Below are 117411 nucleotides of genomic sequence, written 5' to 3' on the forward strand. Positions count from 1 at the left end.
GTAGAAAGTGGTCAGCAAAGAAATCTGTAGTAGAGGCAAAGGCTGCCCTTCAAATTGGGGATATCGTGGGACAGGTTAAGCATGGAAGAGGGGGTTTTGGGCTCAGTTTAGCTCCTCCTAAATGGCACAAGGCAGGCTCAGCTCAAAGGAGGAAGCTGGTAGTCAACAAGGTGCGACAGCAGGAGGAGAGGATGAGGTGTATAAAGGCCATTTCCCAGGCCAAGCAGGGAGAGTGGATGAGATGGGAGAGTGTGGAACAACGTAAGATGGGCTGGCAAGACCTTTGGTCAATGGAAGAGAGTAGGATCAGTTTCCTTATTAGGCCAACATATGATGTTCTCCCATCACCGCAGAACCTAAACCTCTGGGTAGGAGAGGATCCCTCTTGTCCTTTGTGTTCATCACCTGCCACATTAAGGCACATTTGGACAGGATGTAAGGTGGCTCTTAGCCAAGGTCGGTTTACTTGGCGCCATGACCAAGTACTGCGATGTTTGGCTTTAGCATTAGAAGGCAAGCGTAACATGACCAATAAGTTGCCACCTGTTCTAGCAAAACATTACACGCAGAAGACAATATTCCTCCGCCCAGGCGAGCAACCACCAAGAAAAGGTGTTAACACCAATTCTCGCCCAGGACAACTGGAAGCTGCTAGGGACTGGAAGATGCTGGCTGATCTTGATCAACGGCTTATTTTTCCATCTGAGATTGCCACCACTAACCAGAGATTGCCACCACTACGACCAGATATTGTTTTGTGGTCTGGATCAGCACGCATTGTTCAACTGATGAAGTGGGTTGTCGAGGTTTTGTGGCACACTCTACAACCCAGTTCCTCAGAGACGTCGGATTCAGACGTCGGAAGAGTTGCGTCGCACAGTAAAGAACTTATCTGAAGCAGCAGAAAGGAGCAGCAACTGGCTGTGGTTGAGACGGAAAGATTCTAGCTGGCTGTGTACAGGCCGCCACGCTACGGTTTCGTAGAATTCTTGAAAACTTGAAGAGTCTGTTGGTTTATTTGTATACGTTCCTGTGGATATTGCGTGAATGACGGGTGGTTGGGCAGATATTGTGTTTTGCGGTAGGTGGTATGCCATCCGGAACCGTTGCCACTGAAACTGCTTTAACGCACCAGTGGGGCTCGACAGCCTTAGTCAAACGGGTTGGCGCGTATGGTTGGGTTGCGGAGAGATTGTGGTTAGGTCTCAGCAGCAGGAGGGATGTAGAGGTCAGTAAGCTGGGCTGAGTTGAGTGGGGGACGGAGGGGGGTGACTCTGGGACGCCAGAGTCACTGTCGAGCCCTCTTGAGGTGTCGTGGGCTAGTCGACGAAACACTGAGGACGGAAGGTGCCCACTTGAAGACCCTAGAGATGTCCCCTACTCGGCTCAATCCAGAAGGTTGTCGTGCTGGTCCACTAGGGAGACCACACTGTAGTTGCAGCCGTCGCGTGCGCTGACGCGCCAAGTACACTGCAGTCGTTAACGCCGGACAGAAGGGGAGTCACACCACCATATGGAAAGAAGCGTAAATGGATGGAGAAGCATAGTTTACTGTAAAGCTACGTCTTAGTTTTGCTTATCTTGGCGAAAGCCGAGTACAAATCAGCATGAAGTTTTAACATCTACTCTCGTGTAATGGAAATCATTCACATAGCTCTCTCTATTTACTCCTGAAATCTGAGCCACCCGCTGAAGACGAGGTGAGTTTATTTTGTCTTTGAAAAATGCTCCCTCAACTCTACCTAAATTTGTTTATGTACCTACGCACTTCTTATACTGTGTTTACTCAGCTCTTACAGTGATTTTCTGGAGTAAAACTGACGCTTATTCTTTTGTGTGACATACAATAAACTTTATTAAACTCATCAGTATATTTTGTGTCATCATTCAGACATGGTCCTACAGCAGGCTTGTATTAATAGTGGCTACAATCAATGACACATAGGTTATAACCGTAATTAAACTAAACTATATCAGTTCCAACTCCATACATCATATATTCTCTGACTCTGTAGGCATTATTGTCCGAGTCGAAATGAACACCGTTACTGTGAGTTTCTGTTTTGATATTATCATCTTTCCGTGAGTTGAGATTGTTCACTGAGCGCGAGCTGGTTAGGCTCCGCCCCCTGTGCTGTGAACCAGCAGCTCATTAGCATTTAAAGGAGACACACTAAAACGGTGCGTTTTTCTCAGCCCCAAAAAGTGACGATTTAAACATGCTGTAAAAAATGATCTGTGGGGTATTTTGAGCTAAAACTTCACATACACACGCTGGGGACATCAGAGACTTATTTTACATCTTGTGAAAAGGGGCATAATAGGTCCCCTTTAAATCAACCCTAAATATTTTCATAAAATAAATGGGCAGCTGTTTCTTCAACAATACCACAAACCGAGTAAGTTTCATCAATATCAAGATATATACAGATTAATTAAACATGTCGTTCGTATCTTTTAAGTTATTGCGCTTGTGATAACTCGTCGCAGGTCACATGGCAGATGTCCGGTTCGCATTCATACTCAACATGATCTGGCTATATAGTACCCATAGTACTTATTGAAATTAAGTACCTACTCATTGACTATGCGGTTTCGAACGCAGCCAGTGTCTGGAAAAGTCAGTGGGAAAAACAAGGCCGTTGAATCAGCATGTCGTGAAGGTACTCTGTTGGATTATTTTTCATGTGGATAAAGTCTGCATGTCTGCGTTGTGGAATAATGGCACAGGGACACGCATGCATGGGTTAAGAGTGACTGAACGAGCTGAAGTCTGGACGCCGCCTGTGAAAACCAATGCCTAAAGGGTTAGGGAAACTAGACACTAGTGAAATTGCAGAATTGCAAGTCTGATCCTGTGAGTGTTGATTCCTTCTGTGACACTTTCCTGACGTGTGATCACCAGAAGGTAAAAGGAGAATTTAGTCTTCCCAGCACTCTACCAGGTTCCCGATATCTGGAACTCTTTCCATATCAAACGACCCCACTCTTTCATCTCAAACACGATTATTATTCTCTCCATCTGATACTGAATATTTTGTTTGATTTAAATTTAGTTTTCATTAATTTGCTTATATTTTAGACAATTTTTTGGACTCTTTTTGTTAAAGGCGTACTGTTGACCTTTGACGGTCTGTGCGCAAACGCACTGGTAATTCCAGTTGTAAAGAATCGATTTAATAATTTAGTCATTTCTGAGGCCCTGCTTTTGGACACTAAGAGATTGAAATGATTTTGTGTTGTTGTTGCTGTAAAATGTGACTTAATGAAATCAGTAGGGTCTGTTTGTCCACAAATTAATCCAAAATTAAAGCCAGCGTTAAGGTTGAGGGATTCTTTGATGCACATAATACAAGATATACATATCCAATATAAATGCTAAATTAAGTATTTATTTCCAAAAGAAAGCAACAAAAAATATGTATGTTGGTCAATCAAACAATGTGTGGTCGAAAACTGTGTGTTCTGTCCCACTTCACAGCTGATTCCTTCTTCTTATTTTAGTTTTATGGCTGACTGCAACCATGACTTATCAGGTGCGCACTGCCACCTACTGTACCGGAGTATTCAGCATGAGTTATGATTCAATTAAACTACTTTACAACAGCAAAGTTGTAAAGACAGCACAGCACTCAAAGCGCTTCACATGGAAGGGGGAATCTCCTCAACCACCACCAATGTGCAGCATCCACCTGGATGATGCGACGGCAGCCATATTGCGCCAGAACGCCCACCACACACCAGCTTACTGGTGGAGAGGAGACAGTGATGAAGCCAATTGGTATATATATATGGGGATGATTAGGAGGCCATGATGGACAGAGGCCACTGGGCAAATTTGGCCAGGATGCTGGGGTTACACCCCTACTCTTTCGAAAGACATCCTGGGATTTTTTGTGACCACAGAGAGTCAAGTGGGTCAAGAGAGTCAGTTTAGTGGAAAAGGGGGAGGTTTAAGTACTCAGGAGTGTATTTGAGAGATGACATGAACATAGAAGAAAATTGGGAAGGAGTCACTGATAAAGTGAAAGGTAGGCTTAAAAAATTTAAGTGGTTAACACCAAAAATGTCATAGAGAGGGAGAAACCAGGGCTTAAAAAGGGTTTTGTTTGGTAAAAACTTTATTTTTTCATGCTAAGGTTGACATTTGCATGGATCTGCTCGAATGCATATGCATATTAATTTGACTGTAACCTGTCTATAAAGAACATGCTGGTGTTACTTACACAGCTTCTGGGTAAATGAAGCAACGTTTACCTTACACTACTAACAAGCAACCAATTCTATATTGCTTAATATTATAAAGTTTTTACATTTTCTATTAACTGAAGATTTAAATGTTCATCACATCACTGCTTATCTCAGCATGCCTCCATCACCTTAATACTACCTCAGTTTTTATTCGCTTAAAATATGCATTACATTTATGTACTGAACAGATGGCTGCAGCTTCTAAATATTTCTTTAGCTTTGAAAAGAAAAATTGGCAACAAAAAAAGTCCCAATTTGATTAGATAGTCATGTCAAGTTGATAGTCAGCTTGATTAGATAATCGACTCGAGTCTCAAGCCCTCCATCATGGACCTCAGTAAAGTATTATATGAGAGTGTGAACTTGCACTGTTATTTGAAACATTAGTCAATAAATCCTCTGAAAACATCAGAAGTAATCACAGGCAATGAAGTACATCAATTCATTGAACTGAGATGAACGGTTGCTAAAACGTGTTCACACATTTTGTGTTTCCAGTTTATTTAGATTTGAACAAGAGGCCAATCCTCCAATAGAGGCGCTGCTTCCTCTCAGAGACTTCTCTCGTGTCTCTAGCCATTTTTCCTCATATTCTAATCACACTTTAAGAATTAGCTCTAAAATTGTATTCACCGGTGTAGCTGATGGACTGTCATTTTAGAAAAAAATATTATGTTGTAATATATGATTAGTTTTAATTTTGTTCTGTAAATTATTTTCCCTTTTATTTTTCACTTGCCTCTTCAGAGTAAATGTCACTGCAGTCCATATTACTATGAGTTATGGTCTGACCAATGACAATATATGTTATTATATGTAAATATGTACACCTTTCAATAATGCTTACAATGGTAAATACAATATTACAATTTATGTACAATTTAAAGATTTATAGGCAAAACCAACTATCACTAGATGTGACTCATTTTACATCACCTGAGAAGTCGAGGCCAGCACATACTGTAGGAAGTGCTGGTAGATGTTCATGTTGTGTTTGGACTTACTGTTTAAAGTATAAGTCTATGTCCTATACATCTGTGTACTGCATCGTCCAGTGTATACATTAGCCCATAATGCAGTGTTATAAGGGATAGAAGGAACTGCATGACATAATATAAATGAGACAGAGATGTAATATTGCATGTCAGCCTATGTCATATTTCCCTCTATAAAGTTGACAAAATTAGCAACATTAGTGTACACGGTGTAAAGCTCTGGGTTGCAGTTTGAAGAATCATGTCCGAAACTGACCAACCCTAAAAGTTTCCACTCTTGTGAACCCTGTCCATGTGGAGGTGTGGGACTGGAGACTGGGAAGATGAGAATCCCTCCAGTGTCGGCAGGGCAGATGTTGGACTGACCAGCGCCCGCACCCTGTCGCCCGCACAGCATGTTTTCAGACACACTGATAGGAACACCATGATTGGCGTATTGCTGCTCACAGTGAACAATATCGCCCAGAATCACACGGCCCACGCGTGCTTTCTCAACATTTCCAGCCTCTTGGTCAGGTAAGAGGGACCAGCCTGTCACCATCCCTGGCCTGGAGTCTTCTACTGTATCCCGAGCGTTCGGAAGGCAGATCGGCTTCACATGTTCTCCAATACGAGCCTTGTCCAAGAGCTTCAGTATGGCCACATCTGAGTCCAGCACCAGTGGATCATAGTTTGGATGGAGAGTGATGGAGGACACCTGGCCAATCAGAGATGAGACGTGAATAAGAGAATATACAAAAATATTTGGCAGCATATGATTATTACACAGAGTGCTGTATTCTAGGCCAGGGTATCCTGGAGGCCCCCAGCGGTGTTTTGGATATTTCATAGTTTAAATTCTGACTATTATTTTACAATTATTATTTTTTAGTATAAAATGTGGAATGCAGTAATAATAAACAATGAGTAGGTGTGTCCAAACTTCTAGCTGTTGGTGTTCTTACAAACGGACCCGTAATCGCTGCAGTCCCTTGGTCACTCTCAGATCGCTGCGATACTGTTTGCCAAGCACTACTCTGATTTTGGCCGTGTCGAGTGGATATAATTTCCCCAGCTCTGTGACACAGTGGGCAGCTACAACCACACTGCGCTGGTTCACCAGGGCTCCGCTGCAAACAAGCTGCCAACCATCCATGTCACTCTCTTCTTCCATCGGTTCAATGTTTTTCCCCATTGTCCTCGTCACACTTAACTTCCCTAGTTTGCTTGCAACAGGCAAACGGTAGATGGCAGCCAGCCAGGGCCATTTGGTTTCTGCTGGGTTCTGAGGGTCAAAGTTCGTCAGCTTCCCACACACTGCCATAGAGAGAGAGAAAAGAAACTAAGAGAAGAAACAAAATCAAGGAATACTTGACAGATTATGGAATATAACAATAAAAGAGCACTTTGAGGATTTGGATTGTTATGGATAATGGATAGCTCAATTAAGTCTTTTATTACTTCCTCACTACCTCATGCATTTTCCTGTGTTGACACTCTTATAGGTGTGTGTATTTTGTGTGTGTGTGAGAGAGAGAGAGTGTGTGTGTGTTGTGTGTGTTTGGTCCATGCATTCCCTACATTGTGGACCAAATGTTCCCACAAGGATAGTAATACTAATGTTGTGGGGACAAAATTTCGGTCCCCACGTGGAAAACAGCTTATAAATCATACTATGTTTTCCGTAAGGGTTGATTTAGGGGTTAAGGGACAGAATGTAAAGTTTGTACAGTATACAAATAATTATATCTATAGAGAGTCCTCATAAAGCACAAACATCCAAGATGTGGATGTGAAACTTTCATTCTGTAACTTTTGAACTTGACAATCTAGGTCTATTTCCAGAGGCTCACCTTAAAATATAAGCAGATTACAAAAGGAATATCCATTTAAATCCATGTGACTTTGTTGACATTTACAATAAGACAGCAAATTGAAAATACTTTTAGAACTCACTATTCCTCATTTCATTACACCCCCCTGAAAACACCTATTTAAAGTGCCACTATTATGGTTTTTCCAATATTCCCTTTCAGGCAGTGTGTAATATAGCTGAAAAAGTAAAGTTATTGTCTCCCAAAAAAGAATCAACTCTAAACCGCCTTAACAAGTAGTTTGTATTTTGAATCAGTTCTACGTCACTAGAAAAGATATCTGCATAATACTCGCCTATATTGTACGTTGTTGATCCGTCCTCAAACGTCCTTTTATTGACGCTAGTTCAAAGCGGGATTTGCTAAACGCTTGCTCTTGAAAGATAGGTCAGCACTATCAGTTTATCTGGACCAGCTTGCTCCTCATAATCACAACCTGTGTGACAAATTATTGTATATATTTTCTACCGGGTGTTCAAAATATGTAGTTTTGTGTTTTATATTGTGTAGGTCTTCTGTTAACTGGCTCACTCATGTTATCACTGTCTTACTGAAATACTTCTGCTGATCAGCTGTGGGACACTATTACCTATAACTGTGTCTAGTAATGCAGATTGCCTGTCGTTCTCACTACTTTGAGTAAAGATAAAGGCTGGAGCAAGATTTGTGTTACAAACGTTTATGTTACATCAGTGTTTAACGTTAGTGCTCGGCTAATGTATGCACCGTTATTGATACAGTTCCCGCATGTGCACTGCAATAAATTGGAAATATGAGGAATAACAGTTGCAACATCTCATAATGTTCCTCAAACTGAGTAGCGTATCCCTGAGAAACACTGAGTCCTGCTCGAGTCGTCCTTGCGATGGACATTCGGGTTGAATAACTATTTCTTCCAATGTTTCATCATTGGACTCGAGCTCAGATTGATATGGTAAAATACTCTTTACAGTGTGTACAATCGCTGAGCTTTAGGAAGCCTCAGGAAGTTTATGGTAATGAGCATTTTGTTTCCGACGTGCACTGTAAGCAGTAGACCAATCACAACAGACTGGGCCATCTGGCCAATCAGAGCAGAGCAGGCTCACAGAAAGAAGGGATTTAGAGAGACTGATTCATCCGTTGAGTCGTTTGAGAATCATTGAAAAATGTGGTGATGTGCAATGTATATTATGAGAGCATGAACGTGTTTTTTAACCTTTGATGCATGTGAACCTGTTGTAGGAGACCTTGTTTACAACACTTTGAATATGTGCAATCATGAAGCAAGAGTTGGAATATAATGCACAAGTTATATCTGGACTACTTTTATGGTGCTTTTAGGCTGCTCTAAGTCATACAGGATTGGAAGGATGTGAGGGTGATCAAATGAATAAAGATTTTTTGGACGAGTTATCCTTTCAACAAAGCCCGCTACACCTCCTGCAGTGCTGTTTGTTTTGGGTCATGTGTGCCCTCACCTGGTGAACAAGAGACATGACGTCCACTCCACTTCCCCATCTTCAGACAGGTTCTGCGTGCACTTCCAGAGTGCTGGTAGTACGGGGACATACACTCGTACTCAATGTGTGTGTAGAGATGGTGAAACCCCTGTGGGAGCGGGGGGAGGCTGAAAGGGGTCTGGGTGGGCCACACTTCCCTTAAGAAATTGGTTGCCCCAGAAGAAGAATAAAACTTATGCACAGGTGTTTTCCTGAAGAAAAACATACAGAATAAATGAAATACTACCAGCACCCTGGAAGTTTACAGGTCACATATTACATAAACTGTATTACTTGAACATTTTGCTTTGGAAGGAATGGGAGAATTATATCACATTATTAAAATGGAAAACCAGTAAATCTAAATTTGCACATGTGTTGATGTATGGAGTGAAACAGTACCTGGAAGGGATGTGGGGAGGAAGAACTCTCTGTTTGACCAGCACAGATACTTTGGGCTCTCTGCATGCTGTAAATAAGAATACAAACAAAACACAGCTTAGTTTTCATAAATACTGATGTCAGCACAGTATTTATGAAAATACTTTGAGTTTTAATATGCTAAATATCTTGGGCTTCTCAAAAATGTGTGTTGTTAATGCAGTTACATTTGCCAGCAGCTATCGCTCTGTAACTCTCGCCTGGATCGAAGCTAAGCATGGTTGAGCTGGTCAGTATCTGGATTGGAAAACTAAGGTGCTGGTGAGGCCAACAGGAGGCATCACCCTGTACGTCCTCATGCTTCAGTATAGTAACACTGTACACTATACTGCAAAAAAGCAGCATCTTTCACGTGAGCAATTTTACAGAGGTCCTGATTGGTCTGTGGTCATAAAAAAATCTCAGGATTACTTATGAAAAGTGTAGTAACCTTGGAATTAGGGCCACATTTGCCCACAGGTCTCTGTCTATAATAACCTCCCAATCACCCCCAAATCTAAACCACTTTATCCGTTATTTTAAAGTGAAACTCCGTATTTTAGTCTGTTATCACACTTGGGTGCAGATTGCAAGTTTCAGTGCGAAAGTCTAACTTAACCAGACACTAAAGTGGTTGGTACTGAGCAGCACCATGTGAAGTGACAACGGACCATGCTGCCCTGTAAACACTGTATGATTCTGGGCTGTCCCAGATGAAAGATGAGCAATCGTTGTGATTTCTGTATCTGTGGCTCCTAAACGGTGTGCTACGTCGTACAGTGAGCGAGGTTCAAAGACGGCCGTTGTCACGGTCTTGCGACCAAAGATAGCCTGCAATAATTTTCTGACAAATTCAGCATGATCATCTAACAGTGTGTTTGCTGTTACGAGCTACGTATACTGACCAGCCAATAAAAATCCACAATTCGGCGCACATAAAATCCACAATTGCTGGAGTGCGATTCATCTTGTTCTATTTGTTTACCACTAGCGCATGCCGATGACGTTTTATTCTTTTATAATAACTTGCGTCGTAGCCTACGATTCAACGTACATCATACCCAAGTTTATTAGATCCATGTCTTGCAGTGATATTTGTAATGATCTTATAGGATTGTCGAAATCGCTCAGTCTATAGCAGGCATTGGAAACAACCCTACAAGACACACTTCCAGTCCAGTACTGAGTTTATCAAATTTATTTATAACAAAGCTCGAAGATGTCATTTTAAACTCACAGTTCCGATACACAAACACATAGTAATCCCACGGCACATGTCCTGACACTGTAAAAAATTGTTGTGCTTCCCTCCATACACATGACGTCTCTTACTCTCTGGCAATTGACATCAAGTTATCAAGTCTTCATCATTATGGCGAGGTCGTCGCTGCTATTGCAGGTCATCTAGAATGGCAAGGTACTTTCCGTAAGTTTTCAAGTTCCTCATGAATATAGATCATAGTATTTCCAAGCGAGATCTGTCTGACCTCTGTACCTCTGATCATATCTATCTGACCTCTGATCATATCAAGTAGGGATCTAAAGGGCCATACATCAGACTCCTACTTGATATGATCACTGGGTGGTGTTTGATCAGGGCGCTGGTTCCAGTCCATGACATTGTCTGGGGAGCCGTATTTTCCAATCCTCAACTTATAAATCTTTTCCATCCGACAACCTGCTACTATGGATACATCAAGGGTGGTAATCTTACAGCCGTCATCTACCATTATGTCAGGTTTTATGAAGCTCGTTTTCGTAGTTATTTTTATAGGTTCTACCCTCATCTGGACTCCATCTTGCATCGTGGGTTACTTCACACACCTGGAGAATGTGATTTAATGTCTCCTTTGTGTGACAGGCCCCTCGACATCTTGTATCTTCCAACGTCGTATTCCTCCCTCTGGCAGCCCTTGCTTTTATATTCAGGACACCCCGCGAAGTTAAATGCTCTGTAAATGAAGACGGTAGAAGACATTGCTAAGTTTTTCGAGCCAGTGATAACTTGTTCTATCCATATCTTCATTCACAGTTTTTCCCGTCCACAGAGACTTGCAGCTGTTTCGTCCACTCTGTCTTTGCTTCCTCTGCAGTTTCTTTACCAACCAACCAAGATTAATCGTGCGCAGAATTGTCTTAAAAGATGGTTGTTCAGTCAGGGCTCTTTCGATGGAATTATTACTCGAGAGGAGTTTGCCAAATCGAGTTTTCTGTAGCAATGGGATTGAGGTCCCCAAATTTGGAATTCCCAAGCCAGCAGTTTTTATTGGTGCATACAGAAAGCCCAGTGGCGTGTCCAGTGTTTCAATGGGCACATCCCAACACCAGCTTGTGTGTCAATTTCAGGACTAGGAATGTTTTGAGAATGTCCATCCACTGGTGGGGTTTCAACAAGGCTATTGTGACTTTATTTAGCATTTATACGTATTCATTTACAGTTAAAGTAGACCCACAGTGTCAAACAATGGAATCACACCAAACATTCAATACAACATAATGGCTCTTAATCATGTGTTTTTAAATTAAGCTATTTTCAATTATTCTAATTCATTCGTAGTGAATTTTCCCCTTTTATATATTTGAAAGAGAGAAATTCTAAGACTGCACTGACCTCTAATGCAGACGGGCTGTGTGCCAGACCAGGTGCCATTAGTCTGACACGTCCTGCGATAGCTGCCACTCAGAGCATACGACTGGTTACAGAAGAACTCCACTGTTTCAGGAATGAGGCCAGGTACTGACTCATAGTAACCATGATACAATGGTGCCAGTCGAGGACACAGTCTCCCTTCACCCTCTGAGACAGAGAAGAGAAAGTGTGAGAGTGTGAAAAATGTAAACATTGCAATGGTTTCAATGGTTATTGTTATCTGGGTTTGGGTGATTGCACCCTATCTGAGTACAGTAACAGTGCTCAAAGCAGGTGTATTACTTATGTGTGGCCTATGCACGTTATTAGTCCCATAAACATGACCGTTCAGAGGCTACTATTTGTCCAGTCAAGAGTTTTAAACAAAATCCCATCGAATAACACCCAACATTTTCATCCACGTAATTACAACTGCTTGGGGCAACTACAAAAAAAAAAAAAAAAAAACTGTGTAAAAAGACTTTTGAGAAATGAGAGGTTGGGGTGGGGGAAGAAATGCAATTCCAATGCTAATTTGTCAGGGCAGCAATTCTCAAAATCAAAAGCAAGTTGATTGTAGAAAGATTGCCACCAATGGTCTCTACGATTAACTTAGGCTTATGATGCTTTTGGGATCATTTCATTTCATTTGGCAATCGGACAAAACTGGTTGTGTTGTATGTTTTCGATCGACTAAAAAGAACCAATGTCAGGTTTATGTTCAGTTTTGGTTTAGTTTTATGTGTTCCAGTTCCTGTGTTTATTTTCTTAGTCGACCTAGTTTCCTAGTGTCCCTCACTCATTTAGTCAGTGTATACTGTATATACTCCCTGTTTAGTCTATTCTTACATCTATCACTACGTCTTTGGTTAGTGGTTATTTCGCTCCTGCGTTTTATATTCTCCTGATATGCTGAGTGTTTGTTATTTTGAATTATTGCTAATTAAAGGTGCAATAGGTGATTCTCTACAGAAACCGTTTTTGTTATGCGGGTTGAAAGTCTCGTCATATCCTGATAGCAATCACTATCTTGAGCGGTCTAAATGTATTTATATATATATATATATATATTAGGGGTGTGACGATATATATATATATATATATATTAGGGGTGTGACTTATCTCACGAGACGAGACACGAGATTGGGTTCACGAGAATGAGATTTTTGCACAATATTTAATAGAAATCCTCAATGACAAAAATCATGACTGGAAGAAATAGTCTGCAGGTGCATTTTTAAAATGTTTTAACAAATAATCTTGTAATGAATGTAATTTCAGTTCTACTTTATAAGTATGAATTATCAAATGTATTGAAAGACAACAATATACAAGCACTGTAAAAGGTTCTGCCACAAACTCAACTGACTGGCTTCTCTCAAGTATGATTTCAAATGAGTCTCTTCAGACCTTACTGTTCATGAACTCTGAGCTTCCAGAACTTCTGATTGAGGCTGTGTTGAACCTCCTAACTGAACTCCTTTCCACAAATTGAACAAAGAAATAAAAACTGTGTAAATAGCTAAAATAAAATACAGTTTTTTCTTAGTCTTATTAAGTGCAAACCGTAATCAAAGTACTCTCTCTGTGAGAAATCTCGTCACACCCAAATATATATCATCTGTGGAAAGCGTAGGACCATAAAATGTTCGTTCAATCATTGCATTCGGTCCGAATTACATGCTAACATGTTCCCTGTCAGTCAGCGTGTGTTTGCATATCACTGCGCAGCCTGTTCACACAGACATCATACGTCATCTGCGCGTTCACGTACGCTGTGCAGACAGAGCGAGAATGGCAGGCAAACAGTTGTTTAAGTTGGTTGTTGTAGTATTGTTACTCACTGTACTGTTAGGCTTTCTCACCTGTGAATAACACACGATGTAATCCAATAACGTTGTCTGTGGTCGCCTCGCTTCTGCTCTGTGCACATTCATGTGTTTTGGAGGAGGCGTGGCTTTGGACGGCGATTTGAAGGGTGGGTGGGATCAATGCTAGCAGGCTAAAGTTAGCATTTCCCAAATCATCTTTTGCACCTATCAAGTTGACTGCTGCATCTAGGTGCTTAATTTAAATATCAGATGCCACATTAGCCCTGTCCTCTACCCACAGCTCCTACAGTCATCCTCTGAATATTTTACTTTGGTGACATAATATACCATATAATGTTGAGTAGTTAAGTCTGCATCACTACAGCTTCTTAAAAAGGTGGACAGTAGCCAGAAGAGGTCTGAATCATAAAACAGGGCATCCAAGTCCACACCAATTGGCAAATTTAGGACAGCGCCAATATAGACTATCCTTTGACAAGCTGAAGACTCTAAAGAATGCAGCTAGATTCTCAAACATGTTCAACCAGCACTTCACTATAAAATATTATTAGTTGCATACATTTCTCTGTATAAATAGTGTTTGTTTTCATTCTAACCCAAAGAAACGGTCTAATGAATGTGTATCATTGTAGAGATGTTCGTAGGGTTTCAATAAGATGCTTGAGGATATTCACCTTCATTCTTTAGGTTTGATTGAGATTCTCTATTCGTTTCTTGTTGCAAAACTTGCTCTGCTGTCTTTTCATTTACTGTATCCACTTTGACCTTTTCCATAGGTTTAACCCTCGTTGTCACTCTTTCGGTAGTTGTGCTCACTGTTGGTATGACTTCTGTGCTGTCATTGCCAGTAGTAGCTGTTGGGAGTTCTTCTGTTTCTTTTTGAGGCAGTGTCCCCAGATTTTCTTCTATGTCATTCCTATTTAAAAATTCAGTGTTATTCCCTCTGTGTATGATATCTATTTCATAAAGAATGTTTTCTTTCTCATCCTTGGTCAGGCTTATGGTGTATTGGGGTCCATCGGTTATTTTTTGTCCTTTGTCCATGCCGCCATCTTTGGTTTTGTCCTTTGCTGTCTGATTATTGTCTATCAACACAATATCTATGAAATCCATGTCCAAATCTTTTGTTGGACTGCCATCTTTTTCTCTAATATTTAGATGTCCATCTTTGTCAAGGAGTTTAAGATTATCCTTATCCCCTCCAGTTTCTTTCTTTTCAATTGTGTTAATGTTGCTGTCAGTATCCTTATTTTCAACTTTAGGCTTTTCTTGTACAAAATTACTCCCAATATCTTTGCCTATATCTTTTCCCAGCTCTAAATCTAGTCCCCCATCATCATTTCCAGGGGGAGTTTTCTTTAGTCTATCTTTGTCTGGTTTTGACTCATTTTCTTCTTTTTCTGAAGTTTTGTTCTTGGAATGGCCCACTTCATCTTGTCCAGTATGTTTGTGTTTGCCTTTGTTTTGTTCATTATCTGCTCCAGAAATGATGTCCAGCTCTGTAAGTAGAAGAAATGCAAAGGATTAATTAAAGCACTGCACTACCAACAAAAAGAAAATATGAAAATAAATAAATAAAATAGCAACCAGATAACATACACGCTAATGATGAATAGCAATAATGATTTTATGTAAAATACACTAGCTACATGTTTCCATCCATATTTGCATAATTATTTCCATCCAGCGAGATGAAAGGAAGAAAATCGCCACTTCCTGATAAACTGGCGCCAAATATCACTAAGAAAATTTTAATTTGCTGCAGTAGGAGAAGCCACTGTAAGTCTTTTTTCATTTATAATAAATGACTTGAGTCTCAGAGCACGCAGATGAAATGGAATAAACACGTCATGTTATCTTGCTTTCAGATGCCTGCTGTTTGGGAACGAAGTCGTGTCAGTTCTGGGAGATCATTATTCCAAACCACTTTGATGACAGACTTTGCTCAGACATTTCATAATGACCAAAACAGCATTTCAGATGCGGGACAACGAGATCGGTCCGCTGGTTAGTCCAGTTATGTCATCCCATCGCGCAAACTCACATGACTTTTTTGATGTGCATCGAGGAATTTATTTGGTGAATGTGTTTCCATCGTAGTTTATGGACATGTTTTCTTATCGGATCATTTTTTTTATCTGCCTCAATTGAGTGCAAAGTATTTTTAATGTGCATTTCTAGAATTTTCATCCAATGTTTTTTATGCGATATCCCAATGCATAAAAGTAGGTGGATGAAAACATAGCTACTGAAGATCTTGTATGCTTGAGAGCATAGGTAGTGGTAATAAGCAGTGACTAATGGCCATCTAGTCACCCACAGATTTGCCAAAAAATGTCCAAAGAAATGGTTTTAATTTCAGTCAAAAAGATAAATTAAAGCATGATTTAGTAGTTCAGTAGTTTAGTAGTTCAGACTTTAAAGAACTTCAGGACCTAGAGCTACTGAAGAAACAACAGCAATAACAACTTAATTGACAATATTAATTAACATACAATAAATACATTTCTAGCTAAATTCTGAGTCCAGGTACCTTTGACACAGGTTGGTGCCGTCCCACTCCAAGTGTTGTTGCCCAGGCAGGTTCTCTGAGGGGCTCCATTCAGTTTGTATTGCTTAAAGCAAAAATACTGTATAGCAATAAGTACATCATTTGGTCCATAAACAAGGAAGTGATCACCATGCTCTGGCTTTGGAGGAATGCCACAGTTGTGGTCAGGCACTGGTGAAAAGATACAGTGCTTCAACTATATTAGCGAACACATTTTTTAAACATTTTGAATAGAGGCTGCATATGATGACACTTTTTAAGAGAAACTGATTAAAACATATTTGAATTGAATTATCATCATTATTATTATTGCCTTGCAGCCCGATCTATACCTTATAATGAGTTTTCAGTTGCTCACCACACTGTGGAGTTGGAGTACTCCATGACCCATCCAGCAGACAGGCGGCCATCTGGAAACCATTTAATGTGTATCCAGGGTCACACTGGAACAGAACATGTCCGCCAACCCTTACATCCAGATGCACTGCAGTCCCGTGGGCTGGAATCAAAGGCCTTCTGCATTCAAGCACTGAGAGATCATGCACATACAAACGTAACATGTTAAAATACATGGCATGAATTTGTCCTGTAAGGTTAGTGGTTGAACAAATTACCATAGAGAGTTAATACATTTAAAACAACAACAACAACGACAAATCAGCTGCAATCCGAGTCTATACCTAAACCCTGTTACATATGGATAAGCATCCTCTTAAATTTTACATTTCTCTTTTAAAAGATTGTTCTCACCATGTTCACATCTCGTTCCAGTATATCCAGCCAGACAGGCGCAGTGGAAGGAATGAGAGGAGTGTAAGATGCAGGTGCCATCATGCATACATGGAGAGGAAGAGCATTCTACACAAATAGATACAGTTACATGTCAGTCATTCTGTTCTGTCATTAATACATTGTATACACACACCTAAACATACACAACAGTATATACATATTAATTTGTACAGGATATCAAGATAAGTTTTCTTGAAAGACAAAATTACAATGATCATTAGCAAGAAACCTGCTATTCAGATGTTATATAGTCCTCCGAAATATGAGGGTCCCAACATGCACAATGCTTTCCTGTTTATAATCGGCTGCCTGCTTTCTTGTTGTCTTGTGCTGTGTAGCACACATCGGGTTTTTCATAGGGCCGTTTGCTTACATGTTGCCATGTTCAGTGTGGACTTCCAGTCGGTGAGAGCTCTCATTGGCTGCGTCTTCGTGTTGTTTTGTGTGGCACCAATAAACAAACAAAACAAAGCCATGTGCTCCACTGTTTATTATCTTAAACACACCCTTCTTGCTACTATTGCTTTATTTGCCCCACCTGCTCTCCCCTACTGGTTTACTTCCCTATTTTCTGTGTTTACATGCTCCCTGTTGTATCCTGTCAAATCTTGTCTAGTCCAGCTGCCACATTTTTTTCCTATAGAGTGGTTTATGTTATTATTTTGTTTATCTTGCTATTTACTAAAGCGCATTAGTCCGCATCCTTGAGTCCTTGCTCTTCATTCAACCCAATTTCCTGACAAACTGGGCCATATGGTTCTGTACGACACAACAATTTATTTCGTAATATTGACTTTTTAAATGCTTTTTTATTTTATTTTTATCAACATGCGACATGATGCTCCCAGCACGGGACCCTGGGACAGAAACCAAGCTTTTTTCCACAATTGCTAGGGAACGAAGGCATCTTCGCGTAACCCTGATCATGTGGAATGGGTTCCCCCTCCGGGAAAACCCCTTGGTTTACAACCACCACTGCAGGGCCCTCATGTGCAGCAGGCCGAATGGAATGACATTAGACGCTGCTGCCATGAGCCCTAACACTCTCGAAAATTTGTTCACATTGATGGCTTGGCCTAGCTTTATCCTGGTCACCTTGGCCAGGATGGACTCGATCCATGCAGAAGACAATTGTGCCCGCATCGTGACTGAGTCCTACACTACTTCCAGGAATGTGGTTCTCTGAGCTGGTGCCAAAACGCTTTTTTTGTGTGTTGAGTTTCAACCCCAGGCTCTGGATGTGGGCAAGGATGACATCTCGATGCCGAACTGCCAGCTCTTGTGACTGGGCCATAATAAGCCAGTCGTCGAAATAATTTAGCACCCTGATACCTTGAAGCCTCAGTGGAGCTAGAGCTGCATCCATTCATTTGGTAAACGTGGAATAATGCATCCTTCAGATCTATCGTGACAAACCAATCCTCGGATTGAATTTGATTCATGATGATGGGAATAGTGAGCATCTTGAACCTGAACCTCCTCAGAGACCGATTCAAGTGCCTGATATCTATTATTGGACGCAACCCCCCATCCTTCTTGGGAACTATGAAGCAGCGGCTGTAAAACCCGAACTCCCTGTCCGGTGGAGGAACACAGTGCAGCGTGTGTTCACTGGAAACTGATGTGTCCCGAAGTGCACTTGACGGCGGGAAGCCGACATTGATTTCCTGTGGGCTACGCGGAGGAGGCGACCTCGATCGTTCCGCCACCGGTGGGGCAGCCCGAAGAGATCCTACATTTGCATGGATCTCTTCCCGAAGCCTTTTTCGGTTGAGAGCGCTGTCTATGCCCCCATGCTTCTTGAGGAGGGGCTCTAGAGGCGACACTCTCTTTTTGAGCTGGTGGATGGCTGTGGCTGCCCACTTGGGGCAGAAATCTGGGCATCAAGGAGGAAAGCCCTGTCTTTTTACTTGATGCCTGATAAATTCAGCCAGAGGTGTCTCTCCGTGACAACCATAGTAGCCGACTTGTCTCTCCGTGTCGCCTCTCCGTTGAGGCGACACGACGGCACTCATCATGGGGCTCGCAAATGGATCTGACAGGGGATCCTGAGACTGCTGAGGCACTTTCTCAGGAATCCTCTACCAGTTCCGATATTCTCCCTCCTCGTGCGGAAGCCCGTCCAGTGGCTTCTTCCTCATGAGTGGAGAACCCGATGCTTGAACTGTCTGCTTCCGAGGAAGCGGACATGCTCAGCATCAAAGGCGGGGATTTTGGAGAAGATTCGCCACTCCATGTCCCCGCATATGAGGAGCCGCCTCATAGAACTGCCAATAGCGCGGGCCGTTTCTTTGGTGACACGGAGAGACAAGTCGGCAGCCTTACACAATTCAGCTATATCTTCAGGTGTTGGTCGCTCGCCCTCATAAATATCGTTAAGAAGGTCCGCCTGGTAAGCCTGCAGCACCGCCATAGTGTGCACACTGGCACCAGGCCTACATGCAGCCATAGAAGCCCTGCCCACCAAAGAAGATGTATCACGGCAGGGTTTGGTGGGCAGCATCGGGGTCTTCAGGGATGATGCAGCGCCGGGTGAAAGATAGCTAGCCAATGGCTCTTCCACCCAAGGCATCATCCCGTAGCCATTATCTCTCGCTCCCACGATGTTACTATAAACACGGATGTGGCGTTGAACAAGCGAGATGTATATGGAGTGTTCCACGATTTACACAACTCATTGTGTAAATCGGGAAACAATGGCAGTCCCCGGCGAAGAGGCTGCTCTCTGTGCTGCAGGAAGCGCTCATCCAACTTGCTTTTGCTTTGCGCTTCCTGCCTTGGCTTTCACGTGGCCAACTAATATTTAAACGGACCACGGCACGAGAGACAACCTCCACCAGCTCCTCATATGCGGGGACATGGGGTGGCGAATCTTCTCCAAAATTCCTGCCTTTGATGCTGAGCATGTCCGCTTCCTCGGAAGCAGACAGTTTAAGCATCGGGTTCTCCACTCATGAGGAAGAAGCCACTGGACGGGCTTCCGCACGAGGAGGGAGAATATCCGAACTGGTAGAGGATTCCTGAGAAAGTGCCTCAGCAGTCTCAGGATCCCCTGTCAGATCCATTTGCGAGCCCCATGATGAGTGCCGTCGTGTCGCCTCAGCGGATGCGGGACCCACACCACAAGGTTCGCGAGCCTGGCCATGATCATCAAAGATAGCCAGGCGGGAGTGCAGCACTCGGATCTGTAAAGCTTCACAATCCGCGCAAGCAGCCCCCTCGAGAGCTGCCTGTGCGTTCTGCACTCCCAAACAGTGCACACACAATTGGTGTGTGTCCCCACCCGTGATGTAACGAAGGCAGGGATGGACACACCGCTTGTAGCTCTGATTCACCATTTATACATATAAATGGTATATACATATACTGTATATATATATATATATATACACACTGAACAAAATTATAAACGCACCACTTTTGTTTTTGCCCCCATTTTTCATGAGCTGAACTCAAATATCTAAGACTTTTTCTATGCACACAAAAGGCCTATTTCTCTCAAATATTGTTCACAAATCTGTCTAAATCAGTGTTAGTGAGCACTTCTCCTTTGCCGAGATCATCCATCCACCTCGCAGGTGTGGGATATCAAGATGCTGATTAGACAGCATGATTATTGCATAATTGTGTGCCTTAGGCTGGCCACAATAAGAGGCCACTCTAAAATGGGCATTGGGGGTCCGGGGGGGGGGAAACCCATCATTTCACCGACAAATGGAAGTTTTATCAGAAAACTATCAGAAAGAAATCACTGGAAACAGTGTGATCACAAAACAAACATGATAAAAGTGACCGTTTGCTGGCATTTTTATGGTTTACTTGAATATTTAAAACACAAGCATCGATGTTTTACCACAGGTTTACAATAAAAAGTGATACATTGTTCATAATTAATCAATGTGTGTCAAAATTGCAGATTAGTCACACAGTATAAGGGGGTTTACCGTTAGGTCTATTTCACAAAAGAAAGAGGACACACTTACTTATTCAGTCAAGGCTGTTTCATTTGCACATCTGCATGTGTAAAGTAAGGAATTAGTGCCAGATTGGAGTCTCCCATTATAGCTAACTTTTGACTGACTGTAATTTTCCAATCAAGGATTCTCCTATTTGTTCTCCTTTGTCTGGTCGGTTCCCGGCGAATGGACGGACCCGAGACCCCTTATAGATTTGGACTCAATTCAAAAAATATATTTATTTTGGTGTATTGCCCATCATCATTTGTCCCTCATCTTTCGGACTATCATTTGGGCTGTTGGGGGTCAGTTCCGCCATTGTTTGGGAAACCTGGACATTCAGACATTTCTTCCAGTAGAGCAGTGGTTCTCAAGCTTTTTTTTTCACTGGGCCGCACAATGGTCCAAGTGCAAGTCTCACGGGCCGCATATCATTTACATATGATGTCACCAATCCAAACCAATCAGATTTAATGTTATGGTATTAGCAGATAATATTATTATAGATGTTGCACACACAGAAGAGGCAGTGTTTACTGGTGGCACATTCGGTATTCTATTTCTGTCACACAAAATCAACAAACACAACAAGAAATTCATTTCGGTTTCAGTGTGTTGAAATGACTGCTGGAAGTGTGACTTCATATCAAAGTGAAACTCTCAAATCAATAAAATCACAATCCCCATAAAATGAGAACAATGTATTCCACCAAATAAAAACTACTAATAAAAACTGAAGAATACAGTAATCAGATAATAATTCGCAATGAACATACACAAACTGCATACAAGCTCTTTCAGTAGCTATTTAACGCTGTATGACTCTTTATCATCCTAATAGTCACCAAACAATAACAGAATGTTATAGGACAAAAACGCCTTAATAAGTAAATGTAACTCAACTCTTTTTAAAAACAACATTGAGTTGGCCTCATTCCAGCCGCGTGTGTGCTGATGCTGTTATTTTTCATTATTTTTGCTGTTACTTCATCTTAGCCTTTCCGCTGAGGCCACTGGCCATCACATCACAACATCACATCACAACATCACATCACATCACATCACATCACGTCACGTCACGTCAAGTCAAGTCAAGTCACCTTCATTTATACAGCGCTTTTTACAATACAGATTGTTTCAAAGCAGCTTTACAGTGAAAATAACAGGAAAATAACAGGAAAATAACCCCTTCAACCCGAAGTGTACCGCCCCCCATGCGCGAAAAAAAAAAATCATAATCAAATTACTAAGCAACCACTGAATGGAACAACACAAAATAGGTATCATTTTAAAGCAAAGCATCTCAGCTAACCACTTTGATTCTTAACGAGTGCTGAGAAGTCCCTCTAAAACAGAGTGCACCTCCCTAGCTGCGAAACAATTAATAATCAAATTTTTCAAAACTACTACCTTGATCAACTCAAAATAGGTGTAATTTGAAAGCTTAGAGTCTGAACTTTACAGAGAATGTAGCCAATTGTATCAACTACTAGTGCAGAGTTATTTGCTGATAAATAGGGAAAAAATGGATGCTGAATTTCTAACACATAACTCATAACTTCATGAAACATGCTCCGATTGTGCAAAATGGCACATCATTATTTACAGCAGATGCTTACGATTGTTCAAAATAATCCATCACTGAGATCTAAAGAGATTCCTAATGGAGTTGTAACACTTGAACCCCCAAAGGGGCATATAGAGCCTTGTATATAGATGGAGCACTGATGTCGCGTTTTCACTCATAACTCAATGAAGCATGCATAAATTGTGGAGAATGGCACATCATTATTTACAGCAGATTGTTACGAAGTAAAAGAGCCTAAACTCACCATAATCCATCACTCAAATCTAAAGGTATTCCTCATGGAGGTCTAACACATGAACCTGCACAGTGAACCATCCAATGAAGTATATAGATGCATTGATGTGACGTTATAGCTCATAACTCCATGAAACATGCATGAGTTGTGGAAAATCGAACATCTTTATTGACAACATAGTCTCACGATTACAAAGAGCCCAAACACAACACAATCCATTGCGTTGATCACGAAATAATCCTCATGAAGTGATGCATACTTGGCTAAAAAATGTCTCTCATCTTTCCGGGATGCCATGTGTTTTCCAATGTTCCCGGAACCATCCGTGTTTTTTTTCAAATGTGGAATAACACTAAATATGTATCATCTTAAACCTTAGAATCTCAGCTTTTTAATCCATCTAACCACTATGATCAACTCCTAACGAGTGCTGAGTAGTCCCTCTAAACCAGAGTGTAAAATGAACATAATCTGTTGTGTTGATGCAGCCCATTCTCATCCCAAGGCGTCATATACTGGCGCTTTTGCCAAAGTGTCTAAATCCAACGCACATGGGACCCTTTAGCGTCAATATGAGACGCAGATATATGGCGCCTCCTAGTGCTCTAACCCTAACGCTACCCCAGACCTAAACCTACCCATAACCGAAGCATGTTATATTGATGCTAAAGGGTGCCATGTGCGTCGGATGTAGACGCTTTGGCTAAAGCGTCAGTATATGACGCCTTGGGATGAGAATGCGTTGGTTGATCACAAGATAGTCCTCATGAAGGAACCATTTAAAAAAAAGCCCATTAGGGGCGTCAAGGACTGAACAAAAAGGCTATCTTGGTTCCAAATGCTGTAACCTTTGATTCCTTTATGCAATCACCACAACATTTGATCCAGATGCAGCTCACATAGAGGGACTTCACCAAAAACGGATTTTCCTACCTTATTTCCTTCCTAAATTATTCCATGTCAAATAAGAAAGATATGCAAAATCAAAAATGTATTTATATATATGTTGTCTTTTACCAGCAGTTTCTCTGCATGAGAATGTCCAAATGTAATGTAATTTATTTCTTTTTTTAAAAATCGAAAAGTGTTCCATCAAACGATTCCTACCTTTTGACTCTCCTTGCTATAGTTTGAGTTATGAGTCTTTAGTTTTGTGTGTTTCACTCAGAAAAAAACAACTCTAAAAATGCCCTCAGGGCTTAAAGTCCCTGTAAAGGCAATTAAAAAAAAAATTTCTAAACACATTATAAATGTTAGGAATGTATTGCTAAAACATATTACAAAGACTGTGAACTGTGAAGTACTGAATTGTGGAGTTAGACCGTTAAACAGTTTTTCACCATTGCTATTTTCCGGATTTTTTGGGCGGGGCTAAAACGGGGCTCGATGACGCACTGGAGCCACTGAGCTCCTGGACACGCCCCTACTTTATGACGCACTGGAGCCCCTGAGCTCCTGGACACGCCCCTACTTGATGACGCACTGGAGCCCCTGAGCTCCTGGACACGCCCCTACTTTATGACGCACTGGAGCCCCTGAGCTCCTGGACACGCCCCTACTTGATGACGCACTGGAGCCCCTGAGCTCCTGGACACGCCCCTACTTGATGACGCACTGGAGCCCCTGAGCTCCTGGACACGCCCCTACTTGATGACGCACTGGAGCCACTGAGCTCCTGGACACGCCCCTACTTGATGACGCACTGCAGCCCCTGAGCTCCTGGACACGCCCCTACTTGATGACGCACTGGAGCCCCTGAGCTCCTGGACACGCCCCTACTTGATGACGCACTGGAGCCCCTGAGCTCCTGGACACGCCCCTACTTGATGACACACTGCAGCCCCTGAGCTCCTGGACACGCCCCTACTTGATGACGCACTGGAGCCCCTGAGCTCCTGGACACGCCCCTACTTGATGACGCACTGCAGCCCCTGAGCTCCTGGACACGCCCCTACTTGATGACGCACTGGAGCCCCTGAGCTCCTGGACACGCCCCTACTTGATGACGCACTGCAGCCCCTGAGCTCCTGGACACGCCCCTACTTGATGACACACTGCAGCCCCTGAGCTCCTGGACACGCCCCTACTTGATGACGCACTGGAGCCCCTGAGCTCCTGGACACGCCCCTACTTGATGACACACTGCAGCCCCTGAGCTCCTGGACACGCCCCTACTTGATGACACACTGCAGCCCCTGAGCTCCTGGACACGCCCCTACTTGATGACGCACTGGAGCCCCTGAGCTCCTGGACACGCCCCTACTTGATGACACACTGCAGCCCCTGAGCTCCTGGACACGCCCCTACTTGATGACGCACTGGAGCCCCTGAGCTCCTGGACACGCCCCTACTTGATGACACACTGCAGCCCCTGAGCTCCTGGACACACCCCTACTTGATGACGCACTGCAGCCCCTGAGCTCCTGGACACGCCCCTACTTGATGACGCACTGGAGCCACTGAGCTCCTGGACACGCCCCTACTTGATGACGCACTGGAGCCACTGAGCTCCTGGACACGCCCCTACTTGATGACGCACTGGAGCCACTGAGCTCCTGGACACGCCCCTACTTGATGACGCACTGGAGCCACTGAGCTCCTGGACACGCCCCTACTTGATGACGCACTGCAGCCCCTGAGCTCCTGGACACGCCCCTACTTGATGACGCACTGGAGCCACTGAGCTCCTGGACACGCCCCTACTTGATGACGCACTGGAGCCACTGAGCTCCTGGACACGCCCCTACTTGATGACGCACTGGAGCCACTGAGCTCCTGGACACGCCCCTACTTGATGACGCACTGGAGCGCCTGAGCTCCTGGACACGCCCCTACTTGATGACGCACTGGAGCCCCTGAGCTCCTGGACACGCCCCTACTTGATGACGCACTGGAGCGCCTGAGCTCCTGGACACGCCCCTACTTGATGACACACTGCAGCCCCTGAGCTCCTGGACACGCCCCTACTTGATGACGCACTGGAGCCCCTGAGCTCCTGGACACGCCCCTACTTGATGACACACTGCAGCCCCTGAGCTCCTGGACACGCCCCTACTTGATGACGCACTGGAGCCCCTGAGCTCCTGGACACGCCCCTACTTGATGACACACTGCAGCCCCTGAGCTCCTGGACACACCCCTACTTGATGACGCACTGCAGCCCCTGAGCTCCTGGACACGCCCCTACTTGATGACGCACTGGAGCCACTGAGCTCCTGGACACGCCCCTACTTGATGACGCACTGGAGCCACTGAGCTCCTGGACACGCCCCTACTTGATGACGCACTGGAGCCACTGAGCTCCTGGACACGCCCCTACTTGATGACGCACTGGAGCCACTGAGCTCCTGGACACGCCCCTACTTGATGACGCACTGCAGCCCCTGAGCTCCTGGACACGCCCCTACTTGATGACGCACTGGAGCCACTGAGCTCCTGGACACGCCCCTACTTGATGACGCACTGGAGCCACTGAGCTCGTGGACACGCCCCTACTTGATGACGCACTGGAGCGCCTGAGCTCCTGGACACGCCCCTACTTGATGACGCACTGGAGCCCCTGAGCTCCTGGACAAGATTTTGATAGCTTATTTTATGTACTTGCTGGCTTTTTTATCATTTAAATTTGGCAGGGTGGCAAACTCAGAACACATACAAAATTTTGACTTTACAGGGACTTTAAGGGGTTAATGCAACAGAGATTGTTTTGGCTGAACTGCAGCTCTAGAAGAAAGTTACTGTCTAGCTAAGTAAGGTTTTAATTGATTACATGACATCACAAGAAAAGAATCTCAAATGTCGTCATATTTCTCCATGTCATTGCCTGTGAAGTCGTGACTGAAATGTTAATTGTGTGAGGTGAGTGTTAATGGTGTCGAGCATGAAGTCCACTCGCATTACGTTTGTGTCCAAAAATTATGATGGATTTGGAAACTCCTGAATGCATTTATTTTGTCACTTTCCTCCAATTTTGGAAAATAAGGCTCCTGAATACAGACGTAGTCCACTGAGAGTACTAGAAATGCCAGTAAGGTAGGCCAGTATTTGCCAGTTTCCACTGTTGGCCGGGAAAGAACAGTGCCAGGTCAGGTTTATGTGCTGCTCCAATAAAAACGCATGCCCATGGAACAGTTGCTGATCTGTTTGTGCACTGTTTTGCTATGGGACGTGAATTAAGCAGCCTTGGCTTAATGAAGTTCACATCTGCAACTACTGCTTACAACACATCATGCATGACAGAGCTTACAGCGAGTGCCTGTGATCTGTAGATGTAAGGCTTGTGTTCGGGTGACGACTCTTCTGTTGTACAGTCACTGCTAAAGCACCATCACTATTGTTTCCCAGCTCAGATGTTCTTCCACCATGAAAGTGTCCAACATTTGCTCACCCGTAGCTCTTATCAGCGTGTTGAGAACAGCACATAAATGTCTCAGCGTCAGTGTCAGTGATAGGAGATCGAGTCGGGCGTGAAAATGTCAAAGAAGCATGTGTGTACATTTAATGACGACCTTCAAAAACAGTATAAATTCCTATAAAGTGAGTCACTGTCAGAGCCAAGTCAATTAAGATGTGATATTGGTAGAGCTTGTTTTTCTATTGCTCCCCGAGGCGACATTATGCAGCATGTGCACACAGCAAAAGCATGTCGACGCTGCTAAGTGTTCTAATCTCAGTGTCAGTGATTTCTTTTTTTTGTGAAGCAAACTTGCGAATCTGAAGTTCAGCGTTATTTGGACAAGTGTGTGTCCAACCACGAAGACAATCAATTCTTCCCCTTGCTTGTGCGATACTTCAATCCACTAGAGGGTGTAGAAGTCAAGATAATTCAATTCTCATCTCTGCCAGGTGAGGCATAAAAATATATTTCCTGCGTCATTGAAAAATATGGCCTTGATCAAAAAGTAGTTGCTCTGTGTGCTGATAACGGTGTTAGGAGAGCTTGTAAAGGCAAGGCCTGGAGAAATCTGCAGCTGAAGGAGATTTGGGGCGTTGGCTGTAATGCACACCTCATCCACAACACCCGATACTTTCATATCTACACAGTGCGTGTAAGGCTTGTGACTTTGTACAGCGGGACTATCATGAGGCACGGTAACATGCGTTTCCTCTCTCTTGAACGAATTCTACCTTTTCGATGGTCTGCGTGCATTCTTTCTTTCTCAAGGAAATGCCCAAAGTTTCTGAGAGACACATTCAGCAACCCTTGAACAAAGCTTTGGCTTGGATTTGCACTTCAGCAAACAGGAACTTTTCACTTCACACTGGAGACAGTACAGCAAGACTATAGATCTGCCCCAGAGGAGGCTTCGCACAGTCATGACCTGGAGGAATCATTCATTCCCTCTGACGTTATAAAGCAGACGGACACCCTCGCTGAAGCTGGTGCCGTGCGAGCTGAGGATCTCCTTTGAGCTTCTTTAGAGTCTTATCTCTGGCCGATTCATTTTGGACTGGACTGATCATTTCTCTTTCCCCTCTTAACAGCCCCAGCAACTGTTGAACAGATCTACACAGCGGAGTAGTGTTATAGGCATGTTGTTCAGAATACCAGTTTCCTAAATCCAAGAGGGGATAAGAGCATTTACACTGGTGAAGGTGAGATAAGGTTGAACAGAAGATAATAATAATAATAATAAATAAAACAAGCTAAAATAAAACGAATTGCTTCAAAACAGTGACGTTTTGAATGTCTACTGATGCAATTCAAAGAAACCTTAAAAACTGTTTAAGATTTGTAGCCGTTTAAAATGTAGACTTAAAAGGTACTTCCATCTAGTGGTTAAAGCGTGGAATTACCCGTTTAAAGGCTCTAAAGAAGTTTAAGACAAGTAAAGCTTAACTCTTTTTCTTTCTTTACCCATCCTCATCTATAACCATCACACATTCATTTTAAAGCTGAAAGATGTATGTTTAATTAGGGATGTTGTTTGTTCTCTAAAATGTTATTAAACATTTTAAAGGTTTAAGATATGTCTTAAATTTATATGAATTATATATAAATTATATATCTAGACTATATTACACTCTTTGTTATCACAATGGACAGTGAATTTACTTTATGGATGCCATAGCCTACCCACACAAAAATGACAAAAGTAACAAACACGGTTAGTTGTAATGCAACGACACATGCTTTGTACTGAAAAAACAAACAAACTATGAGATGACTCCATCCATGTATATGTAGCTCGCCTGGTTTTCACCAGTCACACACTGCGGCTCCATCGAGCTGAAGACACTGAAGACACTGGTGCTTACAGGACCGCACGAGCTCACACACTCCCTCCGCTCAACTAATCAAAATCACTTTAAAGAACGTTCTCGAAAATAATCTTTTCAACCCTATCCGGACAGAATCCCTGGCAATATACAAAACACAGCTGAAAACTCAAAACTCATCCCTTCCGCAAACATTTAACTGCATCTGCTGAACTAATATATAGTCTCGCTGTTCCTCAATCCTCCCTGTTCCAGTTTATACTAGCAATACAAAGCTTCAGACGTCGTTCAGAATAGTATTTCTTGTGTTTATTTCCTCTTTCAGAAGAATCGCTTATTATGGTATTCCTCAATTGTAAATATAAATAAATAAAATAAAAGCATCTGCTAAATGATTGAATGTAAATGTAATGAACTATATTTTTAAAGAGCGTACTGATAATATTGTCTTTAATCGGTCTTACCTGAGCTCTCCTGGTAGGTGGCAAAAAAACCATCAAAGTTCTTGTAACCATCTGAGATGAAAAGGATGTGCAGGGAACTGCCAGTGCTTTTGATTGGAGGAGGTCGATCATTTCCACAATAACGACCAATCACACGCGAGTTCAAGCTGTCTCCATCCCTCACTTCAACATAGTCATACTGACAGCTGTGCTCGAACTCCAAGCTGAGCATCATGAACCTGAGACACAGAGAATACAATGTTCAGGTGGTTAGGACATGATTCAGGTCTGGATAGGGATTGTGTGACGATGTACAGGTACAGTAACGTATTGCAGACTGGAGAAGCTGCCGCGTTCTCTACAGACAGGCTTTCAGAATGACCTGCAAGTTCAGTAACACAGAATGTGTGGGAAGGTTTGCAAAGGTTTGAATAATTTCCATAATTAACCCTAGCTCCCTTAGTGGGAATGAGCGTTTCCTCAGACAAATGATGGTCCTGGGTGTTATCAGTAATCAATAAATGCGTATATGCAACATGTCTTAAAACTCAATCTTGATACTACATCTTTTCCCAATTTTCAGCCTATTTTAAACCTGCCTTTTATTTCAAAGATCACAGAGAAAGCATCGAATCTGCTCTATTAAGAGTCTCAACTGACATCTTTCTCACGACTGATTCAAGGAGATAAAAGTGTCTAGTCGTGTTGCATTTGATTGGTTGACTAAGACATACTCCTGAGATGCTTAGAGGCTTTAGTTTAGTGGGACTGGCTTTACTCTTCGTCTCATCTTCTAACGTACCCTCAATGTTTGGTCATTACACCTTTACATTAGGCATGCCTCTTATATCACTGCTTTTAATCTTATAACATGTCTCCCTGGCTTTTAACATGTATGTTATTTTGGGTCTCTCTTGTATACTGTGCATTGCCTATTGTTTTATTATCATTATTATTTGCTTGTATTTCTCTATTTTGTTATTGTTTATTTTGCTTCTGTTTCAACTTTTTTGAAATGTGTGACAGCCATAAAAATCTAAACTTGTTTATATTTAAAAAATACACTTAAGTTGGTCAGTAAAAACTTTGAAAATATTTTCTTTGTACCTTTGCCAGTTAAATAAAGCTTAAAGAGAATGTTAAAACATAACAGATTCTTGATTCTATTGCATTTTACAAAATGTCCCAACTTTTCTGGATTTGGGGTTATAAACTGATCGTATTGTCAGCAAGGGGTTGCAATACAATGGGAAATAAAGGCAGGATCTAATTGTATGTAGTTCTTTTTAATCAAAATAAACTTCAAATGACACTTCTCCAGGTTATCTGGAAACATAAACACAGGAAACAGAACCACCACTTTTTTAAAAGATGAGATCTGACAAAGAATAACTGACACCGAACACTATATATATATAAAGAAAATCACAAAGGACTAAACGAGGTAATTAACAAGACACAGGTGAGACACATGAAAACACAGGAAACTGAACTGAGAACAGTGCAAAACTAACTCGAAATCCAACTGAAGCAAAACACAAACACAAAGACAATTAAAACTGATAGAAAAGTTATCCAGTCAATAACAGTTACATTATCCAGCTGCAAAGTAAAGAAATGTGGAAACACTTTACTTGAAGGGGTGTGCATAAGACTGACATGACACCTTCATAACCATGACATGACACATGTCATGAATATGAAGTAGGGTTTATGCATGTTTATGACAACGGTCATTAAGTGTCTTTCGCTCAATAATGACATTTTTAATGCAAATATGACATTGTTTAAGATGTCTTTGTTATGACACCTTGACATAAACCATAACATTATAACCTGTCAGTGTCTTTGTCATGACAACTTGACATTAAATTAAGTTAAACTGTCATGTGGTTGGTTTTGACATTGGCTGTCATAAGGCCATTATAACTGTGTCATGAATATTTTTCGTGACCTCAACTACAGTGGTACAAATTGAATTTGTCATTAAACAGTTATAATGGCTTCATGACAGCCAATGTCAAAACCCACCACCTGACAGTTTAATGTAATGTTAACCAATAAAGCTAAGTGGTTTCTTAAGTTTGATAATTAATCTGCTATGTCATGTTTATGACAGGTTGAGTTGTCTTAGTAATGTCAAGTTGTCATGACAAAGACACTGACAGGTTATGATGTATTGGTTTATGTCAAGGTGTCATAACAAAGACATCTTAAAAAATGTCATATTTGCATTAAAAATGTCATAACTGAGCGAATGACACTTAATGACAGTCGTCATAAACATGCATACAACTTCTGTGTCATGTCATGATTATGAAGGTGTCATGTTAGTCTTATGCACACCCCTTCAAGTAAAGTGTTACCAAAAAGATCAATTTATATAGATATATATAACATTTTTACTATGTACTGTATAATATTATTACTAAATTTAAATAGCATAATTTTTAAATAAACAAATTATTTTATGTTTTGGGCTGTTTGTTGTTACTTGTTGTATACTCTCTTAGAGAGATGCAAGATCATTTAAAACACGGATACCCTGAAGCCTCAGAAGGGGTTGCACACTGGACGAGAAAGGCCGCGCCACACTGTGTCTATGACAATTCACTTGCATCACACACCAGACACACAGTTTATATGCCCAAGCTTGATTTCAAAGTTCACATTGATTTTCTTTTTCCAATTTAGGCAGTATTATATTTAAAATCCAATGAAGTTGCTGAGAACAATGTTTTCAGACATAATTACTTTTATTAGGTTTTGCATTTGTCTATATACTTAACCTCTATAACCTGTAAAGTTTTTTTTTTTTTGTATGAATGCCCTGTTTTTTCATGTTCTTGCCAAACTGTAAAACTCTGAATGTCAAACTAAATGTATCTTGCAGCACATGGTGAAGCCAGTATGTACATTATCGATGATTTGTGATAAATACAATGTAATTTAATAGAAAAATATACCTGCAAGCAGCCAAAGCCGCTGCGCCACCAACACCCCGGTGGCTTTAGGGAACATGTGCATTTAAAGCGGGTAAATCTATGGGAATAACAGAAAGCACATGCAAATAAACTATGCTTTTAGAGGCTCAATTCATTCTTGGTGAATTCCCCCCTCAAATAGAATTGTTCCACTAGTTTCCTGACCATTTTATCAACTCTCATAAATATGTTATTTCCCATAAAAATATATATTTTCTTTAAAAAACTTGGTAGAATATAAATAGAGAACATATACAGTATATTTGTAAAAAAAATTCTTGTCTTTTAATAATCGAGACAAAAGCTGTCTTGTTTTTCTCTAGAATGGAGAGGTAATGTTTTCCTGGCTCTCAAACACTGGAACACTGACATGACGTTTCTTCCTTGCAGCCGGCGAGTGATTAACTCCTGCCAGACTTCTTGAATGTGTCAGATTTATCTGATTGTTGCACTCACTACAACTCTATAAGAACTGTGTTGGAGATCAAAAGTGAGGATATCTAGACAACACTAAACTTTTGGGACAATCCAGGCACAGGATGGTTCTGTTTGGGGAGGCACAGTCCATAATCCTGCGGATGAACCACTAATATATGATTTAACAAGTGGAATAATATTAACATTTGCGGTGCAGGTGTAGCCTGGCTCCGCCCTCCTACGTACTTCCGCTCAATTTTCATTTTCCTTCAGCACTACGTCTGGGATTGTGCTGTATTCTTTGGTTTTCTCCGGTCAATTTTTTACCGGGCCAATCAGCGAACAGAGGGAGGAGCTGAGAACGATGACGTTGATGTCGTGCGCTAGTTTGAGTCGTCATACGTCACAACAAAACGTTAGCGATTGGTTATTGGTTATCCAGAGTGACTCTGGGCAGATCCAGTAGTTTTAAACTTCAGCAGAGGACCGCCTACAAGGAAGTTAACGCTTGTCAATGGAGCGATGCCAGACTCTCTGTACAAATGAAATGTGCGAGAGTCAGGTGGGACCAGGCTAGTGCGGGTGTGGGTGCGGGTCTGGAATCAATAGGCACAGGCAGACTGCGGGTCCAATAGCCAAGACTATTTCGACTCAGTTTGGAATTCGCCAGTAGCGGCTCCTGGCCGTAAATTTAGGTAGGGCAGATTCTGGGTCTTAGCGCTAGTTTATAATAAACATTTTGTACGGCTTATATTCTAATCGCTGATGTTACGGCCCTTGGCCTGTTTCTGGTCCTCTCTTTCAGGCCTAACTGCTGGCACCTGGGAAGCTGGTGTTTGAATAGGAGCTCCTCAGCTGCATTGGTCTCTTCCTGTTCTGGTCTGGGGGCTAAAGGCTCGAACGCTACTCTGTTGGCCTGTCCGTGTCCACGCCTCGCTCGGGACGCCCGGACTTCACACAGATGCACATTTAAGCTTGTCTTTTATTTTTACACTCAACACGTGCACCCACACACACAACACATCCAAACACCTGCACTACACCACTGATACTGACACTAATGTTGACACTAATGAATTCTAATGTTCTTGTGTTATTCAGCCTGAGGGTGGCGGTCTAATTATGATTGACAATTTTACATACTTTAGTACACACGACAAACACATATAATGCCTTAGAATTTGCTTAATGTATTTATTGCATCCGAATGTTGTTTTAGAATGTTGCAAGTTATGTAGGAATTACAGTAAAGAAAACAAAGTCATGTCTATTCTCAGAACAAACATGAAACAAACACAACTACTGTATATTAAAGCTATTCACATGAGCATGTTTAAACTAAAGGGTTTATACTTTCATTAATTTGATACGCTACTCCACATAGGAAGAACTGACATGACTAGTAACTGACCTGATGCAGACACATATCTGAAGCGGACTGATACTGTCTTGCTCTGGAGCGAGGTTTACGTAAGGTCACGTGAAAAGAAGCGGGGCAGCCAGAAATCTGCCCCAATGACTCTCTATGAGAGCGTGCTGCAGTTCCCTTTTACACCACGGATTTACATTGGAAATGTGTGGGGTGCTGTAGAGCTGGGGAGGGCTCTGAGACCCTCCCATCAGTGTTGCCAGATTGGGCGGGTTCCCGCCCAATTGGGCGGTTTTGAATTTGATTGTGCGGGTAAAAAAGGGTTTGGGCGGGTGGTCAAAATTTGGGCTGGTTTGGGATCATTTCGGCGGTTTTCAAACATCTACATTTTAAAGTCTAATTGGTTAAAAAAAAACGAAACTAAAGTGCATGTAGTCCATAAAATAAGTCATCATGACATTACTGTACACACACGCTCATGCAGAGTCAGCTGGCGTTAGTGTTGACATCACCGACGAGCACGCACTTTTAGCCAATCAGCGATCCGCAGGCAGACGCGATTGAGCGCGAGAAGTTGTAGCTGTATATTCAAGTGATCGCTAAGGCAAAGTGACATAGCCTACTATACAAAAGAGTCTACAGTAGTGAGCAACTCTAAAAAACACACACGTGGAAGGAGATCACTCTATGGTGAATATAACTCTGAGAGGAGAGCACAGTTGAATGACTTGAATTGAAATCAAATATGGGACGATTCCTGTCCATGTCATATGTGCACACTAGCCTAACCAAACATCTGCAACTTTACACCATCCAGACTGCACTCTACTTGTCCCTGACGGCTGCTGAAAAAGGTTTGAATCAACGATGAATCCGTTTTGACTGCTAAATTCTGCGTTATGTTCTGCAATGTGTACTTCCGAGGGTTAAAGTCATCGGTTCATTTCTTGATTGCCGTTTTGACAGTGTCCACCTGGACATTTTAGTCATATTGGCTAATTCTCCTTAATTACTGCCCTGTTTTGATCTGTTTTGCTGGAAAATTTATTTATTTTTTATTTTATTTTATCATCGTTATTTTGTTTTAAGGAGATACAAATTGTGCTTATCAACCTTAAATGACATGGTAATGAAATTATATCACATTATTTTGGCAGTAAAATTTTGGGCGTTTTTTTCTTGTAGTGGGCGGGTTTTGGTGAGCTTTTGGGCTGGAAATCACCGTCCCAATCTGGCAACACTGCCTCCCATTTAAATGCAGAGTAAATACGCTAAAATATGCCAGATTTTATTTGACAGTAAAGGCGCATATTTGACTATATGTTATTTTAATTTATGAAGACCTCTAAGGGTCTGTATATGGTGTGATTTATGCATATTTGTTCAAAATAGCCTGAATGGGCAGACTGCACACAAATTTTAGACAAGTTCTGTATTGTTTACATGACGGATTAAACATAACTATATCATGTTTAATATGTCATGTTATATATAAAGTCATCAAAAAAAGAATCATCTTGTCATTTTCAAATGTTTTTTTCCCAGCATAACTCTTCTGCAAATATTTGTATGAACATAAAAAGACTTTAACAACTGAGACATAAACTGAATACATTTTACTGACATTTGATGAACAGAAATGGATTGTTCACTCTGCTGCACGGATCCGCCAGTGGCTCTACAGTCATCAGCTCCGCCTTGGCTAGTGGATCCCACAGCTCCACCTCAAGCCTCCAATCCCCAGTCTCCTCCTCGGCCCTTAGATCCACCATGGACTGCAGTCCCTCTGGCTCCACCTCGGACTTCAGAGTCAGGCCACGCCTCCACCCCGGTCACGCCCAACTGCAGCTCCGTGGACCTTCGTGTCATTGCTGGGCAGGGGCGTAGCTAGGACATTATTTCTGGGGGGGCCAGCTTGGGCCAGTCTTTTATTTGGGGTGGCACTTGATTGTCAAAAACTACTATTTTAAAACACACGCACCACGTCACTCAGAGTAGTGGTATTCTCGCGGCTCGTCAGGCCATAAACAATGGATTGAACTTCCTTATGGACACTAAATTAATGTCTTATTGATAATCCATGTTATGGGATGGGTGCTTAGATAATGTGCGAGTGCGATCCGTCATGATTATGTGAGGGGTTAGAGACGTTAACATGAGACGGGGATGTTTTTAGTGCAAATGACAGAAAGTTACAATATGAATTGTCATTTTAGGCGATAATTTATTTAGGTAAACCATAGCATTTTAAGTGCAATATTCAATTTATTTGTGATAATATAAGATATTTAAAGAGAGAGAGAAAAGAAAAAAACATTACATCACAAATAAATAACAAGAGCAGATAGTATGTCTAAATAGAACACACATTTAATAACATTGCAGGCTCATGCCCCATAATACACTCAGGTAGGCAAGAAAAACTAGAAGAAGAAAAAAAATATCAATAATATGTACAATGTAAAGTGAACAGTATCACTACAAACAGTAGTAGACTACAACAGTATCACAAACAATGAACATTATCACTAGCTTACTGCATGATATCGATTTTGCATACTGCATCAAAGAGATTGATGCAGAATGATAGCACAGCACTGGTGGTTAGTAGACAGCTCTGACACACTGACAAACCGACAAACCAGGTCTAGAAGGGGCACTCTTTGCTTGTGTGTTTGGTTGGGTGACAGTTGTAGGTTACAGTTTGACAAGAGTTTAGAGTGTGACAAAAGTACAATTTCGATCGCGCCGCGCGCGCGCACACACACTCCAGCATTGCAATCTTGACATCGCAACCTGTTCATTATGCTGCGTTCACACCAAACGTGAATAGAGCGAAATGTATTGCCATTTAGAGATTTATTTATTTTTATTCTCCGTGCAAATTCGTGCACCGAACCGTCGACGCCCGTACCGTTCAATACGAATACATGTAGGGCCGTTCCACCCCTAGAAGATAACTATATGATCTTATTTCAATTATGCTTTCAAGTATCACCAACTTACTCACCTGTTAGTTACAGTGGTATATTGAGTGGTTAGCTGCTAGTCTCCATTAAGCGCTGTCAAAATGCAGGCACGTAATGTCTTGCACTGTTGATGGGGCGTGGCCCATCATGTCGCTAATATGGGGGTTGTAGCGTAAGTGACAAATGACTTGATAAAAAAATAATAATGCATACATTTCAGCTTCCTTTAGACCGTTTCTGTTCAGGAGGGTTTTTTTTAATTAAATGTATTTTCCCCATCAGACTGGGGGTGGGGCCGTGAGGTTGGGGGGGGGGGGCCCGGCAGGGGGGCCGAACCTTGACCAGTGGTGGCCGTTGCCCCCCCTGGCCACCACGTAGCTCCGCCCCTGTTGCTGGGAGTCATCCTCCTGCTCCTCCCGCCTCTGCTCTGGTCCCTCGTCTCCGCTCTGACTCCTTCCACCTTCATCTCCTCCCTGGTCGTCGACTCTTCTGTCTTCCTCAATCTACTCCTCAGGGGGAGTGATGTCACAATCATGTTTTATTTAGTTTTCAGTGTTAGTTTTTACCTGTGTTCTAGTTTGTTCATTAGTTGCCATAGTCCCTAATTAGTTACACATCTATTCCTCATGTCGTTAATCACCTAGCCTTGAGTATTTAAGCCCTCTGCCCTTTCTGTTCATTGTCTTGTGTTAACATTACATAGATTTGTGTATTGCTTGTGTTTTCTCTTTGTGTGTTTTAAATCTATATCGTTCATTCAATCTGCATCACGCATCTTCCATTGGATTCTCTACAAAAGCAACCCGTGACAGCCGTCTCCACTCAGATTTTCTTCAGATTCATCTTCTCAGGAAGGCGATCTGCCTGCACGTGTTTATTTTCTATTTTCTTATTCTCCGGAATCATCATGTTTAGCGACCCACATCAAGTGGATTATTACTCTTCAGGGTGAACGCGATGCAATTCTGTACGTTTGAGGTTTCTTGTCCTCGCTTTATTATGAGTGAAGACACACATGATAAGTGTGATAAGTGCTTGGGTGTTCAACACACGCAGGCCACTCTTAATAGTGTAGGCTATCATACTGTCTGAGAATTTCAGGATGAAAGGACTTTGTTCTTGGCTTCAGTTCTCCCCAGTTACTCTAGCACTGCAGCTGTCGAGACACCACATGCGTTAGGATTTTGGGGATCCGATGTTGGAACATGAAGCTATGATAAGCAAGCCTACAGATTTATCTTGCTCTCTTCCAATCTCTCCTGGCTGCCTCTAACTTCACCACTGTAACTGTTGGATATCTGATGTTAATTGTAACCAAAGTTAGATGGAAATATAGTAAAACATGGGGCCAACAGCAATCCTTTGCTCTCTTTCATTACATTATGTTCAGGATGCTTAAAAGTCTTAACTTGAGTAGTTCACATTCCATGTAACTTTACCTTCAGTGTATTAGAGTCAGGCCACAACTTGGGTGTTTATGGCCCTGTAATTATGACAGGTGGTGCTCCTGTTGCTCACATCGGGCCCCTTGTGTTAGACCCGACCATGGGTCGGATATCCCCTGCTGTTGTGTCATTTCAGGGCTCCGTTCCAGACGGTCAGCCTCCAGTAGAGGCACAGATATGGGTCTCGAGGGCCAGAGTCGCCAAGCCCGGTTTAAAAATGGGAGATTTACAGGGTTTATCCGTGAGCTCATCCTGTATGGATTTTGCTCCCAATGTAGTCAAGGTTGCTCAAGTTGTTGAAAAACCACACTGCAGTTCTTCTCCTCCAACCTTTGTGTCACAGAAGAGTGAAATATTTCACAGGTTTTGCTAATTGTTTGTTGTTTTGGTGGTCGTAGCAAAGGTTTTGTGTCTACCAAGCAAAGAATGTTACATTGGGTAAGAGATGCTATTTCGAAGGTCTATGAGGTGCTCTCCGAGGTTCCTCTAAGGCCCCATCCACACTACTGCGTTTTAGTTTAGAAACGGATAATTAAAACGAATACGATCTCCGTCCACACCAGCGTTTTAGCTGCGTATTAGAATTGATCTCCGTTCACATTAAAACGACTGAAAACGCGGATCACGTGACCATTCACCAACACTGGGCATGCGCGTGCCGGTGTAAACACAACTTCATTGATAAAATGATCCCACCATGCTCTGGGTTAACCCCAAACCGACGCTCCATGTACGGTCAACGGCGCCGCTGCACACGGGGATTGTCACAGATCGCTCGAATAATAGCTTGACTCCGGCGCATGTAGGCAGTTATAGCGTTGTAAAATGCAGAATTTACTTGTACAACAGCGGCTAGCAAAGATATACGCCATGACTGATGACACCCAATCATAGAGCCGAGCGTGAGCCCCTACTACGTCATCGTTTCTAAAGTCCTCCGTCTTGACCCGTCTACACTAAAACGCCCTCCGGAGATTCAAAACGAAAAACGGATCGGCAGCGTTTCTAAACTTCTCCATTTTGGGTCTCCGTTTCTGCCGTTTTAGTGTGGACGGGAGCTGCAAACGTAGCAAAAGGTCTCCGTTTTTAAACGAAAACGCAGTAGTGTGGACGGGGCCTAAGGCTTTGGCTCGAGTGTCTTCAGAAGGTATTTTGTATGTAACTTTGGTTCCATAAGTAAGGAACGATAAGTTGTATAGTTTTCCATACTCCTCTGAGTGGAGACTTACAAGAAACTGCGACACATCATATTTCGGGTGATATATGCTCAAAGAGATATGAGTGGATCAGGATAATAAATAAAGTGGTTGGGTTTAGAGATAGGAGAGGGATAAGCGGCTCAAAAATATCTATATACAGGTGTGTTGTTTAAAGTTATTGACGGTATTTGTACATTTTTTCACTTTTACAGCTGTAAATACATCAAACTGTTTATGTTTCCGATACTGTCAATAAGTCCATATTGTACATTTCTACATCTGTCTAAACTTACAAATATGTATGTTTTTGTAAATTCTTTGTTTATTTGCATTATACACAGATGCTGGTTTGGTTCAGTAAGAGCTATAGGCTCCCAGTGCAGGCAGAATCCGAGATGGGATAATCATTAGGATTGTAAACTGTCATTTGCACTGAAAACATAAGGTTTCCTGGCAGTGAAGTCTTGTCTGAGCATGAAAGAGGCTGTTATGTTCCATAAGTCTGTCAAAGGGAATTCATTTATGGCATAATGTTTTGAACTTAAAGTTTTTATTAGTGCAAACAAGCTACTGTTACCTTGTATTTTGTGTTTAATAAAAAAACAAAACAGCGATAACACTTTAATTTAAAGTTACGAAGTTACAGGTTACTACATGTACTTATTATAGTAATAACGGTAAATTATGCACAATTACAAGTAACTAACCTTAAACCAAACCCTAACTCTGTAGTAAATACATGTAGTTAATTGTACTTACACAGATAAGACCTGAGTAATATTAATGTAACTACGTCACCATAAAACAAAGTGTAAACAAACCAGCTCTCTCAGTGTTTCTCGATATTCAGCTCACTAGAAAGATAGGAGTAAGACCAAGAAAATTGTTTCCCCATGTTTTTGGGGTGTGTGTGTGTGTGAGTACCTACTTACCTAAAACCATATTTAGGGGACAAATTTGTACTTGGGAATGAGCTAAAAGACTCGGTTTGGGGGTGTTCTTATTTGTTTAAATACAATGCATACAGATTTTTTTATTGTAAAAATGCAGAACGTTTTCTGTTCGGGTTAAGTAACAGTATTTATAATTAGCTGTATATAAATAGAAGTCTTGAGAATCTTCCCATAGCCAAGTTAACGTCTGTGTGTGAGGGATTTCAGGTGTTCCTTACTGTAAGTTGAAGACAAAATGTCCCAACAAGTATTCTGATGGGTAGTTTAGGGTTAAAATATATACAGCCCTCTGGTCCTCTTCGCGTGTCGGTCAATAATGACAGAATTTTTTTTTATGAAATTAATGTACTATATTTTAGTTCGATAATGTTTTTTATTTAATATTTTGATTTTTAGGGGATTTTATGGTACTAAATTATATTTTCGCTGTATTTATAATCAATAACATTTCCAACTTAAACTGTCGTAAATCTTGAATTCTTTAGAGCACAGAGTTAAGTTTGATCTCTTTTCAAAGACACTTGGCAAATTATTGCTGAAGTGAAAAAAGTTTTAAAAAGTGAACGCAGAAAACTTGGAAAAAACACTTGCTTTTGTTCACACCTTTACCAAGTTTCGTACCATTCCCATGAAGAAAACAATTCTAAAAAAAACAAGTGGAAAATATTTCGGTCAAAAATGATGAAGAGCACCAGAGGGATAGTTTGTACAGTATAAAAATCATTATGTCTATGGAAAGTCCCATAAAACATGCAAAACCCAGCGTGTGTGTGTGTAATATTAGTTCTCATCTCACCTCAGATCAATGGTATAAGGCCGGTCCACTTTCAGCGTCCACTCGCAGCGGGCATTGTTTGGGTAACTCTCCAGCACCAGGTGACCCTGCCTCTTATGAATCATCCCTCCACATGCTGAAAAAGGAGACATAGTCAGTCAAATTGATGTCAAATGTACACATTAAAAGCAAAATACCCAACTTTGTGAACTGTCCAGGTACAAAAACATTACACGATTAAAACTCTGCTCTGATTGGTCAGCTGCCCCCAATCTGTTGTGATTGGTCTACCGCTTAGAGCGTGTGTCGGAAACACAACACCTCTTACCAGCGAGGTAAACACTACTGTAATTAAGCTAACTATGACGTCAGTTTTGCCGTATCAGTTTGAGCTTGAGTCCGATAACGACAGTCAAGAAGAACAAGCTGATCGACTCGAACCACCTTCACAACCACGACTTGTACAGGACTTTTCACTGTGGTCATTTATTATTTTCTACCTCTCTCCTCTCTCCTTACCTTTCAGAAGTGATGTTATAACCGTGTCATTTCTCTACATCACTGTAAAAACTGTATGTTGATCAACACAGTGACCCGCATCGAACTGCAGGGTTCAGAAAGCAGAAGTTCAGTAGTTAGAAAATTGATGAGAACACAACAAAAGGCTGTAGTGCTGAAGAATAGTGTTAAACATAAATGAACCACTGACTCTTCAACTCCTCATGACCATGTAATAATGTCTTGCCAAAACAAAACAACGTTTACCTGACATAGTGATAAACTCTTCCCAGACATATAACTACCTTTGTTTGATGGTGAGCCAAAGTAGCCAGTAGATGGCTTTATGTAAATGTGGTGAATAATGTGAGTAACGTTACAGAAATACTGGCAGGACTACAAACAAGGTGTTTTCTGTTGGAGAGATCGACTCCCTTTGGAGGGGACGATTGTCAAGTTGTGTCAAATCAACATGCTGCTCTTGTCGCCATTGTTCAGCGCTTGTTTTCGGCCAACTGAACATGTTCAGTCTGTGTTCGTTGGGTTGTGGAATGTCTGAGAAGTGACATACTAATCTGGTGATTGGCAGCGCTGGTCGGCTTCTGTCGGTGCGAGTGAATTAGCCTTAAAGCTGCTCCATATGGAAGATCTGTATGTTTTTACATCTCAGCCGGTGAGAGTGAATATGAGCAAAGAGATTAAGAATAATGAAGCTTATTTCACGGCCCTGTGGAATACTTGATTCCGATTGGTCAATAGTGCCATCCAGCGGTATATTGTTCCCAGATAACAACCGCTGAAAACAGAAACACAGGCTCATCCGGGTTACTGAAGTTAGCAGAGCTACACGCTTGCTAGGAATGTTTTTTCTTCGTGGAAGTTTTGCATTTGGTGAGCAAATAAAATATTAAAACTCAGTGAAATCAATATTTTGTGTGCAGTTATTTAATTATGCCATCCAGTATCGTGGACTCGCTCTCTCTTGTTTTATACAAATGCAGCGGCTGCCATTTTGTGACTATTGTTATGTACACTGTTGGATTATAAGATACAAACAGGTACAATTTTAAAACAGTTTATTCTGAAATCTATATCTCCATAATTATTTATGTGTTGAAAGGCTGTGTTATAAGTGGTATGACTGTATACCGTATCTCTTAAATGTCCGTCTAGTTTGAACTTGCAGCGCTGCAACTGCTCTCTCCGCAGAAGCTTTAAGATTAAAGACCTAATAAAATATCTCAACTCAGATCAATGTTTCATGTCTAATTGTTTACTTACGTGGCAAGTATCCGTGTAATAAGCGGGTTAATGGACATCCAGCCGGTTGTTATCTCAGAATAAACCCCTTCAGTCTGATGCAAGATCTGATCCTGATCCCCCTGTCTGGGTTTATTCTGAGATAACAACAGGCTGGATGTACAGTATCCCTTACTTATCTGGGTAAACTGGCTGATTATTGATACAGTAAAAACTGCATTCAAATACAAGCATTTCACAGTCATGTTCCAGAGAAAGAAATTCCCAGATGAATTTTAAATCTGTCATTACTCTGAATGCATGAACACTGCAGATTGTAAGGAACTTACTTAAACAATCCCCACCGGACCATCCGGGGCGACACTCTGCACAGTACTGCCCTTTTACAAAGAAATCGTCCCTTGGGGCCCATGTGCCGTTGTTACAGCGCTTGCAGTTCTCAAATATGCTGCAGCCTGAAGAAGAAAAAGCAGAAGCCCTAGGTTTAGAAAGAGGCATTGCAGATTGGGATTTAGTTCTAATGAACTAGCATAGAAGATGCAACGAGCTTGCGTGTTTTCTATGACACAAAGATGCCACCACCATTCGTCATATTACCAGAACATACAGAATGATGTGTTCTACATGTGTTGTGACCTGTAATACACTCCATGGTGGAATCGTAGGGTTAGAGTACCGACGTTGTATCTAGTCGCATTAGGCTGAAATGAACTGGAATTATTCTTCAAATCAGCATTATCAGCAATATTGCAAAGTTTTTCATTGAACTCGCCATAATAAATTATGAGATTTTCTTGTATGAATTATACATGCACTGCTGCCTCACATTTTGGCCAAGACATTTCAGAATACAGCAAATTCTGACACTTTGAGACAGGAGTACCTATGATACCTACTGATACAGTCTGGGTAAGTTCTGAGACAGAGCCTGAATCCACATTTTTGACACTAAACAGCAGTTCAGGCATTTTTTTAGATTACAAACATCTGGCTGGTCGCATGTACAGACATTTTTTAAGGCCAGACAATTTAATTTTCCTGTTGCTGTAAAATCCTTTATAGACATCACACAGTCAAGAATGTGACCAACATTATTGCTCAGAGGAAAAAAAAAATCCTTTAACCATTAAATCCAAATGGAAGGAATGCACTGACTCTTTTCTTTGTTTACAAGGTTCCAGAGAAAAATTATAACAAAATCACCAAATCATAAACCAGGATGGACTGAAGGACATATATGACATTTATATTTCTGCCAGGTGTTTGATTGCTTGTGAGCTGCAGAATTATAAAAAAATATAGGATCAACTGAAGCGATTAAGAGTGAAAAACCAAGAACAAACCAAGACATACATCACAAGAAGAGAATATTGCGAAATCTCTGCAAACGTGTTTGTGTGTTATCTGCTCACCTGGATGTATGATGCAGGGATCACATTCATTCACCGCATTACGACAGCATGGCACTGCGTACCCTACGGGATACCCCTGAAGAGGACATTTACAGCGGATGACATCATATTCACAGCATCCCCTGCACATCACACTCCACTCGGGCCCTGGACAGTAGCTGTACAGGAACCTGTAATCTAACAAGCAACGCACAATATAATCAAAATCAATATACCCTTTTAACTTTACAATAAAGTTGTATTTGTTAATGGTAATTGTTGCATTAGTTAACATGATCTCTAACAAGGAACAATATCATTATACAGCATTAGTTAATCTTTGTTAATGTTAACTTTCTGTGAGCTTAGTTTTGTTTTCATGGACTTTTAGTTTTCATTCGTTAATAGTCACCTGTTTCCATTGTTCCTAGATTCCCGCTAATTGTTAGTTGTCATGGACACTCATTAATCACAGCTGTTTGTCATTGTCTCATCTAGGGTTGCCAATTCAGAAAAGAAAAATGTTGGACAATCATGGTTCTTTACAGGAAAATAAGGGACACTCAAAATATTTGTACTGTATCACACAGTATATGTCATTTCAGGTGTGTGTGGGTTTAAAAGGTTCTCAGACATAAACATTTGTTTTGCTTCACCTATTTATGTACAATTTAATTCTAAAACTAATTTTAGGTCACACAAAAAAGTCACATTACACACAAACCATAGTTCAAAATAATAGCATTTATCTGAAATAGAAAGCTTTTGTAACATTACACACTACATTTTAAAGAAATTAAAGAAAGTAATAGCCTACTTTTATTCTAGCCTGGTTAAAACCAGACCATTCTCAGTTGTAACTGAGTTATGGTCTGGCAAAGCGTCATAAACAAATCATTTCCAGAGGGGCGTCACCAACGGACGTCGCGGATAGACCTAAACCCAATCAGAGCGATGAAGGAGATGACGTATGCAGAGCGGCGGAGAAACATCTCCGAGTGTTGTTCTTTGCTCGGTTTTTAACAAAAGGGAAACGTTCAAATCGCGTAAAACAGACGCGATAGCTGATTCGAACGAGTGATGTTCGACGGCGGCATCCATCTTTGTAATGTAGGCTACAAAATCTGCTTCAAAATCCCAGCGCTGTCATCATCGTGTAAAGCCCGCCCCAACGCTTCTGATTGGTGCCGCGATTTCGGCGGAATGGAAATGAGTTTGAATGAGCTCTTTGCCAGACTAACTTTCAGAGCAAATCTAAATTTGCCGGAAGTTGTCTGGGTTTTCCCAGGCTACTTTTATTCAGCAAGGACGCATTAAACTAATCAAAAGTGGCAGTAATCACATTTATAATGTTACAAAAGCTTATTTTTTTTCTCGGATAAATCTACTTTGAACCTTCTATTCATCAGAGAATCCTGACTTAAAAAAAATCTGAAATGTTTCTTGGGTAGCAAATCACATCAGCATTTTATTCCCTCTGGGGAATAATCTGGGAAGATTTCATGTTTTCTTGCGTGGCTGGATGTTGGACATGAACAATAATCACGTTGTTTGAATTCACCAAAACTGATTTGCCGAAATCAAAACCCGTCCGGATCGAACCGGGAGCAACCAGACAGCAGAGGGGGGGAGGAGGCCCAGAGCAGAGTCATTAGGATGAAGACCTTTGTCGGAACAGACGGAGAGAGGAGTCAGGAGCACAACCGACTGAAGTGGAGGTGGGAGAGGTGGAGACCCAGGCAGAGCCAAGGAGACAAAGACCCAGGATGACACCGCTGGACCGGAGGGCCAAAGCAGAAACCCTGGACCACGGGATCGGGGTGAAGCCAGTGGGAGTGAGGACAATGGTGGAGCTGGAGGGAAGGAGGCAGAGCTGGGCAGAACCAGAGGAGGAGTGCTTGATGGGATCAGTGAAGGCAGGGCCAAGGAGCTTGAAGGCGTAGTCAGAGAAGGAGGGAGCGGGAGACTGGGCAGAACCAGCAGCGACGAAGGAGACTTGGGGCTGGGCAAATCCAGCGGCAACAAAGGAGTTTGGAGTTTGACCAACGGAAGAGATTGGGCTTGGGAACAGGAGGTGACCAGGGAATCCAATAGTCCAACCGTGGGGAAATCAAGGAGGATTAATGGGAAAGCTCTCTGTGCCATCTGGCTCCACTGAAAGTCCTATAGGGATGGACATGGGTGCCAGCTCTCGCACCTGATCAGACATGCCAACAGGCTCTGGCTCCATGTCTGCAGTGGGCTCATGCTTAGTATCCGTAGGCATTTGGAAGGTAGGCTCAGGCTCTGGGACAGACAATGGCTCTAGGCTTAGGCTCCTGGGTGGACAATGGTCAGACTCAGCTTTGGCTCTGGGTCTGCGGTGGGCTCTGGCTTTGGGTCCTTGTCAGGCACAGGGACTGGCTCTTAACTCGCAGTAGGCGTGAGGAGGTGTGGGGAAGGTCTAGGGAGGAGTTCAGAGGATATTGGGGTAACTAGAATGAGAATTGGCGATGACAGGATGGTGGACGTGGGCTGGGCAGGTTGCAGCTGAGCACATAGCTCAGCCTCAGCACATAATCCATGTGTTGTTCCAATGTGCATGTGGTAGCTCCCACTGGCAGCATTTGGAATAGGTGGTCATCCAGCCCAGGTCTTTAAAGGGTCATGAAACCCCAAAACACATTTTTTGAGATGTGAACAGATATGTACAGGTTGCACATCACTGAAAACACTAAAAGCACCCATAAATGTTATCAATAAGTGGAAATTGGTTATTTTTGCATTTTTCCGAGCAATTTCGTTCTTCCGGGTTGAAAAGCAAAGTCGAAGCAACGTCAGGGAATGTGAGGTAGAAGCGTCATCGGAGTGTGTGATTGGCTGTGGCACGATTCTACGTCAGCTGACCCTCGAGATAATCTCTGCATTTATTCATGAGAAAGAGCTTGTTCAATACAATCACTGCGCGTTATTACACATGAGATCACATTACAGCGGAGAATTCAAACAACATGCGGTGTGTGCATGAGAGCAGTTACTGTGCGGAAGCGCCGCGATGAGTTCAACAATGCTCGCAACGCGGATCATATCGTTCATATACGGACCAGAGCAAGTCTGTTTCAAGTTTTTTTCAGTGATATGAACCTATTTCATATACTCTAGTGCTCTAAACATGAACCAGCACCGTGTTCGCGCACATGTCTTCTTCAAATTAAATATATGTGCAAATAAGGACTCTGATGTAGCCGTACGACCGATCATGAATGCGATGACAGGAGGAATACATCTGATACACAGAAGACAATGATGTAACACTGACAATTCAAAGAACAACTCCCACTTTTGGAGACTTTTTCCAACTCTGAGGTGTGAACGCCCAGGCTAAAACAGGGGGGGGGGGGGGGGATTTCTTGACACTTTAAGGTGCTATCACTCCAGGATACCAGGTGGCTGACTCGAGGAACTCCTTCTCGTAGTCTTTCAGTGGATGGCCATATTGTGCAAGGGAGAGGAGAATGTTTTGCGGGAGTGAATGGAAAATCCTGCTGGGTTTATTTTGGTTGGGTATGACCTTTTGTCAGGGTTTACACAGGATGGAGAGAGAGCAGGAATACTGCAGCAATGGTACATTTATTGAACCAACAGCAGGATTAACACATGAGGTTTGATAAACAAGGTTCAGGAGGAGCAGGTGCAGTTAATTAACCCAATCAGCACCAGTGGGGAGCAATCAGTAATCAATCTAGGACAGGATAATATCAGCAGAACCCACACTGGTTCCTTGACAGTTTATCAGCATCCCACCTCCACCCCATCTCCTCTCTTTCAGTTCCATCTCTAGTTCCATCTACTCTTACCACGGGGGAGTACTCTGGGTTCGGGCAGAATTCCGAGCTCGGAGCCCTCCACCCGGACAGCACGCCAAGTACGCACAATCTTTATCATAATAATTATATGTAGATGTGAACTCGTGAAAAGGCAGGTTAGTAATGACTTTGATGACAGACCATGGAGTGAACAAACTGAGTGATATCTTGAATCTTATCTCACACACGTGCACACACACACACATGCACGAGATGAGAAGCACAGAGGAGATTACCAGGAAAAGACAAAGCGATGACTTGGAGTTGATACTGAAGATAAAACATTGGCGATCAATCTCACAAGGCAAAGTGAGTCCATTACTCTCAACAAAGCGGTGTGTGTGCTGGGTTTTTATAGCATGGTGATTAGAGTGCTGATGAGGGACAGGTGTGAGTGATCGGGTGCCAGGGAGGATCATGGGAAATATAATCTGTGTCAGTAATCAGCTGTTGATGTTGATTTTTTTGTGAATATAAAACTTACTACTATAAAATCACACTTACTAATGACTTCTACAGACATATATGCTATCCGCCTTGAAGATTAGGAACATTTTTGCCTTGAATGTTTTATATGTCATTGCTAAAAATCTATTTCTCATGGAGGAAACGAATGGAATTTTTCCTTCCTCACTGAACGTTTTTTCAAGAGACGACCAACGTGGAACAAATTAAGGACTTTGTATGTACAATTTCGGTCTATTGTACAATTTTGTCTGTGCAAAACTGGCTGCAATGATGGCTTGGCAGTTTTCCCATTATGTATTAAAGATTTGGCTCAGAAAATGTTGACATGTTTGTATGGTTTTAATTGTGGTTGATTTATAGGTCATGTGTTACAACTGTTAAGTAAAGCAAATAAATGTTTTGCAGTTTTTGCTTTACAATAAAAAGTCCAGTGTTTCCCCTCAATGTGGTCTTTTATTTTAAATAATGTTAGTAAAGAGCCTAAATATCATGTCTAGTTTTGAGTTTTGTGTCATGGTCATGTTTCATGTCCTTTATTTTGAAGTTTTCCCATTGTTATGTTCCTAGTTTTACCATGTACTCCCCTTGTCATGTGTCCTATGTTGTCATTGGGTAATTGTCTTAATTATTGTTCACAGGTGTCCCTTGTTTGCCCTGTTTCTTGGTCGTTTATTGAAGTAAGTTGCAGTCCCATGTTTCTCAGGTCTTGGTTCATTGCCAAGTTAAGTTTTTGTTCCGGTTTATGGTTTGTTTCACGTATTGGATTTTGTACATAGTCTATGTTTCATGTTCACTGTAAATAAACTGCACTTGGGTTCTCTACGTCATTGTCTTCATCTGCTTGCAAGCTCGTCAATGTCCTCCTCAGCTATGTTACACTGCAACCATTATTAACACATCAGGTAATGTAGAAATGTCACACTTTACAATAAGTTTCACAAATGTGCATAATAAATACTCTATTAAAAGTAAATCAGGTTAGTAAGGAGCCCAAAGATAAATAAATAAATACATGTAAAAATAGGAAAGTAAAGAAAAAATGTATTTGATAAAAATGAGGGAGCTGGTCCTTGCGTAGCTCCAGTGCATCATTGACTGAGAGGTAAAGTATAGAAGTGTTAAGCGTCACATCTAACTAAGCGATAAAGATCAGAGTTTGCTACGGGTTGCGTCAGATTAACTGGAGAGTTCTAAATTTTCACCAATTCACATTGTCAAATTATTTTGACGTGTCCGTATCCAGCTACTTATGTGATCCATCGTCATCAATCCCCAAACCATCGACGTCGTCAGATTCGAGGTTGATGACGCCTAGACACCCAGTGGACGGTAGCAAAGTCTAATGCCTGTTTATTTTTTTAATCACTGAGAAAATCTTGACTCTCATACACATTGTGAGCCTCAGTTTATAGTAAACCAATTACACCAGAGGTCAATACAGTCTCCTTAGGCTCATGATACTTTTGGAAAACGCGACCCTGGATTGTTCCGTTTTTTGTAGAAGCCGTCGGTTGGCAAACGTAACCCAAATAACGTTCAGTTATTGCAGAGGCAAGATTTCTCTGTGATTATAAAATAAACAGGCATTACAGTAGAAACCAGCCGTCCACTGGGTGTCATCAACCTCAAATCTGACGACGTTCTTCATGGCTCCAGGTTTGATGATGATGCTGTGAGGACGGATCACATAAAATGCTGGATTCAGCTTTGTTTCTTTTTCTGGAAAACTGTGGCTGCTACAAAACAATTTAACATAATGAGAATCGATAAAAATTACTATCCAGTTGATCTGGCTCATCCTGTAGCAAACCTCATCTCCATGTTGCACATGGAAAAGTAAAAGAATAGATAAATAAATCTGGAAATAAATACATACAGTATAGTGTATATAGCAATAAATACATTTAACCCTCTATGGCAGTGGTTCCCAAACCTGTCCTGGCGACCCACCAACACTGCACGTTCCCTTTCGAGGGAACTCGCGATGCGTCACTTGACGCTTTGGGAACGCCCCCAGCGTGAATGCGTCTGAGCATCAATGTCAACTAGTCCAATGGAAAGAATGAGCGTCACGGGCGGGTGACGTCATGACCAGGAAGGCATAAGAGCACATCCGGTGAAACGCGGCATTAGCTTCTGTGTCTCAGCAAGCGATCTGTGTTACTCTGTCTCTGTCTATTTATTGTTGTCTGTTCGATATTATTGGGAAGAGTTATGGCGAAACAACTTTACAAACTCTGTGCTTCTCCCTGCCCGCGTTATTTAACGGGTGGGGACACACACGAGCTTTGTGTAGTTTGTTTGGGAGTGGAGCATGCGGTATCAGCCTCCGAGGGGGCTGATTGCAACATTGTGAGAAGCTTTCGCTTCGCATGCTCCACTCCCGCCTGTCACTTTTCGAGGAAAGTGGCCAGGCTCGCGATCCTCGGGGTGCAGGACACGCGTCTGCCGAGGCAGCGCGGAGAATGCATTCCTGTGGATCGCGAATAGGATCTCGTTACGGGGTTGGAGACGGGTCCGCGGATCTTATCTCCTCCCTTTCCACGAGGGATCCAGTGCTCTCTCTCCGGTCTCGGAAGCCCGCGCTGCGGTCTCTTCCGCCCGGGGAGAGAAATCAATGCTTCAGTGCTCTACCTCCGAGGAGGTAGATGTGCTGGGCATTGAAAGTGTACACAATCATGGGGGAAGTGGATTTGCCATCTCTTCCCCAGCGTATGAGAATTATATATAGCCTATATATATATATATATATATGATAGTTTATATATTATATATAAAATAAAGTGTATATACACTCACCGGCCACTTTATTAGGTACACCTGTCCAACTGCTCGTTAACACTTAATTTCTAAGCAGCCAATCACATGGCGGCAACTCAGTGCATTTAGGCATGTAGACATGGTCAAGACAATCTCCTGCAGTTCAAACCGAGCATCAGTATGGGGAAGAAAGTTGATTTGAGTGACTTTGAACGTGGCATGATTGTTGGTGCCAGAAGGGCTGGTCTGAGTATTTCAGAAACTGCTAATCTACTGGGATTTTCACGCACAACCATCTCTAGGGTTTACAGAGAATGGTCCGAAAAAGAAAAAACATCCAGTGAGCGGCAGTTCTGTGGGCGGAAATGCCTTGTTGATGCCAGAGGTCAGAGGAGAATGGCCAGACTGGTTCGAGCTGATAGAAGGGCAACAGTGACTGAAATAACCACTCGTTACAACCGAGGTATGCAGCAAAGCATTTGTGAAGCCACAACACGCACAACCTTGAGGCGGATGGGCTACAACAGCAGAAGACTCCACCGGGTACCACTCATCTCCACTACAAATAGGAAAAAGAGGCTACAATTTGCAAGAGCTCACCAAAATTGAACAGTTGAAGACTGGAAAAATGTTGCCTGGTCTGATGAGTCTCGATTTCTGTTGAGACATTCAGATGTTAGAGTCAGAATTTGGCGTAAACAGAATGAGAACATGGAACCATCATGCCTTGTTACCACTGTGCAGGCTGGTGGTGGTGGTGTAATGGTGTGGGGGATGTTTTCCTGGCACACTTTAGGCCCCTTAGTGCCAATTGGGCATCGTTTAAATGCCACGGCCTACCTGAGCATTGTTTCTGACCATGTCCATCCCTTTATGGCCACCATGTACCCATCCTCTGATGGCTACTTCCACCATGTCACAAAGCTCTAATCATTTCAAATTGGTTTCTTGAACATGACAATGAGTTCACTGTACTAAAATGGCCTCCACAGTCACCAGATCTCAACCCAATAGAGCATCTTTGGGATGTGGTGGAACGGGAGATTCGCATCATGGATGTGCAGCCGACAAATCTGCGGCAACTGTGTGATGCCATCATGTCAATATGGACCAAACTCCCTGAGGAATGCTTCCAGCACCTTGTTGAATCTATGCCACGAAGAATTGAGGCAGTTCTGAAGGCAAAAGGGGGTCCAACCCGTTACTAGCATGGGGTACCTAATAAAGTGGCCGGTGAGTGTATATAAAGAATGTATATAAAAAAATATATATATAATAATAAGCTGGTGGAGGTGTTTACTAAGGCTGTAGATAAATTAAATATTTAATGGCCAGCAGAAATAAGGGGGCACTCGTCCTTAAAATAAATTGAACGAGTTTCCTTCCCTCTATTTTTCCACCTCCATCACGGGGCCTTCCATTTTTCCCGATCTGCACAGCGAGCTGTCTAGATCATGGAAAAAGCCTTACTCATTTATTAGCCCCACATTCATGTATATTCAGATATTTGGGGGTTAAGAGAGTATGGCTATGGGGCAATACCCCGGTAGAACAGACACTTGCGAGCTATGTCTCCCGGTTCAGTATCGTCCCTGAAGGCGTCGGCTTCTCTCACTAAACCATTAAAGAAAACTATTTTTTAATCTAGTGGGAAAAGCATATATGGCAGTGGGTCTAGCACGAGCCTGCTTGCACACTATAGCAGTGCTGCAAGCATATCAGGCTGACCTGCTGTGGTATTTGGACAGAAGTGAGGGAGTTTGGCCCGATGGGGTTTGAGAACTCCGTCGGGCCTCAGATTTATCTCTCAGGGATGGCAGCCAAAGAAATGTGGTCACTGAGAGACACCTCTGGCTCAATTTGATGGGAATCATGGAGAAAGATACAAGATAATCTCTCCCTCGCTATGTCCAACCCACTGGGGCTGCTGGGCGTGAGCAGCTCCAGCCGGCTAGTTTCTCATACACAACACAGCAGCCAAAGCCTTCAAAGCAGAAGCCGGATCCGAGGACCGTTCTTCATGCTGAGAAGGCTGCGGCTCAAAAGAAAAGGTCTGGCGCCACGGCGTCAGACCGGTGAGGGCAGCCCCAACCGGGGTGGAATGGTGTACACCTCATTATACGGTGCCCTTTCCATCTCTGTGCCCTCAGGGGACCGTTCTGCCAACCCCGCCACCCTTGGTGCTCGGGGCGCAGCGTTCTCCAGCGAGCTTCTGGCGCAGCGTCAACTCGACATTGCGTCGGACTCGCGCCCTCTGAGGGGGGTTCGAAAACAGTCAGTTCGGGTGGTTCCTGCCAGTATGTTTCAGGTCCCCGAACTGGCTGTCTTTATTACACCAGAGGCCAGCCTCGAGGGGCTGGTTCCCTTGGTAGATTTTCTGGCAGCGCGGAAGCTACTGCCAAATATATCTCTATGGGTAATGGTAATCTCTCTGGTAATGGAGCAAGGGGTAAAGGCCCTGTTAGCAAAGAAAGCTATAGAGCAGGTGTACTCACCCGACATTGCGTCGGGTCTTTACAGTCGTTATCTCATTGTTCCAAAAAAGGATGGAGAGCAGCGTCACATACTAGATCTTCGTCTGTTGGAGTGTTTGGTGCTGGAACTCAAGTCCAAGATGCTGACACTCAAACAGATCGTGACTCAAATCAGATCCGAGGACTGGTTTGTCACGATAGATCTAAAAGACGTATACTTCCATATCTCCATCCTCCCTCAGCACAGGAGGTTCCTGAGGTTTTCTTTGGGGCAAAGAACACCAGTATCAGGCACTTCCTTTCGGTCTAGCTCTATCACCCCGCACATTCACGAAGTGTATAGACGCAGCTCTGGCCCCGCCAGGCTGCAGTGTATACGCGTTCTGAATTGCATAGATGACTGGCTGATTCTAGCGGAATCAGAACAGTTAGCGGTTCGGCACCGAGGTGTCGTTCTCGCTCATATGCAGATGTTGGGGTTGAGGCTCAATGCCAAGAAGAGTGTGCTTTCTCCAGTACAGAGAACCACTTTCCTTGGTGTGGTATGGGATTCAGTGACGATGCGGGCCACTCTGTCGCCCGTTCGTGTAGCTGCTATCCTAACAGCCACAAAAGAGCTGAGGCTAGGCCAGTCACGCACTGTAAAACAGTTCGAGAGACTGTTGGGTCTTGTGGCAGTAGCGTCCAACGGGATACCTTTTGGCATGCTGTACATGAGACCTTTGCAGTGGTGGCGCAGGACCAGAGGGTTCTCCCCGAGGGGAAACCCACTTCGTATGATCAAGATCACGCGGCCGTGCCTTCGTGCCTTGGTTATATGGAGGAAACACTGGTTCTTAACCCAGGGTTCGGTGTTGGGAGCTCTTTGCCATCGAGTTGCTATCTCGACAGATGCTTCCCTCACCGGCTGGGGAGCGGTATTGGAAGGCCGCTCAGCTCAGGGCTTGGGAGGAGTCATCATCTCGCTTGGCACATGAATTGCCTAGAGATGATGGTCGTCTTCAATGCGTTGAGACATCTCCTCCCAGACCTGAGGGGCCATCATGTGTTGTTCTGAAACAGTGACTGTTAGGCCTCAGGGCAGCAGCGTTCAATGTGATACCCTTTGACCTGCTGTACGTGAGACCTTTACAGTGGTGGCTCAGGACCAGAGGGTTCTCCCTGAGGGGAAACCCACTCCGTACGATCAAGATCACGTGGCAGTATCCCCGCGCCTTGGTTATATGGAGGAAACTCTGGTTCTTGACCCACAGACAACACGTTGGTGGCCTATTATTTTGGTCCCTCAGGAAATTACGCTGTCTGAGGGCAGTGTATATTCCAGGGGGGCCAGAATATTGGAGCAGACACCCTGTCGAGGCAGGGGCTGAGGCCAGGGGACTCCACCCCGAGGCGGTGGAGCAAATATGGGAGTTTTATGGCCAGGCAGAAGTGGATTTGTTCTCGTCTCAGCATACGACGCACTGTCCACTCTGGTTATCCCTCACTCAACCAGTCCCCTCGGGGCTGGTTGCTATGGTGCAGACGTGGCTGAGGCTACGTCTGTACGCATTTCCCCCTGTTGCTCTGCTCCCAGGAGTTCTGGAGTGATTCCGCCAGGATGGAATAAGCCTATTTAGTAGCACCACCCTGGCCGAGCTGAATTTGGTTTGCGGACCTAATTTTTCTCCTCGACGGACCTCCCTTGGAGGTCCCGATCAGGAGAGACCTTCCGTCTCAGGCAGGGGATGCAATATTGCACCCCCGGCAGGGGATTTGGAAACTGTGGGTTTGGCCTCTGAGGGGGCCCAACTCATAGAGAGTGGTCTCTCAACCGAGGTTGTTGAGACCATTCTAAGCTCCAGAGCTCCCGCTACGAGGAAACTATATTCACTATTTCGAGAGTTTTTCACTTCTTGGTGTTACCAGCGTCAGTGGGATCCGGTTAACTGTTCAGTAAACACAGTATTCGAGTTTCTGCAAGAATGCTTTGTATCAGGTCTATGTCCTTCCACGCTTAAGGTATACGTGGCGGCCATTGCGGCTTTCCACACCCTGGTGGGTAGTACATTTTTGGGTCGAGACCCCCTGATCACTCGTTTCCTTCGTGGCACTTTGAGGCTGAGGCCTGCAACTTGCACTAGGGTGCTGGCTTGGGACCTTGCAATAGTTCTAGAAGGCCTATCTGGGGCTCCCTTCGAGCCCTTAGATTTGGTCTCAGAGAAGTTCCTTTCTTTTAAGACTATTTTCTGCTAGCTATTTCGTCCCTATTAGAGTCAGACCTTCAGGCCCTTTCGGTCCCCACCTGCCTTGAGTGCACCGGGGATGGCCAAGGCATTCTTACCCGAAACATGGATATGTTCCAAAGGTGCCTACCATTATTCCGAGGCCTATTGTGCTGCAGGTTTCTGTCCTCCTTTTACATCTGCGGACCAGGAAAGGCTGAACCTCTTGTGTCCAGTGCGAGCACTGGATACTTATGTTCATCGGACATCTTCAATGAGGAAGTCCGACCAGTTATTTATTTGCTTTGGATCACCTAAGAAGGGTCTTCCTGCTTCTAAACAGACGGTTAGTAAGTGGATAGTCGAGGCTATTTCACTTGCATACGAGTACTCTGACCATCCGTGTCCCTTGGTGGTCAGAGCTCACTCAACGAGGGGTATGGCGGCCTCTAAAGCCTTGTTATTTGGGGTTTCTCTCCAAGACGTTTGTGATGCGGCAGGCTGGTCTTCACCGCTCACATTCGTCAGGTTTTACAGTTTGGACCTGGATGCTGCCCCAGGTTCTCAGGTGCTTAGTGCTTAGTTCCAACAGACTGACACTCAGGTACTTGGAATTCTGGCGTTTTGGGTATTCTCGTTCCCAAAGCGTCAAGTGACGCATCGCGAGTTCCCTCGAAAGGGAACGTCTCAGGTTACTACTGTAACCATAGTTCCCTGAGAAAGGGAACGAGACGATGCGTCACCCTGCCATACTTCCTGCATCCCTGTGATCGGCTTGCTTCGACTTTTTGAAGCTAATGCCGCGTTTCACCGGATGTGCTCTTATGCCTTCCTGGTCATGACGTCACCCGCCCGTGACGCTCATTCTTTCCATTGGACTAGTTGACATTGATGCTCAGACGCATTCACGCTGGGGGCGTTCCCAAAGCGTCAAGTGACGCATCGTCTCGTTCCCTTTCTCAGGGAACTATGGTTACAGTAGTAACCTGAGACGTTTTCTTTGTCTCCCTAATCAAACACACCTGATTCAACTCATCAGCTCATTAACCCATGTTGGTGGGTCGCCAGGACAGGTTTGGGAACCACTGCTCTATGGTGTATCATCATTTATAAATGACGCAGAGAAAATTGCATACAAAAAACAATAATAATATTCAACCAAAATAAATGTAGTATTATCATATTACATCACGCGCTTGACATTTTTTGGCAACAAGGAAGTGAAGGAGACATTAGCACATGTCAGGTTACATGCTGTCAAGGCTCCATTTTGAGATCATATTAGACTATGAAATACACTCACCTAAAGGATTATTAGGAACACCTGTTCAATTTCTCATTAATGCAAGTATCTAATCAACCAATCACATGGCAGTTGCTTCAATGCATTTCGGGGTGTTTTCCTGGTCAAGACAATCTCCTGAACTCCAAACTGAATGTCAGAATGGGAAAGAGAGCAATTTTGAGCGTGGCATGGTTGTTGGTGCCAGACGGGCCGGTCTGAGTATTTCACAATCTGCTCAGTTACTGGGATTTTCACGCACAACCATTTCTAGGGTTTACAAAGAATGGTGTGAAAAGGGAGAAACATCCAGTATGCGGCAGTCCTGTGGGCGAAAATGCCTTGTTGATGCTAGAGGAGAATGGGCCGACTGATTCAAGCTGATAGAAGAGCAACTTTGACTGAAATAACCAATCGTTACAACCGAGGTATGCAGCAAAGCATTTGTGAAGCCACAACACGCACAACCTTGAGGCGGATGGGCTACAACAGCAGAAGACTCCATCGGGTACCACTCATCTCCACTACAAATAGGAAAAAGAGGCTACAATTTGGAAGAGCTCACCAAAATTGGACAGTTGAAGACTGGAAAAATGTTGCCTGGTCTGATGAGTCTCGATTTCTGTTGAGACATTCAGATGCTAGAGTCAGAATTTGGTGAAACAGAATGAGAACATGGATCCATCATGCCTTGTTACCACTGTGCAGGCTGGTGGTGGTGGTGTAATGGTGTGGGGGATGTTTTCTTGGCACACTTTAGGCCCCTTAGTGCCAATTGGGCATCGTTTAAATGCCACGGCCTACCTGAGCATTGTTTCTGACCATGTCCATCCCTTTATGGCCACCATATACCCATCCTAGGATAATGCACCATGTCACAGAGCTCGAATCATTTCAAATTGGTTTCTTGAACATGACAATGAGTTCACTGTACTAAAATGGCCCCCACAGTCACCAGATCTCAACCCAATAGAGCATCTTTGGGATGTGGTGGAACGGGAGTTTCATGCCCTGGATGTGCATCCCACAAATCTCTACATCAACTTCAAGATGCTATCCTATCAATATGGGCCAACATTTCTAAAGAATGCTTTCAGCACCTTGTTGAATCAATGCCACGTAGAATTAAGGCAGTTCTGAAGGCGAAAGGGGGCCAAACACAGTATTAGTATGGTGTTCCTAATAATCCTTTAGGTGAGTGTACATATAAATTAAATAAAAAATAATAATTGTACATCCAAACGGTAAAGTTTTTGGTCATTTTTAATGCACGCTTCCGCCACCCCATGCTTGGGACAGCCCGGGAAGCAGTGAAAGTGATGGCAAAGAGGAAGAATATATGTCATAGATTGTTGTTGAAGACAGGCATTTGGGTGCATTATCCTATGCCAGTTTGGAAAATGTCATCCATACTTCAACCAGAGGTCAGGAAAGATGCCACTGCCTATTGGCCTCATACACTGACAAGCAAATGCTCCAAAAATAATGACTAAACAGGTTAGAATCGAGTTACGTGTGGAAAGTGTGGGCTACACAGAAAAAGATTGATTTTCACTTGTGCTACAATCATTGCTTCGGAATTCCAAGAAAGAAACAAATGTTTTTAATGCATTTTGAAACACTAAGACATGGTTTCATTACTTCCTAAGCAGTGAAACTGCATCTGCATTTCCAACTGAAATATAGTAGCACAAGACCTGTCATTTCATAATTAGTCCCATAGAGGGTTAAAAATAAATGAATGCATAAATAAATACAGTTGAAAGAAATCAAAAGAATCTATTTATAACAGTTAAAAATAAAAGTAATACAGAAAATAATAAATGAAAGAAAAATGTAATTCAAAAATATATTCAGGATTCATTTAATTAATTTAATTGATTCCTTTATTTTCTTATTTTTACATTTATTTATTTATTTGTTTGTTTGTTTGATTGTTTTTCATTTCTGCAGATTTGATTACTCAGCAGGGGAGATTTTTGCTGGCCAGCACCTGAAGGATGTGTGCGTTTAGGCACATCATATAAAGTAAATAGTTTTGCTTGGATAGAGTTGGACTTGATCATTTTTTTTTCATACATTCAGAGAGTGGGACCCTCATCGAATCTGTGATATACAGGTGAGTGACAATCTTATGTACAAAGAACCCATCTTTTGCCACCTGTCTTAGTTGGTGGGTTACCAAATATTAATGGAGGCCCTCCCTAATGTGGAGGCCAACTGGGGGCCAGTTTAGCTTCACCCTCATTAAACTGGCCTGATCCAGCTAATCAAGTCCTTCAGGCTCATTTGAAAACCACTTGCCTTAGGGCAACTGCCAACTCTGCCTATCGCTAGTGCCGACCCTTTCTGTCCCAGTTGGTATTCATTTGAAGCAGAATGTCCGACGTGCAAAAGCTGCCACTTCTGTCAGTGGAAAATATACTGTAGGTGCCAACAATTCAGAAGCACACGTTAGTTCAGCAAAGCATCATTAAAAGGTGTTTGTAAGGTAAATTAAATGGCAACACTTTACAACAAGACTAAATGTCCTTGTTGTTTAACATATTTGAGATAACTTTATAGTATTTACATTTACAGTACTTTATATCAGGATCTTTCTTTATATCTACCCTGCTCCTGGAGGGCCACCATGCTGCAGAGTTCAGCTCCAAGCCTAATAAAACACAACTATAATCAGCCAATCGAGGCATTCTGGATTATGTGGAAGGTCATGTTGGAGCAGGGTTGGAGCCGAAGTTTTGCAGAAAGATTTGGGACAGAGAGAAACCTCCAGGCTGGCCACTCCTGCTTTACACTGCATGATGTCAGATTGTATGTGCAGTTGTGAGCTTTGTCTCTCGTAGACACTGTGGTATTTTTCCATGGTAACAGCTGTTTGTTGTGTTATGGTGGATTCATTCTCCTCTTGAGAACCAGTAACGTGAAGCCTTTAGTGAAAAGGCGGAGTGTTGCTTTGAGACAACTTTGCCAGATTTTCTTTGGTATTTCCAGAGGGATGTCTCAGGAATGAATTGGAATTCTTTTGGAGAACATAATGAAATTAACAGTTGCTGTTTAGTCTTTAAAGGTAGTTTCTTGAGGTGCTTTGGTGTTGAAATGATTTCCAATAAGTTCTTTACCAATAAATCAAGTTGTGTGTTCCTCAAGCTGGATGAAAACATTGCTCAGCTGACTATAGTCTTTCACAACCCCTGACTCTCCCAAAAAACTTTCTGAACAACAACATTTTTGTGGGTTTACATGACAAACTGTAACACGCACACAGACAAGGGAAAAAACAACAACAAAACGTCCAGGATTAGTTTAGCCTGCATGGTTGAATAAATTCAAAATACACTTTCATACTCATTAGACATGGAAGAGAGAAAATATTCCAGTGCGTTGATCTAATCTTCCGATGACCTCATGTTTGTGTGTGTTTGCTTCAGAAAAACAGGGAACAGTAGTGTGGGAGGTGTCTGTAACGGTTTCAGTGTGTTAGCAAAAAGAGTTTCAGAGCTTAGGATGAGCAGTTTATCTCACAGAGAGAATTACATGTAATGCTCTTATTATAGTTATAATTTTCAAAGTATTGATATATTGAATTGTAATGCCGACAGTCTAGCCGAAGTAGGTTCTTGTGCAATTTCTAGTTAAGATTCAAAGCTATAATGTTACAAAACTACTTTTAGGCATACCTTCAAAAATAATAGGTTCCCTCACTGCAAAAAACATTTTCTTCATTACTCCATATTTCCTTAATAAAAAAAAAAAATATATATAATTGCATTGTTTTTGGCAGTTCTGGGGTAGTACTTGCAGAGAACTAGCAACTTTCTGAATACGACCCAGAAGTTTCCCTTTCCTTGCACTGGTTCTCAACCCTGTTCCTGGAGCATTTTAAATGTCTAATTTTTCTGTTAAACCAATTTAAGATCTTTACCAATGACCCGATGACCTGAATCAGGTGTGTTTGATTTGGGAAACATACAAAATGTGCAGTGCTGGGGCTCAAGGAAGAGGCCTGAGAAACCCTTTCCTTAAGATCTATGCCCTGATCTACACAATTTAAGAGATAATGTGCACAAACAAACAATGCTTTTAGCAAGCGTAATAATTCAAAGTGAATTATCCCTGATCGAGTTTAAAGGGGTCATAAAATGCCATTTTTGTACAAGCTAATATGATTCTTTAGGGTCTAAATTAAAAGTTTCTAATATACTTTAATTAAAAATTCTCATTAGTATTGTAAGAAAACACTTATTTTACCTGGTCAAAAACAGCTCTGTTTTCAGCACGCCGTTTCAGTGCATATGACTTTAAATGATCATGAGCTTTGCTCACCCCGCCTCTCTGTGCTGTGCATACACCGTTTGTAACACAATAATACAATAACCATAACGCGTTGTTCATTATAAACGTGGGATTATGAATTATATTGAGAACGTTGTACATAGAAAACATGCCGTAATGTACCCTGAGTGTAAACCGACGCATTCATCGTGAAGCGTGCAGCTGGCGATTTGCAAAGATTAATATAAATATTAATATAAAGATTAATAAAACGTTACACTCACTTTAGTTCTTCTGAAGGTTCAGCAGGAACACGAATAGGTTCCGATCCTTTATTCAGGAGCAGCTTCTCAGCAAAACCAGCTTTACACTGATCCTCGTTTATAAAGCAGTCCACTGAGAAATGATTCGGCAAACATGAGAGCATTGACGTTGCTCGTGGGGAATATTCCCTTCGAAAACAAACTCAGCCACTGCGTCTTCAGCGGTTCGGATTTAGGAACATTAAAATGACTGTGTTCGTTATTACACCCAAGAACAGAACACCACAATCGCTTAGACGCCATTCTGCTCATAGACAGTGCTCCAGCATATCAACAATGACCGCGCCGGTCCGCGCCGCGCAGACTATGATTGACAGGACGAGCGAGGGCGGGTCTGTGTTGAAACACTCCTGTCAATCAACAATCGTGGGAGGGGCGTCCGTTTTATTGACGTCACAAAAACGAACGGCTCAATTTGAGGCAGTGGAAAACATATAAGGAGATTAAAACAAAACCACTGGATGGATTTTTATCATTATATGATGGTTGTGTACAGGCACTGCCAACACACATTTCAGTACAATCAACTTGTAAAAGTGCATGTACCATTATATGACCCCTTTAATGCAGTGTGACTGCAGCATCTATTGCTATCAATGTTTCTTGACATGTTAGTGTTCACATTTTAGGATAGCAGTCGGATATTCCACAGGCCTGAACGGATTAGCAGCCATGGGACAAAAAGCTCTCACTCCGAATAACCAACACTAAGCTCTATATACTTTCACCCACGCATAGAGGAAACCACAGTGCAATATGAATGTCTTTGTTGCCTAACTAGCCTCTGCTGGGGAATGTTATGTGCAAATGTAGCACTCTATACATTTCCCAGTGTATTCTTGAGGTACGGCATAACCTTTAATTGAACTACTTGTTTTCAAAATGTGAGTTGAGGATGTGAATGTGAAGAGTTCCATTGAAAATGTACTTTTTTATTTTATTTGCCTGATCTGTTCCGAAGGGTGATGAGCATAGGAATACAAAGGCAATGATCTGTCTCTTTATCTGAGCCAGAAACAGTCTCAGCATGAATAGCATCGTTGGGTCTGTAAGATCAATCCAGGAAAATCATGAAGTTCACGGCCTCAGTTCAATCTTGTCTTTTACACAGATTTTCATTAGATTCCAAGATTTGAAGCCACATACAGAGCAACACCATTAAATTCTGTCTATTCTTTCTAAAGGGTTCATTAATATGAGTAGACAAATCACTTTTAAATATGTGCCTTTTGACCACTTTGAAATTTGACAATAAGTTTTTAAAATGTCACATTCCATTAAATCAGATGGGAGATTTTAAAGCATCACAAAACAGAATATAATTCATTAAGGTAATGCAAAGCAACAAATAACTGTAACATTTAACAGGGTTTTCAATCACAAGGACAGACTGGAACAGTTTCTATACCTCATAAAAAAGAGAGAAAGAGACACACATAAATAAGAGGAACAGTTCAGTTCATGACATTGACTCTCAGACAACAAAAGAGTGTGACTCTCCATGACTCTTTGAAAGCAATTAAATTAGACTTACCATATGGCCAGGCCATCCCCTGGGCCAACAGGAGGAAGATGATGAGTAGGGTGAAGCCGGGCAGAGAGAGAAGATTGTGACGGTTCCGCTGGCTGCGGCCCTGCAGCGGGACAGATAAACACATGCTGAAGTCTGGAGCTCTGTTTACTCTTTGAGCTCAGCTGCTTTTACATCACCTCTACTCTGTACTTCCCTCCCTCTTGACTCACATTTTCCCACTCTCTCTCTCTCTCTCTCTCTCTCTCTCTCTCTCTCTCTCTCTCTCTCTCTCTCTCTCTCTCTCTCTCTCTCTCTCTCTCTCTCTCTCTCTCTCTCTCTCTCTCTCGCTCTGCATACTCCCCTCAGTCTATCTCTGTCCCAAACCTCTTGCATTCTTTACACATTCAGCACATCTTCTTTGTCTCTTTAAATCTGCTATACTCAAAAGTGAAAGTTCCTATCTCTGTCTCTCTCTTTCTGTGATTTTTCCTTCTCTGTTTCTCTCCCCTCCCTTGGTTTCAGGTTTCAGAGTCCAGCTTTGTAAGAGTCTCCACTAATCATCAGCTCTGCTGTTAGAACACATTCACTGTTACAGAATAAAAGTACACACACACACACACACACTCACGTTGGGTTTTCATGTTTTAAAAAACATCAGTTAGTATGATTTATAAACTGTTTTCCTCATAAAATGTCCCCACAAGGAAAATGATTTTGGATATTGCCATCTTTGTGGGGACATTTTTGTAACGTAACATGTCCCCTGAACCACACACACACACACATATTTCTATTATATTCTATCATACAAAAAAATAATTAGGAATGTTTTAGAAAAATAAAGAAAAATAAACAATTCTTGTCTTAAACAGGAATCGAACAAAGGGTAGTCTGTTTTGTGTATAAAACAAGAAAAATGTATTTGCCAATGAGTTTTGTATTTTATTATTGCATTTGTAATTAAGTAAATTTATATTGTTTTTAGGATGTTCAGATATTTGAGATAAAAAATAAAACAAAAATAACTGATTATTTTTTGCATTGTATTTTATTTAATTCTGTTCTATTCTAGTCTAGTCTAGTCTATTGTATTCTAGGCATAAACGGTCACACTCACAAAGCCTGATTGCAAAAATATTATTCAGTGCACTCCGCAAGATAGATAGTGCATGTTTGAGGGTGTTGCATCTAAGTTAAAGTGCTGCTTTGAAGTTTAAGTAAAGTCAAAGTAGATATACAAATACTTTAATATTATTGTAGCTCAAGAGCGTTCTCTGTATGGTCCGTACATTGTGGTAGTGAGCAAATGCATGTTGCAGCCTCATTTATAAAAAATGAGAACCGACAAAGGACTAAACAGAACAGGGAGTATGTATACACAAGTAAACAAAGGAACCAAACGAGAAACAGGTAAACGTAATCAGAAAGTAATTAAGGCACAATGAAGACTAAACTGAAAGGGTTACATTAAACCAAGACACATGAACAATAACACAATGAAACAAGACAGAACGCTAACAGTTCTCCTCCCTCCCATAAGGCACCAAATCTAACAGTACAATGATAATGATAGAGGGAGAGAGGGGATTTCGGAGGAGGATAAGGGGCAGGCGTAGGACACGAAACAGGAGGAGTCAGTCAATGGGAACACCATAGCGGCACTGACGGAGGCCAAGGCAGAGCCCTGATAGGTCTCTTGACCGGAGCCTGGGGCCAACAAGCGGAGACGGATCAAATGGCAGTGGAGACCCTGCAAATACGTGATGACAACTCCCCATCGTGAAGTCACTGGCCAGAAGGGAACAACACCGCGTTGAGCGATTGAGACGAAGATAGTTGCCTGGCAGAGTGGGGTGAGACTGGAAGGAAAGGAGGAACCTGGTGGAGCTGAAGGGGTGAACAGGCTGAGATGAAGTCAGGGGATCCATATTGTAGAGCTTGGCTGTTTGAGAGGAAACCTGAGGCGGTGCCGGAGACTGCCCCTGGGGACTGGACGGAGCCATTGGTGAAGAAGACAATGGGTTGGACAGGTGACAGGGTGGGAGTTGATCATCTAGGAAATTCAAGGGACTACGCAAAGCCAACATGATGGAGACAACAGAGTGGACAGGTGACAGGATTAGAGAGGATCATCCAACAGGTGCCAGAAGTGTTTACAGTGGTGGGAACAAGGTTGGGAGCTGGCTTCATCAAGATGTTGATGAGCTAGCGATCCTCGGCTGGCTCTGGACAAAAAGAGATGGCTTCCGGCTCTAGCTCCTGGACGGATGCGTTGGCAGGTTTTGGCTCCATTGTGGGAGGCAGCTCTCGCACTTGCCCAGGAGTTGGCTTGGGCTCAATATTCGTGGCGGGCTCAGGCGTTGAGGTCAGGTCTGCGGGGCTGGGACGAGGAGTCCTGTCTGGAGAAGGCAGAGAGATTACTTCTAGCAAAAAAACGTGCTTTGGAGTCGGAGATGTTTTTGCTGTCCTCAACAACTAAAGGGAGGGAGGATTGCAAGGTGTAGTCAGCGAACTCGGTGAAAGGACAGTGATCCTCCCCCAACAGCACCAAGGATATCCCTCTCCAGAAGAGATGGTTGAGTGTTTCATCATCCCAGCATGCCTCATTGTAGAGCTCTAGGAAGCCCTCCATATATTCCTCCAGCATCCTGCCATTTTGGAGAAAACAGTCCTTCTCTGTTTCGTTTTTGGCAAACACTAAAGATATAGAATGACGGTTCACTCCTATTACTTATGAATTTGAGAAACTTTAACTTGCAATATGGCGGAATACGTCCCGCCTTCTAGTAAAGTAAAAGAACCCAATTGCTGATTTGTAAAGTCATTGCATCACTGCAGCTGACGTTAGAAGCTCCGGTTCCCATAAAAACCTGAGACGCATGCTTAGGACTTCACATGTGCATTGGCTGGTTTAGCCTGAAATATAAGTCCTTTTAACACCATTCGAGCATAAGAAACAACATTTATGGTAAAGTTCATGTCATATTTTGTTGCTGATTTGAAATGTGTTATTTAACTGTGAGTCTGGCAAGCAACTTTTGAGATTTCAGGGATCCCCCATTGAAATACATAGGACTTGGTCTTGGATGCCCGAAATAGCTGCCCGGAGGTGTTGCAAATATGGCCGCAGAGTGAATCAACTTTCCTTGAAAGGGACTTTAGTTTTGGTCAGTTCTTCTGTCACAAACACTGTGGTAGTGAGCAAACCTGAGGCGGACTTAACATTAGGCAAAGGTAGGCGACTGTGTAGCATCAGAAATACAATTGTAAATGTACAACCTTTGACAGCGTTTTATGATTCAGCATTAATTATCGCCCCTCAAGAACAATTGTAGTGCTTTACAACTATAGCACAGAAACCGTGCTCGTTAAAATGATAAATTACTTACTTCTAGCTTCTGGTTAGATGTTGTGGGAAGAAGGAGGAGGGAACATTCAAAGAATTAAATAACAAAACAAATACAAAACGAAAGTAAAAGACAGCAGCTCCTTACGGACGACTGCTGTCACATAATAAAACATAAACAACAAAGCACAAGTCCAGGCCTGCTCCTCTCTCCATCTCCACGGTCATAGCTCCTCATTTTATGCTTCCGCTCCTCCGTGAGAGATACGAGACCGGTGCGTCGCGCAGGTGTCGCTCATTAGTAATCACGTCACCGGCCTCAGCTCGCCACAGACTGGTATTCAGGGACAGGCATTAAGGTGGTTTAGATCGTACCTATCAGACCGTTACCATTTTGTCTATTTAAACGGGAAAAAATCTAAGATAACGTCAGTAAATTATAGAGTGCTGCAAGGATCTGTGTTAGGCCCTCTGCTATTTTCAATATATATGCTTTCATTATATATATTGGTAATATTACAAGAAAACATGGAATTAGTTTCCAATATTATGCCAATGATACTCAATTATATATTTCATCACGAGCAGTTGAAATCTCTAAATTATCCAAGTTGACAGAGTGTGATAAATATATAAAATATTGGATGACCTGTAATGTTCTTCTATTAAATTCAGATAAGACTGAGGTATTACTTATTGGACCAAAAACATGTACACAGAATCTCTTAGAATATCATTTGAAATTAGAAGGATGTACTGTAACTTCATCCTCTTCAGTTAAAGACCTGGGAGTTATATTAGACAGCAACTTGTCTTTCGAAAATCACGTTTCAATATGTTACAGTACAAAAAGAGCCTTCTTCCACCTCAGAAACATCGCTAAGCTCTGGAACATGCTATCTGTTTCTGATGCAGAAAAGTTAGTTCATGCTTTCATGATCTCTAAACTAGATTATTCTAATGCATTACTAGCTGGTTGTCCTGCATCCTCAATACAAAAGCTACAATTAGTCCAACATGCAGATGCTAGAGTTCTTACTAGGTAAAAAAAATATGATCACCAATTTTATCACCTCTACACTGGTTACCTATTAAGTTCCTTATCAATTACAAAGTATTGCTACTGACCTATAAGGCCCTAAATGGTTTAGCTCCTGTGTATTTGACTGATCTTCTATCACCCTACGTTCTTTAAGATTACAAAACTCTAGGCTTCTGATAGTACCTAGGATATCTAAGTCCACTAAAAGAGGGAGAGAGTTTTCACATTTGGCTCTGTAGCAAATTAGCTCTATGAAATATTAATAATCAATCATAACTTCTTATAATTGATTATGAATATTTGGATCAGTTAATCGGGGTAAACTTGATGTAGCTACATTAACATTACAACCAATTACTCGGTTCATCCCTTGAACACTCAATATTGCTTATTAATTGATTAATAGAAATGTTAATAGAAATTTCCGGGGCATGGGAAATGTCTTTCTTACTAAGTACTACTAAGAGCAAGTAGTCAAGATCTATGATTAGGCACTCTAGATATGAGCTTGAGACACGGACAACTTTACGTGTGATATGAACAAGACTTTATTAACTAGACTAAACATTTAAACTACTCTAACATCAGAGGTGGGTAGTAACGAAGTACATTTACTTCGTTACATTTACTTGAGTATTTTTTTGGAAAATTTGTACTTTTAAGAGTAGATTTAATTGTGGGTACTTTTACTTTAACTCGAGTAGATTTCTAATGAAAAAACTGTACTTTTACTTCGTTACGTTTGGCGACGTTCCTCTCGTTACTTTATTTTAATGCAATATGTTGTTAAAAGCGTGGTTTATTCTAAGCGCGCGCTCTCTCTTTTTTCTGGGCATGAGCGATGCTCAATTCACAAATGAATCACTCTTTTGAGTCGATTCTGTTCAAAGACTTCATCAAACAAGTTGGGCAGATCTGTCTAAATCGGTTCGCGAATCAGTTTGAATGATCTGTTCAGTTTCCTGCACGCACTGAATCGTCTCGGAGTCGTAACAGGAAGATTTAAGAACATCAAGAACATTGTGTGGCGGTCCATAGTCTACAGTACAGTCTAGAAAGTAAATCTGCAAATGCATCATATTTTTTGCCAGCGATGAAGATCTTTATTAGTTGAACTTGAACATCTTCGTATACTTCGTAAGCTGTCTGTGAATGAATTATTCCACACGACGATACATTCGATTTCATTCAGGTAATACATTTTACAACCAAACACATTATTACGCCATATAGCACTACTACAAAGTATGGCATTACCCTTTTTTTGGACATATACATTACTTTATACATTAAATAAGCTATCATCGTCCAGTTTATGAATGTGTGTACACACACAATGTATTCTCGGTGTTGTAGTGTCGGTATTGCGCAGTGGCGTGCGAACTCGACTTGAAAACGAATGCCTTTGCCTGCCTTATTAGACTCAGTTAACCAGTTTAAAGATGCTTTCATAAATATAGCCTACATTTAAATACATTTTGGAGAACAGACAGAAGAAGATACGTGCATTTGATCGTTGTTTATGTTGGGCATGACATGACTGCGAGCACATGTGCAGAGTTTTAACACTTTCTAATCTGTCAATGGTTCCCATCCCTTGAATGCAAAACTCCATAGAGTCACTTTATTCCGACATTGTCTAATAATCCAAATGTAGTTGTATAAGTTACTATACTATTATACAAACCAAAGGACAGCCAATGGTTTTCAGGCTATAGATATACAGAAATAATGTTTGTCTCTTCTGTTTTTGTTGCAAAGATAGCTTATCTAATTATGATAATAATAGTCATTTAAATGAAAAAAAAAATCTAAATAATATCATGTTACATATACAGTATATATATGCCTATGTGTAAAGTAACTAGTAACTAACTACTTGAGTAGTTTTTTCATTGGATACTTTTTTACTCTTACTCAAGTAACTTTTAAGATTATTACTTTTACTTTTACTTTGAGTAAATATTTCTATAAGTACTTGTACTTTTACTTGAGTACAGTTTTTGGATACTCTACCCACCTCTGTCTAACATACACATACATACATGCATACAGTTTACCAAGGGAAAGAGAGCTGAAGCAGAATACAGGAAAGCAAGAAGTTATAGCATTGTTTGAAGTTCAGCAGATCAACAGCCTGAGCAAACCATCAGTTTAGTTCTAACACACCCTTCTTAAAAAGGGGTAAGGATACTTAATGTATCAAATAATGAGACTAAGTTTGATACTTGCATGTCTCGTCCATTTGAATTAAACTGTCCTGATGCAATTTGTTGAGGCTCTGGTTGATCTTTGCTGACGTGGTCTTGATAAGAGAGAACCAGTGGGAGTCAGAGGATCTTTGGTGAATGGAAAGACGAGGCCGCAGCCTGGCGCAAGCTTGGGGTCCTTGACTTCTAGTTCAGCATCATCTTCACATTAGGACTTCTCAAGAAGGACCAAGAGAGTCAGAGAGCAAGAGGCTAAGAGAGCAAAAGGCTAAGAGGACAAAGAGGACAAGAGGGCTAATCTTGTGATCAGTGAATTTTAAAGCGTGAAGATGTCACACCCTCTGGAGGTGCGTGAGTCAATACGAAGCGGTCCCTTTGGATGGAGTTTTTACAACCCTTTACGACCCTAGCAGGGCATTTGAATGTTTAATTTCATTGGGTGTTTACGAAAAGAATCTACAAGATTCTTATAATAGTAATGCGTCATAAAGTTAGCAAAATGTAATTTAAATTAACAAATGGGGGACAAAGATTTGAGTTTATAGAGACTAAACATGCTACACATATGATTTTGGTTAACCATAGTATGCAAGTCATGTTTCAGACCAAAATAGTTTAGAAGAGAGAATGAAGACATAGGCCAAACCACATAAAAGGAAAATCATGGGATGGAAAATTAGATACATGTTAATACATTTATCACATGGTTATATATAGAATATATAGGATTAAAATGGTTCATTTCTCCTTCTCAGCAAGAATTAAATGAGTGTCACTGCCCTCTGCACATTCCGTTTTTGGGGTCGTAAACTCTTATCAGTCTTAAGGTGTCCTGTAACAGGACAATGGGTTCTGCCAGTGTTGGCTTCATTTGTGATGTTAATTTTGGGGGAAGTTCCACAGACCTTTGATGGGAGAGTGAGTTTGCTGGATTATTCATTAAATATAATGAATAATTTGTGTGTGTCTGATTGGCCCAGACGCTACAGCTCCTAAACTCTGGATTAGCCTTCCTGATAATGTTCGGGGCTTAGACTCACTCTCCCAGTTTAAATCTAGATTAAAGACAGATCTCTTTAGCCAAGCATTCACATAATGCATCTCATAACATTATACTCAAGTTATATCAGATCAAATGCACATGATTATCTTTGCTTAATGTTATGAACAAAAGCTACGCTAATTACTTTACATTTGCTTTTCTGTTTTATCTTGGGATGCCCATCCTGAGGTAACTAAAGAGTTTAGTTAGTCAGCTCCAGTTTGGATCCAGCCTCTTATGAAGACTTCAGATGCCCAACACCTATTAAGAGGCAACCCAACACCTGTGAAGAGACGACCCAACACCTATTAAGAGACAACCCAACACCTGTGAAGAGACGACCCAACACCTATGAAGAGACGACACAACACCTATGAAGAGACAACCCAACACCTGTGAAGAGACGACCCAACACCTGTGAAGAGACAACCCAACACCTGTGAAGAGACGACCCAACACCTGTGAAGAGACAACCCAACACCTGTGAAGAGACGACCCAACACCTATGAAGAGACGACTCAACACCAGTGAAGAGACGACCCAACACCTGTGAAGAGACGACCCAACACCTATTAAGAGACAACCCAACACCTGTGAAGAGACAACCCAACACCTATGAAGAGACAACCCAACACCTGTGAAGAGACGACCCAACACCTATGAAGAGATAACCCAACACCTGTGAAGAGACGACTCAACACCTGTGAAGAGACGACCCAACACCTATTAAGAGACAACCCAACACCTGTGAAGAGACGACCCAACACCTATGAAGAGACGACACAACACCTATGAAGAGACGACCCAACACCTGTGAAGAGACGACCCAACACCTGTGAAGAGACAACCCAACACCTGTAAAGAGACGACCCAACACCTGTGAAGAGACAACCCAACACCTGTGAAGAGACGACCCAACACCTATGAAGAGACGACTCAACACCTGTGAAGAGACGACCCAACACCTGTGAAGAGACGACCCAACACCTATTAAGAGACAACCCAACACCTGTGAAGAGACGACCCAACACCTATGAAGAGACAACCCAACACCTGTGAAGAGACGACCCAACACCTATGAATGGACAACCCAACACCTGTGAAGAGACGACTCAACACCTGTGAAGAGACGACCCAACACCTATGAAGAGATGACCCAACACCTATGAAGAGATAACCCAACACCTGTGAAGAGACGACTCAACACCTGTGAAGAGACGACTCAACACCTGTGAAGAGATGACCCAACACCTATGAAGAGACAACCCAACACCTGTGAAGAGACGACCCAACACCTGTGAAGAGACAACCCAACACCTGTGAAGAGACGACCCAACACCTGTGAAGAGACGACCCAACACCTGTGAAGAGACGACCCAACACCTGTGAAGAAGAGACGACGTATCCTCCTGCGGTGACTTCTGATGAAGCAAACTCTGAATCAACATGCACCAATGCTACATTTTTCTATATATCATAATAATTTTTTTGACAAACATGCATTCATTACTTCAATCAGCTTAGTGTTTCTGCCTTAAATTAATACATTGTTTAAGTTAATACATTTTAGCTAACTGTGTGATTTGTATATGCACATTTCTGAAATACACAACTTAGACAGTAACCTCTGATAACAGATCACTCTAAATTGTAATGTAGACATGCATTTTCTTTAAAGCTGCTTTGAAACAATATGTATTGTGAAAAGCGCTACACAAATACATGTTAATTGAATTGCTGTGGAGTTTGTTACCACGACAACCGCCTGCGCTTCAGCTTTGAACACACTTCTTGTGTATCCTGCTTGTAGCAAATGAAAATTATCATGCTTTCTGTAGCTGTAACTAAATACTGACCAACAGTGCCTATCATATTTTTATATTTTTAAATGGCGCTCACTCGTTTCTGTAAAGGACCCCATTGAAACCCCCATTATGCACCTTTCGTTGAAATAATCAGTTAGCTTAGTGTGCAAATTTAGAATTTCATTTTCATTATTTTCTTCATTTGAAATCAAATTTGTAGCTAAATTTTTGAATTACAGCCTGGCCTTATTGTGTAGACATTTGTGCAGTGAAATTTACCCCAAAGCACCACCTAGTGTCTAACCTACGCTAATACTGTTGTAACCCATTTAAACGTGAGTACCTAACTGCACTGGGGTGAAAATTATGATATGGCAAGTGAGCCACACCACAGCACTCAAACTGTTCCATGTGTCATTTCACCATGCAACAGCAAGCATCAACTAGAGAAAAAGGAACCTCAAGGATGATCCAAGCAAATATGTGCAATTGTATAGGGCCCCATTCCTAGATTTTTCCTGGGGCCCCCAAATCACTAAATCCACCCCTGGAGCAAACGCATGAAAGCAGGAAAACTCAACAAAGATACTTTAATGCACACGGAGAAGATAATCAGAAATATACACAGAGGATAAACACACTAATCACATTTACCAACAACGAGAACCGATAAAGGACTGAACAGAACAGAGTATACACATGAGGGAACTAAACGGGAAACAGGTGAACATGATCAGTAACTAAGGAAACTAACTAGGGCACAATGAAGACTAAACTGAAAGGGTATAACAAGGCAGAACCCTGACATACAGTTTGTTATTTCAACTCAGAAACATATGTTGAAAAAACAGTTGAATTACTAACAGGCACTGTTCATTTGTCCTGAAAAGCAGTTTTGAATAGTCAAGTTGTAGCATTATGTTTTATATGATGATGTATTGTTTTTCATTTAATAATAATATATTAATAAAAAATCTGAAGCAGCATCCTGATTAAAATCACAATAGAATGATTGATACAATAGAAAATACACATATCTTACATGGATCCCAGACATATACTTCACAGGGCATAATTATCACAGCAATTGTTTAGTGTTGTACTTATTAAAGGTATAAAGTATGTCATGTCAGTAAACAAATGAAAAAATAATTGCAGAAATATGAAAGCTGAAGGAACGTTATATCTTTCATATCTTATACTGATAATATAATATATAAAATAAAATATATATGTCACAGATAATAGAAGAGCCACTGCATAGTTTTTATTTATTTGTTTGTTTGTTTGGTAACACTTTACAATAAGGTTTGTTAATATTTGTTAACGTTAGTTAATAAAAAAATACACTTTTTCATTGTTTGTTCATGTTAGTTCATACTGCATTAACTAATATTAACAAATACAACATTTGATATTACTAATGTATTAGTACATGTTGAAATTAACATTAACAAAGATTAATTAAAGCTGCAAGCAGCATTTATCGGTGTTCAAGCAGTTAAGGCCTTTAAGGCCATTAAGCACAAAAGCATCAAAAGACATTAAGTTTTATGTAGCAAGCATTTAACCACTGACATCATAGATGAAATAGACCATGTTTTAGCATGATTTACCATGATATACCAAATTTAGTGATTTTTCATGATCTACCAGTATGATTTACCATGAATCTAGCATGATTTAACATAGTTTACCATGATTTACCATGTTATAGGATGATTTACCATGATATACCACATTCTAGAATGATTTATCAGGATTGTAGCATGATTTACCATGATTCATCACATTGCTGTCTCATTCAGGGACACTGTCTCATTCAGGGTTCACATTTGTCAATGTGACAATGAATTTTGACTAAATGTGAGTGTAAATGTTAAAATAGTGATTTTATAAAGTCTAAATAAGAATTATAGAATAATATTAGTTAGTAGCATGACAAAATGACTATTTTAAACAGCAGGGGGCAGTAGAATACCACTTATTGGCTTAATATGCCATTGTTCATATCATTTTCACCTTTTTATTGTTATAGAGGCATATTTTGTCCGATCTGTCTGAAATTTTTCATGCCTGTTTAGAGTCATGTGTCACATGTTCTGACTTGATTTGAAGAAGATCTGAGCATTCATTGAAGAGAAATAGGCGTTTGGGGACACTTGGTCAAGGCTACATATTGAAGTGACCGTATTATAGCTATCCAAATGAAGAAGTTATACCTTTTCTGATATTTATTGATCTAGAAAGTCCAGAGAATTGTACTGCACTGGTTTAGAACATTATGATATGAACATTATATGATCATAGATGGAAAAGACCATTTACAGCCAATACAGGCAATTTACCATAGGAAATGTATGGTTTTAAAGTTTTTTAACAGTTATAACTTCTGTTTTTATTTTTGATTTATAGCCTTTTGAGTGTATTTTGACACGCCCCCTTTTCTAAATGACCCTGTTACAGTGAACCAAAGGGCAAAGTTCAACTTTTTTTTGAGAATTATTGATCTAGAGAGTCCAGAGAATTGTCCTAGACTGGTCTGGTTCCGATCAGGCAAAAAACCAGGGACTAGTTCGCAAAAGTAGGTTTTGGACAAAATTGGCCATAACAAATTTTTTTTTTCTCAAATCGAGAATCCGAGATATACATCTTGTCCGTCTTGAGCCAAGGAACACAGTGGTGTAGATTCTAGGTCAAACGGTCGAGGAGTTATGGGCGATTTAGTACTTTTGGTTGCTGTAGCGCCACCTATGGGTCAATCGGGGTCATACTCTGATAGGTTCTCCCCAAACTGAGGCCCTACCACCTGGCCAGGTTTCAAGTCTCTAGGCCTTACGGTTTGGGCTGCACGATGCGTTTTAGGTTTTTTTTTTTTTTCAAATAGCAATTACAATAGGTTTTCAGCACTTCGTGCTTGAACACCTAATAATAGGCGACCTTTTTGACAGTTATAGCGCCACCTATGGTCCGATCTCCATGAAACTTTGCATGCTTCTTCACCATGTTATGACACATGTGCTCATCAATTTTTGTGAAGTTCTGAGTTTTTATTTTTTATTTATAGGGTGCTTCTCATTTCTTATTTGTGCATCCTCGTTTCCTTTCCTCGCTTCCTTTCCTCGCGTCTCAGCTCCACCCCCTGTAGGACGCGAGGGAAGGCTGCAAGGAAAAAAAATGAGGACGGAGGAATTGAATGAAAGCTTTTTTATACATTGGAATACTTGATCACTCGAACGTCACTTCACTGCGTCATCAGCAGTGCTCAAAGGATCTGCCCTTATGTTGTTAAAGTTTGTTTATTTAAGAAATTAATAATAAATAATAATAAAGCAAGATACCTTGTTGAAATATGTGAGTTGTGTGGTTTATGTAAACTACAAAAGTAAAGTATAAATTCAAATGATTGTGACAGATGTGATGGGGGAGGAGAATTGATACGTGCGTCATGTTTAGTCGATAAAACTCTTCCGCAAAGGGTACACCTGTGTATCCTCGCTCATGACTCCTCTGGAAGCCTCCTCACTCCTCGATCCTCGCCTCCTCGTGGTGCAATTAGAGAATTGAGATGTCCTTCAAGATGGCTGAGCTCGATCGGTTTCCGGGTCATAGGATGGAGGACGGAGGAGCTAGGAGACGAGGAGGGATATTGAGAAGCACCCATAGCCTTTTGAGTGTATTTTGACACGCCCCCTTTTCTAAATGACCCTGTTACAGTGAACCAAAGGGCAAAGTTCAACTTTTTTTTGAGAATTATTGATCTAGAGAGTCCAGAGAATTGTCCTAGACTGGTCTGGTTCCGATCAGGCAAAAAACCAGGGACTAGTTCGCAAAAGTAGGTTTTGGACAAAATTGGCCATAACAAATTTTTTTTTGCTCAAATCGAGAATCCGAGATATACATCTTGTCCGTCTTGAGCCAAGGAACACAGTGGTGTAGATTCTAGGTCAAACGGTCGAGGAGTTATGGGCGATTTAGTACTTTTGGTTGCTGTAGCGCCACCTATGGGCCAATCGGGGTCATACTCTGATAGGTTCTCCCCAAACTGAGGCCCTACCACCTGGCCAGGTTTCAAGTCTCTAGGCCTTACGGTTTGGGCTGCACTATGCGTTTTAGGTTTTTTTTTTTTTTCAAATAGCAATTACAATAGGTTTTCAGCACTTCGTGCTTGAACACCTAATAAACGCTGTTGAAGTGCAGTTCATTTTTAGTTCATGTTAACTAATGTAGTTAACTAATGAATCCTTATTGTAAAGTGTTAGCATTTATTTATTTATTTATTTATTTATGTATTTGTCTTCAAGTGCTTTGCCTTTAAGAAATGTTGGACTGCTACCCTTCTTAAGTGTTGTGGTATGCTGTGTTTTGGAAATGTCTGTGAAATAATGGAAACCACAGACACGCTACAATGAGGAAAAGCCCAGAGAACAGGAGATTTTCTGCCTGCTGTACACAAAATACACACACATTCCCCATTCATAACAGACACTCAAACACACTGTGCACAGCCAGAGGCCAATGGAATAAACAGATGTTTCACCCACTAAAGTTTGTTTTGCTTCTCCATGGAGACTGAGGGGTCATGCTTGATGTCTATTTTGAATTTCCCTTTTGGTCTGAAATTGGAAATCCTTATACAAATTATCTGAAGGCTGCATGACTTCATCTGTGATGTAGCCAATAAGTCATATATACGTTTTGGAGTAGTCTGTGCACAGTATATATGTGTAAAACCTTTTGCATGTATTTAATATTGCCTTATTACCTCACCACAAACTCTCAACTGACCTGGGCCTTGCAGTCTAAAAAATCCTGGTAGAGTTTTGGGGACTAACCGACAGAGGTGAAGCCAGGAGATGTGGAGACCCAGGCAGAATCTGATGGAACGAGAGACCAGGTGACACCAATGGACCAGGAGACCAAGGTGGCACCGTGGTGACGGGCGGCTGAGGAATGAGGCGACGATGGTGTGTGTGAAGACAGAGGCAGAGCCAGAGGGAAGGAGGAGCCTGACTGAGCTATAGGTATGGAGAAATGAGGCACAGCCGAAGGTCCGGAAGTCTGTGGCGACGGTAGAGTGATGACTGACCGAGCCAGTGGGACGAGGGAGCCCAGTGGACCCGGAAGGACGATGGTCCTAGGTAGAGCCGAGGGGTTGAGGATCCATGGCAGAGCGGACTGGTCGATGGGCCAAGGTGGAGCTGAGGACACGGAGGGACGAGGCAGAGCCAGGAAATCCCAACTCCACAGCAGAGCTGGTGACTGGCGGGGGGCAGCTGGACCTCCGCTTCCCAATCGATCAGCCACTTATTTCCTTCCAGCTCCACCAACACTCCCGCTCCACCAACACTCCCACTGGCATGGATGTAATGGTCGGCTCTAACACCTGGTCAGACGGGACCTCAGGCTTTTCCTTAGGGAAGGATGAGGCTTCTGGCTTAGTTGCAGGTATTGGCTCTTGCATGATGTCCGTGGTGGGCATAAGCTGGGTCTCTCAGTCTGCGGTGGGCTCTATACCGTTGAACTAGAGCACTGACTTTGTACGTTTGACTAAATTGTTTGCTTGTCTTTATTTCCTATTGTATAAGCTTCTTATACTTTATATGGTCACACTGTAGATTAGTCCAATTTTCACTATTAACTAACTATTAACTATGACTTTTGCCTCAATAAACTCCGAAATACTGCTTATCAATAGTTAGTAAGGTAGTTGTTAAGTTTAGGTTTTGGGTAGGATTGGGACATAGAATAAGGTAATGCAGAATAAGGCAATATGTGTTTTATATGTACTTATAAACAGCCAATATGCTAGTAGGCCTAATATAAGCTTTTACTTATACTTTTATAATGGCTATGATTGTGCAATAAACTAACATTACAGGGGTTAGTTCACCCAAAAATTTAAATTCTGTCATTAATTACTCACCCTCATGTTGTTCCAAACCCATAAGACCTTCGTTCATCTACGGAACACAAATTTAGATATTTTAGATGAAATCCAAGAGCTTTCTGACACTCCATAGACAATAATGCAACGACCACTTTCAAGGCCCAGAAAGGTAGTAAAGACATCGTTAAAATAGTCCACGTGACTCCAGTGGTTCAACCTTAATGTTATGAAGTCAAGTCAAGTCACATTTATTTATATAGTGCTTTTTACAATACATATTGTATCAAAGCAGCTTCACAATGATAACATGAAAATAATACAAGAAGTTTGTTTCTAGAAGAAAATTGCGTCATCGTCCACCTTAAGTAAGGCAGATCAATAATATTGTTGAATATTTAAATGTCCCCAACTAAGCAGCCAAAAGCCAAGGCAACAGTGGCAAGGAACCAAAACTCCATCAGGGACAGAATGGAGAAAAAAACCTTGGGAGAACCCAGGTTCAGTCGGAGGGCCAGTTCTCCTCTGCACTGTAAAAAATAAAATCGTAAAAAAAGGGTCTAATGACTGGCAGCAAAGGCTGCCAAACAAATACTGTAAAAATAAAGTAAAATATCCTAATTTAAATTAAGTGCAAAAACATTTAACAGATATTTTTCTTAAATGTTTTACAGAAAAACACTGTTATTTTACAGTTAATATCTGGATTATTACGATCAAACACCCTAACTGTAAAAACAATCCCATAAAAAACAGTCAATGACTGTCAGCAATGGCTGCCATTCAAAAGAAAACATAAAATGAATGTAAAATAACCTAATTTAAATAAGTGCAAAAGTAGAAATCTTCATTAAGCTTTTAAACAGAAACACAGTTATTTCACATATTTTCAGATTTTTTTATTAAGAAACATGTAGGTGATGCATGATTTACTGTGACTATACGTCACTGCATCAGCAACTACACAGTTACTGTCAGTTAAATAAAACAACATGCAGCATTTCATCAGTGTGATTCTGCTCATCCTGAACTGAAGCACAGGCTCTACTCTTCAACACAATGGTGACACACAAAACACACCATACAGAAACAATTTACATCCCAACAGAACATTAAACACTAACAGATCTCTCAAGATCTCTGCATCCTCACTTATTACAATCCAAACTTTATTTATTGCATACTAACATTCTTACTGAGAATTAACAGATGTTTAGAAGTTTTTTTTTTAATGGAAAATAATAAAGTTTGATATCACCATGATGAAGATCAGTGTTTGCTTTAGTGGGGTTCTTGACCCTTTGGTTTTAACATTACTTTTTCTCTAGCTGCTTTAACTGTGTGTCGCCGATACATATTGGGGAATCCAAGAGAAACTCAGATCAGAAGATCTGGTCACTTATTAGTGATAATAGTCATCATGTAGTTGAATGCTTTATTGATGCTACCTGAAGAGTGTAATATCTGATTAATTTGTTAAATATTAGTTGTTAATTTTGCAAACCAATACTGTTATAGAAGATCATGCAGTGCCGTGATACTAAGATTTGATCAAGTCATACAGAAAATGTTTTGACCGGATCATACAGACTCACACATAGGGCTGCACGATTAATCGCACGATATTGTTATGCGCATCTCATCAGTAAAGCCGGTTCCTTGATTAGTAGTATTCCAGATGGACGATATGATGCAGATATGAGTGTTAAATTAACACTCAAGAGTGTTAAAGTTAATGAGATAATTAAGTGATTAATTTAGTGATCATTGAGCATTATTGAAGACACCTGATGTTAACAAGCAGAATCACTGAAGGAGAAAATCTAAAATTGTAAGCCACCGTTATGCCGATCAGTGTTTGCTTTAGTTGGCCTCTTGATCCTTATACTTTCAATTTAAATTTTGTTTGTCTGCTGTTATTGATTTATTACAATCAAATGAACACAGACAAGTGTGATCTGATAGTGTTGGTTATGTTTTGACATAATCATGCTGTGATCTGAAAAATGAAACTCATTCAGGTGATCTGGTTTAACTTGATAGCAACAGTTTAGTGGTTCTACAGCATATGATAATTGTATTTTTCTTATAATCCAAAACATTTAATAAAAATTGTTCTGATCAAATCACTTTTAAGTGCGTTTATTTAGAAACACAGACATCAATAATTAGCCTGTGAATCTCAACCGTGGTGACAATAATAATCCTTGTTGCCACCAATCACAACTCATTAATGGCTCCCATCATGCATTGCGGTATGACTAAATTATGATCTGAATTGTCTATGTAATTTACTTTTCCTAATTGAATATTGTGCTCGTCACCATTGTTGAGATGCATTGACTGAATCTTGATATCTGTGTGTGCCTAAAAGAAAGATTTTTTTTAACAACTTTTAAGAAATCCTTTATATTATATCTCAAATTCTGGATATTTATGCAGAATCTCAGTTATGCTGTAACCAACAGCATAAATCACAAACAATTAGTTCAAATGATGAATGTCATAACATAACCAACACCATGAGATATTTTTTTTCTTTGTTCATCTGGCAGGTATAACTCGGATACAACAGCTGAACAAAATCTAAAGTTAATACTATAAGGGTCAAGAGCCCAACTAAAGCAAACGCTCATCTCCATAATGGTGACCTGAAATTCCGGTTTTCTCCTTCAGTGATTCTGCTTTAGGTGTCTTCAATAATGCTCAATCATCACTCAATTAATCACTTAAATATCTCATTAACTTTAACACTCTTGAGTGTGGACTCATATACACTCCCAGGTGTGTTTATTTAACAGTGAGTTTTTGCTGTGTACAAAGAGCCGTAGTTAACTGACAAGCTGAGCCATATCGCATTAAATATCGTTGGCGATATGTCCTCGATTTTAACGCGATTTGGCTTAGCTTGTCAGTGAACTACGGCTCTTTGTAGTAAATGCCGCTCCATCTGAAAGCAGGTGAAGGTGATTTACTACTAATCAATGAACCGGCTTTACTGATTAGATGCGCATAACAATATCGTGCGATTAATCGTGCAGCCCTACTCACACATACATCAAGAATCAGCGTATGAATCACTACAATGGTGATCAACTACTATAAAGTCACATAAAGGCTTTGTTGATTGTCACCATTGTTGAGATTCATATGTTGATTATTGATGTCATACTCATAAAAAAATAAACCAGCTCAAACATTTTCTTTATAATAGATATTTTTCATAGATTTCAGATTGGAATAATCTTATTTCAACATATCAAGGTTCATGGGGAAAAGTATGACAATCATAGAATTTATTTAAAACTTAAGCACGTCTATTTATAACGTAATCTCAACAGATACACTTAAGTATTTTACTGTCATATCAGTGAATCAGGTCACCATATGATGATTATAACATCACCAATAAATGACCAACATCAGTTGATACTTTCTCCTGCTTTAATTGCTATAACTAATGTATATCGAATACACAGTTAAAACAGCCAGAAAAAAACCAATGGTATAAAATTAAAGGTCAAGAGCCCAACTAAAGCAAACACTGATCTCAATCACAGTGACATCAAATTTCTGTTAAAGTTTTTTGCACTTTATTTAAATTAACATATTTTACTTTAATTTAATGGTTTTTGTTTGGCAGCCTTTGCTGCCAATCATTTGACCCTTTTTTTATGATTTTTTTACAATGAAGGTATTTGATCATAATAATGCAGGAAATACCTGTAAATAACAGTGTTTTTCAGTTTATTTAATTGATGATGTTTTACTTAAATGTTACAGTTTTTTTGGGCTGCCAGTCATGTAATCATTTAACTGTTTTGTTACCGTTTAATTACAGATTATATTTGTCATTTTACATACATTTTTATGTAATTTAAGAAAATAGAAAAATATTGTATGAAAAATACAATCAATTTTCTGTAAAAAAAAAGTGAATGACTGGAATTTGTTATTAATGTCACAATACCTCAAATATCAGCTGCATTTTTATTCTACAGATATTAATTGTAATTTTACAGTGTTTTGAGTACAATTTAAAATGAAAGAAAATGATCGTCAAAAAATCACAGTTATTTTCTGTGAAATTAGGATTTTTTTTTTACAGTGTACACAAAATTTGAGGCTAAGGAAAAATGTATATGCAACATGCTTAGCCTAGTGTCACCGTTTGTTTTGGGATTTGTTTGTGTTCATGTCTTTTATTTTGTATTCATGCTCATTGTCATGTTCCCTGGTTTTGTCATGTGATCATGTCCTGTGCTGTATAGCCCTCATGTTTCATTAGTCTCTTGTCCAGTATTGTCCGTGTAACCACTGTTTGGTAAGTACATGTTTTTCAAAAGCTGCACTTGGGTTCTATCAACTTGTCTGCAGTGGACTTCATTACTAGTGATGGCGAAGTGAAGTTTCTGAACTCAAAGCTTTTCAAATCAGAGCTCGACGAGGACCTCTGCTGGTGAAAGTGAGGGAAAGCGATGTGTCACAAAATGTTTCACAACCGACCAACCCATTAATCTGTGTATAAATTAATGAATAAATGGATAGATGAATAAATTAATGAGTCAATATATTAAATGGCCTACATGACAACAATCTGTTCCATTGCATACTTCTAGTAACTCAAAACAAAAACATTTTGTATTGTGGATGTGGACATTCTTCCTGTTTGTAAACATATAAAACTCATGAAGGAAGTAATTAATGCAGGTACACACACGCACACACACACACGATGGACAAGGCTTATGGAGGCTTGGTGCTTAATGAACATTGTAAGAAGTGTTTAGAATTACTGGAGAATTACTTTATCATTACTCGTGTGTTCCCATGATCTTCACATACTGATCCAAATAATTAGTAGTTCCTTTAGAAAGATGTAGTAAGACTTGAGTCATTACTATCCAAAACCTTACAAAAATCTAAAAGCTTACAATGACTTCAGTCTCACTTTAGAATACTGATCCAAATTATTAGAAGTTCCTTTAGAAGGATAACACTTGATAACACCTGATAGTAACACTTGATTCATTACTAATGGGTTACCATAAGCTTATATTATACATTATGCATTATTAATATTAATTATGAACCTGTATATAGTAGTTCTTAGTAGTCCTCTGAGAGGTATGAAAATTAATAGTTACTGATTAGCTAATAGTGAACTACATCATTCGACTGAGCGCTATTACTTACTAATTCATTAATCAGAGTTTTTAGTTAGTTAATAGTAATTACTAGAATGTTAATAGTGCTTTACTCATTTGTTCCTGTGTAGTTATTCATTAATGATGGAATAGTATTCTAAAGTGTTATCCTTAAAATGTTTGAAGTGTTTGAACGCAATACATACACATTAAAGGGTTAGTTCACCCAAAAATGAAAATTATGTCATTAATGACTCTCCCTCATGTCGCCCCAAGCCCGTAAGACCTCCGTTCATCTTCGGGACACAGTTTAAGATATTTTAGATTTAGTCCGAGAGCTTTCTGTCCCTCCATTGAAAATGTATGTACGGTATACTGTCCTTGTCCAGAAAGGGAATAAAGACATCATCAAAGTAGTCCATGTGACATCAGTGGGTTAGTTAGAGTGTTTTGAAGCATCGAAAATACATTTTGGTCCAAAAATAACAAAAACTACGACTTTATTCAGCATTGTGTTGTCTTCCGGTTCTGTTGTCGAGCCGCGTTCACGAGTCCGAGAGCTTACATTAATGTGTACTTTGATGATGTCATTATTTCCTTTCTGGACAAGGACGAATCAAGCATCGATACAAAGCCTTTTTTTGGACACATGGTTAAAGACTCATCTAGTAGAACGCCCAGGTTCCGTACACGCCAAGATCTGAAAGCAGATCGAAGGTGGCAGCCTGAGAATTAACAGTGGTCCCAAAAACGATCACCTCGGTTTTGTTTCATACTACATATAAATATGTTTTTTTTTCATAACAGTCAGACATTCAGATTTGACCTTGTGAGCTGCTGTAGCTGACAGCCATGTTTGTTGGATTGTCTGAGTGATATTTAAAGAATATGTTATCATTTGACCCAGAGAAGATGAATATGTTTAACTTGATTGACGATACGGTTACAGATGTCAGTCATCAGTTTTCCTCAGAAAAAATCATCAGTTTGTGAGTCTTTCCTCACAATATCCTGTGTGTATCAGGATTCATTTGGTTTGATCAGCAGATACAGATCAATACATACAAATGTTAATATCATTACAGTGCTTTGGTGTATCAGTTTTATTAATTAATTTATTTATTGAAAAGAATAATTTGCAAAATAGTGCAAATACAATAATGTTGCAGCAGCTTCAGTGCTTGAACCTCTAAAATACACCTGGATTAAAGTATGTTTAAGAAATCCCAAATCTATATAAATTATAAATGATTGATGTAACTCTACTATAAAACTAAATGAAGCTGATCTTCATCAACACAAACAGAGCTTGAGAAAAGCACAGAAACAGACTGTCACACACACTGATGTCTATATGAGGATTTATTACACACAGTAATTCTGACATGTTATATCAGTGACAGAAGGTCAGCTGTGTTATTCATTTACATTTTTTACATTTTTATTCATTTAGCTGACGCTTTTATCCAAAGCGACTTACAATTGCTATATATGTCAGAGGTCGCACGCCTCTGGAGCAACTAGGGGATGTCTTGCTCAGGGACACATTGGTGTCTCACAGTGGATTCGAACCCGGGTCTTTCACACCAAAGGCATGTGTCCTATCCACTGCACCATCACCACCACCACCAGAAAATTAATAGTTACTGATTAGCTAATAGTGAACTACATCATTCGACTGAGCGCTATTACTTACTAATTCATTAATCATTCATGCAATGAAGAGACAATAAGAGACTCTAGAACATCTCACTGTTACTGACACATCAAACACATCAAATCTGTCTGGCTCAAGATATGACTGCAGAGTGTCTGTGATTGGAGATAATGGTAACATAATTGGCATTAACATAACTGGGTTAGTGGCAGTAATCACTCTGTTCTCCTCAGACAGACGGAGGTATGTATTCACTGTGTTCAGATCCAGATTGAGCTGATGGGAATCTGATGGAGATAAAACACATCAGAATCAGGAATTATGAATCTGATCTTTTAATGTAGCTGAACTCGTTATGTTCATTATATCAGCATATCTCCGTACAGTTTAATCATCATTCACATGATCAACTCTAAAACTCTTCTGTCATGTTTTCTCTCAGCTTCTACAGAAGAACATGAACACACTCAGTTCTGCTTGTTTTCTGACTTACATTGAAGGAACTCGCTCCTGGTCTTGGGAACAGTGGCTGTGGAAATCAACAGACATGAAGAGTGTGATTATCATGTCAAGAGAAAATGATCTTGCTTCCATTGCTAACACATGCAGAAATCCTCCAACACAGAAGATCTTTAGAAATGTCGCTGTTTGCAGAGCCCAAATCCTGACACAACCACTATTAAGAGTTGGATATTATTGACATGTCACCATATGGGGTAACACTTTAGAATACGGTTCCTTCGTTAATGAATAACTACAAAAGAACCAATGAGTAACACAATATTAACAATCTAGTAACTACTATTAACTAACAAGAAACTCTGATTAACGAACTAGTAAGTAACAGCACACAGATGAAAGTGGTACTTAACTAATCAATAACTACTTTTTTTTAATGCTTCCCAGAGAACTACTGAAAAAGTTTCATAATTCATGCAAAACTAATCAATAACCAATGCAGGACAAATGACTAGCACTACATTAACATTTTAACTGCTACTGTAAACGAATACACAAGGTGGTTTACATTATCAATATGTAATAGCATAGCAGACTTATGATTTGGGAAAGCTGTTAATAATTGGCCTATGTTGTCTATTTATCAACTGAATCATTTTAAAGAAATGGATTTTTAAATGCAGTTGTCGGGACATTACTTGTCCTGTGGTCAATTTTCCCGCATTCCTCTGGACTGGCATTGAATCACTCGAGTCATGGTGATACTGGGACATATTGAGTCATCAGCCACCCAAATACCAGATACAGTTATTTTATTATTTAACCTACCTCCTAAAAAAATATGTTTTTATGAATGTCTCCTAGCTCATATTTTTATATATATATATATGTGTGTGTGTGTGTGCATATCTTGTGAGTGATTAGAAGATTCTACACTTTATTGGCTTTTCATTAGTAACTACTGTAAGAATCATGTTAACAGATTAGTAATGACTCAAGTGTTACTACATAGTTCTATGGGAATTACTAATTATTTGGAACCGTATTCTAAAGTGAAGATCAGGAATAACTAGTAATGACTAAAGTGTTACTACAAACATCTAAAGAAATTTTCTAAAAGTATACTATTTAAAAGTTCACAAAAAACACTTGAAATGACTTTTGTGTTTGGTTGCACAAATCATGACTAGATCATGTAGTAACACTTGAGTCATTACTAGTTAGTTACTGAAGTGGTTTCAATTGTTCTGTAAAATAACTTCGCAGAGATCTTTGATGCCAGAAATATTAGACTTTATTAACAAACAAAGCCGAGCATCTCCTGCAGGGGATCACTCCCTCCAGCAGGAGATCCCTTCCTCCTGCAGGCGATCACTCCTGATCAGTCCCCAGCTTCTCACATATATCCATACATCCTTTTCCAAAAATGGTCATACACTTATAGATAGTTTTGGGTGAAGGTCTTGTACCATGTGACTTCTCAGAATAGAATTGACATTCAGGGTCTTTTTACAGAAGGTCTTGCAGATTTCAAAGTCACCTAGACAGAGTCCTTTCAGAGGACTCATACAAGAAATAATTGTGTATTCTTATAAGGCTAAATTTCTTGTTTTCTGAATAATAAAATCTTCAACATTCCCTCCTCTGGGGCTTATCTAAGCCCCACATTCACTATCCTTTTCCAGAGTGTAGTTTCACAATCCAGCCCCCTCAGTTATGCTACCTAGTGACTCAATCACGTCACCCATCCTTTACAATGACTGAATTATGACACCATACTCCGGAGGAGCATTCGAGTCAAACATCTCTCTCCATTTTCTTTCAGTTGTTTTTTCTTTCAATGAAAAGAGTAAAAGACTCGGAATTCTCCCTACTCAAAATTAAACAACAATTAACCATTGTTACAAGTGCGAGGATGAAATTGGTTTATGTCTGTTTTTGTCACAGTTGTATAGAATATGTCAAACATAAAAATCCATTATACAATTAAAAGTTTTCTTGCGGTGTAGACTTTTTCTTCGACCCAGACACTTTGTGCATTGTAGAAGGTCTCCTCTGGCTCATCAATCATCTTCGTCGTCCTCATTTGAGGAACTTAAATCGACATCCAGGGGTTGTAAATATCAATTTGGTTGCCCTCACAAATTATCTTTTTTCCTGCATTTCCATTCGTTTAACTGTGGTTTTCCAACTTGTGATATTAATATGCAAAGTACACAACAGAATAATAACCCTTTCAATTAATATTCCAACACCTAAGAACATCCCTAATTTTGCAAACCATAATTCTCCCAACTTTACATTGAGGTTTCCTTAACTTCTGCTCTTAAGTTTGTTTCTCCCACTTAATCGTAATCGCCAAATTTTCCCTGCGCAGTATTATTTAGTAAAAGTGCAACACTGATCTCCAAACACAAGTCATTCTACTTTTTTTTCACATAATTGTTTTCCTGCTAATGCAGACACAAAGCATTATAATACATCTCTGCTTATTATAGTAGTATAATTGATTCATTCTGCATTTTTGTTTCGCATGATCCATATTAATATGGGATCAAAATATGTCTATTTTTAATCGCTTCTTATTTTTATGAAGGAATATCAATTCTTAAATTCGAAGAATCCATCTTTTTAGTCAGTCATTTTTAGTTGATGAACGAACAGAACACTTTAGTGAATCTTCTATTTAATTAACCGCAATATGCTTTAATAGTTGTTATAAAGTTTTACATTTCACATTCTGTCAATTTTATTTCCAAATTTAAACAATAAATACTCTTTGACTTTTTTAATCTCACGTATTGTAGCTTCTCATTGTATCTTATCAGTTCAAGACTACCTTAACTGAATACCTTTTCTTCTTTTCTACTAATTTCTAAATAAACCATCATGAATAAACTAATTATGTCTCATGTAATCACTCTAACTAAGAAATGTTACATTTACCCCATAAAAGTCATTCAATAAACTCTTTAGGCAATTAGAAAAATAACTCTATAGAACAACTTTTTGCACTCTTACATATTCCTTATATGTACATTTCTTTTTCTGTATATCGAACAATCTAAAAGTTTTTATATCAACCATTTAAACCATTAGCTTCATAACTTCCTTATTAAAACTTCCTTGTGTTCGTATGCAACTTATTTTTAATCTTTAATACTTCTGTTTAGCTGACCCATTATCTGACCTAATTTCTGATAGACTTCCAATCTAAGGATTACTTCTCTGTTAGAGATTTAATTTCTGTTCCTGCCCCTCCTCTGTTGATTTCATTGCTTTTACCCATCTATATCATGTCCACATACTCCTTACCAAATGTTTTAATAGTCATTCTGATACTGACATATGGCCTATATTTGCCACAAATTTCACAAAACTTTGCAAAAATGCCTTTTAATGCCTTTAATTTTAACTTTATTTTAATTTAATTTCCTTATTCTTAATTAATTTTGCCTTAATTTTAATTTCCTTACCTTACTCCCCCCTTTGCGCACTGGTTTAATACCATTGCGCATTTGGATTGAGAATATTCAAAAGTATTGTTGGTTCAACAATCTGTCCTTCATGTGAATGCCAAATATCTATTTTTGACCCCCCTCTGGTGCCATATAGATTGTTCAGAAGGGCCTGTTTGTTATTGTTTCAATAACTTCCTGTAAGTCTATAAACTTAAACACTACTTTATATAATTTATAATTAGTCAATAGCATATTGAATCAGTTCATAATGTTATGAATTAAAATCTAATATTTGTTAATATCCAATGTTAATACTTGCTTTAATTTCAACTGTAGCCTTAAATTAATTAGGTATTCCACTGTATTGACAATTTGCAATGGAATCTATTTTAAAAGTTATTTTAAGTTTCAAATTTTAATTTTCCTTCATGCTTATTTCAGACAGTGCTATGTCAATTTTCTTGAATAAGTTGTTACCATTCATTATTTTAGTTTATTTTCTTAATTTGTCTTTATCATTGTTTTTACATTGCTTTAATATATTTTTCTCTTCAATCATTTTTCCTGGTGGGGTTATTATTAAGTTGCTACTGCATCTATTTAAGGGCTGAACATTCAATTGTAGGGAAGTTTGGTTGATGTTGACTATTGTTTGAGCTTGTACTCATCTCTGGAACAGCTCCTCTCATTCCTGCGTTTCTGGTCAAGTTTGTCTTCTCTTTCCATTCCTGTTTTGATCATTTTGTTATTCTCTTGTCATCTTTACATCTTTTACCAGTGTGACTCTTGAATCGTTCGTTGCAATGGACTTTTTTCTGTCATTGTCAGCGTCCTTGATCCCTCACTTCTGTTGTGGGGGGTTGCTGAAATCTGTTGGTGTATTTTAAGTTGAGAGGACTCAAATGTCACTCTGTTGATCATTTCTTCTGAAATTACAAGGCACAGTCAATGGCTCTTTTTGTTAGACTCGTCCCAGAACCCTTCCTGGAATTGAGCTGCTTTCATCTGTGAATTAAAGCTTCATTATTTCTGTTAGTGACAACAACATGTAATTTCAATCATATGCTCATCTGTCCCATTGTCCTTCTTGGTGTTCCCTGTAAAGGTCATGTGGGCTGAATGGTGTCCTGACCCTTTCATTAACAGCAGGACTTTAATCCATATATTCCCCTTGTTTTTCATATAGTTCAGCTTTTTGTTATCATAATTGCAATATCTTTACATTTTTTTCATAATAAATTTCCATTGTACTCTTAAAATTAGTCAATTCAACTCAGTTATCTATTTGTCTTGAGTTCCACTATCTGCACACTATATATGAGGCATCTTGGATAACACTCAACCCACTTTTTTACAAGACAAAAGTTACCAGACAACATTTCATACTTTTGACAAAGATCAGCTCCTCTTGATATGCTGCAAAGAAAGTCAGATGTTATGCTGCAAAGAAAGTCATATATGGTATGCGCTGCGCAATTATGGCACTGGTTTTTCAATTTCATTTTTCTATTGCCACTACAGTTCCAACCAGGAATTTTAACCAAATTCATCCATGGTCATTATTTATTGGGCAGAATTTGCCCTGTGGGCCCACATATTAAATTTAGATACAGCTGTATTGGCAAACTAATTGTTTTGCCTCAGTGCTTCTTCAAACACCATCTCTCACCCCATTCACACTCAGTCACTCTCACACACACTGGCCAGCATACATTCTTGCAAGTTGTGCTCTAAATGTGGCATCTTATAATTTTAGCCACAAGGTCTGATCAGGTCAACATAACTATGTCAAACACCATTGAGAAGTGTCAATGGTCGTAAGGTTTAGTCTAAGTCCGCTGTTGTAAACCCTTTTTTCTTTTTACAAATTCTAATAGATTAAATATTTCAGAATAATAGGCCTGCCATTTAATTTTTCAAATGCATTTTGTCATTTGTTTGTCTAATTTTTATATTATTTTTGTTTTTGCTCATGACCTGCTTAAAGAATAAAATTGGAGATCTCGGCATAATCTTGGATCCATGGCCAACAACATTTCCATCTCATTATCCCAGTTCTGACAGCATTTGCGTTTTCATAATTTTGGAGTTTTGGAGTAATTTTTTCCTCCAATCTATCTCTAGAAAATTACCAAAACAAAATGGAGTGACCAGTATCATTGTTTTGTCAACAATAATAATTATTCTTTGACATTTTGTGTCAATCTTTTTTCTTTGCCAGAGAATAATTCTATCATGCTTTTAGCCCTATAGTTGTTTCATATAATAGCCCTCACTATACCAAATCCAGCCTCAGTTTGATCTATTTAGTGAGTTGAGCACTCACTTCTCTCTTTCAGTGGACTTTCTTTTTCTTATAGAGCTGGACTTGTACCTACTGATATAGCAGAGAGGGTTAGTTTAGCTGAGAATATAAAGAATTGCTATTAGACCAGTGAATAATCAAGAAGAATAAAGTTAATATAATAATTAACTAAATTTGAAGCAGTCTCTCTAGAGTGATCATTGGAGTTGTCACACCTGTGTTGCCCGTAATGGAAGGATGTCAGTCAGTTCTTCTGTTCTCAGATCATCCGTCTTTTGAAGCTTTTCGGCTGTCACTCTGCATGTGTCGTCAGCCTGTCACTCAAAGCCTGGTGTCGGAGAATGGAATAGGCTCTGTTGTTTCTCTGCCTTTTCTCAGTTTGGGCTTTTGAAAGATCCTGCCACAGTTTTGCATCTCAGGATTGTCTCTTTGTTCTCAGGAAAAGTCTCAAGTGAAAGTTTCACCTTTTCCAGCATTAAATCAGTCTTTCTCCATGCTGAGTTTCCAGAAAGTGGTCATCTTTAGGAGGGGAGCTGAACGCCCCTCACCCACTCCTTCTCTCTGCAGTCATGTCTTCTCTCTTTCGTGTCTCTGACCTTTCACCTCTTCCATTCGACACTGTCATTGAAGCCATCTGAAATTTGAACACTTAGAGAACTGTATGAATCAAATTAACTTTATAAATATTTGTTCCTGAGCAATTAGCTCTTTATCTAAATTCCATTTTAACCATCTTTCTCCTAGTTCTTTTATACTATATAATAATCACTGGTTGACAACAGCAGTTCTCCCATTCTGTTTTTAGTAAAGCAAGTTCTTCATTGCAGAAAAGAGCAAGCTATTTCTTCATTACAATATGCAGTAATAATAAAAAACTTTGACTATCTGAATATAATAATAATATATATATATATATATATATATATATATATATATATATATAATCCAATCAAATAGTTTTCCCTATCATAAAATCAGACTTCAATCTTTCTCCTATATTTGCATGCTGTGTTCAAAATAATCTAACATGGTGAATAAACTTTTCCTCAGCCATTCCCAACAATTCCCATTTACTACAATTCTAAGATTGCTGTAAATCATTTATGACTGTTGAAACTTGGTCACCCAATCCTGTTCACTTTTAGCACACTGCACTTTTCCTTAGCACAAACTTAGTTATCTACAATGGAATAATTTTTCTCACTTTGTCTTCAGGGATAATGAGATACACATTTTAGACGTCTTCAGATATAAAATATTATATTTTAAGCACGTGCATCTTTATCTATCTTTATCTATTAATATATATCCTTACATTTATTTATTAAATATATTTTTTATAACTAACTTATTGCATACTACAATAATCTTCTAGGATAATATCTTCAAGCAATTGTTTTCCTTTACTATTTCTTTTATTTTACTCCACATCCTTTATACTTGTCCCTCACGCTCATTCACACATTCCTTGTCCCTTACAAGTGACCAGGGTCAGAGGTCACTATTTTTAACCACAGGCACAGTCAAGCAGACACACAGGATCCCACATACACTCTACGCACACTGATACACTTAAACTAGAAGATTTGCTGATACACTTCCCCAACACAGCAAAAAATAACTTTTAAAATATCACAGACCTCTGTGATTCAAGTTAGCTTACCCGAGCAGTCCATTGTCATACCTATAACAATGCGGTAACCATAAGCTAAACTTATCTGTGTGCATGCTATACTTATTATCCTTAATAAGAAACACAGATCAACTGATTATCCTTAATCAGTACACTTGTTATCCTTAACAAGTAAACATAAAAACTGATTATCCTTAATCAGTACACTTGTTACCCTTAACAAGTAAACATAAAAACTGATTATCCTTAATCAGTACACTTGTTACCCTTAACAAGTAAACATAAAAACTGATTATCCTTAATCAGTACACTTGTTACCCTTAACAAGTAAACATAAAAACTGATTATCCTTAATCAGTACACTTGTTATCCTTAACAAGTAAACAAAACAAATGATTATCCTTAATCATTACACTTGTTACCCTTAACAAGTAAACAAAACAAATGATTATCCTTAATCATTACTCTTGTTATCCTTAACAAGTAAACATAAAAACTGATTATCCTTAATCAGTTCCTGATATCCTTACCAGTAAATTCAAATCCCTACGTACGAACGACAAAACTCTGTGCGCATGCTTTTGCTCATTATCCATCAAGGCCCTCTTAATGAGCAAACACAAATCCTTGCGTACGCACGACAAAACCTTTAGCGCAAAATTAGCACCACCAGTGATCATACAATCCACACAGGATTATACGAGCACTAGCAAACACTACCGGAGCTCCGCCGCGCTATAACACATTTACTCGATATCGTCAACAAAATGCATGCACTTTTTTCTAGAATCAAAGATCCCTTTTTTGTCAATTTTTTAGTTCTTTAAATTTGGAGAAGCTTAAAGGGTCTTACCACTCTGGCTCACTGGTGACAACACATACTTTTTCAAAAGCAAAAAACTGCTCACCTCATGTACAGTGGCCACTGTTGTCTGTGAGTCACCAGTGTCGCTTTTCGTGGTTCCCGCAGCTCCTAAGCCAGTCCTGCCGGGGTCGCCATTTGAAGTGGTTTCAATTGTTCTGTAAAATAACTTCGCAGAGATCTTTGATGCCAGAAATATTAGACTTTATTAACAAACAAAGCCGAGCATCTCCTGCAGGGGATCACTCCCTCCAGCAGGAGATCCCTTCCTCCTGCAGGCGATCACTCCTGATCAGTCCCCAGCTTCTCACATATATCCATACATCCTTTTCCAAAAATGGTCATACACTTATAGATAGTTTTGGGTGAAGGTCTTGTACCATGTGACTTCTCAGAATAGAATTGACATTCAGGGTCTTTTTACAGAAGGTCTTGCAGATTTCAAAGTCACCTAGACAGAGTCCTTTCAGAGGACTCATACAAGAAATAATTGTGTATTCTTATAAGGCTAAATTTCTTGTTTTCTGAATAATAAAATCTTCAACATTACCATGATCTTCACTTTAGAATACGGATCCAAATAATTAGTAATTCCCATAGAAGTATGAAGTACCACTTTCATCTGTGCGCTATTACTTACTAATTAGTTAATCAGTGTTTCTTTTAAGTTAATAGTAGTTACTAGATTGTTAATAAACTTTTTCAGTAGTTCTCTGGGAAGCATTAAAAAAATAGTAGTTATTGATTAGTTAATAGTGAAGTACCACTTTCATCTGTGCGCTATTACTTACTAGTTCATCAATCAGAGTTTCTTGTTAGTTAATAATAGTTACTAGATTGTTAATATTGTGTTACTCATTGGTTCTTGTGTAGTTATTCATTAACGAAGGAACCGTATTCTAAAGTGTTACCCCATATTTGATTTGGCTTCTGTAGACATGAACTAATCACAGGTTTTATTTGAGAGAGAAATGGGCCTCAAATTTCACTTTGCTCATCATACAGAACAAAGTAATCATATCACTTTATAAGACTTGAATTAAACCACTAGGGATTACTTTTATGCATTGGCAATTGTATTATATGCAATTATAATTATTATAATCCTTTTTTTAGTAATGAACTTTTCTCAGGACTGTGAGAAAGGTGTTCCTCATTTGAGTGTAGCACTTGTTATCTTCGCGGTCAGAAGTGACTGGACACCTGAAAATGAAACTTCCTCCACCCCAGCAAGACCAATGTAATATATTTCAGTTCAATAATATTTTTTATTTTGTATTTTGAGAGGATTTGATGGTACTTATTAATATTTATGCAATAATTATGGTTAATTTTTGCCATTGAAAATAATACACTTTTTTGTTGTTGCTGTATTTCAGATAACTATAGAGACTAGGCCTTTTAAATCCAATTTTTGAAGTCATATTAGTGTCATCTGTTGAGAGAAAATAAAATAAAACATGTAATTTCATGGTGTTACCACTAGATGCATGTATAGCTTTCTATGGGGAGGCTTGTGAATTCCCAAGTAGTTTTAATGTTTATTTTAGGTTTCAGACATATAAATTCACATAAGTACTAAAAAAACTGTACATTTAGAGTTTGTAAAATACACACTAATGTCTATTGAAGCGGCAATAATAATCCTTTCCATTATAATTAGAAACGTTTTATTCATATCAGATACACATTGTGTAAGTAACTTTAAAGCATCACCTAGGAACTTTTCCTCTGCGGTCGCCCTACAGGTTGGAAGCGGAATTGTCCATTACCGCTGTTGTAAATAATTTAGCCTACCACAGCCTACCTACTGTCGCACACGCACGCTCGCTGTTTATCCAGCACCGGCTTTGGAATCAACCATGGCCACAGACAATTTGAGGAAGTGGTGGGGGAAGTGACGTATGCCGTAAAGCAGTCGAATTTTGTAATTCTTTTTGTGCTCCGGTTACTACCCGAAACCCGAAGTTACATAGTGCAAGTAAAAGCGATACAGACCACGTCAGGCTATGGCAGATGTGTCATTTAACTTATTGCAAGTCGATGTACCATCACAAGGGTGTAAGGACTGGGCTAAAAGGGTGAATCTGAATAACTAAATACATCCTGCTAAAGACCCAAAAAGACTGAATGCAACACACACACACACACTCTCTCTCTCAGGAATGGCCAGAGTCATAAAATGCTTTAAACATTCCATGCCCTCCCCCATCTCTACAAGAGAGATAACAGAACTCTAACACACACACACACGAACCAACACACACACACACATAATGGACCTTTACATTACACGCATAAAACGAGCCATTACCAATTGTATATGATATATTCCTGTATGTCTGTGTGTTTCCCAGTCCATGGTAGTTTAGAAATGATCTCCTAGCGTATCAGTGAAACTCTTGAGAGTTTAAAAGTTATGTATTAAATGTATCTTCATATTCCAATTATGTGTAAATGTTGTGTTTGGTACCGTTTTAATTATCTCGTTCCAACTGATTTGGTCAGATACAGAAGATTACAGTAAAATGTATGTTTTCTATGTTTTTATCATCTTGTGGAATGATTCTGAAAAATTCTGACTGGTCATAAAAGAGGCGGACACGGCCATAGTTTAACTTTGACAAGACAAAGAGAAGTTGGCCGCCAAAAGTTTCGTTGAATGTCATTGGCCAGTTCGCACCTCAGAGGTGTGGACTCCCGTTCCTCTAAAGAGGACTGAGCCTCCCTCTGGACTCTCTTCCTCCCTTGTCCTCGTGTCATGATGTAACGTCTCGCCTCCGGGCGAGTTCTTCGCCTTTCTTTTATTTGTTTCTAGTTTAGTTTGTGTTTTTCAGTTGTAGATAAGTCTCTGTGTTTAATTCCAATCGACGATTGAAAAGAAAACCCCGTGACATATCTCTTCAGCAAATCCATCTACAAGGGACCTTTAAACGAGCGCGCGCTCGCTTTGAAGGAGAAACACGCGCACGTGACCGCGTGACGCGCCGGACCGAGCGAAGCACGCGCTTCTTCGCCAGCCATGCACAGATGGAACATTAACTCCTCGTGATTCCTCCGTTCTACGAAGTGAAACGAACTCAGCCGAACTATTTTCCTTTGGTAATGTTACCCCAAAGACTGTGAACCTCCGTTCAACACGCGCGCCAAGCAGCCCACGTGATGCTTCCTCACACACAAAGGGATCCTCTCACGCACGCGGCCAGACAAGGCCGCGCAGGATTGCCGCGATACAGAGAGACCAAGAAACTTGCGCAAGTATATCTCTTTATAGAGCTTCTAAGAAGTTTTAAGATGATGTTTCGTGTTGTTATCAGAGAGGTGAATGTCTTCCTGCCAATGAAATTCTCCCAATTTCTCTGTTCTCTCTCTCCCCATCCCCTTTCCTCTGTAAGTTATCCATTGTCCAAACTTTACACATTTCTCGTTCATTGATGTCTTATTGTATTGTTCATTGATGTCTATGTGTTTGTGAATACATATATCCCGTGTAACCGTAGTAAATACATAAGTAGTCATGCCTTTATTAAATCCATTATATTCATTTTGATTGATGTTACTGTGTCTGCTCATACTCCAGGTCTCTGAAATGAATAGATCAAGCTACGGCTTTATAAATTAAAAATACTTTAAAGAGTATGTGTTTATAGGGCAGAAAACCCAGTTCTTCTGGCCAGAGAATTGCGTTTCCTGAAATCCTATGAAGTAAGATGATATGTGGGATTCCCCCAATATTAATCTGACAATTGAGCTAATTAAATTTTACCTGTCTGTAAAACGTGATCTATGCAATCAACTTGTAGTTAAAATGCAAGGATACACGTATGCATGCAGGTAAAATGATAGATCCTCCCTTAGAGGGAGAGTAAATTCAATGTAAGACTGATCTAATCCAAACATGTATGAATAATTATTAATTACCAATTATTAATTCATTTATGCAAATTCCCCACGGATTAGATCCGCCCTGAATCCTTACAAATGGTGGAGAAAATGCTAAGCACATTTTAAACTTGTTTTATGAGCAAAAATCAGTTTTCAATCTATGTCTATATTGTGATTTAATATTGTACGTGCGCCTCGAGTGAGCGAACGCAATGCGAACTCACCGCTGCAAAATAATGTCTGACATTCCGTTTGCCATTGTTAATAACTAAAAGTAAACTGCAGTTCATAGTATTAAATTTGTCCCACAAAAGACGAAGAAACCTCTTTTGAACGACGACATTTTTAATGTTAAACTCCCCTGTCCGAACGATGTTCTTCTGTCAGGGTGAAGACAAGATTTAGTGAATCGATGCTCTTTCACTATTCTTAAAAAGGCCTTATTTTATAATCGTTAGATTAACGATAAACTCCTGGTTAAAACATTGACGTAGCTACTCAATTGTAAAAACCTAAAGCATATTTAATCATAGGTGCTATTTGATATATGTTATGGGAGTCGAAAAACAGATGAATAATTCCTGTTTTCTCTCGCACAACGCAGCGACGAATCCTGCTAGATGTGCTTGTAAAACATAGCACCGAGAAAAAAAAAATCCAACACTGAAAACATTTTTCATCATATATGCTATTTGATAAATGTTATTTGGATCCGAAAAACAGATGCCTAATTCCTGTTGTCCACAATTTACGTGTAGTGCAGCGAAGAAATCCTGCCACACACTTGTGTGAAATATAGCATCGAAAAAAATCCAAAACCTAAAAAAACATTTTAAATCATAAAATGCTATTTGATAAATGTATTTGTATCCGAACGACAGACGTGTAATTCCTGTTGTCCCTATGTGTGTGTGTAGGAAAAATCCTGCCACGCCGTTTTGTGAAATATAGAACCGGAAAGAAATCCGTCGATATTTAAATTCCGCACTATTTCGGATTGATGCAGCAATTGAGCAATTGATGCACGTCCTCTGAGACAGTCACATGTGAAAGCAGGCGGGTTGCAATGCTACTGCCAAACGCTAGGGCGCGCCCTTGAGTTTCCCAGTATCAGACGGCCTCCACGTCCTGACTTTACCCTCCATGAGCGAGATGTCGCCATCGTGTGGACAATGGTAACAAGGTCATCCTTTCCTAAATAATTTTCTCTCAGCACCATTTCAGATTGTTCCAGTGAATTCCTGAAATTGTGTTTCTAACTTTCAATGCATGTGCAAGTTCCAGTTTTAATAACATGATTTCACTACTGACTGTGTACATTTATTTTGAATTTAGTTCAAACCACGTTTGAATTTAAAATTCAAAAGTAGGTATTAGCAGTTTCTGATGACTAATCAAATATAATGCCAACCTTCAATTTCCTACACTTATTCAAATTTGGTTTGAAACAAACAAATTTCAAATTAATTTGAAGGAAGTCTCCGTTCCTGTCGGGAATGGTTTTATGGCTTTATTTCTATATTTCCTTTTTCAAATTATTTTTAGTAATTTTGATTCGATACGTTATGACAACTGTATCCTTACTTTCTAGAAGTTACTTAACATCTATGCATATGCTTGATTTGAATTGTAGTTAAACCAGTTTGAATGCAATTTAAATCAAGGTCTCTGTCAGCCAGATTGACCACTAGGAGGAAGTGGCCCAAACCCTTAGTGGCCCAAACACGCCACTGCAGCTTGCTTCCTCCTGTGCTCTTCCTGCTGCACTTAATCTCTTCTCTGAATGGAGGCTAGGTTGTTCCGATAATTAACATCGTCATAATTTCCTTTTTGTTTGTACCATAATTTTAGTAAAGCCGCTGCCTTCGATTTTTTTTTTTCTACAATAAATAGACACTCAATTTGATTGAGATAAAGAGAGCTTTAATTCACGTTGAGGTTCACTTGTCCTTCATCCTGTTTTGTGTTTGTAGGTAGAAATTTCTCTCGTGCTGTGGTGATTTGACAGTCATCTCTGCTTGGGGTCCAGCAAGCGGGTTCGTCTGACCTGCGTCACCAGCGCTGACTGAGCGCGAGTCTCGGACTTTCCCGTATCTCTCCGTTGGTGCGGCCCGCAACACATTACCAATTTGGCACTGCCGGTTGCGTGAGAGGGCGCACATCGGTACAGATATACGGAAGGGCCCGGGACACTGCCGTCAAGTGTTTGGGGATGACAGGAAGACCAACCACAATGCTGACTCCAACCCGAATGACCTCATTTCACCCCAGGCAAACTAGAAAAAGGTATTAAACCCATCCACTTAGTATTGGCCACAGAATCTATGAATTCCCCCGGTCATTGAAGCGTGTGGCTCCCTTCTCCTCTCCGAGCCACAAACCGCAGGCTTAGGCCTCCTCTTCCCTTGTAACACTTCCTGTGTACTATTGACGCCATTTCATTACAGAACTTTCCATCTTTGATGGTTGCATGTTACTTCAAACTTTGCTATCTTGCCATTGCTCTTTTCTGTTGTGCTCTGTTCCTTTCAGTTCACCTAGAAGACAGAGCCTATCTGAGACAACAAGGAACGCTGAATAATAGTTTGACAAACCAAGCCGTTAGCATCAACAGGTGACCACTAAGCTACCGCCCTGTTAAATTTTATTCAGGCCCATACTGGCCTACCTAAATTGTCCCACCGAATGATTTAACTGTCTGCATCAGTTAACCAAAATTTTCATACACGGCATAGCCCGTATTATAGCTCGTTAAACGTAGAACGAAATTGCACTGGTCTCTCTGCGTGTGTTGTGTTCCTCTCGCCCACAGTGAAGCCAGTTTGTTCCGGTCCTACAGTCCCACAACCCGCTGGGACAACCTCGACACATGGCTGACGGCCATGACGGCTAACTTCCTGCCCGAGGACGCTAGTGACTCAGAGCCTCGAGCCAAGAGCATCGCAGACGTGGACAAGCTGACGGCGCACACACCAAGCCAAAGCTCCCACGACAAAGACCGGTCAGACACGTCAACCTCACTTGCCAGCTCATCACACAAGAACGTCTCCACGAAAGGAGCCGCATCGCCCTGGAGCACAGAGTTGCAACGCTACGGATGCAAGCCGAGGATGACAACGACCCCTAGCTACAAGAAGGAAGTGGAAAGACTTCAAACCGCCCTGTCTGATCTTCGTCGACACACAGACCGAAGAGAGCAGTCAGAGAAAAGAACCAGAGAGGAAATCAACGAGAAACTCCGACAAAGTGACGCCCCTTGCAAAGAGCAGAGACTGAACTTAAAGAGACTCGTAAGCCACAGCCTGCGAAAGAAACTCGCAAGAGGCCCGGGCCACAACCCACAAGCTCGTTCAGCAGAGACTGAACTAAAAGAAAGAGACACTAAAAGCCAAGGCCTTTAAACACTTACGCACGGGCCGAGCTGAAATCCATGAACCTGCTCAACAGAGACACGATCTCAAAGACAAACTTAACATTTGTCCACACCGAGTTGAAACACTCTTATAGACTGCAGCATGACCGAAAAAGGGGAAACACACACCACAAGTTTCCCCTGACTGGTCTGCACCCTTCAGCCAAGAACCCAGAGCTGTAAAGAGGGGTTGAAAGCCCACTGTTCAAAACATCACCAGCCGCTGCGGCAGGCCTTCATTAAAGAATTCTCTGATCCAGAATCCGAAAAGACTTAAAAAAAAAAAAAAAAAACACAATCTACTCTGTCTCTGAACACTACTCAGAGCTGCCTCTCGAGGGCGCCCCACCAAACCATCGCCCTGTTTACAGAGAGCCAAGACCATTCCAGCCTGGAGCGGTACCCCTCTCAACATGCCACTGGTAAGCACAAGTCTGAGCACACATCAGACAAACACAGTGCCGCCACGTCTCAGACAGCCGAGACACTGGAGTCGCTGAAAAGCTTCTTCACAAAAGACTTTCCAAAAATTCAAGAGGTACGAACGAGCCTTACATCCTATGGCTGAGCGTCATACCTACAGCAGCACACAGCCACCACAGCTGACAGCTGCACAGCCTGAGCGAGACAGCACAGTTTCCCACAGCTGGGTCCGAAACCCCAAAAGACCTGATCAAAAGGGGGGGGGTCGGCCCGGAAACAAAAGTTCAAGAACCCCGCCCCTCCAGTCACACAGGTCACCAAAGCCAGACTCCAAGGTCACAGAGTTCCCAGGAACTCCAGCAGCCATCCAGGAATACACAGCCTCAGCACCAAGTCAAGGTTCAAGTTCGCGACCCTGCACCTTCCAGCTTGCCAAATACCACGCAATGCCCACTCAACGATGCGTGACCTAATGCAGAAGGCCTCCTCACAAAGACTTCCTAAAACCCCACTGACTTTGAACTGCACAAACACAGTGCAAGACTCTTCTAAAAGGGTCCCTGATCAGCATAAGGACATAGAACTTTTATGAATAGACGAAAATGTGTGCTCAAAGAGACACAAGACTCTGCAATAGGAAAAATTAGACCTTTATTGATTTAAAGAAAATCTTGAATAGACGTGTGAGCCTCACCTGCAAAAGACCATGCACGACTTTAAAAAAAAACAAAAAAAAAAACATTTGCGACATGCTGGTTGAAATGACACTGCTAAACATTAGTTTCCATGACAATGAAGGGTTACGAGAAACACTAACTCCAAATTGAGCATACGTCCCCTTTAACGCCAGAGTGTAGGAAAACTACCCCAGTTTTAAACAATCAGTTCATCCAACAGCAAACAATGCAAGATACATGTTTCATATCAGCCTTAGAAGTGCTGAAATTAATATGCTACAGTACTATAAAAGACAGATTACACAGTTTTCACATTAGCAATACACTTACATTACCCAACATTTACATAATCTATAGTTTCCAAAATATCCATTCTATGTGTAATCAAGTGAAGGATCAATGAAGACATCCTCTACAATCATTTGGGCAAATTAGTTTTTAATTTTCAGATATAATTGTAACATAGGTATACTTTCTATAATGAAATGTAACTAAATGAGAACAAAACATAACATTTAGTGCACACATTACATTAATTTGGATCAAGCCTGTCTTGAGCATTTGGCCATAGATTCTCGTCCACATCACAATGAATGTTATCATTGTGCATGCACCTTGGGAAAAACCTTTTGGCGTGACGAATCCATGCTTGGCATTGGTCTACAGTGATGTCATCACATGCTTCATCCATGGCCTGAAGGAGTGTGGCACGCTCCAGGGGTTGGCGATCATTGACCTTCCACCTCCATGCTGAAAAGTATTCCTCAATAGGGTTGAGGAAAGGAGAGTATGGGGGCATGAAGAGGGTCATGAATCGGGGATGGGCCTGAAACCATGCTTGAACTACCTCTGCGTGGTGGAACCTGATATTGTCCCACACAATTACATAGGTCACCCCTTCACCTTGGCAGGCCGGCTCAATTTCATTGAGAAACTCAATAAGATGTGCAGCATTATAGGAGCCAAGTAATGGCCTACGTTCTACGACACCATCTTCAGAGATAGCTGCGCACATGGAGATGCGTCCTCCACGTTGTCCAGGCACTTGGGCAGTGCCCCGTTGACCGATGATGTTCCGTCCACGGCGACGAGTTTTGGCCAGGTTAAAGCCCGCTTCGCCAACAAAAATGTACTTGTGATGATTCACATCAGCATCAAGCACCATAACCCTCTAAAAAATATATTTTGGTTAGTTCTTTTTACAGTGTTCCAATATACATATGACGTAAGTGATGCATCAAATAGTAACAGTAATACAATATATAGTGCTGTACCTGAACATACTCAGCCCTTAGTTGTTTCACCCGGTCATTGTTTCTCTCAAAAGGCACCAGGTAAATTTGTTTCATTGATACCTGGTGCCTCTTTAAAAGGCGGCCTACTGTTGGTAGGCTGATAGATGCCACATTGGCAAAGGTGTCATTGTTCTCCTCAATTGCCTGCTTTATTTCTGACAGCCGTATATCATTCCTGGCCCTCACCATTTCCACCACTGCCCACTCTTGCTGGTTGGTCAGCACACGGCCAAGGCCACCACTATGGGGTTTTCTGGAGATGGTCCTCACTGCAGAACACGAAATCCAGGGGGAGGAGTTGGATCCAGATCCAACTACTCCCACCATACATATACCTAATCCTACCCATCTCCGCCCCCTGATCCCTAAACCCACCCCTAATCCTACCCATCTCCACCCCTTAGATCTGGATCCAACTCCGCCCCCTGGATCTCGTGTACTGCAATGAGGTGCTACTGGTTTTCTGTCAATTTTAAGCATAGAACAGAGTATACTGTCTGTTACGCATGTATCGCGAACGCCTGGCCTGGAGTCCTCTAATTAAGTTTTTTTATGTTAATTATGTTAATGTTGTCTTGTTTCCCTTTTCTTAGTTTTGATTGGTGGTGCTGGGGAAGGACTGGAGATAAAACGGAAGGAGATGTCCTAAATGTAATAGTATACATCCTCCACACTTACTTCTTGGCGAAAAGTTCAGATGATAGAATTGACAGTTGATCTTTTTAGATTTTAATCAACTAATCTGCCAGCCTCTGCCATAGTAAGGCCTCAGTTCACCACATGATCAACAATGATGACCCGGACTTCATTAGAGACAACAGTTCTGCCTCCCTCTCTCTGCTGACCAACCCTTTGACGGGCCCCATGCCCACCTCTCTGACCTCTCTGTTGGTGCCCATGCCCACCTCTCTGACCTCTGTTTCATCGAGGATGCTTATGATTACACGGTACTGTATGTCTAAAGGGCTAAAAATGGTTAATATCTAAATGCACGTTTATATAAATTCACAACAACATATTTCACTCAGTCTCCTGTATAACCTACAGTGAATATAACTATTCTACAGTAGGTCATATATCATTACTATGTACATATTATAAATTTTTTAATTCACAAAAACAAATAGTCTTCTGAAGGCTGAGGCCATAAATCTACCGGCTCCAGGTCTGCAGCCTCCACATATAGATCAAAGCTTTTACAATATATTCAGTTCCTGGATGATTTGGTTCCACTGGGTGGTGCTAATATGAATATTCACGATATCCCTCTATTGTGGACGCAAATTAATTTAGGCCAACTGAGATTAGTGCACACTCAATTCACAGATTATTTCGAAAAGCTAATAAAAGTTTCAATGTTAAGCATTGGATAAACTGCAAAAGATCACATGTTCAAAACACATTGTTTGTTTAATATGATAAATCGTTATTACATTTCAAAATGTGGTTAAAGAGGAGTCAAATATGTGATCATTGAACATATTGTGTAGCTGGTTATATAATCCTGGTAGGTCTATTTATTTTCTATTTTCTCATGTTTATTTTATATATATATATATATTTATCATGTGGTAATGTTATTGAAAGTTTTTTTGTACTATATCACTTGGAATGTATTTTCATTTGCTAGGTGAGAATTTTATTGTATATGTTATTGATGTTTTCATTGTGTTACCGTAAAACTTCAAATAATAGCCGAGTCCCAAATAGACGCCTGTCTCTTTTACACGCCTGGTGTGGCTGCAGGTTTGGGTAAATAAAGGCCGGTCTCAAATAGAGGCCGGGTCTGTTTTTTTAGTTTGGGGTTGTATTTAAGGCCCTTGAAGTTGACTCACATTTTGCCCCTGACATCATCACATGTTGTACTGTATTGCATAATATGCCTTGGGGTTGGGGACTTGCAGAAAATTATTTGGGACTACCTCCTCGAATGGGTTCTGGAGACCTGAGTGGAGTAGCTGTGAGGAACACACTTGCTCGCCAGATTTCGGCACCCAGGACCAAGCTACATGACCACAACTACTTGTAGGCAGTGAACTGTATTTCTTTCATACAATTTATGACATTTTGGTTATTTAAGGAAATCATTTGCTACACATTTATATAGTTTAATGTTTAAAACTGTAGTGGTAATTATACATTCAGACTCATTTTTTTGGTGTTCTTTTTATTGAAAACTTTGCAGTGTGAATAGTGAAATGAAGTAAACATATTTCTAATTCAAGGAAACTAAATATTATGCAATTACTGAAAAAGGGCAACAATCCTTGTTCCTTTTTTAGTATTGCATTGCTAGCGCTTAGAACTGTCAGCCACCCAGCCTCTCTAGTATGTCTAAGAGGCGGTCAGTCTGACATTGCAGATTTTGTCTCAGTCTGACATTGCAGATTTTGACTCAGTCTGGCATTGTCTCTGTCTGCCTCCCTCTGCATACAATTAAGCAAATGGTCTTTCCTTCATCTTTTGGGTGTGGTTATTTTGGGGCTGTTGCCAGAGGAAGCAAACGGAGAGACAGGCGAGACTCGAGAGCAGTGGCTGATGTAACAAATGCTGATGATGAGTAGGCAGTTCAGATAAACAAACAAACAAACAAACACACAAGGTTGGGAACAAGGCAAACGAGTAATCCAGAGGCAGGCAGAGAGTCCAATAAACCAAAATGCAGGGAACCAGAGAAATGCTCAGAGATGCAGTGCAACACATACAAAACTACGCAGTGAGTGAATGTGAAAACCAGGCTTATAAGGGGTGAGCTAAACAAGGTAAGGACATACAGGTGAATGTGATCAGTGATGATGAGTCCGGGCAGTGAGTTATGGGAAATGTAGTTTGTGAGGGAATAACATACATAATATTAGACATAATAAATACATAGACGCCCTATTGGCCGCTTTGTAACGTTGCTGCGATACATCAACGGGTCCGCCATTTTGCGGAGGGCAAAGACTGCACTGTAATCTAATGCAAGTAAACGGTGAGCTGCGTTTTTTCTGGATAAAAACCAAAAAAAATTACATTTATCAACTGATTTCAGTGGTTTGTACGTGGTGTACAAAAAGTTCCATCTCTAGTTATTTAAAATCTCGATAGTTAGACTTATACAACCTTTTTTTTAATAAGGAATTGTCAAAGCTCAGGCTTGTCATGTAGGCTATCTGGCTTTTTATTCTTGGATAAGAATTGTGAAGATATAATTTAATTCTTAGATTAAATAAAATAAAGTTTTCTTAATGTGGAAAAGGCATTTTCTGTGATTGACCAGATTTTAGCAATAATAATAATAAGTTTAATTTGGTATAGCGCTTTTAAAAGTTAATTCTCAGAGCGCTTAACATAGACAATAGATAAAATAAGCATGACATACAAACTATTACAGTACATGCATACAAACAATGTTATAAATCTAGAAAAATTCAAATCAATAAACAAAACATAAGTTAAACAAAACCATAAAATATATTACATGGAGAACCACAACAATCATGTTTCACCCAAAAGCTTCTTTAAAATAATAAGTTTTAAGGGATGACTTAAACAATTTCAGAGATGGAGCACTTCGAATTTGTGAGGGCAGTGAATTCCATACCTTTGGGGCAACCGAAGAAAACGCCCTGTCACCCATAGTTTTCAGGTGCGTTACCGGAACAACTAAAAGACCAGCATCGGCTGAGCGAAGATTACGTGTCCGAACGTAGGGTACTAAAAGATCAGAAAGATATTGCGGAGCAAGTCCATTTAACGCCTTGTAGGTCAACATAAGAATTTTAAAATCAACACGAAATTTAACAGGCAGCCAATGCAATGTCTCTAAAACAGGTTTTATATGGTCTCTTTTTCTGGTCCTGGTCAGAATACGTGCAGCAGAATTTTGTACCCACTGACCCCACCCAATAACAAAGATAACTGATGGATCCTTTATGATAATACATTTGATATGGTACAACTATGTAATGCAAATAGTAAATATAAGATAAAGTGAGAAGTAATAGTAAATAGTTTAGTCAATAAAATAGCAAACAGTATACGGCAAATAAAATAGTAATGAATAGTATAATTATATAATATCATAAGTACATAATATAATAATACAAATATTGATCATAGCATATAGTTTATGTATAATACTATAACAATGGAATAAGAAATATCAATTACAGTATATAGACAATAAAAATAATGTTAAATGGTGACTATGAATAATAAAATCATTTAACAGCATAGCTGTAATAGATTGATAATTGCAAGTGGCATAATATTACAATAATAATAATAACAGCAAATACAATGTAATATCAATTGTAGAATAATATAGACAATATGAAAAAAATATGAAACATTATAATATTGATCATTAAACTGACATTTAACAAAAAGATTTGTGTCATTTTATTTTATACAGGCCTACATCAAGTGAAGAGAATGTATATATAAAATAATTTATATATTTTAAAATATTCCTACATAGGCTATATAAAATAAAATGTCACAACCCTGTCTCTTTTTGTGAGACCAAAGATCACCCGTTAGATATACACAAGACGAATTATATCTCATGTTTAACCACTAGACTAGAGACATCAGAGCCAGCGGCAAACGTCAGAAGCACTGGCCGAGGAAAGGCTGATCTCGACGGGGACATGAGCGCTGAGCCCCGGTGATAGCATGGATATCACAACTCCGAAAACGTGAGATCAAATTTTTAAATAGGAGAAAAGCCGCGAAATTTAAAAATACTACTGTTATTGTGTCACAAAATGGTGTTTTAATAGTTTTTCAGTCGCAAATAGGCGCTATCTTTATAAATAAACCACATATTTGAGCTTTAAACAACTACATTGTCGACTGAAAAACTATTAAAACTACATTTTGTGACACAATAACAGTATTATTTTTAAATTTCGCGGCTTTTCTCCTCTGAACATGACTATTACTAATTATATCATGACCAAATACAACCAGAAACAAATATTCAGTCTTGCTTGTGGAAGATAATTCCTCGAGACCTGTTTTCAATTGTGTGGCGATGTGTACAGCCCCAAGCAGCACACGAAACAGGCATTTTTCTCAATTCTCGTTATGAGAAGTATGAGAAAGTTGCCCTCCGCAATATGGCGGTGATTCACAATCCTGCTGTGTGAAAGTGTTCTGACTGAAAACTACATCTGCGATGACCGACGGCCAGTGACGTGCGGTGATGTCTTAACCCTCTGGGGTCCTTCATTTCAGAGTCACACTCAGGACCTTCGGGTCCAAATGGGCCGGAAGGGTGGGATTAATATTTATTTAAAAAAAAATCATCTTTTTTTTTTTTTTACTTGTTTTTTATAATATTTTTTCTTTTCTTTTTTGGTGTTTTGAGATAATTTCAAAAATAAAAATGATTTATAATTAATATTAATGCAATAATTATGACCCATTTTTTCCCCATTGAATATAATAGAAATTTAAAAAATATATATATATATTTTTTTTTTAAAGCTGTATTTCATTTTAGAGTCAAGCCTAGGCCTCATGAAAGCAATTTTTGAAATAAGATGGATGCCATCTGGTGGACAAACTGAGCATTTTAAAAATTCAAAACCCATATGTAATCTGAATTTATTAGTGTGTATGTGTATAAAAGTGTGTTTGTGTGTGTGTGTGTGTGTGTGGATGTGTCTGTTTTGCACTCTTGATGTTTTATAGATTCACCCCTTCACTGCTGTGTGCTTTTTTTCTGGATCGTGGCTGATTTGTAGTTTGTACGCACAAAATAACTCTGTATTTTCACATTTTTGCCAATTTCCCATTCATTTCCTATGCGGGTCCATTTGGACCCGAAGGTCCTGAGTGTGACTATTTTTTTTACAACCACTTAGACTATTCAAATCCTGTCCCCAATTTTTTGGGGTGTTCATATGCCAAGTACCAACAAAGTCACCAAATTTCGGACCATTCCGATAAAGCAATGATTTAAAAAAAAATTTTTTTAAATGCTTCGGGTCCATTTGGGCCGAAGGACCCCAGAGGGTTAAAGAGGCTAGGCACTGAGTTATGGGTCCGTGTACGTTTTGATAGTTTGTTTTCCAATTTGAAACGAAATAAGTAGAAACGAGAAAACGGTGCCTTATTCGTTTTTTCAAAAAAACGAAAAACGAGATTTCGGCTTGATTTTTCGTTTTTTCGTTTTTACACAGGCAAAAACGAATAAATGACTTTTAAATTCGTTTTCTACATGTGGGCGGTCCTGAGACACCCCCTTCCGCCGATTGGTCAAGCAAATCTGAGCATGTGACGTCATCGGTCGTCGCTCAGGTCTGTTCAACAAAATAATAGTCCTCTACTATGGCTACCGATTCTTAAACGGTACAGGGCAGGCCCTATTGGGCTTTCTTCTGTGCAACTTTACCGTTTCACAGAAATCTTTACATCAGAAATATCAAATATTAGTCTGCCACCAGCCCGTTTTTATGTAGCTGTGCGGAGTTAAATCTGTTTAATATAAGTGACTTTGTCTGTTTTATTGTTTTTGTTGTTTTTAATCAAATAATTGTGAACGACAAACCGAGCCTTCGTTTTAAAGGGCGATTTCCAAATATATTTATATATTTGTTATAGGCTAATATGGGTATTTTATGTCACCCGTCTTATTAGTTTGATTATACGCGAGTTTTTTATTTATTATTGTACTATTTTATTGTTGTTTTTTAATTACCAATATATTATAACAACTTATAAAGATCAAAATCTACAGAAGAGATTAACAAATAACACTGGTGTTGTCATATAAGTTAACTAATCAATGGGAAAATTTCCTCACCGGTACAACACTATTCTTAATGTTGGCTACATGTTACAGATTTAATGTTGAGCACATAATGTTAAAGGCTTCTTAAATAGCCTACCTTTACACTCGGTTGAAGAGTCAAGAAGGATGTGTTAATTTACAGTGATTTCAATCTGTCCTTAGTTGGTGACGCAGTGCAGAGTAATTATAATACAGCATAAATAAAAACAAACACACGTAAAATGTATGCGGCAAAACACATCTGCATATTACGGAGCCCGGGAAGTCACCTGTTGGGGGGGCAATCCGTGGCGACGGTTTTGCGATCCGTCCCCTCACGAATTCTTAAACTGTTCCCTCGGTTTAACAATTCGTGCCCACGGATTAATAAACCGTACCCATGAGTTCCTAATCCGTGCCCTCAGATTTGTAAACCGTGCCTTCAGTTTTTGCAATCTGTACCCACAAATTCATAAACCGTGCCCACGCTTTCGCAATCCGTACTCACGGGTTTGTAATCCGTACTCACGGGTTTGTAATCCGTACTCACGGGTTTGTGGCCCCTCCCCCAGTCTGTGCCGCATGATTCAACCAGGCCTCCTGTTTAGGTGAGGGATGCATTGCAAGATACGCAGTACTCGTTCCCTCTCTAGAGAGAACCGAGGTTACGTTAGTAACTGAGTACGTTCTCTTACGAGAGTATCTCTCGTACTGCGTAATAGCTTACGCTAGGGGAACACAATGCAACACGCCGTGCGTACAGGGATCCAACACCAAAGTCCCAGGGGCCGAAGCCCAGGGCTCATATAGTGCATAATCACCATAAACTCACATAGAGTGGAGGAAGAGAGGCTGGAAGCGTCATTCCTTATAAAATAGCACCCAGCGGGGCTATCATATGACAATAAAACGCGCAGCCAGGGTGAAAGCTTTCAGCCTGATCTGGGTGGCCATACGTCTGTCAACACTCATGGGGCTGCAGTAAACTCAGCATCTGGGCCGCACAGCGGGGCAGATAGCACTGAATTTTAGACCGCCAAAAGCTTAGCTTGTAAGGCGGGTACCTCCAGGTTATAGTATTTTATAAATGTAGACGGCGAGGCCCAGCCCGCGGCCTACAGATATCTTGCAGGGAAACCCCGCTAGACCATGCCCACGAAGAGGCCACGCCTCTCGTGGAGTGCGCTCTGACACCCAAGGGGCACTGTAGGCCCTTTGCAGTGTAAGCGAGCGCAATGGCATACACTATCCATCTGGATAGGCTCTGTTTTGAGGCGGCAAGTCCCTTGGAGCGCCCGCCAAACAAAACGAAAAGCTGCTCAGTCTGTCTGAAAACAGACGAGCGCGACACATAAGCTCTCAATGCCCTGACGGGGCAAAGGATACTCGCGTCCTCCTCCTCATTGAGAACTGGAAGGGCGGACAGGGAAATTACCTGGGCCCTAAACGGTGTATTGAGGGATTTCGGCACATACCCGTGCTTAGGTTTGAGAATGACCTTCGAGTCATTAGGCCCAAACTCCATACATGACGCGCTTACTGAAAGCGCCTGCAAGTCCCCTATGCGCTTCACTGAAGCGAGAGCCATGAGAAACACTGTTTTGAACGACAGGTGTTTCATGTCCACCAGCTGGATTGGCTCGAACGGGGCGCCTTTCATGGCCTCCAGGACCGTGGAAAGGTCCCACGTCGGGACTGAAGGGGGCCTGGGAGGGTTTAGCCTCCGAGCTCCCCTAAGGAAACGCACGACTAAGTCGTTCTTCCCAAGCGACTGGCCAGACACTGGTTTTGCAAACGTTGCTATGGCCGCCACATATACTTTGAGCGTGGATGGGGTTCTGCCCTTGTCCAGTAGCTCTTGAAGGAAGGAAAGCACTTCCGAAACCCCGCATTCCACAGGTGAAAAGCTCTGGGCTTGACACCATGCAGAGAAAACAGACCATTTCGAGGAGTAGAGCCGCCTGGTAGACAGAGCTCTAGCCTGCGCGATCGTGTTTAACACTCCTTCTGGGAGGCTAGCGGGTACCCGTTGATGGCCAATGCGTGCAGGGACCACAGCTCCGGGCGAGGGTGCCAAATCGAGCCCTCCGCCTGAGAGAGGAGGTCTCTCCTCAATGGTACAGGCCATGGGGCAGTGCTGGTCAGCTGCATCAGGGCATCAGGAGCTACGAGCAGCACTGGGCATCCGTTTTCCCTGATTCGTTCCAACACCTGAGGCAGGAGCGAGACAGGAGGAAAAGCATATAGGGAGCAGCAGGGCCAAACATGAGCCAGCGCGTCCTTGCTTTTCGAGAAAAACTTCGGGCAATGAGCGTTTTCGTGGGACGCGAATAGGTCCATCTGTGCTCTGCCGAACGTTTTCCACAGGAGCTGGACCGTCTGCGGGTGCAGCGACCATTCCCCTGCTGGAACATTGTTCCTGGACAGTCTGTCTGGTCCCACATTCAGGTGACCAGGCACGTGCGCTGCTCTCAGTGAGAGCAGGTTGTGCTGAGCCCAGACCAGGAGGCGTTCCGTCAGCCTGTGAAGGTTTCGTGACCTGACGCCGCCCTGGCGATTTATGTATGCCACCACTGACATGTTGTCCGACCGGACCAAGACGTGGTGGCCTGTTACCTGGGGACAAAAACGCCGTAGCGCTTTGTCGACTGCTATCATCTCCAAGCAGTTTATGTGAAGGAGCTTTTCCCGTTCTGACCACAGGCCAGCTAGCGGTCTGCCCTCGAGCAGCGCTCCCCACCCCAAGGTGGAGGCGTCCGTAGACACCACCTTCACACTCGAAGTGGTCCCCAGACTCACACCTGACTGATACCAGTCGGTTATTTTCCAAGGTTCCAGAGCTGAAACACACTGTAGGTCGACCCTGAGGCGAAACAGACCCGCTGTCCATGCCCTGGGTGGAACCCGCGCTTTCAGCCACATCTGCAGTGGGCGCATGCGAAGCAAGCCCAACTGGAGTACAGAGGCCGCTGAGGCCATCAGCCCCAGCATTTTCTGAAACCTTTTGAGCGGAACTATCGAGCCGTGGCGGAAGGATTTCGCGACGCGCTGAATATTTAGTCCGCGCTCTGGTGACAGGCGTGCCGTCATGGATAGCGAGTCTAACACTGTTCCCAGAAAGGAAATTTTCTGACTGGGAGACAGTGAGCTCTTCGCCCAATTGACTGTGAGGCCCAGCTCCTCGAGGTGCTCGAGTAATGCGGCCCTGTGTTCTATGAGCTCCGATCGTGATCGAGCTAGAATCAGCCAATCGTCCAAGTAGTTCAGGACTCGCATGCCCTGAAGTCTCAGGGGTGCGAGCGCCGCGTCCATGCACTTCGTGAATGTACGAGGTGCTAGGGACAGGCCGAACGGCAGGACTGTGTATTGATATGCCTGGCCCTCGAAAGCGAATCTCAAGAATCGCCTGTGATGGGACGCTATTTGTATTTGGAAATAGGCGTCTTTCAGATCTAGTGAAATATACCAGTCCCCGTGGCGCACCTGCGCGAGGATTCTCCTGGTCGTAAGCATTCTGAACTGGCGTTTCACAAGCGCTCTGTTCAGCTGTCGCAGATCTAAAATGGGTCTGAGACCCCCATCCTTTTTCGGTACCAGAAAATATCTGCTGTATAGGCCCCCTTCGCTCTGAGCCTAAGATAAAGGTTCTATAGCCCCTTTGCTCAGTAGTTTCGCTATCTCGGCACGAAGTAGATGAGACACTTCGTTTTTCACCGTAGTTTCGACACTCGCCGTATAACGGCTAGGGTGTCGATCGAATTGTAGCGAATAGCTTCTCTTTATAGTGTTCAGCACCCATTCTGATACCCCGGGAAGCTTTGACCACGCATCCGCGTGAATAGCTAGAGGCAGAATGAAATCCGGGCTCTGGCCGCGGGAAAACGGCAGCTCGAGAGCCCTGGTATACTGGGAACACAACACCGTGTTTACAGCGTTCGAGGCGGGGGGCGCGCTGATCACAGCGGGCAGCCTGGCCGCGCTCAGCTTTTCTATGGCAGATTGTGCAGAAAAAGTGAGGGTGGCAGATCCCGTAGGATTCGGCGTGTCTGTGAGAAAATGTGGGCGCGGGACTGCGGGCACATTTACTACACTGAAAACATTGTCGGTTAGAGCCGACTGAATGTGTGTTGGTTTCGTTTTTACAGAAACCAAGGGACACGCAGCATGCAGTGTAAGCGGGCATTGTGACATGGGCGCGTTCACTACATTATTTGCACAATCGACCTGAGTCGATTTTATTTGTGCTAGCCCTGCACCGTGGCGGGCTGTGTTTGGGTGTAGGAATGGGCACTGGGGCGTGGGCATTCTTACAACACTCATAACACCATCGGCCGTGGCCGGAACACCAGAAAATGCACTCTTTATTGGATTTATCTGGGTAGCCGTAAAAACGGCTTTTGTGCGCAGGCAAACGGGCTGAGACACCGGCTGGCTCACTGCGAAATACACTGGGACAGTCGCGATGCTTTGAACTGACCGAGCGAGAAGTTTTGGTGGAAATCCGGCCACAGCGGGATCTGAACACCGTCGCTTTCCTAGAATGGCTAGGAAGACTTTGAGGCCTCGGGCTTGATCTCAATCCTCGGCCGGGGCCCGCGCTGAGGGGGGCGGCGTCCAGCAGAGCGAGAGCGCGGTCTTTGGTCTCGGGCGTGGCGGCGCTGTGAAGCGGCGGCGGGCGGTGCAGGCTGCGGCTGAGAGCTGCGAGCAGACGGCTGTTTTGAGCGGCCTGCAGCGGAGCTCGAGCGCTTCGGAAGGAAGTGCTTCATAGCCTGCGAAGTCTTCTGCACCTCCATGAATCTGTCCGCAAAATCTTTGACGGCAGATCCGAAGAGGCCCGCTGGTGAAATGGGTGCGTCGAGGAACACAGAGCGCTCGGCTTCCGTCATCTCGGACAGCGTCAGCCATAAGTGTCTCTCAGCCACGGTGAGAGAGGCCATATTCCGTCCTATGGCCTGTGCAGCGGCTTTAGCAGCGCGAAGAGCGAGGTCTGCAGCGCTTCTCAGGTCCGCCACGCAGATCGCTTCGGGTCCTTCCTTGTCCAGTTTAAGGAGAAGGTCGGCCTGGAAGATCTGCAGGATAGCCATAGTGTGCAGCGCTGAAACTGCTTGCCCGGCGGCGGTGTAAGCACGTCCGTGCATGGCTGACGTCACTCGGCAGGCTTTAGATGGTAGCGTCGTGTGAGCGCGCCGTCCAGTGGAGGGCGGGCAGAGATGAGACGCTACCGCTGGTTCCACAGGGGGAACGGAGAGGTACCCTCTGTTCTTCGCGCCATCCACCGAGGAGAATGCAGCAGAGGCAGAGGTACGCAGCCTGGCGGAGAAGGGGGCGTTCCACGACTTAGTCACTTCCTCGTGTAGTTCCTTGACTTTGAAAGCGTCCGTCCAGTCTGTTGCGCGGCTGTTGCGCGGGCGCCTCCCAGTCAAGGCCGATGCTTTCCACGGCCTGAGAGAGCAGACGCATCAGCTCAGTCTCAATGCCGGCTCTCTTACCAGTGGTTTGGCGGGAAACGCTAGCGGAGGGGAGGTCCACGGAGCTCGCCCAATCCTCGCTATCAGATGCCAGAAGAGAACACACCTCGGTGGGTTCGTCGAACTTGTGGACGGACGCGGCGGCCGTTGTCCGTCAGTGAGCGACTCGAGCGAAGCCGGCGAAGTTGGCGGGCGAACCTGCGAGCTTTGGCGGGCTGGAGAGAGCTCGGGAGCGCGCTGGGCGCGGCGCTTCTTGCGGCGCGGCACCACGGCGGGCTGTGGTGAAGGCTCGGAGAATGATGCCAGGCGAGTCCTCAGAGTCACCATAGGCAAAAGCTCGCAATGAGGGCATCCGCCGTCAGCGAGCGCGAGAGCCGCGTGATCCAATAAACAAGCTACAGTTAGTGCAAAATGCAGCCGCAAGAGTTCTTACTAGGTCAAGAAAATATGATCATATAACACCGATTCTATCATCTCTGCACTGGTTACCCATAAAGTTCCGTATCAATTACAAGGTCTTGCTTTTGACTTATAAAGCTCTGAATGGTTTAGCTCCAGTCTATTTAACGGATCTTCTATCGCCCTGTAATCCACCGCGCTCTTTAAGATCACTAAGATCACAGGCTTCTGGTCATTCTACTATTCAATCTGGAACTAATGGAAAAGCTATTAAGACTGTTTATTTGTGTACTGTCTTCAACATCTTTGATTGATACAAAGGTCATGTATTTTTGTGATGATTTTTATTATTATTATTTATACAGTAACTCGTGAATGCCATTGGCGCCGACCCTGAGAAGTGTTACTAAGTGCTAATGTGGATTTCTGTCTAGATATGTAATAAACATTTAGCAAAGAAAAACCTCAAGATGTTTATTATAGATAAAGTAAGACAGTAACTTTTCCCTCAGCTGTATGGCAAAGGCAAGCACGTTTCAAATCAGTGCTTCTCCCGGGAGACTAGCGCTACCATTAATCCC

General features: G+C 41.2%; 1 protein-coding gene across 1 annotated transcript; it reads right to left on the reverse strand.

Annotated features, from left to right (window-relative positions):
* Positions 1-4853: 4853 nt before the first annotated feature.
* Positions 4854-64123, reverse strand: pamr1b (peptidase domain containing associated with muscle regeneration 1b). The gene is made up of 15 exons (XM_056248301.1): positions 64007-64123; positions 63671-63926; positions 44527-44703; positions 43444-43569; positions 41378-41492; positions 29267-29484; positions 16763-16870; positions 16371-16541; positions 15995-16183; positions 14136-14960; positions 11612-11797; positions 8983-9049; positions 8560-8792; positions 6199-6542; positions 4854-5943 (listed from the first exon to the last, which is right to left on the reverse strand). Exons 2-15 carry the CDS (start codon positions 63792-63794, stop codon positions 5401-5403), a joined length of 3426 nt encoding a protein of 1141 aa, XP_056104276.1. The 5' UTR covers positions 63795-63926; positions 64007-64123; the 3' UTR covers positions 4854-5400.
* Between the last annotated feature and the right edge of the window lie 53288 nt (positions 64124-117411).

The sequence above is a fragment of the Rhinichthys klamathensis genome, unplaced genomic scaffold (genome assembly GCF_029890125.1).
Source record: "Rhinichthys klamathensis goyatoka isolate OS25496 unplaced genomic scaffold, OSU_Roscu_1.1 h1tg000054l_1, whole genome shotgun sequence".
NCBI lineage: Eukaryota > Metazoa > Chordata > Actinopteri > Cypriniformes > Leuciscidae > Rhinichthys > Rhinichthys klamathensis.

Coding starts and splice junctions, on each gene's coding strand:
- pamr1b (XM_056248301.1), bottom strand. CDS start 63,794: ATGTGTTTATCTGTCCCGCTGCAGGGCCGCAGCCAGCGGAACCGTCAC. Junction 43,570..44,526: donor TCCCTGCATCATACATCCAG/GTGAGCAGATAA, acceptor TTTCTTCTTCAG/GCTGCAGCATATTTGAGAAC. Junction 41,493..43,443: donor GTCCGGTGGGGATTGTTTAA/GTAAGTTCCTTA, acceptor CTCCTTTTTCAG/CATGTGGAGGGATGATTCAT.